The 140,373-nt window shown below is 48.0% G+C and overlaps 9 protein-coding genes across 18 annotated transcripts in view; 5 read left to right on the top strand and 4 right to left on the bottom strand.

Annotated features, from left to right (window-relative positions):
• Positions 1-22,699: 22,699 nt before the first annotated feature.
• Positions 22,700-46,790, bottom strand: LOC111847166 (lissencephaly-1 homolog A-like). 3 transcript variants are annotated; one of them, XM_072701119.1, is made up of 12 exons: positions 46,549-46,790; positions 44,699-44,732; positions 40,940-41,172; positions 33,178-33,262; positions 31,430-31,504; positions 30,856-31,062; positions 29,370-29,538; positions 27,852-27,954; positions 27,267-27,495; positions 25,292-25,393; positions 25,050-25,206; positions 22,700-24,503 (listed from the first exon to the last, which is right to left on the bottom strand). In XM_072701119.1, the coding sequence occupies exons 3-12, from the start codon at positions 40,969-40,971 to the stop codon at positions 24,430-24,432; spliced, it is 1,233 nt and encodes a 410-aa protein (XP_072557220.1). In that variant the 5' UTR covers positions 40,972-41,172; positions 44,699-44,732; positions 46,549-46,790; the 3' UTR covers positions 22,700-24,429. The 3 variants fall into 3 exon arrangements, with proteins under 3 accessions (XP_072557220.1, XP_072557219.1, XP_072557221.1); XM_072701118.1 differs by lacking the exon at positions 44,699-44,732; XM_072701120.1 differs by lacking the exons at positions 44,699-44,732; positions 46,549-46,790 and adding an exon at positions 41,750-41,773.
• Positions 46,791-48,209: 1,419 nt separating this feature from the next.
• Positions 48,210-67,707, bottom strand: cluha (clustered mitochondria (cluA/CLU1) homolog a). 2 transcript variants are annotated; one of them, XM_023818131.2, is made up of 26 exons: positions 67,344-67,707; positions 62,289-62,476; positions 61,696-61,867; positions 61,474-61,617; positions 61,100-61,227; positions 60,804-60,958; positions 58,179-58,304; positions 57,711-57,858; positions 57,544-57,636; positions 56,432-57,126; positions 55,681-55,904; positions 54,831-54,932; positions 54,505-54,605; positions 54,272-54,424; positions 54,133-54,195; positions 53,788-54,032; positions 53,249-53,333; positions 52,926-53,079; positions 52,623-52,762; positions 52,449-52,529; positions 52,238-52,363; positions 51,927-52,048; positions 51,745-51,838; positions 51,424-51,558; positions 51,269-51,342; positions 48,210-51,114 (listed from the first exon to the last, which is right to left on the bottom strand). In XM_023818131.2, exons 1-26 carry the CDS (start codon positions 67,465-67,467, stop codon positions 50,985-50,987), a joined length of 4,002 nt encoding a protein of 1,333 aa, XP_023673899.1. In that variant the 5' UTR covers positions 67,468-67,707; the 3' UTR covers positions 48,210-50,984. The 2 variants fall into 2 exon arrangements, with proteins under 2 accessions (XP_023673899.1, XP_023673900.1); XM_023818132.2 differs by lacking the exon at positions 67,344-67,707 and adding an exon at positions 66,377-66,639.
• Positions 67,708-68,167: 460 nt separating this feature from the next.
• Positions 68,168-81,768, bottom strand: ccdc92ba (coiled-coil domain containing 92Ba). Of its 3 annotated transcripts, none has more exons than XM_023818144.2 (5): positions 80,907-81,768; positions 80,567-80,703; positions 78,655-78,818; positions 76,316-76,363; positions 68,168-73,788 (listed from the first exon to the last, which is right to left on the bottom strand). In XM_023818144.2, exons 3-5 carry the CDS (start codon positions 78,782-78,784, stop codon positions 73,160-73,162), a joined length of 807 nt encoding a protein of 268 aa, XP_023673912.1. In that variant the 5' UTR covers positions 78,785-78,818; positions 80,567-80,703; positions 80,907-81,768; the 3' UTR covers positions 68,168-73,159. The 3 variants fall into 3 exon arrangements, with proteins under 3 accessions (XP_023673912.1, XP_023673913.1, XP_023673914.1); XM_023818145.2 differs by having other exon boundaries at positions 80,995-81,768; XM_023818146.2 differs by lacking the exon at positions 80,567-80,703 and having other exon boundaries at positions 80,995-81,768.
• A 122-nt stretch (positions 81,769-81,890) lies between these two features.
• tlcd2 (TLC domain containing 2) lies at positions 81,891-92,446 on the bottom strand. Its single transcript, XM_072701289.1, has 4 exons — positions 91,843-92,446; positions 91,411-91,493; positions 87,675-87,757; positions 81,891-83,787 (listed from the first exon to the last, which is right to left on the bottom strand). Exons 1-4 carry the CDS (start codon positions 92,022-92,024, stop codon positions 83,410-83,412), a joined length of 726 nt encoding a protein of 241 aa, XP_072557390.1. The 5' UTR covers positions 92,025-92,446; the 3' UTR covers positions 81,891-83,409.
• A 936-nt stretch (positions 92,447-93,382) lies between these two features.
• aifm4 (apoptosis inducing factor mitochondria associated 4) lies at positions 93,383-101,959 on the top strand. 3 transcript variants are annotated; one of them, XM_072701573.1, is made up of 20 exons: positions 93,383-93,398; positions 94,026-94,162; positions 95,951-96,038; positions 96,877-96,986; positions 97,178-97,287; positions 97,403-97,447; positions 97,571-97,652; positions 97,768-97,880; positions 98,121-98,207; positions 98,419-98,510; positions 98,740-98,870; positions 99,103-99,218; positions 99,485-99,556; positions 99,744-99,807; positions 100,223-100,299; positions 100,507-100,624; positions 100,704-100,802; positions 100,941-101,016; positions 101,126-101,230; positions 101,500-101,959. In XM_072701573.1, the coding sequence occupies exons 2-20, from the start codon at positions 94,144-94,146 to the stop codon at positions 101,531-101,533; spliced, it is 1,638 nt and encodes a 545-aa protein (XP_072557674.1). In that variant the 5' UTR covers positions 93,383-93,398; positions 94,026-94,143; the 3' UTR covers positions 101,534-101,959. The 3 variants fall into 3 exon arrangements, with proteins under 3 accessions (XP_072557674.1, XP_023673809.2, XP_023673808.2); XM_023818041.2 differs by having other exon boundaries at positions 93,384-93,431; XM_023818040.2 differs by lacking the exon at positions 93,383-93,398 and having other exon boundaries at positions 93,987-94,162.
• Positions 101,960-103,230: 1,271 nt separating this feature from the next.
• On the top strand, positions 103,231-117,376 carry vps53 (VPS53 subunit of GARP complex). Its single transcript, XM_023818063.2, has 22 exons — positions 103,231-103,387; positions 103,973-104,053; positions 104,392-104,441; positions 104,541-104,607; positions 107,735-107,821; positions 108,097-108,212; positions 108,288-108,407; positions 109,454-109,532; positions 109,675-109,818; positions 109,906-110,048; positions 110,137-110,278; positions 110,505-110,600; positions 110,900-110,994; positions 111,578-111,820; positions 111,916-112,066; positions 112,371-112,453; positions 112,573-112,651; positions 112,815-112,963; positions 113,161-113,230; positions 113,322-113,459; positions 115,667-115,771; positions 115,924-117,376. The coding sequence occupies exons 1-22, from the start codon at positions 103,295-103,297 to the stop codon at positions 116,092-116,094; spliced, it is 2,502 nt and encodes an 833-aa protein (XP_023673831.1). The 5' UTR covers positions 103,231-103,294; the 3' UTR covers positions 116,095-117,376.
• A 118-nt stretch (positions 117,377-117,494) lies between these two features.
• Positions 117,495-119,732, top strand: rflnb (refilin B). Of its 2 annotated transcripts, none has more exons than XM_023818067.2 (4): positions 117,495-117,588; positions 117,935-118,143; positions 118,241-118,332; positions 118,500-119,732. In XM_023818067.2, the coding sequence occupies exons 1-4, from the start codon at positions 117,552-117,554 to the stop codon at positions 118,837-118,839; spliced, it is 678 nt and encodes a 225-aa protein (XP_023673835.1). In that variant the 5' UTR covers positions 117,495-117,551; the 3' UTR covers positions 118,840-119,732. The 2 variants fall into 2 exon arrangements, with proteins under 2 accessions (XP_023673835.1, XP_023673834.1); XM_023818066.2 differs by having other exon boundaries at positions 117,535-117,716.
• Positions 119,733-121,089: 1,357 nt separating this feature from the next.
• On the top strand, positions 121,090-126,259 carry exo5 (exonuclease 5). Of its 2 annotated transcripts, none has more exons than XM_023818065.2 (7): positions 121,090-121,279; positions 121,631-121,719; positions 122,207-122,282; positions 122,436-122,689; positions 124,394-124,498; positions 124,614-124,786; positions 124,863-126,259. In XM_023818065.2, exons 4-7 carry the CDS (start codon positions 122,530-122,532, stop codon positions 125,328-125,330), a joined length of 906 nt encoding a protein of 301 aa, XP_023673833.2. In that variant the 5' UTR covers positions 121,090-121,279; positions 121,631-121,719; positions 122,207-122,282; positions 122,436-122,529; the 3' UTR covers positions 125,331-126,259. The 2 variants fall into 2 exon arrangements, with proteins under 2 accessions (XP_023673833.2, XP_023673832.2); XM_023818064.2 differs by having other exon boundaries at positions 121,631-121,976.
• An 11,478-nt stretch (positions 126,260-137,737) lies between these two features.
• The window catches only part of abhd15a (abhydrolase domain containing 15a), a 7,168-nt gene continuing 4,532 nt past the window's right edge, over positions 137,738-140,373 (top strand). Inside the window, exon 1 of the mRNA XM_023818016.2 lies at positions 137,738-139,681. Coding sequence (XP_023673784.1) covers positions 139,133-139,681 — 549 coding nt within the window. The 5' untranslated portion in view covers positions 137,738-139,132. The remainder of the gene's footprint in view (positions 139,682-140,373) is intronic.

Raw genomic sequence — 140,373 nt, 5'->3', positions numbered from 1 at the left:
CATTTCTTTCACAATAAATACTTTGGTGAAAACCGTTTTTAAAAATTGCACTGCGAAAAGTGCTGGACGAACATATTAGTGCAACCTTATAGAAAATGTGCCATTGTAAATTTTATGTCTGCAAAATGACGACGTAACACGAATACAAATATATGCGGAGGTCACCGTCATTATAAGGAAATATTTTTTAAATGTTTGCATGCAGTGGAGTGACACGTTATAAGGAGCGTGGGAATCCTAACGCCATGTTTTGGGGGCAGCCCTGCCCTGCAGCCAACGTGTGCCCGATTAAAACATGCTGATGTTCCGCGAGCCAATCGCCGATCGGAACAACAAGGCATGGCGTCTGCACACATGGGCAGCAGCCAGCGCGGCTCATTAGCATGGAGAGGCCGGCCCGCTGTCTCGGCGCATCGCTCTGTGCAACCCCAGGTGTTGAAACCCAGCGTTTTTTAGCCTTTACCGGGAGACGAGAATTGAAAGCACAGGTAGAGCATATCTTTAAAAAATGACTGTCTCTTTAAAACGAGTCTAAAGCCATCTGTCTCTTTTCCCGCAGTTTTTGCAAATACCTTCGGGGGTGTAAGGAGGGGAGTTGGCTCAAAGCGTAACAAATAACATTATGTCGACGACTCATTGACGTGAACTGCCTTGCAGATCAAAAGGTAGTAAATATGGATGGCACGGCTCGCAGGGCGCGGCGAGACAGCTGTAAACCCAAAGCAGCGTGGTGCCGGGCGGAGCCGCCGGGCCAGAAAGCATGCATTTAAAGGGAAAGGCGCCACCACTCTCTGCCCTTGTATTAAAGCGCCTGCCCGGTTCCAAACCGGTGCCCAAACATGCCGTCACCAGAATTAAACACGCATGACTGGGTTACGTTGCTCGACTGGAATGGAGGTGTGACGAAGCGGGGTGATGACAGTCACTTTGATGTGCATTTGTCATCCGGAAAATGTCGTGCTGAACCTGGTCACCAAACCGAGCCCAGTCATTTTGCATCCCGTCTTGTTGAACCTTCCCGTGAAATCAAGGATTTAGCTTATATTCCCATCATAAGTAATAACTATCGTAAGTCTGACGTCAATACAGTATGAATTCGTTTTACTTTTTTCAGAGGAAGGGATCAAGTTTAATTCACTGCTTATGATGCATTAAAGACATTTGTTTTTATATCTGAAAGAGGTGATGGGACTCTCTGTGTGATAGAGTCCTCCCGCCCCACGGCTGGCTCTGCCACGCATTACGTTACTTTGTAGTCGGACCCTTTAAGGGAGAATTCCGCAGGAACTTCCAGCCGGGACGCCGGGGAGGGGGCAGGGGGGCCGGGACACTCCGATTGGCTGCATTAGCCGGTGAGTCATGCGTCAGTCGCCTTGGATACACACAAAATCGGCGGCGAGGGTAGTGTATGCGCACCCTGGAGGGGGAGGGAGCAGGAGGAGAGAATTTCCCCACTGACAGCGTGCGCGGTCACCTGCCTGGCAACAAAACGCTGATAGGGCCGAAAGCAACGGAATACCCTGCATTTGGGCCGTGACTCCACGGGGCCACTCCCCGATCCCGCTCCCTTTGAAACACTGCACTGCTCATCCGCATTAACACGTCTAAAAATAAATGTAATTTTTTTTCTGAAAGGGTAGAAGGTTCCAGACACTGTATTTAATCATTATTTAATAATTTCTTGAACTTCCTTCCACGCTAATACAACATAACCGTTCCCTTTCCTTCTTTTTTTGTGTTAACAGTCCTGTATGTCCCACGCCTGTTCACAAAAAATCCACTTCAGCAGGGGTGGGCTTCCCTATTGCTCCGTCTGGGAAGCCGCACCAGGAAGGTCAGTCCGCCCAGATAACGAGGGATCGGATCCCTGCAGAAAGATATAGATGAGACAGCCTCAGCACAGCGGTGGCCTCGCACACTCAGGAATGCCGAGGTTTCACACATATGAATACGGGACTTCATTAGCTCATGTCATGTGATCATGGAGGTGATGTGACAGGTCACGTGGGGGTGGGCTGGGGAAAAACAGTTAGAGTGGTCTGACTATGGCTGGCACTGTTCCACAGGCCAAGCACATAAAACGGAAAAGTCAGAACCACAGATCAGCAAACCAGCCAGTCTTGTGTGTTCCTCTCAGAGTCTTATGACTTTCATCAGACACAATAATGGGGTCAAAGTCCCAGTGTATAACAGAGGAGGCTGGGGAGGGGCTGCCCCCCTGTAACTAGTAGAACGCGGATAAGCTCCACCCAAATGACTCCAGCCTGCCTATCCTGATATCCTGTTTTTGGATCCTGGCCTGAACACTTATCGGATTCTGCTTCCTGTTACGGAGCGACTTGGGAACTCCAGGCATTTACGGAAGGAAATCCAAGGATAAGTGACATAGGTGTTATGCTGTTTAGGGGAAAAAAAGGAATTGTGTGTGTGACCACAAAACAGAAAACAATTAACTAAGAGTGATGCAGGAGTGATTTTCACTGGTTTCAATACTCATCTAGAAAGGCAACATCACAGAAATAATCATCGCAAAAGGGTAAGAGAATCACAGACATTGTAAGCCGACGTTTAATACATTGCCAACTTGCCAGTGAGAAAAATCAACTAAACAGTTCCATCTTATGGACGGATTCGGTAATTACACACATCCGCCTTTATTAACCCCTTGATACTATTGGGATCACTATGCCTGCTGGAGAGCAGCCTGCATGGGCTGCCAGTTAAGCACAGTGCACACATGTACACACACCTACTTAAGGAGACCTTCAGGTAATATGGTGACTAAACAGAAGCTAGAGGAAAATCTACACAGACAGGAAGAAGGTGTGGGCAGCCCACAGAAGGAGCTGTGTCACTGCACATGTACTCAAACAGGTATGAAACTGGCTCCCCAGGTCGTGCACTCATGCCTTACTCTCTATGTCTCTCCCCCTGAATCAGAGCTTTCAACAGGAAGTGATGTCATTCACCAGGGATGAGCAGGCAGACAGTGCAAAACCTTTGTCTCCCGTGTCCTTCATTTGTTCCCCAGAAATTGCTTGCGCATTGTGTGCAAGGTCACTCCTGCTGCTTTTCCTGGATCTCAGCACAGCTCAGTGGGGATTCTGCCACTAAGCGAGCATGGTTATAGACGCTGTTCAGGCCCAGTACCCAGAATGCCTTGCCAGCAGAGTCCCCTCCTCATCTCAGCCTGTGCTCAGTTGCGGCAGACATCCTACATTCCAAAGTAATTAAAAAAAAAGAGCATAAGTGCAAGTTTGTTTTCATTTTCTAATGCTGTGCTTCACAATGCAATGAACATTGCATTCTTTCTGTCCGCATATTGCAGAGAGGAAAGTTAATCAGAGAGGAAACTGGCTTTACTCTCAGCAGCGTGATGATTAAGATTTCTTTGAATTTTACTCACACCTACCTGTATGTCACTGTCAGCATGGCCACAACCCTAGAGAAAAACAAACTGAACATAGTGTACTTGGCAAGAAGTTGACATGTACAACAATATAATAACAGCTAAATGATGAGTAATGATGCCCTTCCCACTTCATCACACACAAAGTAAGTCAACATGACACACTTCAAATTAAAGATGATCACAATGACCTCCAAGCTTAAACCTGGCTCTCCTGAATTACTCATCCGTGGGGCAAAATTCTCCCTGTCGTCAGACTTCAGCGCCACCTACTGGTGATCTGACACCTGTGGGGGCTCTGCGAGGGATGGAATGAACAGCACCCTCTTCTGTGGTTGTGAAGCAAACCTAAGGCAGTGGACGAGAGCATCATGGGAGCTGTGGGGTCATGTGTTCTTCAACACTGCTGCTTATAGATTTTTTTCTTTTAGCCATAATATTTCACACACCGCTCAGCATAACTTACTATAGTACTTTAAATAAAACCGCGCTTATTAAGTGGGGGATTGAGGAAAAAGATTAATTATCCTCTCCCTGTACTATTAAAGATTGCAGACTAAGCTTCTGTGCCTGTGATCAGAAGGTTGCCAGTTCAAGACTGGTCTCTGCAGAATAGTCACAATGTTTGTGGGCCCTTGAGCGAGGCCCTTAACCCCCAGCTCCATGGGTGCTGCTGTAGGTGGCTGCCCTTCACTGCCAAACTTACTGTCTCTTACATTTTTGTCATGGAGAAATTATCATTATTATTATTATTATTCAGTTTTTAGAGTCCTTTAAGTGCCCAGAGCAGAAATCCTGCGTGAGTTTCTGGTCCAGTAAAGTAGATCGTCGACCAGCAGGGGGCAGCAAAGAGTTGCATTCGCATCTGACGCTATGACGTCTTACAGCGACTGCAAGTCATCGTTAACTTGAAAATAAAATACGGGTGTGTGTTATTTATAAATAAAGTCTTATCTAAAATTGGCTTCTACAGACAACTGAAAATGTCATTTAGGGCGTATGTAAGATCCATTGGTGTGCTAAACATGTTAGTGATACATAGACAGTGCAAGAAACTCAGACATGGAGGGTTTTCATAGAGATACAGTGACCTTGGGTGGTCCCTGGTATTCTGAGCTATGAAGGGTGATTGGGGGAGGGGGGGTGGTAAACTACAGCACAGGTGGGTAAAAAGCAGGTGTCTCCTCACTTTCTCCGCTGGTAAGGTCACATGACAACCGACTCACAAACCCTACAGTAAGAAAAGGATCTCGCGAGAGAACGACCAGGTTCAATCAGGAGTAATTGCAGATAAATAGTTTATTTAGCGACTGTACTACTCTTTCATTTCGGGTTACTTTTAGCTCTCCACATGGATCATTCCCCCTGAGACATTATTTCTAGTTTTCATGGCCACTTTGTGCCAAAGGGGACCTTCATGGACTGGATGTATCTATGCATGTACAAAAATAACAACGAAATTGTCAGCAGATAAGGCTCGTCATTATGGCCGTTGTTAATAATGTTGTGCCTAAGATGAGCACAAGGGGGAGCTCATTCTGCAATTTAATTTTCCTATTTTCTGCGCAGGTGCTGACTGCGCGCTATTCTTCATGCGTGGGTGAGGTGTTCTTCATGTAACCTCTGCGACCCTCAGGACCACCAGGTCTGGACAAAATGGGACGATTTCTGTGGGCAGATCATCCCCCGTGGCCTCATCTATACTGTCAAATGAAGGCCATTAAAAACCAATTGATTTATAGAATCTGGCCTGTAACAAGGTTATGGACAAGCCATGCTTAACTGGGGGCGCCTTCTCCCTGGAGGTCATGTGACTCACGCTACAGCACCCCCGCTAATGACTATCCTCAAGGGCTTTGCTAATAAACAGCCATGTCCCGAACGGAAGACCACCCAGACTCAGGCCCTGACGATGGCAGATGTGTGATCGGTCTAATGCCCCCCACCCCCCCCATCTAAGGACACATTAGGCTGGTCTGCAGCCCCACCTCTCTCCTTTGTACTCCTTTGTCTGTTGATGCTTTTCCCTGATAAGCCTGCAGCAAAAAGAGGTGGAATGAAAAATGTGTGTGTGTGGCGGGGGGGGGGTCGATAAAATCTATCAAGGCAGTCTGCCTCGGTGTGCGTGTGACAATAGAAAGACCCACAGACTGGCGCACACACACACACACACTGACACACAGCTCCTCTCTATGGGTTGGTATGCTGGTGATTCACCCTCGTCTCTCTCACTGCTGGCTGTAGTGCAGCAGGGAGCCAGCAGAGGGGGTGGTGCTTAATGAACCTGAACGTCAGACTAGCAAACTTCAGGCCGCTGTTTGTTCAGCAAAGGCGACGCCTCCATCTGGACACGCCGTTTCAGTAGATTCCTCTCCAGCGGTGGTTCCGTCCATCCAACCCCCCTCAATGGATCTCACTATGTCAGACCTCCAGGACACTCTCCCCCCGCCCTGGTTTGAGAAGGATGAAGCAAAATGGTGCGATGCCTTAGAGACTAAAGGGTTATTACTGTATTATTCTGGCTGCATTATGTTATTCATTTGCTTAACAAAACTTCACCCTGAGTGATTTACGTTGCTCTTAATTTTATGCAGTTGGCCAATTATTTTCAAAAATATGCATTTTTTTCTACGGAAGCAATTTGGGTTGAGGACTCAAGGGTGCCACAATTGGGACCGGAAGCAGGAGCTGTCAGGTCGCTTCTCTCATTGGAAAAGGGGTCACACTCGATCGGGGGGGGAGGGGGTGGGGGGGTGGGGGTGCTGGTATAGATTAAACGCTGCTCTCTGTGTCCGTGACTGATCAAGTTTTCATGCAAGTAGGCCTCAGCCCTGGCTGTCAGTGATGGATTGAGGGTGAAAGTGGAGTGTTAGGGGTCAGCAGCTGGCCCAGAGTGAGTGGGTCAAATGGCCCTTAAAACCATTGGCCACACCTTTCATTGGGCAGGGGGCGGGTTCCATGTCAGCCAATCAGCCACCTTTGCAGGGAGAGGAAACAGTCACATTCGGAGAATTCCGCCACAAGACAGGATCCTCTTTTTCTCCATCTACTTCACATCATCCCTCCATTCTCTCAGTTCCTTTTTCTCTTGCTCTCCTCCCTCCTTCATACCCCCCCTCCCCTCGCCCCGATAGGATGGCTCCCTGGCGTGCACACAGCACCCCAGCAACCGTTGCCAGGATACCGCAAATTAGGAGATGCAGAGCTGCTCCCTGGAACCAGGTTAAGTGGTGCTAATGAGATGGGTGGGGATGCATTATTAGGGGGCCAGTCTGCTGGCCCTCGGGCGGCCCTGCTGGACAGCCTCGTGTGGCCCTGCCTGGTGCCTGCGCCCTGGAGACCCAACATGGGGGGCAGAGGGAGGCGCCAGGCCACATTCCCCCTCCAGTGTCCCAGCCATAGCTGAAGATGACACAACACAAGAGCGTCGGATAAGCGAATAAGTAACAGCAAACTAATTAATGCAATTCATCCTGCAGCCAAACTGGGCCTATCGTGCTGTGGGGAAACAAGCCCCACTCACATCTCCCGAGGCTCGGGGGGGTGCCGGACACACTGCCACTGGCGCAGAGGTGAAAGCGGAGCTGTGGGGGGCGCCGACGAGGGCGTGGGGGGAGGGGGGGCTGTTTGAGAACCACATTAGCATTTTAATTAGCCTCCTGTTAATAAGATACGCTGCAAAAAAAAAATAGAAATTGAAAAATGAGGTAACGCTGGGAGCCTGCAGGCGTGCTGGTGTTTCGGTCAATCTGTTGGACCTTCAGGCACCTTCCCTGGAGCAGGAAGCCCGGTGGCGGCGGAGGGATCGTGCGGTCAGCAAGACAGGCAGTCAGCCGCCAGCGATCGTGGCACCCCACTCTGTCCCACCCCCCCTCTGAAAAGGAGAGCCATTTGTTAGTATCATTTTACCATTTCATGAATCCAATTCAATTAATAAGAATATAGAGTCTCCCTCCCCCACAAGGTGCCTGAAGGGACAGATTGGAGATGGAGGCAGGAACACGTACTCACACACACTCAGGCACAGAGACACACACAGACACATAGAGACACACACAGACACATAGAGACACACACAGACACATAGAGACACACACAGACACACACGCACACACAGACACATAGAGACACACACAGACACACACGCACACACAGACACATAGAGACACACACAGACACATAGAGACACACACAGACACACACGCACACACAGACAGATAGAGACACACACAGACACATAGAGACACACACAGACACATAGAGACACACACAGACACGCACGCACACACAGACACATAGAGACACACACAGACACACACGCACACACAGACACACACGCACACACAGACACATAGAGACACACACAGACACGCACGCACACACAGACACACACGCACACACAGACACACGCACACACAGACACATAGAGACACACACAGACACATAGAGACACACACAGACACACACGCACACACAGACACATAGAGACACACACAGACACACACGCACACACAGACACATAGAGACACACACAGACACGCACGCACACACAGACACAGACGCACACACAGACACATAGAGACACACACAGACACACACGCACACACAGACACATAGAGACACACACAGACACACACGCACACACAGACACATAGAGACACACACAGACACATAGAGACACACACAGACACGCACGCACACACAGACACGCACGCACACACAGACACATAGAGACACACACACAGACACATAGAGACACACAGACACGCACGCACACACAGACACATAGAGACACACACAGACACATAGAGACACACACAGACACGCACGCACACACAGACACGCACGCACACACAGACACATAGAGACACACACAGACACATAGAGACACACACAGACACATAGAGACACACACAGACACGCACGCACACACAGACACGCACGCACACACAGACACATAGAGACACACACACAGACACATAGAGACACACAGACACGCACGCACACACAGACACATAGAGACACACACAGACACATAGAGACACACACAGACACGCACGCACACACAGACACATAGAGACACACACAGACACATAGAGACACACACAGACACGCACGCACACACAGACACGCACGCACACACAGACACATAGAGACACACACACAGACACATAGAGACACACACAGACACATAGAGACACACACAGACACATAGAGACACACACAGACACACACGCACGCACACACAGACACGCACGCACACACAGACATTCATCCTGACCTCCCCTCCCCTCTGGGCTGTTTCTCTCAGCCTCTCTGCAAAAAGCCGCTTTCCCTAGTTAATGTGCGGCTGAGTTTTCCTGGGCACTTTTCAAACGATTTCTCCCCGGCATTCCCACACCCCCAACCCCCCCCCACCCCAGGCTCACCAGATTCAAAGGCGAGTCTTTCCCAGCATGCATCTGACTGAGCCGCACGCACCGGGCGGACGTGGTCCAGCACAGCGGCGGCCCCAGGCGCGAGCCGCCGGCGGGGATGAAGCGAGCTGCGGTGTTCCTGCCCTGCGGCACTGACCGCATCCTCCCGGCTCCGTGGGAACCGGCTAACGGGCTGCGCCGCACTATTCCGCGCAGGACTGGCATCTTTGATCACAGGCAATGCCGGTGTGTATAGACACCGGACAAACAAGCGCTTCTTTATAGACACGGCCTTTGAAGTCGCGTGTGAAGCTAAAATCAATATGTCAACCGTCCCAAACGCAGGAGCCCATCTGCTCGATATCTGAGGAGCTGCCGATAGAGAAAAGAGACAAGCGGTTAAACAATCCCCAGGAGGAAATCCCCAGGATGGAGGCTGGATCACGTGGAGGAGGTAAATAAAGACTCCAGGCACTTAACTATAGCTGGACATGTAACACTGTGAACACTAAGCAGAAGCCTTTCTCCTGAAAAAGGTGACTTTTATACTGACTGATGTTAATCGGCATATTTCGGGGCAGGTCCAAACAGCAGGAGAAGCTTTACAGAACTAAACCCTGTGACTGTCTGTGAGCAGGTCCAGTTCCTTATGAAATATTCATGACTCCCCACCCGCAACACAAGCAGATGGACTAGTCTAATGCTCTCTGCCCTTGACAGCGACCCAAGGGGGTCACGCCAAGGAGAGAACCTGGGGAGGCACGACTGCCTGAGGGTGCAGGTAGTCGATTGGCATTGTGATATAAAATATTTATCAGCCATAATATTCACAGACGTTACCCACTTTGTCAAAGGAAGGCAGTTAAAGTGCATCCATAAGTGGAAACTGGACACCACGACAGTGGGCGGAGTTACCATAACTTCACACACGTTCACGTCGGCCGGATATGCAGAGACTAAAGGCAGAGGGTGTGAAGTGGCGCTCCGAATCCGGCCCCCCAGCACCAGCCAGCCCGGGGGCCACCCTTTCATTTTCCAGCGTTTCTTGACTCTTTTTCAAAAGGGAGCCCCAGTCAGCGTCTGCACTAATGATGCGCTTTTGTTTGGGGGGGGGGCGGATCTTGAAGCTCCAATCAACGCGTCTAGCGGGGGGCACAGACACCTGCACACTGAAAAGTCCCTAGCCTGCCCCCTCCCAGCCCGAGATGCCAGCAAAATGGAAATATGTCCCACCCTCCACACGCCCCTCTGTGGATGCTACTCGTCACTAACAGTTCCCTCTCAAACACATTCACACACACAGAAATGCGACCCTCAGACCTCGTCTGTCTGGCATGCATGAGAGCATATATACGCATGCTCGCACGCATGCATGCACAATCAGACACACATGCATGCACAGCACATGCACATACACAAATGCAGACACACATGCAAGCACGGTACACACGCGCACACACATACACACATTCACTCATGGACACACGCATACCCATGGGGATACACGCTCACTTACGCACATATGTGGTCCCTGCAGACCACGCGGAGGGCCCAGGTGTAGCATGTGTAATCAGCTCTAATCACTCCCCCTCCTTTCAGTCTCACTCGACTGCCCCCCTGACAGTCTCTCTCCGCCCCCCCCCCCCCCCGCGTGGCTGGTCTCGCCGGGTGGCCGTGTACCCCTAGAGTTAATTGTTTGCTTTGTCTGCCAATTAATTAAACAACCTCTGGATGACAGACCTGCCCGTCCCAAGCTGCATCTCACACCTTAGTGCTTTAGAAGAGGAAAAGCCAGCATGGTAAGTAGGGAAGAGTGCGTCACCTGGGATTGGTTTCTCTTCGGTGACAGAACACCAGGGGTCGTATTTTAAGAGACGTCTCCGTTTTTGCGAGCAGCCTGCTGCTTCTGGCAAAGAATGCCCCCCCCCCCCAGTCAGATCTACCTGACACTCAGACAGAGAGGAGAGTCACAGGGCTCACTAAAGAGGGATTCTCTTAAAGTGGGGGTGTCACAGATAGCATGATTCATAAACTCCACCCTCCATTGACATTGTAACCCCCACCAGGCCACCCACCTCTGATGAAAAATGGAGACCAGAGCTGGAAAACAATGTGACATGTGGCATCTGCAGGAAGCATTAAGAGAACCAAAAAAAACGAGCCTCATATCACAAACCATTCAGCGGTATAAGACGGAAAGGGTCGTTTGTCCCTTATTTGCTGCAACATGTAGTGAGCGTCAGTCACGGTGGGTGAGACCTGTAGGCAGCTTAATCTAAAAACTCTGAGGGCCTGGAGCTCATAAAGAGCCCAGAGACCAACTGCGGCCACCTTTACATGAGGTTCCGGGGCACATCTCTGGAGCTTTTCCACCCGCATACAGGAACCGACCCGTACCTGAGCCGTACCACAAAGAGAGGCTAGTTACAGCGCGGCTGCAGCTCGTTTTGGTCAGTCTCACGCCTACACGCCCTGCCGCTGATCAGCCTCTCCCCTACACGTCCTGCCGGCAGTCAGCCCTTCATGCCCTGCCGGCGGTCAGTCTCACCCCACACACCCTGTTGGCGGTCAGCCTCTCCCCTACACGCCTTGCTGATGGCCAGTCTCACCCCTACACACCATGCCGGCGATGAGACTCACCCCAACATGCCCTGCCGCTGATCAGCCTCTCCCCTACACTGCCTGCACTGCATGTCACTTCTCTTCAATGCCAAGTCCAGTCTTCGGTTTGGGGGTGGGGGGGGGTCCAGAGAAGGGAATAAGAAGGCCCTCCACCAAAGGTTGAGGAGGCTTCTCAATGTTATCAACTCATTTCTGTCCTGCTGGCCCTTTCCTGCCCCCCCCTTCCCCCCCTCCCTGGGGTGACAGGGGGGCATCTCCGGATTTACCTCATTACTGCTTATCACACGCCTCTCTTAATGACAAAGCACCGGCGTGTGGCACAGCCCATCAATTTGCACGTCATCGTTAATTGCAATCGCCGGCCTCATTTCCAGTGGCTCTAATTCCACCCCTATATGTCTAATGAATTTTAACAGGCCTGAAATCACGATTTAGCATAAAAAGAAGAGATACACCCCCCCCCCCCCTAAAAAAAAAACAAGCAAAGCAGAGCTGGGTGTAATTAGAGCATCTCAATGCGTTCACTCCTCTGCGGATGTAATTAGGATCTTATTGATAATTTTTGTGTCTGGCACCTTCTGACCGGCCAGACGGTGGAGAAGGAGGGATGTCCCTTCCTCTCCTCTGGCCTCTCAGCAAATGCGGGAGGTGGGTATATGAGAAAGATTAAAGGCAAACGCTGCGCTCTGCCTACTCAGATGATAGATGCCATCAGCTTGTAGACAATGCAGAGCAAACAAAATAATAAAGATTGGGTACTGCCTCCGATGGTTTCTATTATTTTGTTAGAGCACCACCTTGCGTCCTGCACACAAGCGTTTCAGCAAGGTACCTTCCTCAAATAGTACTTTCGAAAGCACACAGATATTCATAAAGACAAACCAATCACATTTACATAAGTAACTAACAGGCATGGGTTGTCGAGAACCCAATCAGTTACATTCATTGATTCATGGCCACGTGCCCACAAATGAGGGTGATATCAATGTGAGAAAACTCACAGAAAATAACAAGACAATTGGGAGAACCACCTTCAAAACATATAAACTCAAAAGATCATATTGTCAGGTTTCCACTTAATAAGGGCCAGTGGTCAATCAGCCAAGCTAAGGCCAGGGACACGGTACGTCTTTGAGGGGCGAGACTGCCCCCTTTCAGGCCTTGTTTGAACAGTCAGGTTCCCCTCTTCGCTGACACCCGAACATTAAGTCGTTACTATTGGGTTACAGCTAACGATGCCCCCGCCCCAGCCTGAACAGTCATAAAGGTAATTAAGTTATCTGGAGTAATAAATCACTGGCATTATAAGAAGCTTTCAGGCTGCAGAGCCTCAGGGTCCAAAATGACAGGAGCAGGAAGAGCGATTTTGCAGGTGAATTCTGGGTAAGGACAGCTGATGTTCCCTGTGCTGAGGGACGCGCCGCTGACCTGCCCTATTTTTAGACCCTGATTGGTCTCTCGGAGGCTGAGGCAACAGCGCGCTCATTCCAGGCAGAGCGTGGCGGCACACCCCGGAGCAGCACCGCGCTCCGTCTCCACGGCAACCATCCACCAATCAGGACGTGCTGCCCAAGCAGCGGTAGTTGCACGACGAGGTGGATCGGCAGGTTCTGATCTGCACTGGGCAGGGTGGGGTTTTTGGGAGACGGGAGGGCTGCGTGGCTGGGTCGCTCTGTCGGGGGGGCCTGCATGCATGCATGCATGTGGTTGCTGGGGTAGGCAGTCACCCTCAGCAGGTACCAGCCAAGCCTTTGTGGGAAATGGGGCGGCAGGCAGCTGTGACAGGCATGATGAAGGGCAGAGGTGGGGGTTGACAGATTGACAGTGTGAGTGATGTGAAGTGGGGGGGCTAAAACACTGCCAGTCAAGCTTGTTATCTCTGCCGATCAGATATCACAGTCAGGGAGCAAGCAATTACCAGGAACCGACCCCCAGCCCCCCCAGAAGAAGCTCACTCCAGGTAAGACCCAGCTGGAAGGCGAGGCCAGCTTCTGATACACGGCAGAGGGAACGGGGGCCGTCAGCAGTGGGGAGGAGAACCAAAATTAAAGCTGAAAGGACTGATCTGAAGAGGGAGGGAGACAGAAGAAAGGGAGTTGAAAGGAGAGGAAAAAGAGGGCAAAAGTACAGGTAGGATGAGGGGGGAAGACAGGGGGAGAGTACGGAGGAGCAGTCGGCCATGACAGGCGAGCAGAACGGAGACGGTGCGGAGCTGAGCAGGATGGTCACACGGCCATTAGGCCGTGCGGCGGGAGGGGGCACACCTGGCCCCCAGCCTTGAGAGATGAGGCAGGGGGCACGTCACTAGCAGGGTCGTGGGGGGGCCTGGAGCCCATCCCGGGGCAGGAGGATGAGCTCCTCCTGGCTGGGGGGCAGTCAGAACGTTACCAGTGGTAATATTTATATCTATCATACTTAGCAGACTTTCCTAGAGAAAGACGCTTTGCAGGTTTTATCTGGAGGGAGGCAGACTGCACCCCCCCCCCCAACCAAAATGAAACCCCTGCCCACATCCCGCCTAGCACTCATCCAGGATGACTTCCTCTAGTAATAAAGAAAGTCAAGTGGCGACGAGGGTGGAGATTAACGTGGAATTTATTAAAGGGGACTGGAGATGGATTCCACATTCGCAGATATGGTAGCAAGCATTAAATGTCACATGCAACCCCCCCAGCCCCCCAACACGACTTTAATTTTTAATGCCCCCCCCCTGTGCCGGCTGCAGCTAACGGAGGTCCCCGATTCTCTGGTTCATGCTTCTTAATCCCATCTTTTCCGCTTTTGACATCTGTGGCCTGAATCTTACATCTCGTTCCTCCTCTGGGACGCGACACGGTGAGAGAGAGAGAGAGAGAGAGAGTGAGGGGGGAGAGAGAGAGAGAAAGAGAGAAAGAGGGAGGGAGCCTCTTCTCACCATGGCGACAAATTCCCAGTCTCCTCTGTCAGAATGTCCATCAGCTTAATTCCCTAAATACCTAATGAGATACTGTACTTACAACCGCCAACTCCAAATTCCTCACATATTCCGGCATCTTCTATGCCATCGTTTCTCAATCCTGTCCCCAGGGACCTCCATATAGTCCATGAAGGGAGCTGGGAGGGAGCAAAAACATGGACAGTCTGGAGGTTGAGAAGCACTGGTCTGTACTTTATCCTTTCACTGTGAACCCTACTGTGAACACACAACACAGTGGTGGTGGGGGGGGGGGGGGCAGGGTTTGGATCCTAGTTGTTTATATTTCTCTCCTGCAGGCTTAGATCACATTTTCTGTAAGACTCTTGAGTGAGATTTCATCTGAATTTGTCCATAACATCGGGCTGAAACAAAGACAGCAGCACCTGAGTAACTGAGTGCAATCGTAAGGTAACTGGGCCGTAAGGCAGCTGATCCACACACGCCTACCAGTCCGCTCCAGCCTGGCGAATGCAAAGCGCTGGCTGCGATTTGATTAAAGAGGCTCAAAAACACGACGCCGTCGCAGTGGCAGCGCCAGCTGTGCGGAGCCAGGATGCTGGTGAGTGGGCGGGGCTGTCCGTCTCCACGCCGGACGGTAATTGCGGGCTTTGACCCACACCTGCTGCGGATATCAATCCGATTAAACAGCTCCCAGTAACACGTGCACCCCTCCCCATCCCCCCCCCCCCCCCCAAAGTGTGCACGTGCCAACTCTTCCGGAAAGATGAGGCAAGTCTGAGCTCATTGGCGCGAGCACCATGCAATTTGCTCCTTTCTGACAAGACAGCACCGACTTCGTCTGGCAGAATTGCACATGTGCTGGAGGGAGGCGGGTACAGGGAAACGCGTCCCTCATCAGAAGATCCTCAGGCCACCTGCCAATGGACTAGCAGCTGCCTCCCTGGATGTACCCCAGGACCCACCGATGCCCGGATAGACGGACCCTCGCCCGCACATGCAAACAGCTCAGCAAGACCACTGAGGCTGCAGACGTGTGACCCCGGTGGGTCGCTGAGCCACGTCCTTCAGGACCCCAGCTGCGTCCTGTCACCGCGAAGCCGAAGCAGAACACAGTGACAGCGGTGTGACACCATCCTCGGAGGGGACACACAAGGCATTAGCACAAAGACACAGCCGTCAGCTTCAAACACAGCTGAGCACTGAGGCGCAGTGTTTAAAAACAGGTCACTTGTCACCAATCACAGAGATGCAGGCTTTCCGATCCAAGCCCCACCAGCCGGTTCCAGGTGAGTGCCGGTCCCCGTGCCAACTTGTTGCGTTCGGCGGAGAAAAACTGAACATTGTGGGCAGCAGGTGCTCAGAATCAGAAACAGGGTGAGGAGGGATGGGGGGGGGCACACCAGATGGCCTCGGGTGCGAGTACAGGTAAAAACGAAAAAAGAGAGAGAGAGAAAACCACGTCAGTAGACAGGGAGGAGCAGTATATTCCCCAGCCCCAGATTCTGCCCTACAATGCTTGGTTACCGGGGTATATCAAGGCTATAGCGAACAGACTCTTCTAGAAGTTTGTTCAGGAAGCATGTACACAATAAAGTGAACCGCAGATCCAGACGCATGAAACATCCACCAGTTCAATGGAGGAGCGAGTGTCCAAAACTCACTCAATCCAGTTTTTATGTTTGAGGTGAGACTACTAAAGGCCTAAAGTCAGGCTTCCTCCTCATATGTTAGCGTTTTGGGAGCCAAAAGTCACTCCTGAAGAACCTTCTACATTTCCACAACTCAGCAATTCCACAAAAAAAAAAATCTCTCAAACGTAACCCATGGACTGAGTGAGTTTTGGACACTCACCCTTCCATTGACCGAGCAGCGGTGGGAACAGGAAGGACAGGAAGGAGCCATCAGCGGATCGCCCATGAGGAATATGAGGGAGCCGGCGGCCCGCACAGACCGCTCCATTCCAAGGGCACCAGCGTCGCGGTGTGCATCTTTTCTCTGGCAGTCTAGGAACAAACAGAGCTGGACGTCTATAAAAGAATTCACCTTCTGTTTCGGTTTAGACGGAGAGGACTGGGGGAGGGGGGCAGGAATCGGACCCATCTGGCGTCTATGGAGGAATCCCAGAGAAGATGGAGCCTGTGCGCTACGTAAGGTGCGCTGCGGAGAGTAGGGTGAAGTGTCTCATATCCCCGGGTGACAATTACCAAATCAAACCAGCCTGAAAAGCCCCCTCCCAGCCCCACCTGCCGCTCCACGGGCCCCAAACTACACAGCTCCCTGCCCTCCGCGTCGGCGCCGAGACAAAGGCAAGAAGCAGCGGCGCGGGACTAAGAAGATTCCCAGGCTGGCTTTTCACGGGCTAAATGAATAATTGGAGTGCATCCCTTTCACGCAGACCGGCCACGCAGACCGGCTATCTAGCTGTTTACTCACCAGACTGAGAGACGGGTCCCCGTGCCCAGAAACGAGCACACGAGCAAATGTCTGCACGTGCGTCTGCGTGGGTGTGCGTCTGCGTGGGTGTGCATCTGCGTGGTATGTGTGTACTGTATATCTGGATGCAAGTGAGACAGCGTCTCTGTGTTTGGGTGCGAGTGAGATTGTTTATTGGTTTTATATGTTTAGGTATAATTTATGCATGTATGTATGTGTGTGTATATATAAAAAGTCGAACCAACCAGTTCGAAAAAAATTTACCTAGGACTCGATATGAATCTCAGAAGTCAAACCGTGAACGCCGACCTAAGATAACTTGTATGCGTGGGGAAATGAGTCACACGGCACGTCTCTCAGCGGAAACAAAGAGTAACGCTTCAGTCTCAGCCTCGCATTCGCTGTGATAGCATCGTGCATGTTTACACTAGCTGAATACATATATTTAGACAGTAAAAATACATTTAGACAATGATAGACAGTAACAGTAATTATTATAATATAATAAAATACATTTAAAAATAAAGATCTTATTAATTATTTTAATATTAATAATAAACCATTAATACATTTAATTATAATGATATTGTCGTGCTGAGCGGGACGGAATGTAGACAATGGCGCAGACGTCAGGGTATCGGGGAATACGGGGTTTAATTACAGGTAAGGCAGGCAAAACGCAGACGGACAATACAATGACCGGACTGCGGAAACGCAGACGAAATACAGAGGACTCATGACAACAACCAGAAACAGCTGATCACACAGGGATTCCACACGGGGTTAACAAGGGGGCGTGGCACACGGAAGGAGCGGACGATCGGGGCAGGACACATTGTTTGGATACATTTATTTTCTTGCTTTTCAAATTACTGTTTTGATAAATGTGCTTAGATGTGTTTAGTACAGTATATGCTCTTCTTGTTTTATCCAGTTCATTTTGTGTTTAAATGCTAAAAAAAACATATTTAGGTGTAATTTTTTGGGGCTAGGAACCAATTAATTGGTCTTCCATTATTTCTTATGGGGAAAATTTGAGCAGTACTCTTTTTAGGATTCGATCCAGAGTTCTGAACGGATGAAGTTCGAGTTCTGAGGTACCACTGTGTGTGTGTGTGTGTGTGTATGTCTATATATGTATGTATATATATATGTTTATATTTATGTATATACACAAAATACACACACACAGACCTGCAAGTCTTTTGACATTTTTTGGTTTTGATTGCAGTCACAGATTTTTATAAAAATTACAAAATGGTCCCCACAATGTGAAAATAATAGGTTTTTATCACATTATAGGGACATTTAGTCCCAACAAATAATGTATACCTGAACCAACCGACCGATCCCCCACCCACCCACACAACTCGGCACTTTGCATAGAAGCATCAAATAAACGCATATAATCAAATCTGCGTCCATCTCTCTCTTTGCAGGTGTGTATATACTTTACATAAATATCTTCTATCACATTTCTATCACATTTGTGGCTGTGTGTATATTTTTAAATGCATCTGAGTGCGCTTGTGCCTTTTGTACATGAGCCCTGTGTTAAGATCCCAGCCCCCCCCCCCATCCTGAGGAGTGTGGGTCAGTGCTGGGCCCCCTCCATCTCCCAGCCCCCCCCCATCCTGAGGAGCGTGGGTCAGTGCTGGGCCCCGTCCATCTCCCAGCCCCCCCCCCCATCCTGAGGAGCGTGGGTCAGAGCTGGGCCCCGTCCATCTCCCAGCACCCCCCCCATCCTGAGGAGTGTGGGTCAATGCTGGGCCCCCTCCATCTCCCAGCCCCCCCCCATCCTGAGGAGCGTGGGTCAGTGCTGGGCCCCGTCCATCTCCCAGCCCCCCCCCCCATCCTGAGGAGCGTGGGTCAGTGCTGGGCCCCGTCCATCTCCCAGCACCCCCCCCATCCTGAGGAGTGTGGGTCAATGCTGGGCCCCGTCCATCTCCCAGCCCCCCCCCCATCCTGAGGAGCGTGGGTCAGTGCTGGGCCCCCTCCATCTCCCGCAGGGTTTTCGGGTCTCGGGAATCGCCATTCGCCCAGCCTGCAGCCATGCCATCGTGGGGGCCCCATACTGTGGTAGAGATAAGGGGGGGGGGGCAGGCTTGCCTTCCGGGCCTTTCTCATGTGCTCCGCGATTAATGAGGCTGCCTGCTCTCGACGAGAAACGGGACACCCGCCCCTGCTGGGGGTGTCTGTAGCGGGAGGGACGGAAGCAGCCTGGAAACAGCGAGGAACATATTATACCGCGGACGGGGAAAAAGTGAAAACGCCAAGCCGTCTGCTCTGGAGGGGCCATTACAGGATATAATGCTGGAGAGAAGCATTTTAATAACCCAAAATTACCCGGCTTATTACCTCAGAGGTCGCTTCCATGGTAACACTCCCAACTTGGAATAACCCGCATTTTCATTTTCCGGATCAGAATGATGGCAGGTCCGCACCACACGCCCGCCGCCCTCGTGGCGCCCATGTTCTGACCTCTAATCTAGAGCCGGTACAGCAGCCTATAAGAACCAGCCAGCAGATCATCAGGCAGGTTCACCTTCCAGCTGACCCAACAAAACCACTGAGGCATATAAATGAATGTGTAAGATTTGTGAGCTTCACTCTCACAGCTCCGCTGGTTTCTCCTGGACCTGAGCTACGGTGGGCTGGACGCTGACCCTTATCATCATGACTATATGACTGCACAGCCCCCGTCTGACTCCCGCCAGCTGCAGAGTGGTACCACCAAGTTGACCATGGACCATCCCAGCAGGACGCGAGTCCCCGAATCACAGCTGAAACCCCAACAGGGCCCTGGGGGCTGCATGTTTCTTCAAATAAAGAGTAATTTAATTAATAAATCTGACTAAAAGTGAACGAGATAACGGCATCCTCGGCATATCTCTGGGCTACATCTACTGACTCCTCCACGCTAAAGGCGTGCAGCGACAGCCACAGGTGACAGGTATCAGGGGAGTCCGGGACAGCCCCCACCAGGCAAGGACCAGTAACGAGACGTCCGTCCCAGCCGGATCCCACCTACGCAGACCTCTCGGGAACCTAACGACGTATGCCCTAGCTCACAGCGCAGTCATCCGTCTCCTCACCTGCGGCAGTATTAAGGTTCCCTGCCACCCTAAACATTATGAGAAGACAGATGAATGAAATTTAGAGAGAAAACAAACTGACGTTGCCTAAGTGTTCATTAGTCAGAAATAAGTTCAAACGGGAGACTGTGCTCTTCTGCATATCCGCAGAGATTCGATCTCCAAGGAAACAAAATACATACATAAGAAAAGCCATTAAGCTACGAACAATGCCGGTCAAACCTGGGGGCGCCAAAGGCAGCCGCCTAGGACGGCAACTAATGAGGGGGCTCCGACTCGCCACCCAATCTCAATTTGCCTCAGGCGGGGGGGGGGGGGGGGGGCAGCACTGATGCTCGCCTGGGGTGCACATGGGCTAGGGCCGGTATTGGCCACGAATCCTTGCGAGACTTCCCTTTTTGCAGTACTCTGCATATATACATGTGTACATACAGCGTACATGTACATCCTGTAAAGAGGACGGGCTGCATTACCACATCATGCATCTAATAAAGGCCGTGAATAATGGAGAGGTTCATAATTATAGCCAGAAGCACAAAGATTATCAGCAGTCTGTCATCTGCTGTAACCTAGAACAGGTTTTTTGTTTATCATTGCAAAAAAAATAAAAATAATTACCAGTCTCAATGGGTAATATTACCTTTTTAGGGGAAATAAATTCAGAAAAATTTTAAATCAGAATGCATACAAAGAATAATTCCATATCGGAGATGGGAGCAGAAAAGAGCGTAAATGTCATTTCAGGAGACTGACCCAAGGATCCCAGATGATAAATTTATAACAGTAACTATTAAAAAAAAAAAAAAACCTGCCTATGATTAGCAGGATAATAAACTATTTTGAAATTTATCCAGTGTCATATTGCATGTAGAATTCTGATTTTTAAATAGTAATAAAGGGGAAAGATTTGTTAATGTGATGTGAAAATGGTGAGAAACTAGGTCTGTTTAGCTTCTTGCTGAATGAACTGAATGATGCAAGAAACTGCCGAGATTGGCGTAACTCGGGGCAACAGTCTCAGGTGCACTGCACTTCAGCTCAGAAATACTTCACTCTACATTAAAAGATATATATATACCACAATGTTTCTTATGAGGTGCATAACGTGACTGTACTGCAAGCTGCGAGGTTCAACCTGCATGACTAAAACCTCCAGACGGCCCAGAAAGCAAACACAGTAAGGTTCATAATGATAATTAAAATCACACTAACTAGAAAATTCTTTCAAGAATGGCAGCTTATGCAAATAATGACAATATGCATAAATTAAAAGCAAATTTAATATATTAATGTATTAGTTTAAAACTGCATTCCATTCCCATGTCAAGAATGGGAATGTGAAAATTAAAATTACGAATAAATTTGAATATCACTTAGAGATCACACAAACGAACACCAATAAGAGCACAACGTATTTCATTTTTTTTTTTTTTTTTAATTATGTCGCAAACAATGACATCCAGATATATTGTTAACAATCTGCTGTATGTGACCAAGTGACACCATAAAAGCAAAAATCCGAAGCCCTCAATCTATTCACAAGTGCAGGTGAATGAGACGGATGGACTAGTGGCTGGATGAATGACCTGGGGACAGGGGACAGGCCAAGGTGCATCCGTCCATCCGTCTGACCGCGTTGAAACAGCCTGTCCTCCGGCAAGGCTAACGCAGGGATTGCTTGGGACCAGCCAATAACAAGAGCGATTCTCTCCAGACTTGTAACAGCGCTTCAAGTGTTCCGCAAGAAATGCGATGGGAGAAGACAAGGAGGGGAATAAAACTGCGTTCTCCCAAGCATTCTCTCCCTCTTATGTCCGTACAGGCAATTGAGTATAGTCCCATTTTTTCCCATCCCAACCCTGACGCAGTTGCATTTCTGAAATTTCCCCCACAGAAACCAGGGTTGGGGAATAAGACGGCGTACTCCGCCGAGCGACAAAGCAGACATCACTGCTTAGGACGATGACGAGAAAACTTGAGGCAATACAGTGGAACCATTTCCTATATTAGTCCATTTTTGGCTTAATTCCGTAATTTACAGAGGATTTTAACATCAAGACATAAAACCATTTGGTTTCATTTTTTTTTCGTCCTAGAAAACTGAGGGCACCCGGCCGGTTGGTGCAGATCCCAGAAAAAAAATGGATCCAAATCCGGTCGCATTCGTTCAGAGGGACTGAGAACAAGGAAACAATCTGGGCAAGAATTAAGTGCAGGTCTGACCGACACCATGTGGAGCGGCCACTGGCTACATACGGGGACCGGTGTCTGCTGGGGGGGGGTGGGAGTGGGGGGTAGCCCAATGAAGCATCCGGTCTGCCACAATCCCAACGGCAAAGGAAGCGGAGGAGTAAGTTCTCAAAGGACGCATGTCCTCCACTGCACAGCAACACAAATCGATCTCTACCACCATGCTGAGCTGTCTGCAGTTTGCATGCCGGCCGGCCAATCAGGGAGGGCGCCTGGGCGAGGGGCCATTTTCGGTCGTCCCTTAAGACTAGAAGCGCACACCAAGACGACACACGTCAATACAAGCCGTTAAATATTTTGCAGCAGAAGAACGGTGTGCAATAAATTGTAGATGGCAGACGAATGAGGGAGGCTCTGCCCATCAGACAATGAGCCCGCCCCTTATGTTTGGCCCCGCCCATTACACCTTCACCCGAAAGCTCAAGGCCCAGGATTGGATCACGCAGCGGTACAAAACGTTGACAATTACAGTTCTCATACTAGCCACCATCGGATTCTTAGTAGCAGGTACATTCAGTACAAACCACAGGAAAAAGTCAGCAAAAGCGTAAGGTAATAGGTTGGTTAAGCAGTGGAATTCTTTATTATATAATTGCATTTTAATGAAAAGGCTAATTAAAATGGCATCGGCATTTGCGCTTCATTTTCGATTGCTTAAATCCTCGGCCAGGCACGACCAAAGATTTAACAAGAGCAGGGATGTGCAAGTTGATTGGAATCTTTTCCTCTGTCAATTCAGTTGACAGGGAATTTTAGAGCAGTGAATATGCCAGTAACAACAGTTTATTTAAACCAATCTTTCTAATCTTCAATAGTCAAACTAGATCAGCTCAATACAGGAGTTACGGACCCATTTGTGTACACCGGGGGAGTGACCTCGCCTCTGCCCACCTGAGTAAGCCCTCCCCCCAGCAGGCATGGCTGCTCCGGGCCACAAGCCCCGGCTAAGACTGTCTGAAATCACCTACTCCATTTTGGTGCTAAATCCATTTTAAAAACCTGTTGGTCAAGATTTGCCCCTTATCATTAAGGATAAGTGCCGTGTATGTATATATTTTTCTTAAATATATTTTTTTTTTTTTTACAAAACCACTTTTTCTCCAATGTGATTTTACCCTTTTTCCATATTCTTCCAGCACAGATCTTTGCACATCCCCTTACATAGGCAACCGTTGTGGGTGCACACTTTGGACGCTTGTCATGATACACATTTGTGGCCGAGTCCAACAGCACATGTGACAATAGCTAGCCAATCACGACATGGCTACTCCTGCCTCTGTCTAGGGCCAAGCTGCCAGACGGCGCTGAACCAAAAGGGCACCTGATCTCTGCGAATCAAACCAGCACAGAGGAGATTAATCACAGAGGAAAAAGCAAGACATTCAACAGAATAAGGAAAAAAAAAAAAAAGTGCTGTAGGTTCCAAATTGCCCAGTGCTTGTGAGGGACTGAGTGTCAGCAAATACAGCATGTAGATGCACCTCTCTGAATTTAGTGAATTTCATTAAAGCAACTTTGAAGCTTACTGGAAGACAGCGATTTCGCCCAAACGTTGCCTGATCTAGCAGCTAGCTAATGGAGCCACTGGAGATTACAGTTGGTCTAATTCTTGGAAACCAGGAGTGTATTATCCCAGCCTGACTTGGCATGACAAGAGCCCAAATGTGTGTTCCCCGCGGTTTCATGACAGCAGTTCTGAAACACGTTCTCAGTGGCGCCCATTAATACATCGTCACAAGAGAATGGTCAGCACACTTCAGAAGTGATGTCACACACAGAGGATTCCAACAGCGAGCCTCACAGACATTCAAATCTGCACCAAGGGATTAAAGTTCTTGCTTTGAATTCCTCCTCGAAAAGGTCACCAAGCGAGGCACTAACAGATGACGACAGCGGGAGGGGAAAAAAATAAGAAAAACCTAAATTAAAAAAAGACAAAATAAATCTGACGAGAAGGACACCGTCATTAAATTATGGATTTAGTGGCCCTACTTGTCACCCAGATGACACCAACCTTCAGTTGGTCAGGCTAGCTGAAGCTCCAGCCTGTGTTAAACCTGTGGTACTTCTAAACAATGTTATGGAAATTTACAGTATACAATTTTGGATTCACCATGCAATACTTTTTTGTGTAACATTTAATAGCTCAATCTACATCCAGAATAATTTACATAAAAGGACAATAGTTATTTAAACAGAGCTCGATGGATTGTAACCATGGTAACTGAGTGCATCCAGAGGAAATTGCGGAAGGGGCGGAGCGTGGAGGTCCTGCAGGTGAGATCATCAGCGACACTCCCACACTTTTACTGTTTGATCTACGCTCCCTGTCACCACATAGGGAGCAGTCTTGTGGAAATCTGAGGGAGAGAGAAGACAAAAAATTAGACTGAACTGGCACAGATAAACCCACCTCCTGTGAAGTTGAAATCGGCTGTTTATAAACAACTTGAAAGTGCCTTACAGAACACATGTTGCTCTTAGCCTCCATTTACTGTGACTAGGGGCGGGGGGCTCACTACACATTAAAAAACACACAGCAGAAAAGAGCTTCGGATTGACAGAGCAATGGCCCTCGAGAGATCCTTTGCCTTGATCCTGAAAAAACCCCACATCCAGCGCATGCTGGAATCTGGGAAGGGCCAGAATACCCCCCAAGCAAGTGCGAGCAGCCACGGGACACAGCAAGAACTGGGCGAACCTCAGTGTTGCCAGAAAATGGCTCACAGCACCAGTGTTCCTCCAGAGAGCACTGGGCCAGAGGGGGCGCCAGTCTGCTCTGACACACACACACACACACACACACACACACACACACACACACACACACACACACACACACACACACACACACACACACACACACACACACACAGTTCAGCACCGGCCCTCTGTCCCGCGCTCACCCAGAGAGGTAACGAAGTGCTCGTGGGCAGACAGGGTCTTCATGCAGCGCTTGTTCTTGAAGTCCCAGATGCGCAAGGTCTTGTCGTCGGCACAGCTCACGATAAACTTCCCGCCGGGATGGAACATCATGCCGCGCACCCAGTTATCATGGCCGACCTGAGGGGCAGGGGGCAGCCGGGTCACACGCAGAATGGCCACTCAGGCAGATGCCCCAACCCCCTCGCCCAGGCTGACCACTTACCAGCGTCATAAGGCACATGCCAATGCTGACGTCCCACATCTTGATGGTTTTGTCCCTGGAGCCTGATAGCAGGAAGGGGCCGGGCTTCCCGCTCTTCTTAATCTAGGGGGAGGGATAGAAGTGACGTGAGAGCATGTGGGAAGGTGCCCGCCCCAACTGTGCCACCCCTAGTAAATAAGGCCTGATGGGGCATCACATCCCAGAAAGGGATTTGATCCACAGCAGCAGCCTGGCATCTTCCCTTCTGGTGTTTGTGTTTACACATTTCAGAGAGAGCGAGAAATGGGGAATCTCCCACACACACACACACACACACACACACACACACACACACACATATACACACACATGCAGAGGCTTATTCACCTGATGAAGGGGCTGTTAGATACACATTTCGATAAAGGCTCCACTCATCACACTGCTGTCATGTCTGAAACTAAGACTTCAAACAGACAGCTGCAAACCCAAAAGGGCTCCATACAAACGACCGGCTTGAAAGGGTCTCTTACAAGGATGATTAACAGCCATCTAATCTCAATCAGCTGGATGGGTAAATGGCACTCGGCTGCATTCGAGCCATTTCATCTCAGCTTGAAAGACAGCCCTTTATGGTTTGGCTTGCCATCTACGGCGAGGTCAACACACTCCTCCAATGTAATGTGCAAGATAACCTTATTTCTTCAATAAATCTGCCGCTATAAAGGGGAATCCCACAACGAATGATCAAAAGCTAGGAACCAAACTCGATAAACTGTAAGTGAACGTCTACAGGATGCAGCCAATCCTCTACAGCGAGAGTTTGTACACATACTCATCACTGACTGCCTCCACCCTAATCGAGCCATACGAGCGGCCTGTGTACTGGGTGCCATACTGTGCCCACCACCAAGGGCAGAGCGAATGCCCAAACATCATCTACTATGGATCCATGCATTTTTATGTGGAATCACACAAAGACACATGCACCCTCCACAACGCGTGGCATGACGGTGTGTGTCATATGTCATATGTTACACCAAGAAGCCACAGTCTCAGCGGAGAAACGCTGTCCTGGTTCACACCTGATATCAGCACATGGGGGAAACTACTAGTCGGAAGAGTGTTTCACAGAGCTGTGTACTTACACATGCTGGCCCTGAAGGGGGACCATCAGCCAGTATGGCTGTCATAAGCACTGGTATGCTGATGGCACACAGCAGCATACATCTGTCAAGAGTGAGTGAGATATTTCACACAGGTTACAAGCTTGTGAAGTTAAAAGGACACCAGGGACAGGATGAGACGACACCCTCCTGCTGCCGCAGGCACCTCAGTCTCACCAAAGTCACAACAAAGACTGAACAGTCAACGAACAACCAACTTCTCAGGCACTCCTGGCCTGGTAAACTGCTCATCACCAGCACACAATCTTTTGTCTATAATTTACATACATACATAGAATTTATAATCTGATAGATGACCTCCTGAAAGAATTAACAGACCAACTAGCCAAACATCAAGATGGAGGAAATTACTCTAAACATCTAAACAGAGCCCATAAAAGCAGCAAACCAGTGACTGTCACCTTGACAAAAAGGGCATTTTGGTCACTAACAGGTGACGCGGTTCCAAGCTGGGCCGCGAGCCACTCGCTGGGAAGAACACTGAGCTCCGTTTGATTAGATTAATGTTCTGCTCTGACTGACTGGAAAAGGCTGCTTCTCAGCACTGCCTGAGAACTAAATAACCGAGGACACCTAATAAGCCCTGTTTATGAATTAATGTTATGGGTATTTTTAAAAAAAAAGGGCAGAGGGCCACGCATTTGACATGCTGGCTGTAGATACATCCATCAACACCTCACCATCCAGAAAAAGCAGCAGACATTCAACTACTCAACCATACAGGCATGATTTTAGCTGAGCGCTAAATCGGCTAAGAGACGAGGGTCACGGCGCCCCGCATTCGATCCAGGCGAAAAAGCACCATCTCTGACCTCTGACCCCGTGGCATCCAAGATGGTGGGGTGAGCACTCTCGGGGGCCCAGGAGATGCACTCCACCACGTGCTCGTGCTCCCGCAGCTCCGCCTTGCACTCCTTGGTGGCGGTGACCCACACGCGCACCGTCTGATCATTGGAGCTGCTGGCGATCAGCGAGCCGTCTTGGTTGGGCCGCACCATGCGCACCCACTCTCTGTGGCCCGCGAAGGTCTTCACGCAGTACCTGGAGTGGGGGGGGGGGAGATGCTCTTCAGGGATTCCACTGGACAACAGGTCAAAGCAAATGGGCTTAAAAATAAACCCCTAAAATCTCCCTCCCTCCATGTTACTCTATTCATAAAACAGGGTACCGCCACTAATCCCCAGGACAAAGCTCTGAAGGAGAGGCTTGTTTACTCTCTCTAGAGGCCGGAGTTCACTGGGAACCGGAGCAGAAAATAAGCGGTAAGACCCCAGGGATCGAGGTGGGGAGGCTGGGGAACAACGAGCACACTGCTGGGTAAGGCTGGATGTGGCGACGCACTGCTGCTCACACGGCACCGACACACAGCCAGGCGGCCGGAGGGCTGCCCTGCTTACCCAGTCGCAACCTCCCACATCTTAATGGTTTTGTCCCTTGAAGCAGACACTATGTGGTCCCCATTAGGCATGATGGCTACTGAAGAAACATTGTGGTCGTGTCCTAAAAAACAGAAGCACAAAGGGATAAATATACAAACAGAACACTGCAGACCATGTGATCTCCCTGTGGCAAAGAAATATTACAACAGAAAACTTATTTACAAACCAGGATCTGCAATGAAGGAGAACATATGAATCGTCACTAAATTATTGCGCTGACAGGTGGCGGAATGTGACAAGGATGGAAAACGACCCATCACCGGGAGGGGAAGGGAACAGAACGCCAGATTGGAACAGAGGTTCTAAGATCACGGGCCTTTTAACTAGAGAGCCACTTGATGAATGATTAAGACCACAAAAGTGATTTAAATAAATTAGGCAATTAAATAAATAGAACCCCCCTATTTGTCATGGACCTCTTTGTTCTAAGAGGGAAAAAAAGCTAATTACACAGGCTGCCATTTTTAAGCGGCTGAAGGTCTGATGGAACGGTAAACAGGCGGTAAAAAGCAGGCTTTCAGATGAGCTGAGGCCCACAGAATGTTATCGCGTCTCAGGGAGGGATGATTAAACCGCCATCCAAATCTCATAATCCCCTGCCAAAGCAGCCAATCTGCGCAGGGAGCGAGCGGCGATTCCAGGAGGACTACGGTGCGCAGGCCAGACTCTCTGGGAAGAGGGGAACACACGGAAGGCGCAAAATAATCCCCCATGCTAATTTTTCCGGTCTTCACGACCCCCGCTGCTCAGCGAATAAACACCATTTTACTCAATGGGGCATAACAAATGTCAGAATGGATTAAAAAAAAAAAAAATTTAACAATCCAGATTTGCTGCATTAATGCTTCTACAATAGTTTGTTTCTAACTAACAGAAGTGTTTGCCACTGCAATGGCTGCTTCATTGATAGGCAGTCCCCCATGCCTCTCACCGCCTGTTAACAGCCCGACATAAACGCAGGCCGGCACAGCCTCACGGCCCAGACAGCTCAAACGTAAACCCCTTCCTGTGACACTGCTGCATCCTCGCAGCCACGAGCAACATTATTAGATATGCTGCGGCAATTCGCGAAGCAATTAGAATTTTACGGAGCCACTGGCGGCAGCTCGATAGGCTTCACACGGGAGCACACAGACATCTCCCAAATAACCACAGGCTCACAATCTTCCTCAGAGCCAACGTGAATGATAAAGCCAGCTAATAATTTCTCTTCTAATAGAACAGATTCCAGCAGCCTGGGGCGAGGGGAGGGGCCAGCCTGCAGAAGCAGTCCCCAAACGACCAAGCTCACGTGTCACATGGAGAGACCAAACGCGCTCGCCGTGAATCGGGAAGCAGACTGTCAGCTCTCCTTGGATTTGCGCCATGCCTAACGTGTTAATGAGCAGCATCTGCAGCACCTGCTACCTCGTACACCTTGAGTACTGCACCCCGCCCCCATGACAACACCCATATCGGTAGGCCCCGCCCCCTCACCATGCATGGTCCGGATGCACTCGAAGCCCTGAAAGTCCCAGAGCTTGATGGTCATGTCGGCAGAGCAGGACGCCAGTAGCTTGCCGGTCTGGTCGAAGGAGATGTCCTGCACGGAGTCCGTGTGGCCCTTCAGCGTCCGCTCAAAGTCCCCCGTCTCATAGTCCCACACCTGACGGGGAGGGAGGAGCAGGACAGCCCAGCGTTCAGTCTCCAGCCCGCATCTGTCCCTCCCCCCCCCTCCTCAATTTGCACAATCCCCCCCCCCCCCCCCCAGGGCCAGTCTGCTGTTGTCATGGACAGCCAGTCAAGCAGAGTGCAGGCACAGCTTGCGGAAGGCAGGTTCAGACTAGCAGACAAGGCAGATGGGCATGAAGCGGAAGCCTCTCTGTGCAAATGTTACCATGGTAAAATAGATCAGGGCGGCCCCGAACGTGCATCAGACACCTGTCAGACTGTTAAAGGAGCTCTGAAACACAACACCCCACAGGAGAAACCCAGAAGTGGGTCATTTCCCATAGTACATTGAGCCTGGAAATAACGTTATTATGAAGCTGATGATGTGACGGATACTGGAATAAAACGCTGCTCACAGCACAGGCCCGGAGAAGGGCGGCAAACAGCCAGCCTATTTTGACAAAAAAAAAAAAAAAAAAAAAAAAAAAAAAAGATTATTCATTTCCAGGCAGGTCGGTGAGACTCCGGAGCACCAGCACAGAGAATCCAGAGAGAGACCGCGACCGCCTGGTGAAGAACCACCCTGCAATGTGCCGAGGACGACATCTGCTGATCAGGACAAAGGCAAGGTGGACTGTTCAAGGTGACCGGGAAGGGAGGGCAGCTCAGTCTGGCCTGTCAGCAGCAGAGAGGGGTGCATTGCAAGGAATATCACTGTCAGATGCACGCAGGTTCGCGTTAACCACCAAGGTGCGTATTCACGCACACACAGGCCCCAGCCAAGCACCTGCGGTCCGGCCCAACAGGAGTGCCGGGAACGCAAACAAGACTGGCGGCGCCGGAAAGTGGGACACCGAGGAGGGGCTTTAACCCACCCCTCCCCCGTCTGCCCCGGGTTGGCTACTTTGGCTGCTGGCACTCGAGCGGAAGATGGATTCGCGGCAAAGCCGGTGGGTCCTCCAGCGGGACCAGAGCCAAAAGCAGGCTGGAAGCAAAACGCCGCCCCCCACCCCTCTTTTTTTTGCTTCTATGAATAAATCATCCAGGAAAATATTTATTCCAAACTGGGACGCCTCTTTGCCAGTGCGGAGCTGCCTATAAAAATAGGCAAAAACAAGGAGGGGCGGAGCAGGTAGATGAAGGAGTCGGGAGTATGTTTTGATCGATTGTGGCGGAGCGTGTCCCTGCGGTGCAAGAGACGGGGGCAGATGAAATATCCAGAGAGCGAAGGGGAGTCAGGCCCCAGATGGAGAATGGTCCCTGTTCCCAGTTAAAGGCCACCCCAGCGTCAAGATCAGGCACGTGAACTCACCTTTATTGTGGCATCCTCCGAGGCAGAGACCATGACGCTGAAGACGGGGTGGAAGATGACGCGGGTCACAGGACTTCTGTGACCACTCAGGGCGTACTTCTCAGGGGGCCGCGGGATCCATTCTTTGGGGTCTCTCTTCTGGCCGATAGGACCGCCTAAGGTGATTTCCTCCTTGGCTTCATTTAGCTTAGATTCCAGTTCCATCACCTGTGTGACAGATGGCAGGGATCACAAAAAAGGTGACATCCGCAGACATACATATATACCACTGGCTGATTTTAACGAAAGCGTACATTATGAGGCGTAATCAGTGCTAATTTGTCTCCTGCTATTAATTATAGGAGAACCAACGCATTGTTAATACAACTTTGACCACTGCTAATCATTTCATGCTATGCTCCTGCAGCTGTGACAGCCCTGCAGGGGGCAGAGCTGAGCAGAACACGTTCATAAAACGGAATGTGTTTTTACCATCCACCAGGGAGCTAATGACACTGACGCAACACGACTTTGGTCAGGTCTAACCACTGACGCCAAATGATGGCCACACACTGTAGGGACAGAATGTACAAACCTTCTTTTGCAATCTGATGACTGAAGTCCATTTCTTTTCCAAAAGGCCGGCATATTTCTTATCCAGTTCTTCATTCTGCCAGAGCCAGAAAGATGAATATGAACGATGAAAACTCAAAGCTGTCATTTTAAACCGCAGAATTCCCTCACTCCTGCAAAAACAAAGGGAAAATGTCCTGAATCCTTCCGATAAGTTAGTTTGGGAAATCCAGCCTCCAGCAAGATAGCAGGCCATACACAGGACAGCAGGGGAGCAGCCATAACTCAGGGTTTAATCCCTTCACATGGGTTAATATCCTGCATTCAAGGAGAGCTTACAATGATTACAATTATAGGAACAGTAGACTAAGAAAAAAATATAACCATCAGGGTGTCTGACACTCACTCTAGGACAGCAGTGGTTTGGTAGTGCGCACGCACGCACGCACGTGTAAAATTGCCATGCTAAGGTGAACCCTGGAATAGCCTCACACAGTTCATGACCACGGTTCAAAGCAGGTGTTTCAGTAAAAGTCAGTAAAAGTGAAGCACTTGCGCAGTAGGGGACACCGTAAATGCTTGATTGTTTAAACAGAAACACAGCTATTTGATTTAATACAGAACAATTAGCATCCACTAGAGTCAGTTTCCGAGGGAACGGGTCAGGCTCCAGCAGACAGAGCCGCGCTGCCCCCCATGGGTCAATTCGGGCTACAGCGGTGGGGCACCTACAGCTGTGTATAGCACCTGTGCTCAGCCTTTAATGTGCTAATTAGCGGCAGCCACACGCTGCCTCACCCATCAGGTCCACCCTCCCAAACCAGGCTGTTGTGCTCATTTATTTATTTATGTGACTGAGGAAACATGAGCGAGGCTGACATGCAGGCCACAGCCAGACATCTTCAGCTCACAAGGCCACAGGCGGGGAGGGGGGGGGGGGGGTTAGACGTCACATCACACAGCTAGCTGACCCAGTAGCGGAAAGCAAAAGCTGAGGAAACTCCAAGCAGCCACATGGAAGACAGATCACATCACAAAGCGGCGGTGCGGCTGGGGGTGGGGGGGGGGGCTGTTGAGGAGGGACGACAGAGGCCGCATCCTTCTGCCATCTGCTAGGCTATGCTGCTAACATGTGCCACGCATAGGCACTACCAGCCTCTAACCAACATGGCGTGACTGGCCATCACCCCAGTGATGCTCCGCTCCTGCCATCAGGCCTTCAGAACCACCTACGGCAGGCCGAGCATCCCGGCTGGAAATGCAGACTTCGCAAAGACGCACATTTAGCGTGTAGAGAGATACTAACGTGGCGGAAATCCATTTGAGCAAATGCATGAAGAACAATTTAAAAATAACGTGGAAGGCTCGCATAGAAGCGCACCTTCGCATGACGCCCGCCTGCTCCATCTATTATTCAGTGTGTTTCCACCAGGGAGGAAACCAATGCCTGAAACATGCCTGCAGACAAAGAGAAGCAGCAAGGAAACAGGGAGAAGTGCAGCCAGGCCTGCTACTTAAAGGGGGCCCTTTGTCTGAGGCCAGCTCCCTCCGCAGGAGCGGAGCAGCACGCCTCCATTCAGCTTCGCCTCTCAGATCTGTCACAACAAAGCTCGCGGCCACACTGTCGCCCGTGTCGTCGGAATTAGCGCTCTTCATCAACACCACCAAGGGCACATTCATCCTGTCACGTTCACGCCGTCCGCGTCAATCAACGAGGAACGTCCAATTAGAGTGCATTGTGTGAAGCTGTCTGAGGCGGCCCAGACTTACCATGTCTAACTCGGCCTCCTTCTTGAACACCGAATACGCTTCCTCATATCCATTGGAACGAAGATAATCGGCTATCGCTCGATTTCTGGAAAACAAAAGAGTTAAATTAGTCCCCTTGATACACTCTTTGGGCTGTCTAGTAACGTAAAAGCCATTAGTCAGGAATTAACCCACTATATGAATGGAGAACAAAACCAAACTCAAGGACAAAGAAGGATGTGACACATTCAGGCATAGGAACAAGTTTGCAGAATAACATGAAGCTGCACTGCATTTTGGCAATCGTCAAGCTCCCAATTCTGTCGAGCCACTATCATGACATTTTTACCAAAAAAGAAAAGCATAACCTGAAGGCAGGATAAACAGGAAACCCAAAAAATCATTAAAAAATTAAACTGAAAATCCAAAGATAGAGAGTCTGGAAGTAGGTGGTCTACTGTTTGGAGGAAGTAGGAGGGTAGTCTAGAAGTAGAAGGTCTGTGTTGAATACACGCAAGGAAGGAAAAGCACAAAGTGTGTAGAAGGAAACAGCCCCATGTCATCCTGGGAATGTGACCAGAGAAGACCTGCAGGACCAATCATTCTTTACTACAGCCTCTTAAGGAGGAAACGGCACATTACAATGCCACACACACACACACACACACACACACACACGATTGCCCTCTGCGTCTTCCTGCCAATCTGTCACTTGCAGTGATCATTAGGGTACTATTTCAGAAGCAACTGACTCATTTATTTAGGTTTTTTTTTTGTTTGTTTGTTTGTTTGTTTAGCTAACTAGACTTCAAGGTTGGGGGTGTGTGATTTCCTACCTCCCAGTTGTGCTACTAGCAAAGGCTGCCCACACAGCCACCCAAAAACACCAAGCAGGCCCTCTTGACCACTTGCCCGCAAACCAACACCATAGCGCCACACTGACAAAGAAAGTGAACTGAATCTGATTATGGCCAAGGTTAGCTGAAGGTCATCGCCCATGTGACACACTGAACACTGTGGGAAGGCCCCCCTCCAATCGGAGGGCTATTTTGAAGCACAATGCTTATCTATGAACCTGAACCAAGTAAACAGGACAGAACACAGATTTGGAGAAGGAACAAACATAAAAGGCAAACACGAGAGAGCAAAACAGAAGAAGCACTGCTTCCTACAGGGAGATAACACCACATGAGGAGCTTAAGGACACAGGCAGACTGAACTTTAAAAAAAATCCATGTATCAGAACATCCAATGTGGCTTGATTCTCTCTTCACCCTTCTGGCACAAATTGAAGGATGAGAGGAAGATTCACATTTCACAGTATCTAACGTCTATTGTAAGTCCTAATGGAGCCATTTAGTTTCAGGGCCTTTTAGTGAGGCCATCCTGGACATCAGGGGATCTCGGCACAGGGTTGGAGACCCACCCCCCAGCACTGCTGGCTGCACTCCACATGCAAACAAAGCTGTGGAGCTGGGCAGGCCGAGACACCCCCCCCCCCCCCCCCCATCTGCTCCCACACTCAGACGCCAACTGCGTTACCAGGTTGCCAGATACTGAGACAGATTACCACCATGTGAAAGGGAGGTCCGAGTGCTGGGGGAAGGCAACCGAAAGCACATCAAGCCCTGTGTTGTCGTCTGCCAAAAAGGCGAAAACCCTGAATCACTGCAGTTAAAAAACCTGGCTCAGGTATCGCAGCTGGATGGGGAGACACAGCATACAGCAGAATAAAGAGAAAAAAATTAAATAACCCACAGATACATTGTGCATGTGTGGCTATATTTCTGGTTTCCATGGAGACCAACACACAGCTAGCCCAGGGAAGAGGGTGGGGGGAAAAAAAAACCTGAACAAACGAGTGGGCAGACATTACAAGGAGCAAGGTGTAGTCAGGATGGAGGTGTACCAAGAAAGATACGGACAAAGCCTTCAGACGCTCACAACCAGCCGCCATCATAGTTATCATCAACAGCCTTTCGATCAAGAGGCAGCCATCAATCAAAATGCAAGTACCCCTAAGCATTAGATTAACCCCCAATCAAGGGGCACTCCAGATAAGTCACCCTCTCTATCATTCCATATATTCTACAAAGCAATTAGTATGTTATCAACAGTACTGAGTGAGGTACTTCACCTTGAACCCTAATACAGCTTTAGCTATTCAGAATAACCCAAAAGGAGGTATGATATTTATATATCAACTACTTATGCACTCCTGTAGTCTAGAACCACACACATCTTATTTTTGGTATGTTATTATGGAATTCAGTATGAAAATGACAGTTCAATTATTTAATATTAAATCAGTGAAATAGACAGACACCTGCAGCCGACCCTCCCTGACTCACTCGCACAGCTCACGGTCAAGCTGAAGGCTAGAGGACCTGGGCACAGGAGTGAGAGCAGATCAGACTGCGGCCACGTGGCCTTTCCAGGCCCTGCACAGACGAGGGGGCGACGCCGCCGGTGAGTGTCGGGAGACGCAGCATTACCTCATCTCTCCCCACGGAGCGTGCGCTAGTGCTCCCGCCCCTGGTTGTACCACAGCACAGCACAGAACACAGAGTTATCAGCTCGATGCTGCCCGACACAAAGCGGCCAGCCGCGACTCCACAACCCCAAGAAGGGCTGTTTCCAAAATTACACGTTTCATTGCCGTCTCAACAATCATTAACAGCGGGGTGACTTTAAAATTCCCCAGCTCTTATTCTGCGCCAACTCTCACGCTACGCTTCCCTGCTTCACAGCCATTTCAAGGCTGCATATTTAGCTCAATCCCCAAAAAGGAACAAACACTCCAAAAGCAGCATCTCTCAATATATTCAGACCATGACATCATTTAATGGGGTCTGTTCTCCTGGTTTTGAATGCAATGACCTGCAGGGAGGGGGAAAAGCTGAACCAGGAAGAATGGCTTATTTTCAAGTTCCATGAAAGACATTTCTGCTGGCGAAGTGCACCTGACGAGAGGGACGGCTGGAGGAGAATTTTATCTCCTGCCAAGACATTTAAAGGGATGCTAAGTATTTGTTAAATGCTTTAAAAGCAGCAAGGCTGGGAAAGAAACTATATTTTTAAAAATCTCCTAAATATATAATACACCATAATGGGAAGTCAAGCGCAGGAGGGTCTTAAGCAACAAAAATGATTACTCCTGTCCTTATTGATTCCCAGCATCTATCTTGTCATTTAGACAGCCTTTCCATAGCACAAGGGGCTCACAAAAGCAGAGTGAAGATTCTTCACAGTGCATGTGGGACAATTTGACATCATAGTGCATCAGCACATGTTCAGGACGAGGTCAGACTCTGAGGCAGAATCCCTCATAAAGAGATTCCTGGAAGGGCCGAAATGTGCAGATGTGCAGAGGGAGGATCCGGCCCATCTGGGAAATGCAAACGCCACTCCATTACCTTCCAAAAATATCTGCCAGAACAGCATATTAGCCTCAAGTTCCTGTTAGAAACTTCCCTAAAATGCTGCTTTCTCTCCAAACCCATACTTGGTGTGAAAGAGAACTACACCAGCAAACACTGAACTACCAAAATATTCAGGCGTGCGCAGCAGCTTGGAAAAAGGAGACATTCTGTCAGGTTCTAACCTTTTCTTTACTACGCTGTTGACACCCACATCTGTGCACCAGCATTACCACCGATTAATCTGCAGTCCCTCTTCAAAAGGCTGCTGTGCAAATAAGGAGGAAAAAAAATCTACAGTGGTTTTACATCCATTTCAGCCATTTCCAAAGCTGTCTCAGAGAGCATATTATGCAGGCATTAACCCAAGAGGACTTATCCATTTTACAAAAGATGGGCTCTTTAATGTGAAGTGTGACTTAACACCATAAGACGTTGATGGGGGGGGAGGGTGCAAGTAAAACTGATTTTCTGCTGGAAACAGATTAGTGAGGACATTTTGCAGGGTGGCAGGAGCATTACTGTAGACGGCAGGAGAAACCACCCATCTTCTTAAGAGCGTCTCAGCTCCCTCATCCACTGGATGGAGAGCCAGCCTATTCTCATGGTCCACAAGCGGGCTGGTTACCATGACAACCACAGGGGCCAAATGATGCGGACGGGGGTGCGGCTCCCAGGCACGCGGCCCGGGTCCCGTGTGTTTTCGCAGCATGTGACAGCAGTGCCAGCTGTCACTGCGTGGGGCTATAGACAGCGGCGTTAATGAGATCCAGTGCGTCTTTCAAAGGCCATGCTGACCAGGCAGCCACCCACCCACCCACACCCACACACACACACACACACACACACACACACTGCTGGGCTTTTCAGAGTCCAGTTCTTAGGGTGGTTCTTACACACCAGCTACAAAGTGACACATTACCTGTGAGTCTTTTACAGTCATTCACAGCAAGACAGGAGACCGAAACACAGATGCTTTCTTTTCTTTTTTCTTTTCTACTGTTCAGCAGCAAAATTGTTCTTATGCAAATTTTTGTACTGAGAGGGCAATGAATCTGATCGAACATTTGGCTGTGAAGGCATTTGCCAAATGTAAAAGGCCCACACACGCCCAAGCTAGGTTGCTGTCTCCCCAGGCTGACAGAACCGGCTTTGAAACCAGTTTGAATAAGAACAGAAGGCTCATCACGCCATTGGTTTGACAGGCCGTGATTAACTCTGCCATGGTGGAGGGCACCCCACTGCCAGCCCAGCCTGGTACTCCATGCCCAGTAAACCAGAAATGGGCCTCTACATTCTAACCTGACAGGAGTATGAGCATATTCACCCCTGCCCTGGGTACATGGGAACACTGCGCATTAACCAAAGTCCCCAGACCAACAGATGCAGAGAAACCAGACCCAAAACCCTGCCTATGCGCAAAGACCCAAGTGTACAAAAACACTCAAACCTGCATGCCTGACACACAGACGCCATGTAGGGAAGCAAATATAGGAATGCAGGAAACTAACAGGTTTTAAAAAAAAATCTAAGGTCATTGGTCCCCAACAAAAGCATTTCCTCTAACTTCATCCGCATCTCCGGTAGGCAGCTTCTGTAAGTTCATATCCTGCGTGTTATGCAGGATCCCCTGCAACCAGGGGATCACACTGCAGTACAGCACAGGCAGGAATGGCATGCTGTAGTCTCTCCGAGCTTTCAGATGGACCCCCCTAAACACATAAAAATCCATTTATTTTTTATATGATCTATGGATAAAAGAGTTCAAGGAAACTGATGCTGTCCACCAGTCGGCCCTAAAAATTTTAATGGCAGCACCCCAAACACATCAGAGGACATTTAAGCTGTTTTCACACATTGACTCCGGACATTGTCTAAACAGTCAGGTCTGGACATATATCCGGAGTTGCTCTTTCACAGACAGCACACAACTGGGAGACTGTCTATGTCAGAAACGTTTACACCTACTAGAAATAATCTGGTTGGTTTTGATGAGGGGCGGTGCTTGGGTAGAGTATGCAGGAGGCGGGGCACGATGAATCTCGCTGCCTACAGTTTGCCGTGTCTGTTTGTATTCTTCCGTTTTCACGCCAGTTACATGATACAAATGTCAACACACTCACTCATTTGAAGCGAATTCTCCAGAATTTTCCCTGCTCCATTCACACATGGGGGTCAAGTGGAAGTCACCCGGACTTTGTACGAGGGAGCTAGCAGGGTAAAATCCATCTAATGTCCGTACATTTGTGTTTCCATGCAGCCACTTCGGATGTTTAGAAAAGTTCAGGGTGGCAGTATGTGTCTTTAGAGGGACTTTAGAAACCAAAACCATCGTCTTTAAATAAATGATACTACTAACCTTCCCACCTCACACTTTAATGTCCCTGGCAATACAAAGCCCACTACACCCAAGCCTTGAATTATGTCACTACAGAAGACTGGGCAGGTCCATTTCAGGTTCAAGCTTCAGCACAGAACAGCAGACAAAGCAAAGAGGAGCATGACATCTACAAACACACCCCCAGAACAAGACTAAACCACTGAATGAAAGCATTTGTATTCTGCTTGTTAGGAGGAAAAGAAAGAAGCATTGAGCTGAGCAGTCAGCTGGTCAATGTCACCATTTTCCTTCATCCATTGTTTTAAAAGTAACAAATCAAGATGGCTGCTCAGACCAGGATTTACACTAGACAGCGCTTGCCAAAGGCCCAGGACAGCAGCAGTGTTTTTTACATTTATAATTGCAACAGATGTTAAATTTCATGACAGTCTCTGCTACACAAGTCACTCATGCAATCAAGTCACCTGCAAAGCACTGCTTTGTTTAAATGCCTGCCCTGACAAGCCATGTAAGTGACAATTGGGGAAAACCATCCTTTCCCATTAGTGAAGTGGAAACAGATGGAAATCTCTGAAGTACAACTTTACCAGAGATAGTAAAGTCACTTAACAAAACATACATGTTAACATTCTTTTTAACCTTGCATGTTAATAAGACATAGACTGATAGCAGAAAACTACCTTGCAGCTGCTAAGGTTCTCTGGGCTAGCTACTCATTAAATTCACCCAAATCAAAGAAAAAACAATTCCCTCATTTAACCATGTACTGTAGTTCTCCTGGGCACACGAAGCAAATGTTGATGCAAAGGCCTACTAAAACTAATTAAATGTTAAACACATTTGGCCTGTGTCACATCTGATCTTTAGCCTGAAGGGTTACAGATGTAATCAAACCACTGGCAAATCTATCCTCAAACAGCACCCCCACAATGTGTTTGACATGGGCATGATTAAAGCTCTAATCTAGATGAATCAAGGGTTAATTACTTTGTGTGAAGCACCATAGGCTCTCTTTACCAATTTCAATGATTACAGCTTGTCATTACAGGAAGGACTCCAACTCAAAATCTGCCCTGTCAGCCATCCTTTAGCTAATAATTTCTAGGCAGATAGACAGCTAGGTCGTGTCTAATAACTGACCCTTGGATGCTGTGATCTTACAGAATCTATTTATGAGGCTACCTGCAGACATTTGCTTGTGTTCTTTCAGTCTTAGTCACACAGAGACAAGGCTGAGCCATAAACAATACAGGGAAACATTTAGGGAATATCTTGTAGCCCCAACTTTGATTTGATGGTATAATTAAACAGAATTTCAGTCAATGCAGGTGAAAATGGTTATGTTGAAGAACATAATGTAATGAATACCGAAACTAATAGGCTGTCATGTGAAACATTATTTATAAAGGAAAAATCCCCTCATTCAGCTACCCTAAATTTTAATCACTCTCTGCAAACCAACCAACTGGGGTCCTAGCTCAGCAACTCAAAATCAGCAACACTGAGTTTCCTTTATAAAATTAAAAAAAAAAAAAAAAGAAAAAGCAGCCCTACACTCAGTTAATCATTCTTTTCATTTGAAGCCATTCTTCAGATTAGTTCTATAAAAATGAATAAGCAACAATTAACAGAGGTGGTTTCAAAACCACTGATTTCCTATTAACTGTCATAATAAAAACCCCAAGATAGATAAGTGACAAATGGCTTTACCATTTTATACTCCCTTTAAGACATAAAACTCATTTAAATTTATCTTAAGGTAGATCTAGCTGTGGTTCTGCAGGATGACAGATATGACAACTGGGGACTTAAATACCTCTCTAAGATTAAAAGAATACTGATAAAGCAGCAAGTATTTTAATTAAAATGACACAAAATTAGCACCAGCGAAATGATCACATTAATAAAAGGATTCATTCCACTTTGGCAAGGAGGTCATGTCAAGAAGACCGAACCTACTTCAGGACAGACATGGAAAGGGGTATGTGTGGGAGAAGGGACAACACATGACAAGGCCACTCACAGCTCGTCTCGTTGTCTTTGTGACAGCACCATGGCGGCTGTGAGGTTGGGGCAAGGCTGGGGTGCCGATGCACTTTCTGCCCTATGAGGTCGTCACAGGTCCAACGTTGAGCTCCGGCTTACAGGGGGGAGGGCGGTCCTCCGCTTGGGGGCTCTCCACGCACGTACGCAAACTCCGGGAACAAGACTTGCAGGTGGCTTGCGGACATCCAATAACACACACTTTCACTTCATCTAGTGGAGGGGGTGGGGGGAATGGAAACAGAGAGAGACAGAGAAAGAGACTGAACACATGGTCACAACAGAACCGCATGTGGGCTAAACACTACTTCCTGTCCTCAAAAAACCTTTAATCAGAACCCCCACAACTACTGTATTTCCTGCCAGTTTTCATCAGGTATTACATTAGGGCTGTGATGTGATTGGTTTACATTGGCCTCATGACTGAAAGATACAGTATATAAAACACATAAATTAAAACCTTACCATACAAAAAATATAATTTTAGGTTGCATTTTATTATGAAGCACCATTCTTAATTACTACCCAAAACGCATAAAGAGATATCAAATTTGAGGAGGAGGGGACAAGGACAATACAATTAAGTTGGATTGGGCTCCTACAGAACAGCAGAAACAACAGTCTGATGACAGCTGCAGGTGACCATTGGCTCTGATTGTTCTTCTCACTCCACAATGGCAATCAACAGCAAACAAAGCTGCAGGCATCACAGAGGAAAGCGAAGAGCACAGCGGGGGCCCAAAGACACTGCGACTTCGACGGGGATTCAAGACCTCCCAGGAGCACTTACTAGGCAAAAACGCAGCCACCTCCCACAAGGGAAAAAGCGCAGCTCTGGATACACAAAGACAAAAGATCCGGAGATGTTCCTAAGACGCAATCCTCATAATGCAGGAATACTCTGCTACAAAATAAAGAGCAGGTGAAGTAGCTCCTTAGTGAAAATGGACTTGATGCTTTTGTTTAAAATGACATTACAAGCAGATAAGGGTCTCACTTCTCACTGCATCACCTGACCTTTGAACACTGACATCAGTAAACCAGCTCGTGACAAGAACACAAGACTACACCCAACGGAAGGCAGTGCTGCTGCCAATGCGCCTACACTAACCCCTTCCGATTATAAACACGTTTTATTTCCTATTTTTGCTTAAATGGGATTGGAAAAGCAGTAACATCTGGATGGAAAAACACCCATCTGACTGTTCTTTGCATTCCAGGAACACTGAGGTCAGAATGCTAAGAGCACAGTGCATTATGAAAATTTCATTCAAATCAAACCCCCCCCCCCCTCCCAAGACTGTACCGCCCTTAGGATTTGCCGAAGTCCGCCATATGGAAAAAGCTAACAGTCCTAAGGGATTAAGGACTGTGGTTACAAATGCCCCAATATCAACACACACGCAAAAGGCATAAAAACCCGAATTCTTGAACCACTACTCTTGCACACTTTGATTCAGAGTACACACATTTCCCACTCTGGTCACACCTTTTGTTATCTTGACGGATTATCAATGGCAGCAGCTGTTGCTGGGATATAACTGCAAAAACAACATAAAGAATAACGACTGGCCAAACAGAGAATAGAACAAGAGCACTTACACGTGAGGTGGTAAGAACTGCTGTGAGTCCCAAATCAAAGTTCAATTAGGGAAAATTAGCTTATTAAAATGTAATATGCATGCGACCTTGGCTTCTGCGATTACCTCCAAGTACACAGGCTCCTACTGGCCACATTCTGCAATCTGGCATTTTACTATCAGCGCACTCCGCCTGGTAACCCACAATACACAGAACCCTGACGGCAGCACTGCTCCAGAAACGGGTGGGGAGAAACAACTTAGCAACCGTCTGCTGGCAAACCACAAAGCCCAGGAGAACGAGTCCAGCAGTGATTATCCAGTGCAGCTGAAAACATGTCAGCTCCAAATACTGGAAGAAAACCTGCCAGACGCAGACATGATTAGAAATGGACTATCTAGAAGCACTCGATAAGAGCCAAAGGTGCTGAATTTTCACTTCTATACAAAGGCAGTAAAGCATGCATACCCATATAGAATTTCATAATTAATGTATGACACCCTGTTCAAATGCTCCCAGCTTAGGTGTTTCAGTACTTTATCCTCTATAGTATAATTCTCTCCCTGAATTCAACTGAAAAGATACAGAAATGGCTAGCAGGCAGGGGGGAAGCAGAACACACTTACATTTATATGAGTAGAATAATAGACCTTTGTGAAGCAGTGTATGGAAACAAGATGTAAACTACAAAATACATTTTGGATGTGCAAATTAGCACCACAAAACACATTCAGGTACTGAAAAGAGGCTACAGTAAAACATGAAAAGAATTTTATCTTTCCTCTTCAACCATTACATCCATATTTGCATATTTCAAGTGGCACAATTAAGACAAAAGAAAACATTATCCTTTATGATTGATGGGAAAATGTAGTAAGGCAACAAGCTAATTTCCCTTGTCACACTGTCTTTATGAAAATGCAGTGAGTTCGGAGATGCTTTAGGACTGGCCTGCAATGTATCTGTGAAACAATGGGATCATTGCCAGGTATTATTAACCAGTAAATTATCTTATACTCCCAGGCCTAATTACAGTGAATGGCTCTGCTGAGTGCAGATCTCATTCGACAGCACAGCTTTCGTCTGATTTTAAAGTACTGTGTCAAACAATTCCATATACACACCTTACTGAACTCTAATGAAAGTTATTCGGCACACTCATGGATTTCTAACAGAAAAGATGGCGATGGTCAGGCTCTACACCAGTAGAAACATTCCAAGCTCGACAGGCTTTACAAAAAACACAAAAAGGAAGAAAGGAAACAGTTTCCAACACTGGGTTTCATCTAAATTCACATCCCAGTGTCATTTGAAGGGTTGAAATCTCAAGGACAGATGCCACTGTGCCAACACTGCTGGCATCCCAGGTTACTGTGCTTGAATGCCAAACAGTGTCAACCACTACAGAGACAGTAGCAAGCACCATGTTCAACCACATCAGGCAGGAAAATGCAGACACACACAGCAGCTTCAGTGTGCTGTGGGGGTAGAAACAGAACCATGCTGCTACCAAGCTTCATAAGGTCACTGCCTACAAAATATCACCAATACTAACTACTGAGATTAGAAAACAAATTTCACAGAATTTACTGATGAACCCTCTTACATGTTTCCATGTTTCCATATACTATAATACCTAATAATAATAATAATAATAATAATAATAATAATAAACAATAATTTAGAATAATTAAAAACTCCATGCCACATGAAGACAACTTGACATGTGAAGACTATCATAGCAGATAGGACCAAAACACTGCTCTGGAAATTCTGGAAATGCAAATAGGCCAATCACCTGCAAACAAACTGGCAAAAAATTCACTGGATTAAACACAACTGAAATGAATTTCTGTTCAAATGGTAAGGTTCTTTTTACAATGCATATCCCTAGAAGATTAAACCAGCTCTATTTACTTCAGGGAAAAAAAAGGATGGCAAGCTTTTTCAAGGATTAAGAAAATTGAAAAATTGACTATCTGGGCCAGTACACACTTTAACGTCCCTTTCAAGTAAACCAGCTGTGCAGAAGGTATTCATGCATAAAAGGTTAACTGGTTGGCCGTTACTTCAATGTAAATATGGCACAACGCTGACATAAAATCTGCAATCCCACAGGAATATACGTAATTATCACGGGTCATAATGTTTTAAATACCTTTCGGTAGCATCGGCTGCCTCGCATTTACGTCCTGCAAAGTCAGAGTAGAGGAGAATATTATACCGGGCGCAAAACATCTATAAAGCCAAAATGGGTACCATGGACAGCACTGTATGGGAGATTTTGGGTGGCTTCATATCTTAGGACACCTTAACGCACCACAACCGACTGGTTCCGCTGAAATTCACATTCAATAAACAACCGAAGAAAACCGACCATCAGCAGACCCCTCCCTCCCTTCCAGTGCACCCTGCTGGCCGGCTCCACCCTTATTACTGTAAAAATGGCAAAGGGTGATAGGTAAAAACCGTAAGCGAATACACTGGTTATCGATACAGATCAAAACGAAGGACGTTAACAAAAGGCTGTAGTGTGTATCAGGTATCAACTGTGGAGCGGTAAACAGGCTGTCTCTACCCTAGCCTCTTTCCAAAACAAACGCCTCTGCTTACGCCACACAAACACTATTACATTTCCACGTCCTGCAAATAAAGTCGGAATAATATTCGGGCGAAATTAAAAAATTAAACGTCATGGGCTACGCATCCGGATCAGATTAATTTAACTGGGTACTATGTATCAAGTATAGATTTGAACACATTAAAACATTCCGTGACACCACGATTTTTATTAAAACGGCTAACGTATTCTGAAAGACTCCACCCTTAAAGCATTCCATCGTCATTTATGTAAACTGCAAGCGTGAGTATTTGACGCTTTATACCTAACTGTATCGTAATTTCACCAATAGGATGCTCCACGTCGTCGTTTTAAGAGAACATTTCAAGGTCGGGAGTAACGCTAACAGCAGCTAGCTCAATCTGATTTGAAAGTCATCGTCAACCGGTCGTTTTGCTGCGCGTTTACGGTGGAGCGCCCATAAAAGCCCACCCCCAGGCTGAATTTCAAGCCAGAAATACCACACCCGATTCTTTGCTACAGGTGCGGAGCCGGCTAACGGAAAGCCGAGGCTTCCGCCACGGTGGCCACGGGCTCCGTTAGCCTGTTATCCGGCTAACCTGTCAGCTGCAACGCGCTCCTTCGGCTGCTTGGACTGTAACATTCCCAAGCCACAATATGTACGACCTTAAGGTAAAAACCACTACACACAAACCCAAAGTATAAAAACGGTGCAGTGACAGCAGAAAGACCCCCCACTGCACTTCGGTCAGCCCGAAGCCGCCATTAGACGCCCAAGCGGCCCTACAAACTCATTTTATACTGGAAAAGACTAACTTCGAATCGGGAGGAAAACTCATACGACGCCCCTTTGCGCAACGCCCAGCCTCTGCGAATGACAGCCGAACCGGCGGCTTCGGGTCACCCGCGGCTTTAGAAACACTGACCTACATTACGGTCCGCACCCCGGGAGGACGACGCCCGCCTACGCCAGCAGCGTCCGCGGGCTAAATCTCAGACTGGTGACGGAGACTTGCAGGCTAACCGCGCCGCGGGCGACCGCATCACTGCACACGGCTAAGGTCGGCGTACCTCCAATGCTACCTGACCGCGTCGCCGGCTAGCCTGCGATAAATAGCCAGTGGCTTAATGAAATGAACTCGGTGGTTAAAACGTAGCAGAGTTATTCGGCCGTGCTGGCAGCGGCCGTCAACCTGAAGAAAGTGCGGACCGGTCCCGCTTACCTCCCTCCCTGCGTTTCCAAAACAACTAGCAAACAAGCTAACAGCTAGCTAGCTAGCGGCAGGTCGCGGCTCCAACGGCCTGTCCGCCATTTTGAGACACCGAGCGGAGGCGCAAAATTTCTCAGCCACATCGCCAGCCTCGCTGCTTCGCGTCCCAGAACAGCAAAAATCCGCCACCGCCAAGCAGTCCGGAGTGAGCCTTACCGCACTACGAAATGGCCCGCCGTCTCCTCCGCTGAATCCGACAATGACATACAGCGAAGAGCAAGCTAGTTTCTCCTTTTCGTCCTATAGAGTGAGACTCCAGCTCTCGGCTAAGCGCCTCAGCGTCTCCCCCCGCACTGATCTTCTGTACCGCATTCGCCTTCACACGGCGGACATGCGCACTGGAGACGCGCGGACCGGTCTGACAGTCACCGCGCGCACACTGCACCGCTCAGCCACGAAGTGTTTTTTTCAAATCTCGTGCGCGAACGCACGGCTGCACGCATGCCCGCGCGACGTTGGACGTGGTGAAATTATGTATATTTTAATGTCGCATTTTCCCTCATTTCCCGAATTTGTACCCCGACGATGACCGGTGTCTACAGCTATTTTTCCCCGGATGAGTTGCAGCTCGACATGACGTATAGCATATCCCCACTTCACCTACGTGGGTTAGCACAATGGCAAAACAAAATCCATCATTTTCTAAGAACTCTTCATGCGACATTTATAAACAAGACAATGCAATTCAGTTTAGCAGTATATTTGTGGTGCAGAATATTATTTGAAAATGTTTAGATTTTCTTTGATGGGTTTGAATTTAAATCGATCTTTGACCAAGGCATCATTTGTCACAATATATAAAACTATATCTGCATCAAGAAAAACATGATGACACATAAATCTGAAGTGGTTTTAGGGGTTAATCTGTGGTTATAATTCGTGTGCAAAGTAAATTTGTTTAATTTGCTTATCACACTTATTTTGATTAAAAGTTTTGTTTGTTTAATTCTGGGACACTATTAAAGATGAACACCTTATACATCAATGTATGCATGAAGTGTTTTGTAAATAATTTGGTTAAATAGGAAATGTGTATTTCTGAAACGGTAAAATGCAGGATTTCATAACTGGTAAAATAGACAGCACTTTATAAGTTAGGGTGTATGTGCTTCAGCGTAGATAAATGATTTTAAAACTGTAATATCACATTATTGTAGACGAAGCTTAAATAAAATTGAAATTGGTGTTTACATCAATATATTTACCCAGTAAAATTCTCTTTAGTGTGGCTTAAAAGCATTTTTTTTCTTATGAACGATTTTAAATTTTAAAGATCCAAACCAGTGTTGCTTTGCTAATTTGTTTAATACAAAAACATTGTGAGATTTCTTCCCCCCCCCAAAAAAGGTGTTATTTGAGAAAGGAACACACTGGCTACATAATCACAGGGAAATAAAGGGACACTAAAAAAAAAAAAAAAAACACCTCATATATCTGATGTGGCAAAGATTTCACTTGTGCGTTTGTCAGCAGCCAACATGGATCACGGAGGCATTGTCGCAGTGTCAAAGTGCCCCCACGCAAATAGCTGTCCTTTCCTGTGGGGGGAAATACCGACAGGGGGCAGCTGCTCACTGTGTAGTTCAGGTTGTTGTGGAAATAGTATCAGCAACAGCTACTGTACAATCATGCTGAGGCTGCAAAAGAATTTCGACATTTATCTTCCCAGTTCTGTGAGAGGGCGGGGGGGAGTTTGGGGGAGGAGGTGGTCACCTATTTCAGAATAAAAATGGCAAGTCTGCATGTGCTGGAGTGCGACAAACATGACAGTGAGGTCGGGTGGGCGGCTGACAAACATGGATAAGAGACCTCTTGCATTCAGATCATTGTGATTTAGCTTTTGATGGTTAACAAACGAACACTGACCAGATATACCCGATAACACCAAATGACAAGCAGAGGTATTTTTTGTGAATATTTCCTTCATGAAGGGAGATCCTGTACGTCAGAAATATACTCAGTTCATTAAGTCCCCAAAAGATCGCCCCCATCCTCTCAGCAAATCAATTTACATGACAAGGTATATAGAACAAAACGTCGCCAGATATTCATTTCAAAATGACGGCATTATGCGTACACTCGAAAATTCCACACCCAAATTTCCAGCTTTCTAAGAAAATTAGCGTCCTTACATGATGTTGCGCCTCACTTCTTAAAATTATATTTTAATACTGTTTGCATCGTATATACAAGTATTAGATACACATTGACAATTACTCTTCAGTTTAAAAATGTTTACTCTAATGAAATTAAAACCATAGAAAGATGCTTTGTGATCTGGTTTTATGGGTACAAAATACACTATGATTTTGTTATTGCGCAGTTTACACCCTAGCACCAAACAAAGCATTACAATACTAAACACATCTAAACAACTTTGACAGCAAATTGGTTTTCATGCAGTCATTTGTCAAACCGTATAATTAAATATATTGCTATACACTCAAAACTGAATTATAATGAAGGGAAATCACGGGAAAGTCAGGCTTACATCTGTATATTCTACAGTATAAGCATCTTTATTCAGACCCCTCAAGCCAAGCAATTCTATCATGGACTTTTTGAGCTCAAGGGTTTAGTTAAACAATTAATCAAAAACATTTCTTTTAACAGACTAAGTTTTTTTTTTTTTTTTTTTTAACTTCAGGTGTCACTACAGTTTAACGCCTAGCTGAGCCATTCCATCTAATCCTCACCGGTCCGAATACACCTTTCAGCAGGCGACACGATGACACCGACGCGCGCCAACACGTTTAGGTAGCTATGCATTCACGTTCACCTTAGAAACGGCTACAACGCGGTCTAGCGGCCGTTAATGGTACTGCAGGAGACCTGCTCGTAAGAGGCAGAAAGATAAAGACATACGGTAAGCAAATACAGGTGCGAAAAGAAACTGCGTAAAATTAAACGGCGTTTTACTTTCAGCCTTAAAGTGAAAACGTAAATACGTCCATTTAAAAAAAAAAAAAAAAAAAAAAAAAAAAAAAAAAGCACAAACAGGCACAAAGTTTCTTCATTCGTAATCTTGGTCTCCTCCTTCAAAGAACAGACGTTATTTTACAAGGACTATTGTCGTTGGTAGCTGTATTACCTTTTCACCATTTAAGTCTGGATATTATCAAAATTAGGTTCATATAAAAAAATAAAATAAAAAAAACCCGCGACCTCATCTATTCCGGTTACTTGTGTCGCACCCGACATTTGCACGGCGTGATTGGAAACGTGCACGCGCGCGCGCACACAGATTCACCACCACAGGCACACACTTGTACAAGAACAAAATGCATGTTGGCGCTAAGTGTCAAACACTCCATTCACGCTTTTTGGTACATTTAATTGAAGGAGGGCGCATGTGATTTTCGGCAAAGTAGTGCTTTTTAAAATCGAGAGGGATTCACCAGTGACTAACTGCTGCTGTGTGAGCAGTGAACATACATACGCAACGTGGGTGACCATTTCCAAACATACAAGGTTTTTTGCTACATAAGGCAAAACATTTAGGTTACAAACCCATTTTACAAATCAGTGTTAAGTCGGCGGGCACACATTGCGAAAGCTTGCAATGGGAACCTGAAGAATCGCGAAATACGGGGAAGACTTACGTTTGCCTTACAAAATCATTTAATTAAGCAGCAAACCTTCCTCCTGACAGCTCTGAGTATCCTCACTTCAACATACAAACAAGGAAGATTGAAAGCAGCTAATATATATATATATGTATATTTAAATCTACAGTGGACATGTAAGCCTTTTCCTTCTGCATTTTTTTTGTTCTTAACACACACATACAGACGTATACATATCCCATGTACATATATAGGTATTTATATATAAAAGACATTTTTCAAATTCATGGATAAATAACTGTCATGAATGGCTTCCCTCCAATTTGTTTTTAAAAAGAAATATCCCATTTTCTAATGATGCAGGTATACAGATACTGGTTTGATGACGGATTCACAAATTTGTCTACGTGTGCCTAACCCTACCTCAAGACACCGAGCAGCCGGGGTCTGTGGCGTGTCACAGTGCGTCAGGGCCAGCCACCTGTGCCGTATGCCGCACAGCCTGAAAGGCTGTCACATGGCCCGCTGAAGGCCACCGCCGTGTGCTGAAGCCATTCCACCTCATCTAGTGCACAGTAGAAATCACCTGAGTTTTGGAAACCTTGTGTACACGTGTGTTTGTTTGCGTGCAGAGGCAGAACACGTGGGCACCCTGCTGACCGCAGGGGTGGGGGGCTCAGGGTGGGGTTGGGACACTGAATATGAGCTAAGGCTCCGTTTCTCATCATTGCTGCCACCACCCCCCCCCCCCCAGGCTTCACCCACACCATTCATTTGGCTCCTAAAGTACTTTCATCAGTTACCCCCCCCCCCCCCACCAACCAATTGTACACTTTTCATCCCCCAAAATACCCCTCAGGTCCTACAAATTAAACCAAATCAGTTCTACGCAGAATATGAAGCTTAATAAGTGCCTGTATGCCCCCCCCCCACCACATCCCACCCCACCCCTTCTTGACAGGTTGATTCTCAGGTCCACAAGTTCCATTGGATGGAAAAAGGCCTCCGACAAAATGGGGCACTGTGTTAATCGACTGCCAGTTTGTCTCGCATCTCCAGGGTCTCCAGGGGCCCGTCTGGCTGCTCGCTGCTGCCCGACTCCTGCAGCCGCTGCCGACGCTGCACTTCAGCCTTCAGATTCTCCAGGTCCTTCTGGCTGCAGGTGGAAATGAAGCTACAATGACTGGCAGGTTGTGATTAACGGTGAATATTCAGCCCTATGATTAAAGCTCCACCCCCCCCCCCCCCCCCGCCAAATTAGAAAATGGGAAACTAACGCTCGGGACTGGGACGATTTTCCGCAGCCTCACCTGAGAGGAATGAAAATGATGCCGTTGATGACATTGAGCTGCTCCAGGACACTGGCCATGGTTGGGGCTGTGAACTACAAGGGAAATATAAATTATTAGGAGCCCCAAAGAGACAGAGGAAACGCCATCTGCAGTGGGGGCCCGAAGGCACTGACTTTGAGGGGCATGATGCTGGCATTGGAGCCGTTCTTGTAGATTTCATTCATAGTCCTCTGCAGTGCCACCGCCTGCTGCGTCAGGGTCTTCAGGTACTCTGAGCTCTCCTTCGTCTTCTCATGGGCCTCACCAACCTGGATGCAGGGTGTAGGGTTAATGCTGAGCACCAGCGCATTGCAGAAACCAAAGATTTGTTGCAGCCATCTTCCCGAATTTGCCGTGATAACGCTGCTAATCATGGCATTTTTTTCCAGAATTTTTTTGTGTGAAGTAAACACTTCACACCTCTCTCTCAAGCAGAGAGCAGCACGGCCGCTCACCTGGTTCTTGTAAATGGTGTAGCCCTCTTTCTCGTGCTGCAGCGCGGAGCGGAACTCCGCCTTGCTCTCATAGACACGTGCCACCAGGTGATGGCTGCGAGGCACACAAGGGGACAGTCAAGCCAGGGGCACCTTTGGCGGGGGGGTGGGGTGCATGATAGGCAGCGATTTATCATCCATACCTGAGGGCCACCTTCAGGGAGCGGGGCCCATGGTACTTGGTGTTTATGAGAAGGGCGTTTTCCAAAAACCGGAGGGACAGATCGTATTCCATGACACCATGCAAGACCAGGCCGATGTTGCTCTGCAAACAACCACAAGGAGGCAGTGTAAGCAGGGAAACCACGTTCACAGGTGACACGGTTCAAACGAAAGCCCGTCGCCAACTTGACTAGTCGGTTACCAAGTATCACACTCAATTTACCTATTTGTCACTCCCTCTATGACTTAAGGTAAACCAAAGCACAGAAGTGCTACATCTGGAACCACTTACGTCCAACAGCGCCATCTCTGGGTGGTCTTCCCCACACGCCAGCAGCATAAGGTAGCGGGCACGGTACAGCAGTCTCAGGGCTGTGGACAGCTGCCCGTTGGCAAAGCAGTACAGGGCCAGGTGCATCTGAGGACAAGAGGCATGGCTTCAGTTACAGGTGGTACGGAGGCGTCGGCGGGGGGCACGGAGTCATCGGCGGGGGGGCACTTACGTATTCCTGTATGCTGTTAGGATGCTCAATGCCCAGCACACGTTCACTCATCAAAACAGCTTTCTGCTGGTTACTGAGAGCCTGTGGATGTACAATTAAGATCTTTAAGGTGGAACACGACGGGCAGACACCGGACACGGCTCCTGAATAGCGGGGGGCCGCCGGGTGCCATACCTCAGGGTGGTCGCCCATGATGTAGTTGAGGCGTGCCAGGAGACGCAGGCAGGCACATATCTCCACATGCATGGCTCCATAGACGTTGTTGAAGAGGTTCAACGCTTCGTTGATCAGCTCACAGCCCTCCTTCAGGAACCCTGGAGGGGTAACCAGCGGCTTAGCGACTCTAGTCCCGTGGGTCAAAGGTCATGGTCTAGCTGTCAACGGGATCTAGTATGCGCTCGCATGTACCAAGTATGGGAGACGGGTACATTTAATGCTTAATTACATCCACCAAGTAGCTTAGTGGGTCCTGCTCACCTTGCTGCACCTTAGCCTGACCACTCTGGAAGAAGTGGAAGGCGTCAGAAGCTTTGGGGTTGACATGCTTGACGACGGGGAAGATGTTCAGGATGTCCTCCTCCATAAAGGCTGGCTTGTGGCGACTATCGAAGTTGTACTCCTTCATCAGGACCTGCCGGAACAGGAGGGGTAACTCGATACTGGACAACAGAGTAACAAAACTGCACCCATACTGATTGAACCGTGACGAGTCACCGCTTAAGTGCTTTGGATCAGCAAGATAGACACATCGGAGTCTGTCGTCTGGGCTGAGTGCCCGGCGCGAGGAGACCGAAGCCAACCTGGATGCCCGTTTTGATGGAGATCTCCCTCAGTAGGGTTATCTTCTGCAGCTTGTACTCCTCCACAGCCTGGTCCACACTCTCGCTGCAGAGACACATGTCATACATCTGCTACAGCGGGAATGACACAGCCTCCGTCTGCTTGTCCAACTGTCACCCGACGCAGGATTTAATTTAGTAAACTTTCCTTCAAGAAAAGCAGGATTAACGGACCTTTGAAGACATCTTGCAGACTCAAGTAACTAATGTAAATTATTATTATTATTATTATTATTATTATTATTAGCCTGCTTAGAGATAATTCCAGGTGGTTACTACACCATAAGTAAGGACTGACGGGTACACAAGCACACATTTGTGATAAAGGGGAAAATGCATGGTAATTTTTGTTATAATTACAGTCATTATGTTATGTGCATTTGTGCTGTTATGATAAATAAAACGTTAATTACTGTCCATAAGCTAATTCAGAGGCCAATACATGAAGCAGGCTGAACCGGACCGAACCGGACTGTGCCAGGCTGGGGGGCAGGCCTCACCACTGCAGGCCAAAGTGGTAGTAGGTCTTGGCCTCTGACACGATGTTCTTCCACAGCTCGCCAGGCGTCAGGCTCGCCCACGCCGTGTTGTCTCCGCCACCCGGGACCCGGTTTCGGCGTCTGCGATTCTTTCGGCGCGACACCAGCTCGTCCGCCGGAAGGTGAGCCACAGCCTCGGGGAAGGAGCTCAGGAAGCAGTTAAGGTAGTGGCTGACGGCCGCAGAGAGAGCAGACAGCTCCACACCCTGGCGAGGAAACAGCCAAATGGCGGCCATTACTGCCTGTCTAACATCTCGCCAACACGAGGTTCACAGCGTAACAGGAGATGGGGGGTTAGTTTCTCACCTGCAGGTATGTTTTAAAGACGTGCTTTGCACACCTGGTGATCAGTTCTGTAATTCCAATCCTCTGGGGGGGGGCGACATAAACACAGGTTTAGCATCATGGCTACCATTCCGCAGATTCCACACAAGGGGTCACTCACATAGATGTGGTCCAGCTGGCCCTTGGTGGAGGCCTTGCCCACCACCTCCAGCACAGAGCCAAGGTAGCGGACATTAATGCCCCGCTGGTGCAGGGCCTCTGCGAGCGTGGCGCCGTCCATGGGCAGGGCAGTGTGGTCCAAGCAGTCCTTTACCTGAAGGAGAGGGCAGGCGAGGGGTCAGAGGTCACCAGCATCATTGACATGTGGGCGACAGGCCGGGAAAGACCTTTTACCAGGGATTCGATCTGACAGGACACCAGGAAGGCAGAGGCATCCTTCAACAGCTGCTTCTGCTTCTGTATGTCTTCCGCACTGTCGTCAGGGAAACGGACCCCTGTCACAGCACACATTACATTACATTGTTTATTTGTTTATCAATCAGATGCTTTTATCCAAAGTGATCTTTTGAGAAAGAAGCATCAGTCAGTCGCTGGAGCAATTGGGGCTTAAGGGTCGCGCTTAGGGGCCTAGCAGTGACACTGCACAAACTCGGGGGGGCTTGGAGCGCCAGCGCGAGCAGAAGCGCTCTCCTACGACAGAGTCAGGCGGGCGGCCGTACCCGGGGAGAATATGTCCGGATTGAAGCGGATGTCGAACGAGGTGCTGCTGACGGAGCCCACGGCTTTGCAGGCATTGAGCACCACTTCACGGCTCTTAGGATCTGCAGCAGAAGAGGACCGTGAGGGGAGGGGAGGGGAGAGGGGGCTTCATCATTACCAACAAAGACGTACACACCAAACAACAATTTATGGTATCGACAGCCGAGCGCTACCACACAGCTGACGGTGTCCTTGACAACGGGAAGGATCAATAACACAAGTCCACCGGAGGGGCCATTTTTCACTGATACAGATTAAGAGCTGAACTCGCACCAAGGAAGCGGGGAAAAACAACTTCTGTATAAATCACAGGCGTGCGGAATGAGCGGGGGCTCGCGTTACCCCCATGTGCCCCGGTCACAGGGCCAGGCGCAGCACACTGGCATGACAAAACCGCATTAGAGACAGATTACTCTCATTTCCTATTTTCCAACAAGCAGCAGACACGGGTCAAAGGTTAAATCTCGGGGGGAATGGGGCAGGGGGGCGGATATGCAATCCACATAGGACTAACAAGAAGTGGGGGGGGGGATGCAGTGAAGGACGGAGAATCAGACAGCTGCACCCACGCCTTCACGGAGGAGGAGGACAGGACGGGTACAGGGTCACGGTGTGCGGTGGGGGAATGAAATAAGCTCCCCAGTAAACAGGCAAGGTGGGGATTACCCCATGTTCCGGCACAGCCAATCAGAGGAGAAGCGGGTGTTCCTGAAGTCTCTCCACCCGCATCGATTACCTGCTGCACCTGTTACCCCGCAGGCAACTCAATCAGCACAGCAAGGTCCGGAACATTCTCCTGGGGCCGCTTACCCTCCAGGGGACTCTGGCACTCCCCATTCTCCACTGCCGGCCCGGCAGATCCGTTGACGGCAGCGACCTGGGACGAGTCTGGCAGGGGTGTCCCGACAGCACCGGTTTCCCCCAGAGACGTCTCTGCCTGGGGGGCCTCCGGCACTGCTGCCTGTGTCCCGCCCTCTTTACTGGCCTTCTGCTGCATGAGCTGCAGCGCGGCCATCTTCATGAAGAGGAGGTACCTGGAACGCACCAAGCGGAGGCCATTTCAAACAGCGCCACCTCTCTGCTGCTCTCAGGGCACCAGCTTTTAAACAAGCAGCACCTCTGCTCCACCACAAGGTGGCACTGCAGTATTAAAAATTACTAGCTGATCTGGCCTTCACGCTACTGCTGAATATCCACTGATATGATATCCACAACTGTTGTATTTAAGCATACGAAGGTCCCAGAAAGCACACAGTATGCAATTGCAATAATAACAAATAATAATAATAACAACAATATTAACAACACCAAACTAATAAATAATAATGATAATGGCACTACGGATCCCCAAGGGGAAATTCCCTTTTTGCCTACCCATCTTGCTCACTATGACACACAGACACATATGTAGGTGACAGTAAGCTGGGGGTAAAGGGCCTTGCTCAAAGGCCCACAGACGTGACTATTCTGCCGAGGCCGGACTCGAACCCGCGACCTTCCGATGACAGGCACAGTGGCCTACAGAAGCTTATCGGGTCACTTGGCCGAGACGGCCCCCCACCTGTGTTCCACAAAGGCCTCGATGAGTTCCTGCCGCAGGCAGGCCAGCCGGTGCCGGTGGTGCCGGGGAAATCCCAGCCGCCTGCTCTCGACGGGCAGCTCCTCGCCCTCCACGGGCAGGAAGTTGAGGTCAGGAGGGAAGGTGCGTAGCAGGTCCAGGATGTAGTGCCGCCCGTCATTGCCGATGATGCCTTTACATTCGACAGAGGAGCAGAGCTCGGCGGCCGCACCCTTCTCGTTGAGCACGGCGTGCTGCTGCACCTTCAGAGGCCGGCTGGTCTTTTCCAGAAGCTCCAGGTACTTGGGGTGGGAGACGACGGTCTTGCCGAAGTCGACAGAGCCGTAGATCACACTCTGGTCCTGCTCACGCTCCAGGATGCCGGGGATGATGGACTGGGCGGTGACCCGGTAGCCGCGGTAATCCACCACCACAGTGCCGAGCGTGTACAGGCCCTCCACATCCACGGCACTGTAGGCCCGCACGCCGTTCAGGTCGTTGGTGGGTGCGGCGTGTGCGGCGCTGTCGCCGCCCAACTCCCGGTAGTGGTCCCTCACATCAAAGCCCAGGCTGAAGAATATGTTGTTCCAGATGAACATTTGCATGCGTGTCTCCTCACTGGGATTGATGGCCATTACGTTGCCGTCGATCACTGCCATCGCCCCGCGCGTGGCTGCTGCAGCAAAGTCACTGTGTACCTGCAATTAGCGGCTAGCAGTTAGCGTTGATAAGCCCCGCCCATAACTAGTCAGTGAATAAGTAAAAAATTACTCTAACACAAAATAACTGAAAAGTAAATTAAGTTTATATTTGGTTAAGCACAGGAAAGAAAATCACTGTCTGATACGTTGTTAATCACTGCATGACATGTTAATGCTCACAATCACTATAGAGACAGAGGATTTTGCCATCAGCCGGCATCAGTAGAAAGCACCGTACCGCACACTGCTAATCCGGGAACAGATCAAATTCAAGGTTGACTGCTGAACGCGCATCATTATAAAGTCATGAAGTCAAAATACATCAGTTGAACCATCGTACAGTGAGGTGCATCTGTACTCACAGCACATTAAACCGATATGCTGGGGAGGGAGTCGGACGCCCAGTGGTCTCACCTTGAAGATGGCCCGTTCCCTGAGGAGTCGCTCAGGCAGGTTCTTACGGGGAAGCTCCCGGGTCGTCTGCAGCTCCTCGTTCCAGTCACGCGTCTGCCAGAGAGGGAACCGTCAGCTCCCGCACACAGGCAGGCCGTAAGGCCCTCACAGCCTCTGCACAGGCGTACCTGTCCAGGTATGTGTTCCTCGTAGCCCAGGCGGGAGGTATAGGCATCCTCCGCCCTCACGCAGTCCATGGCGTGGTCCACCTGTGGCGCGGTCCAGCTGTACACCTGGAAGGGGGTGGCTATTCTCTCAAAGGGGTGTTTCTGGACCCTGAGGCAGGGACCGAAAGGAATGCCAGGGTCACAAAAACCAGAAAAGTAGTCTGAAGAGCCAAATTCAAAGTGTTCAAAACTGAACTTAATAATGAACCTCTGGGCCTGTTGAAGTAATGACTGTTAACAGGCCGACAGGTACATGTCGAGAGATTTGGGTCATCGCAGAAATTCGATTCTAGCAAAGATATCCTTGCCCATGACTCCCATCGGGCTTTTTTGGCAACGAATGCTGACGGCTGAAAACAGGGCCGGCCAGGAGGAGACAGGACCGGCCCTGCTCGTCAGGCCCTCTGCCCAGCCCCATGAGACGCTCACCTTTTCTTCTGCAGGGCGGTGAAGTTTCTCTTGAAGGTGGGGCTGATCTGGCTAAGGAGCTCCACCAGTGAGTGGCTCAGAAAGCTCGGGTTGGCAGGCTTGGGGTTGAAGGTGTAGGTGGAGGACCTACAGGCGGTGGAGGGCAGGGACACGATGCTTTGTTAATAAAAATCACTGCTATGCTGATGTTCTACATGAACATATTACTTCCTTCCCACCACAAGAACTCTTGTGAGGATCTAGCAGTGGTGGGCACAGCTGACCGAAAAGGTAGCTTCGATAACTAATCTGCTTACTCCAAAGTTTAATTTGATGAGGCTTAACCAATAAACCGCAAAAAAGAATTAGCAAAAAGCTAATGACAACCGCTAACTAGCGCTAACCGCTAATAGGAATTCTGCATCTGTTCAATTTTTGGCTCTGAACAACTAAAAAGCATACCTAGAGAGTTAAAATTACACTGAATACTGAGTATTACGTATACGCTTTGTATGTGGAGCGTCATGTGATCACTGGTTCTTCTCTCTCTCTCTCTCACTGTGGGATCATGGGTAATCATCTCCCATGCTCGGTCTAAGTCGGCGTGCCTTACTCGTATAGTAAAAATTTAGTAGAAAAGCACCACCCAAATAAGGCGGTAACAGTGCGAGCGATGAATCCGTTAAACGGCAATGCAATGTCCACATTTCCGCGAAATCCTCAAAAGGAGGCAAAAGCGGCTGTCATTGGATGGGTTCCTTGTTAAAGTCGCACAAAAAGAAAAAGATTCCAGTGAGCCAACAGACAGCAGTGATTCCGTTAGTTACAGTGAAAGTCGTCCTACAAAATAACCCTCCTCTTCTCCTGTCTCGTCTCCCTCACATCCACGATTCTTTTCAAAGGTAAAGAACAGGTTAATTTGTTTTATGTATTTTTACTTTATATTTTGTATTAATCATTTTCATATGAATATTTTTAGGTTGGGGAACGGCGTTTCCATTATTTCTTATGGGAAAATTTGCTTCGATATACGAGTGCTTTGGATTACAAGCACATTTCCGGAATAAATTATGCTCGCAAACCAAGGTACCACAGTAAATGCAAATGTGATTAAAGAAGAATAGCAACAGGATAAAATTAAATTTTAGACACTGCTCACTGGTGAGTTGTGCTATTTTTAGAACAGGTCCGTGGGCAACTCATGTGGTCCCTGGGGGCATCCTGGTGCCCGCGGGCACCAAGTTGGTGACCCCTGTTGCAGAGTCTCCAGAGTAAATCTACTTTGAAATTTTTTTTCTACAGTCATGGCAAAAGGTTTTGGCAGTGACACAAATTTTGTTTCTCACAATCTTTGCTGTTTCAGCATTTTTAGATTTTTTTATGTGTTTCTATGATATACTGAAGAACATTTTAATATTTCACAGGCTTATATTGGCAAATACATCAAATGTATGCACAGTGTCAAAATTTACAGTGTTGACCCTTCTTCATAACTTCTGCAATTCGCTCTGCCATGCCAGATATCAGCCTCTGGGCCAAATCCTGACTTGCCTTGTTAGAGCTCGTAGCTGATAATTTGTGGGCTTCTGATTGTCCACCCACTTTGAGGATTGACCACAGCTTCTCAATGGGATTAAGATCTGGGGAGTTTCCTGGCCATGGATGTCTTCAGTTTATCACAGAGACACGAAAAAATAACCTAATTGGTCCACTAATGTTTTCAAAGTTAGCGGAAACGCCAATCCGCTAACAGAAATGTTAGCTTCGATAATTAGCGGTGAGGCCCACAACTGACAACCAGGCAATTCAGTCACATTCCCACAGCAGGAACTCGGTCCAATTGCAGTTCCTGGGAAGAGTTCTTGGTCCACATTTTGTAGGTACTTCTCAGTCAACCAGGAAATACTGGGGGGAGCTTATACTGATGAACGTTGCTGATTGGTTGACCACAAGCACCAGCGCTAACTTGGTTACGCAGCAGTGTGGGGAAACGCGATGCAGGTACTGGAGCAAAATTAAGCAGATGGAATTATTTTTGCATCTCAATCACATTAAATACATTATTTTGGCTTGTCTCCATATTTCTACAAAAAAAAATAAAGAATCTGCATCACAAATTTGGCAAAGGTCTTTTCTTCCAAGCTCCGGCATTCCTTTCATATTATATAGTGGTACTTAGTTATGGGAGTTTTGACTGATATCAGTAACAGATATTTCTGTCTAATATCAGTCTAATGGCTGGTATTGGTGCCCAATTAGCACAATACCTTAACATCATTTTTTTAATAAAATGTCACGAGCTGTATAAATAAAATGTCTCGTTTTGAAATATCCCATATTTTCAGACTGTTTGGTCAATCTCCCCAATAACTAACAAAACGACTTGTTCATCCTCCACTGTTTTGAGGTTGCTGTGTAGTTTCATATGAGAATGATCTACAGACTTTTAGCACCTCCCGTGCTTCATTAGCATGAAGGACACAGTTCCTGTTGTGTGGTAGGACGACGACACGCGTAAGTGGTCATGAGCTGCAAAGGTTCCTGGTCCAGTCAGCCCAGGAACTCGGAACTAGGCTTCTGATCTTCAGTGTGAAAGCGCCTCATGGATTGGAAGACGGTGGAAGACGGCGTCAGGGTGACACTCACTGGTTGAGGTAGAATCCCCGAGTGGAGGCGGTGATGCTGGCGTGCTTCTCCTCCACCGTCACCACGTACAGGTACATGAGGTCACCATGCATCTTCCTGTTGCCTGGTGGGGGGTTCCAGCCGCTCATTGTCAGGACCTTCAGGCACTGCAGGGGCTGCCCGGGGGCCAAGAGAGCCAGCCGGTTAAAAACCCACGCCCCAACTACCCAGCCAGGCTAATGCTAGCATTAGCTGCGCTTACTCTGTACGTTTATCACTGAAATCCCAACATTTAGTTATTATGGCACTCCCAGCACCTTCCAGTCCTTGTTCTGTGGCTGCAGGGGCACCAATGGCCTGTCTTTGCTGCCAGGCAGGATGTGCTCTGGGGGGGTGCAGTCAATCTGCTCCAACTCGCTGCCTTTCTTCTTGCGTTTCTCACTTTCTGTGCGTGTGGAGGAGGGTGTGTGCCATAGAGGGTAAAACAAACACCAAGTCAAACTGTCAGTGCCACTTCAAAATGAGGAGAGACCCCCCCCCACCACCACAGACACTCATCCCCCAGGTCCCCGTCAGTGAAGACACTCAGGAAGGAGAGACCCCCCCCACCCCAGACACTCACCCCCCAGGTCCCCGTCAGTGAAGACACTCAGGAAGGAGAGACCCCCCCCCCCCCACCCCAGACACTCACCCCCCAGGTCCCCGTCAGTGAAGACACTCAAGAAGGAGAGGGAGTTGCAGTCCACCCCGTTGTAGGCATCTGAGGGGTCGAGGCTCTTCAGCAGGTCCCGGATATGCCGCACGTGGATTCGGGCCTCGCGCACAGTGTATGGTTCTGGCAGGGGGTAGCGGGCGAGTCAGCACTTCAAGAACAGCCCACACCGGCTGCCGTCGCCTCGCCCTGACATCTCACCTTCCACCACTTTCAGCACAGAGCCTTCCTGGAGGCCCTCGATGGACTTCAGCTCGGCAAAGTTGTCCAGCACATTGCCATCCAGCTGCAGGGAGAAGCAGGTGCGGTGGCAGGTATCCTCACGGTCCATCAACACCTGATGGATCTCCTGCACCATCTCCTGAGGTGAAACCTGGGGGCGAGGGGAACGAAGAGCCATGGACATCCTCCTCCGCACCAACATTTTCAACAGAGCCTTCATGGCAACTTTATTAGCAGCATTGAGCCTTCATAGAGTTAATGAGCCCTCATGAGCAGTCACTGAGCCTTAATAGAAAGTGAATAAGCCTTCACAGAGAGTCACTGAGCCTTCACAGAGAGAAAATGAGCCTTTCTAAGCATTCACTGAGCCTTCATATAGTTAATGAGCCTTCGTAAGCAGTCGCTGAGCCTTCGTAAGCAGTCACTGAGCCTTCGTAAGCAGTCACTGAGCCTTCGTAAGCAGTCACTGAGCCTTCGTAAGCAGTCACTGAGCCTTCGTAAGCAGTCACTGAGCCTTCAAAGAGAGAGAATGGGCCCTCATAGGCAGTCGCAAATGAGAGAACAGGTGGTACCTGGAGGTCAAAGGGTTCCGTCCCAGGAGCCTGGATCTTGACAGTGAATCCCGTGTCTTGAATCACAATGACTTCCTGTTCATTGGGGTCCTCTCCTGGCTCCATGTCCCCACCGCCATCCTGTTTGGACTGCTCAGAAGGATTGTGGGCAACTTCTCCATTCGTCATAGCCTTGTCTGCACTATGCCCTGTGAAGGTGAAACGCAGGGGAACTGACACATGACTGACACACGACCTTCCCCCTACGCCGCTACCCCAGGCATCGCCCTCATCCCAGATGCTCAGCAATATGCCATGTCCTTCACCTCTGCCTCATCTTAGTGGAAAATGGCATCCATCATAACTCAGTCCAACCCTCACAGCAGAACATGTGGGTTAAATAAGCAAAGGTGGGGGGCTTTCATTCCATCATTCCTTCCCCCATCTGCACTTTTGGCTTTAGGAAGTGGAGGGACACACTGTAAATAGTGTGACTGTTATACAAAGGGTCAACTGTCACCACCCTCAGTCAGGCACACCCCAGTCTCTGTCCTCAGTCCTTAATGCTGCTGCTGCAGATCCCCCACTTGCCTCAATGCTGGTAGATGAGAGTGGTCACATAGACCTGCATGTTGTTCTCCACCCTCAGGCCTCAACCCCTCACTAGGGTGAGGGTCTTATCAGTGGGCGGGCAACCAGCTATCAGCAGGGACAGATGCTTATTCAGGGCCACATCCCCATGCAGAGAGCCTGGTCTGTCACTCTGAGATTCCTCTGCTGCAGTGGAAGCTCTCCACCTGATCTCCAGCAGTTTGATATCACTCGCTGGGGGAGGGCAAAGCAAGCCTGGGTCCACACACATGCATGTGGCCTTGGTTTGACAAGTTGGGGAAAAAATATGGGAGGACACCCCCCCCCCACCACCCCACCCAACCCCAGCACACAAAACCATGTGGGGAGCAGAATTGGAATTTCAGGGTTACAGTATTTAGTGTGGGTTTGCAGCCAATGGCTGTTTGTCCCCCTAGACAACTGGCAGCCTGTCCTTGTTTATGACCAAAGGCACAGGAGTGTGAGGGTCAGAGGAGAAACAAACAGCTGGCTTTGCCAGGCCTGGGAGGGGGGGAGGGGGGCGGCTGGGATTACAGGCCAGAATCTCATTCTCAAAAAAAAAATAAAAATCAAACTTTGGTACCGAAAGCCAGATACCTGCTGGTTCGAGGCCGTTCAAATGAACTGCCTCTAATGAACAAATTAAGAGGCAGCAGAGTGCCCCTTACGCCATGCGGAGCTCAAGGTCCAGAGCCGCAAATCGCCATCTTAAGCCCAAAACAGTGAGGCTGCCTGGCAGGTTGCGTGATGCTTATGTGAATCAGCTCGTAACAGGAAGGTGGGTAGATGAAGTCCCACATGGAGCCTGACTGCAGCGCTGGGTTAGGCATGTAACCAACGTCGATACAGGAAGTCCTCCAGCTGTGCAGTATTACTCCATATGATGGAGAAGTGAATAAGAAAATACCATTATTTAAAATCCAAAGTAATGGATCTGACAAACCAGTACAATGTTAATGTATTATGAGATTAATGGGTGCATTTTGCACCTAGATACTGCCAAACAATTTCTTTAGTTAAAATTCTCTCTCATGGTGTCCACAACCCCCTCCCCCCTCCCACCATCACATTAGAAGCTTATATCACCACTGTGGCCTAATTCAACTGATATCGAAGGCACCACTGCCACCCCCACCACCCCCACCGAGGGTCCCCAGTCATAAATAACCAGCGGGGGTACCCCACTCAGTGCAGCAAGCCAACAGCACTAACAGGCTTCCATTTGGTCCCCTGGACTGATAAAGATAAACAAACGAGTCTCTTTGTGAAGGACACTAAAGAAACACAGTTAAATACACAAAGAAAGGAGACCACAAACAGGGGGGGAATATCCCATGAAGCAGAGCTCTGCACAAAACAGACGCATGAGGACAAAGTTCCTACCACAGATCAAAGTGAGGCAACGCTGGAAGTGTTGCAAAACAGGAGGCCCATGGTTAAATATAGCAGAGAGACGGGGCAGACAATGCAGCGGGGGAGACTACATGCTGCCAAGCCCCCATCAGACAACAGCACCATCCTTCAAGAGTCCCTGCCTTCACCTTCAACAAGGTGCCCCCCTCAGACATCTATGCCAACAAGCACCCCTGCGCCCCTCCACCCACCCTACCCACAGGCTACGTCTATGGCCCCATGAGAAAAATCAGGTGCATTCTTTTCTACAGTGGAGCACAAAATACCACAGCACCTTTAAGACTTTCTGCAAAAACCCAACAAGACAGGCATCTCAATTCTGATCCAAACCAACAAAGATCTTTAAGATATCATCATCTGGTCATCCATGAGTGATAAACTTTGGTTTTAAAAAGACTAAGAAAGGGTCAAAATGAGCATGGACTCAGACTTATAAATAACCGTGATATTCCACCACATTTGTAATCTTCAACAAACCCCTGACAATGGAGAGCCAATGTACAACTTATCACACTGAAGGGGCACCAAGTGTGAAAATAGGAATTGAGAGACCAGAAGTGCTTAGTTAATGTCCAACAACCAGTTCAGCTGAGCTGTGTAATTCACTCAGTAAGCCAAAGCAGGACAAGGGCAATTCGGCAACACATTCAAAAGTCTTGCATCTAGTCAAGTCAAGTTAATTTATTTGTATAGCTTATTTAAAAACAACAAGAGTTGACCCAAAGTGCTTCCCATCAAAAATGCAATTCAGTAAGCGATGACAGAAGTTACAAAAAAAAAAACCCAGTTGGACTGAGGATTGGTCTACATTCTGGGGCTTCCATTTTACAGTTTGGAGCATGTTGCGAAATCCCCTCCAAGGCAAAACACGGACTGCATGCCATTGTTTACTGAGACTGCAGATTAATTCATTAACAACCCCTTAAAAGAGCAGGGAAGAAATCCCCACAGCACACAACCACCCAGATGCCAGAGGGCAGACGATAGCCTTCAAGTTAATGGTCAACGTGGCTCCCATGATTGAAATCCAATTTGCTCATCAGTTGGTGCAACGTCATAATGAGACGTGCACCACTGAATAAAGACACTTAAAAGGCAGGAAGGAACCCAGAGCTGAGCAGAAACGGTGCGTACCGCATAAACGCGCACCAAACCAGATGCACATTACAACATTGAAGTTCCCCACTCATTTACATAAAAAGAACACCCAGTACAATTTAAGCTCCTCTTCATCTATTAGGAAAAACAGCCCATTGTGACCACTGAAAGAGATTCAGGGGAGTTAGACAAAAAGAAAAAAAAAACACTGCACTTTTGCTGTCGCCTGTCAGCCACCACTCGGTAAAAAACCCACAACGGTACATATAGAATGTTGCAGGACAAGATATACGAGAGTCTGGAATTCTATAGCTTACTGAAAATCCTGTAAATGGCGAGTAATTTATTTTGTGGGAGTCTTAAAAACAGCAGCACTGCAGGCGTATCTTTAAATACAGTTTGTGTTGTTATACATTTTAAGATCCACCGGACTAGCGCGACTGTTTAACATAAATAGAACAGTACAATAATCTACAACAATGGTGATTTTAAAGACATACCTGGAAAGTGCAGTAACAGGCAGTCAATCAATTAAAAATCATTGCCAAGCTGACAGCTCAAAAGGGTACTTCAAATGACAGGTGCCAAGTAAGGGGGTGACATTCAGTAACACATTTAGCGGAAGCCCCATGTTAAATGTTTTAAAGTCTAGAAAAATATAACATAATGAGCTTAAAGCACCAGAGCAATCAACCTCTCTGTCAAGTCTGTCACGAAAATGGGGCTAACGTCAGAGGAATTTAAAAAAACGTGAAGAAAGCACGTTCTCCGGTAGAGGGAGGGAGTAGTCTTTGCTCTGTATGAAGTACAATTGTATCTTCACTCATGGGCCCCCAAATTTATAAAACTAACTCGTTTAAACCCCAAAGTTAAAAAACTAAACCATTTAAAATTACACCAGAGAGAGAACAATGCCGCTTAGATGTGACTTTGCCAGCTTAAGCACATAATGCGGAGTATGTATCTTTATTTTAAATGACACTTACCCGCCTGAGGACTCCCCCTGTATGTTTAGTGTAACCTTCTCGGCATACATGCACCATGACTTTAACCGAGGCGCGATTTCCTCTTCCGGGTCGCGGAACGGACGATCTCATCCGTTAAAAATACGAGTGGGAGTCCAGAAGAAAAAAGTTCAGCGTGACTGGGTGAACTCGGTCAGCCGTCACTCAGAACTGTTAAGCATCTAATTAATTATGTTTTAACCACACTATCTGATTATTATCAGTTAGATTATTGAAATACACCATATGTTATGTGAAGCATATAAAGTTCCGAACCCTCCTATTCTGACTTCAATTGTTCGGTTCCACTGAAGGTGACCTTCAGTTCATTCATGCTTACCCCTGCTACACATGTGCAACTTCTTGCTAGCTAGTGACCGGACTCCGGTGCTCATAGCTGGTTATTTCGGGTCTCATTTTATTGGAAGCCTTTCGGTCTTCAGAAGCACTTAACATTGCTAACGCTCACATTTTATAAGAATTTCAAGGCTAAATATCTAATGTCCAGAATTCTTTTCTAGCATCTAACAGTCACCATTACCTGCAAATGAACCTAGACTACCTAGCAACCATGCAAGATCAGATACATAAAGCATTTATGTAATTACAGTGCGCTTAATTTCTAAGCTTGCGCGTCATACCAGTTCCCTTTTCCTCCATTTATACTGGTCAATGGGAAGGTTAATCGACACGAGTTCAGATCACAGCCGACCGACTTAAAAACATATAACAGTAAGCATCATAAATGCGTGATGTGGTTTTGCAGATTATTGCTCTAACAGTAATTAAATTACATTTGCACATCAGCGGCTAACTAATGAACTGACCTCAACATTAGCTGGAGCTGTCAACCTCAGAGAGACACCACTGGGAATAAAAACCATTAATAAAAATCATACCTTGACAATGGGCTAGAATGGGCGACATAATGCATGAAACCGACACATACCACAGGGATCCTTAGGAGATTCTTTCTCGCTTTCTCTGCTGTCCGGACTCTCTCCTTCGTCTGGCAAATTCATCTTTTTAGTGTTGGGCACAGTCGCCGGGATGTCTTCCGTCTTACTGACCATGATTCTCTCAGTCGGAGGTTAGATATGGAGCTACAGTGCTTCAGACCCAGGTAAGTCGCTCTGTGCGGTAACGTGATTTTACGGAGTCGCCTTCTTGCACCGGCTTGCTAGCTACATGAAGAGGGTACGATCTTACAAAAACAACTTCCCAGGAAGGACAGACCTGGACTTAACAGACACACGTGGTTTATCCTCCTCTTGACCCCTTTGCCTTTGGCGTCTACCACCCCCAAAACCCGTCTTAGTACGGAAAACCTCTAGTGCCATTTTCAGAAAACGCGTTTTCTCCGTTACGTTTCACCTATTTCTGCAATACTATGCAAAAACGTTATACATTTGTTTGCTCATTATTTTCGCCATTATTCAGTGCATCAACTGTAATTATTAAAAATGTAGTTAAATATCGAATGGCAAAGTCGGCTGAATAATTATACTAACAAACTGCTAATTGCTAGCATATTGCCATAGATCCGTTTATTTAATTTATTTGTGCTTGTCCAATCGATCCGTCCGTGCATAAAAAGTTAAATGTTGTAAAGTGTGCTGTTAGAAAATTTCGTACACTGCACATGCATACACACATTCACTCACCCAAGACTTTAATGGATGAAAACGTTTAAAGTCTTTCCACCACGCCAAGTGAATCTACGGGGATTCTGCAAATACCCCAAGATGTAAGGAATGAACACCACTCGTTGGAGAAGCTTTAGTCAACTCAGTTTTATTAAAATAAGTATACAGTTGTAAGCTCTCTGTTAAGCAACCACAGTATGTGCGGTTAAGACAGAAATTAGAGGAATCTCAGCCAAAGATGCACCGCTGCATTTGAGTTTCCAGAGGTCGCAACTTGAAGCTGTTTTCAACATACCTCGTATGCAAGAAGAGATGCTATGTGTTATTGCTAGAAAAGGCATAAAGAAATTAAACACTGTGTCCACAGTTACAGTCCTTTAGATACGCAGTGATGTTGCGTTTGGTTCAGCCTCTTTTTAAGAGTAAAAAAATTGTTCACCATTAAATTAAAGTGTGCATTTTTATGACAGAGATGGCGGTGTTCTGTGGAATAAAAATGTTTGTTTTTAATTTGTTTCTTGATATTTATAGAAATAACAAAATTTACAAGATAATGTGAAACATTTGGTACTTCGTACACCTAACATTACATTAACTAAACAAAGAGCTATCAATTTTAATGATAATCACACAATGCGTTTTAACAATGCTTACTTAATATTGAAATTGTTGTGTGAAAGCGTGCTTTTAATCACTGAAAATAATGGTCATTATTTACGATGTCATCGCTCCTAATTAGGCGTTTTCATTAACTGTACGAGATTCACTTTTGGTTGAGTAAATTTGGTACAAAAATGAAGTTTAGGTCCTGAAATACAATCTAATGGAACGGCGAACACTTTCAGTATCGTCACAGAACAATGGACCAGAAAGGTGATGGCGATTGTTACATAGTGTGGCTCTAACTGGACAGAATACAGAAGAGGTCAAGCGCCTATAGTAATAATACAATTATGGGCCAAGCACCGTCGGTGGGAGCCACCAATCGTATTCCTTAGAATTTTTCATTGTTATTATACTTTCCATGCCAGCCCATACAATCGCTTGGTAGAATTTTCTTAAATTTGGCACATTTTGGACAGTCTAATGTATTCATTCACCAAATTTGGAGTCAACCCATCCATCCCTATAGCGCCACCATCAGGTCAAATTTCAAAGTACTTTTTTTGTTTATAACTTTTGAACCGTCTGTCCTAGGTTTTAGATCGTTTTTTCCCCTGAATCCTTAGGTCATCCTGATTAGAATGCACCCATTGGTGTTAAAATTTGCCATATTGGATTTTACACCATCTTGAATGTTCCAAAATTAGGGCATTGATTGTCTTGCCACCAAATTTGGTAAGCATCTACAGAGGGTTCTGACCAAAAGTTGATTAAATCATGATAGTAAGAAAAAAATATGGGTGCAATCATCAAACGAATTTGATTGGAGAGCCACCAAAGAGGTAGTGAGGGTTTATCTCAGCAACGATTTAATATCTCAAAAGTTTGGGAGCATGGGACTCTATTCTGACAAAACAAAACAAATATTGTGTCATTTGACCATTAGGGAGCGCTGCAACAAGCAAAAATGCGTTTTGGCTAATAACTGTTCAAAAGAATTTGTCGGCAAAGCTGTCTATCAGTATGTGTGACCATATCTAAGCAGTGTTTTGATGTTTTAAATCCAATCTTGGTATTTCTGCTCAAGGCCACCTCTTGAAGACGTGCACCAAATTTCGTGTCAGTCGGCCACTGGGGGCACTGCAATAAGCAAAAACGTGTTTTTCCTAATACGTTATGATGGATGAACCTTATAAAAGTGCCGGTTATGTTTGGTAATTGTCAGGATTGGACTCTGCCAGTCCCATCATGTCACCATTTCACCAGCAGGTGTCACTGGCCATCCCTATGCTCCTAATAATTTCCAGTTTAGTAGCTGTTACATACCCCTGTCTCCCATTTGTAGTTCATTACCTGTGTATATATATGTTCTAAATTCTCTTGATACTCGTGCCTTTTCTGCTTCTCTGCAAGCTTCAGTCTTCAGTGTTACTAATCTATCCTGTACGGAGATTCTCTCTATATATACCCAGGTTATGTCTCATGATCTCGATCTCAGGTCTGACCCCTTCTCCCATTGCTATTACTAGTTTTTTCCAGACCTTCGAGCTCCGAACACAACTGTTCAAGTTCTCACTCTCCCCCCCTCTGTAAACTTCACTGGCAGCCTGTCTCTCTCCATATAAACTCTTTCTGATTACTTTTAAGGTCACAAAGGATCTTGCTCCTCAGTATATCTCAGTGCTCCTCCTTCCTTATACACCTGCCCCTTCCCTCAGGTCTGCAGGTGCTGGTCTCCTAGTGGCGCCTCCCTTGCGCTCGTCTCCTATGGGTGGCAGGGCCTTCAGCTTTTTAGCTCCTAAAATTTGGAACTGGCTCCTACAAAGCTTCCTCCATCTCCCTTTTTTAAGCAGAATTTTAAAAACACATTTTACTCAGTCATTCCCTTCCCATACTTTTTCCTTATCTGTTGCTGTTGCAGTTTTTCCTGAATGTTTCATTCAGTATGTTAGCTTTTGGTATACAGTATGTTCTATGTTCATATGTTCTTGTATTTCCTCTTTCTAAATTCCCTTCCATGGTATTTTTGACCTGCTCGGGTCCCTGGCCCCATTATTGCTACTTGCAGATGTATTCAGTAATGTTTTCGTTCTTGCTCACACAGTAACTGTATGCAGTTTGCGCTTAACCTCAAATATGTTTAAAGTTTCAACAGCTTTGGTCAGAATATGTGGGTTCGGCTGTCATGCAGGCTAATCAGTCAGATTTGGATCTACAGGCACAGCTTACAGTCTCGCGCTTCCCGTACTAAGGCGGTGAGCCGATCGTCAACAGCTGTGCAGCTCTGCTTCCTAACAGCCGGTAAATGATAACAACTGAAATCACCACAATGTAGTTAATAAGCCTTAATATATGCATAACGACTGAACATTCCCTGGTAATTCATTACATAAAAGTGCACTTTTCCATCCTACTGAAAACTGTGTATAAAACGACAATCTCAAATGTTCCTCCATCGTCGGGAAGCAGGGGCAGAACCTCTTCGGTAGCTCATCGCTTGAAAGTCGTTGCTGCCTTTGACTTTTAAAAACATAGTCGAGCTGTGATCTGTGCAACGTACAGGGAGGCAGTGGGCAAGGGGACTTCTGGAGTGTGACGATGCCGGCTGTCATCCATTGCGTTACACCGCGGTGACAGGTTGGAGAAATCAGAGGTCTGGCATTCTGAGGTTGAACAAGACATGGGCGAGTTTTGGGAACATGCAGCGCGGAGTATAGGACAGGAGGAGGTTTTCCTCACAAGCAGCACTCCGCTGCTGCTGACAGAGCAGCATAACGGGAATTAAAGAAAGGGGGAGATACAGCAAAGCGGGTCCTCTGAACCACAAGTACCATCCAGTGTATCTGGCACGGCACACACTGGGCCGAGAGCATCTGTCAGACATTCCCTCCCTTCCGATGTCTTTTCTTTTCATTCGGAGCAACGACACATGATGGAAGCTTCCAGAAACATCAGTTATCAAGAGTTATTTCATGTTTATCAGCTGAAACTTGCAATGGCGCAGAAAGTGTTACACAATAATATTAAAAAGTCGGGAGAGATGGATGATGACATATTCAGGCACATGGCGTGACACCTTAACATCGAGGTCTGATGAGGTCCTGCTCGCCATCTTGGCTGTTACCCTGCAGCAGACGGTTTTTACTTCACCACAAGATGGACATTGTCCTACTGAAAATGAAGGTGTGGTCACCATTTCAGACAGGTCTGCACCTTTGGATTTCCCAAATTATACATCCCGTAAAAATTACTTTCATTTAATTAAATAAAATATGCACTGCATATAAGAGTCCTTGCTATTATCTATGATACAATGCTCTAAATAGTTTTTAAAAAGCTTTCCTATAATATTGATTAGACTTAATATGTCAAACTACATTAATTCACCCATTAATGATACAAGTTCTGAAATTCTACAGCAAAACCTCTTAACATCAAACACCTAAAATACCCGCAGTTTGAAAACTAGCAGCCCTATAATCTACTGGGGTGCAGCTGCTACACCAGATGTGTCCACTGGGTGGCATCTTGAATCAGTTGCCAATCATTGTGCCAGGCAGGTTACACACACATTCACATGGGAGTATGGCTCTGCAGTGCTGGCTGCTGCAGTGAAGACCTCAGCTTTTCACAAATGAACTGAGTGCGAGTTCTGTAAGCAGACGTGGCATCCCCTGTGTAACCAAAATCAGGCTGGACCCATGTTCTGCAATGGACCGGCATCCCATCTAGGGTGTACCCTGCCGCATGCCCTGTGATAGACTGGCATTCCATCTAGGGTGTACCCTGCTGCATGCCCTGTGCTTCCGGGGTTAGGTTCGGGGTTAGGCTCGGGGTTGGCCTTAATCTAAAGGTGGTGAGCATTTACTGAAGATGGATGGATGGATGGATCTGGGTCCCTTGTGTATCATATCTAGCTAACCCACTAGCTAGCTAAACAAGTTATAGAGTTTTATTTTTTTTGTGTGAAATTCCCTCCCCAATAAAATTATGTTGAATACTACTACAACTTTATGGTGAAGTTAATTTCAGATATAACAGATTACTGTTCCACATTTTCAATCTTATGACGAGCTCCCATAATTAACTGCATATATACCATACACCCAGGTAAGCAGGATTTTTGCATCCTCTTACCTGCCTCTCTGCCTGTCCTCTGAATATGGCTAACAGGATATGCACACAGCCCCTGGCCCACAGACTGCAAGTGCCGTCATCAAGAGATGTTGGATTTCCATCACTGCTCAGGAAAATTAGGAGCTGTCCAAAGAACCCAAACGTAAAGGTTAAGAGAAACGCAAACGGGTGTCTGGGGGTGGGGCCATACATTTAGCTATTAAAAAATAATGAAAATCGAAGCTAGTGCTGTGAAACTCCCGTCGGTCATGCTCATTTTCCATCCCAAGTTTTGACGTTTGTGTGACAAGCTTAGGGAAGCTAGCCAGGACAGATTCACAAATGCGACGGCGATGACAGCGGTGACGGCATTACGGGGACGGGCACAGTCACGGTACAGCTACTCGGCCTCCGTTTCCGTGGCAGTGGAGGACGCCGTGGCCGAGGGGCCCGTCACCTGATCCTCCAGGTCCTCCGGCTGCTCGGCCCCCTGCTTCTCCCTGCGCTGTCTGTGTCCCTGGCGTGACCTGTGCCGGCGGGGGTGAAGGAAGAGCGCGGGATCCGGCATGGCCGTGGGCTCCGCCGGGCCCGTCACCCTCTCACGGGGCACGCACTCCCGTGCCCGCTCCGCCCGCACTTGTGCGGGCAGCCTGTGGCGCCGTTTGGGTCTGGTGCTGGTGGAGGGAGATGGAGAAGCTGGGGCAGGCCTTTCAGCTGCCCGTGGGTGTAGCTTCAGCTGCTGCTGGTGCAGACTTTGCCGGGCGGCGTGTAACTGGAAGGACAGGTAGGCCGCCACCTCTGTCTGCTTCTGCAGCTCCGCCCCGAGGGCCGTGCTCCGGTGGCTGCGGCGCTTCAGCTCCTCCAGGAAGCTCCGCTCCTTCTCCTTCAGGCTGGCCCGCAGCGCACCCACCAGCGCCCCCTTGTGGCTCAGCTCTGTGCGCAGCTCGTCCAGAGTGCGCTGCTGCTCGCCGAGCCGGCCCTCCACCTCCCGACACCGGGCCTCCAGCTGCTCCTCCTCCTCCTGGATCTCTGAGGGACACACGTGAAAGAGAAGCCAACTGAGGGAAAGGCCTGTCTGCATATTTCACACACACAACAAAAGAAGCAGACTCCTGAACCTGGAGAGAGCGCATCTCCCCAGGAAGGTGACAGACAGGCTGCCTGCCCAGCCTCAGAGGGAGCCAGCAGACAGATAGCATACGGAGGTCAGTTAGAAAGCTCCACCTCCATGAAGGACCCAGTGCTTGATCGCCAAATCCACGGGGCACCGCTAACAGGAAGTGCCATCTGCCGCCCTGCAGCTTAGGGCCACCCTGCAGCTTAGGGCTTGGGGAGCTCTGCATGATTGTAATTTCACCAATATGTAACCTCTGGTTTCCTGACTCCATTCTGGTGTCGCCAGTTCAGGATTACGATCAGCAATCTGCCGAGATCCCCCCCCACCCCCCGAGCAAACAGCTCCCAGTGGCTGCAGTCTGAAAGCGATATAGCACTGAGTGCTCCTGCCTCCCTCTCTCAGGGGGGCCATTACTCCGGCTCCTCCTGGACCAGATCGCCCCCCCCCCCATGCCCAGTCTCAGCCGGTCTGTCGCCCACCTTCCCCCCCGATGAGGTCATGCAGCTAAAATAGAAACTGCTGTGTAATTTGACCTTCCTGCTTGCCTATCCCTCTCTCTCAGATGATGTCAAGCCTGTCTGTAGCAGCCCAGCCCCCACCCCTTCATCTCTGGCATGTAACGGCCCCCCACTTACTCACCCAGGGCCCACACCCCCACAGTGAATGGGGGGGGGGGCACGGTGGATCGATAGTCAACATAACAGTGGACGGATGGGGAGGGTTGGTTACCTGAGCCACTGAGGACTGGGTCACATGGTCAGCCCTAAACAGCCCTTCAGACACAGCTCCCACCCCCTGGCCCGGCCGGCTCTCTGTTCATGTGGGGCACAGTGCTACCTCATTTCACTGAGCCGTGGTACCAAGCTGTGATACTGCCGCTCATTCAATTGGGCCGTGATGGACCTTCCGGCAGGGGTAAGTGGTTATTATGGATGGATGGATAGTTCCTAATAACTCTAAAAACGTAACAGCTGTGTTGCACTTGGGCTTCAGAAGATGAAGCTCACTCCTCAGTTCCATCTCGAGCTTCCTGATGACCATGCCCCCGCCGTCCACACGTGGACGGAGAATCTGCCTCAAAATGCCAAGGTGCCCCTTTCACCACCATATTCAAACCAACATACCTATGAGCTCATCCACTCGCGAAGCTGAACAGTCAGGATTTAGCGGCCTGAATCACTCTGCCCCATCCTATGCCTTTATCCGCATCCTCTGCTTAACTTCTGCTCTGGAGGCTCCAAGCCCAGCGCTTGGCCAAGCCGCTACCGTTAGCCGCTAACGGAGCCCACGGACGGCCATGTGCAAACATCCACAGTGCTGCTATTCTCTATTTCAGCCATTCTCACTATCCTGGTGTCGCTCCCATTTTTACAGGATCTCCGTTATTTATACTGGGTCAGAATTAGGGCTGCACAATGACACATGGTGATTATATGGTACCTGCACAACAATCACCAGGCTTCAGATGACGGGCGAAACATTTGTCAGGATGCCAGCTTTTCGGTACTATACAGACGTTTACGTTTACGGCCACAATTTGGTAACCAGATTAGTACTGTGCCTAAAATATTAGTAATTCGTATAAATTCGTTTAAAAAACGTGTCAAACTTTAAACTGTAAGAAGTACCACCACACCACCGACGTCTTTTTTACCTTGTTTAACCACATCTCCTCTTTCAAAAGATGTGGTTGCTGAGCTGTCCTTTACTACACCGCAACTTCTCGCTTATCGCTTCCATGGTATTAACGGTTGCAATCCAGTTAATACCAGATGGATTACCATGGTACCACATGATGCATTCACGCTATGCGGTACAGCTAAGTTAAAGATTACAAAATGGTCGCATGCGGCACGCTCCGCTAACCGAATTTATTAAGCATAAGGATATGCCGAATTTATGCAGATTGCTAACTTTTGGGCGTCACAATGCACCTCTACCACACTAATCTACTTACCAAATTGTGGGTGTAAGTAAATGTCCACGTAGTACCAAAAAGTCTGTGTCCGGACAAATGTTTACACCCGTCATCTAAAGCCCTGGTGTATATCATGCAGGCGCCATATAATCGCAATGTGACATTATGCAGCCCTGGTCTGAATTAAATGCCTGGGGTCTCTTTCCCTCTCCTTAGATCCACACAATCTTGCCGGAGGGTTTCCTGTGCTCGCTGGCTCTCACACCCACTGAGGTCTGAAATAATTAGGTACATCTGAACGGTTCCTTACATTCCAACCACAACATGATCAGCTAAAAGTGGAAAAACCAACAGATAACCTAGTAGGAGAGGAGAGGAGAGAAATGGGAGAAAGGTATTCTGGGTAAATGAAGTCTAGACAGAGGTTTTGGGTGGAGGTGGTGGGTGCAGATCTGCTACAGGTGAAACTGTGGGCCCCCAGGAGAGAGAAGAGGAGAAGGTGACATATCCAGGTGCCTCACCTGCTTGGGTCCTTCCTGGAGGCTTCACGTTCAGCTCCCGGGTCAGTTCTGCAGAATGAAGCCAGATGAGAGAGTTCACTGTGTGGCCATGAAAAGCTTGGTGCCTTAACTCTTTACCCCATGATTGCCCTCATCCTCACCATTAACTGGCTGCTGAAAGCCAGAGGTGCATAGTTCAGGTCCAGAAAGTACAAATCCAGACCAAGATTCTGTTTCAACCAACCACTTGAGTAGGCTGTGTCTGTGATTCTTTAAATTCAATCGGTTGGTCGAAACAAAATCTTGGTCTGGACTTTTACTTTCTGGACCTGAACTATCCACCTTGGCTGAAATCATCCAGCCAGTCTCTCAGTGTCCGTCTTCTGTCGTCCTTTGGGTTCTCACATTGCTTTTAGCCTCAATTTTATTCCTTCTGTGGTTTCTGTATTACTTTCACCTGCATATGCCTGTCTTCTATTTTACTTAAGTATAAGTCATTTTTACTGGATATAAAACCTGGGAATTCCTAGGATAGGTGCAGACCTGTCTGAAATGGTGACCACACCTTCATTTTCAGTAGGACAATGTCCATCTTGTGGTGAAGTAAAAACCTTCTGCTGCAGGGTAACAGCCAAGATGGCGAGCAGGACCTCATCAGACCTCGATGTTAAGGTGTCACGCCATGTGCCTGAATATGTCATCATCCATCTATGCCAACTCTTTAATATTATTGTGTAACACTTTCTGCGCCATTGCAAGTTATGTTTTACTGTCAATCTTTTACTGTTTTTTTCTTATGGCTATTTTACTTTTACAGAATTAGCGCACTAGGCTATTGTTATCTTCTGGCAGTTATTTGTTTTCACTCACCTACACCAACACTGTCAGTTTCTGCCGTCACTAAAGGTCGAGGTTTAAAGCCCAAGGGGATCAATACCATCCACAGGCAAACATCTAAACATATAGAGGAACAAGCAGAACAGAAGCATCCCGGATTTATTTTGCGAGCTGTTTTAGTGGATGTTCTACAGATGTTTTGGCTACTGTAGGGTGTAGATAATTTTTTTCACTACAAGCCCAAGGGGGGGGGGGGGTAATGATTCACTCTCTCCATCCCAGCCAGCTCAGCACAGCCACACAGAGAAGGCAGCGGCAGATGGGCAAGACGGTGCTTACTGAATTTCCCAAGGGAGAGAACAGGATTCCTTAACTACCAGGAAGCTATTGACCCAGGGTGCATTTTGCAGGAATCCTGTCATCAAAATTTTAATGATTTTGTAAACGTGTAATAATAATAATAATAATCATCATCCCACTTCACCAGCTTCATTCTCAGAAGACTCAATAAAAGGAGGAACTGCCTGCTTACTGATCAAAGGCAGACTGAGTGTGGCATCCGTTCATAAAAAAAACTCGTTATCGCTACATCTTCATCAATTAGCGCATTGCATTTTCCAAACTCAGCTTATTTTTATAATTTGATCTTTCAGAATATCACACCCCTGGGTGACGCCGTTTCATTTGCGAACAAGGTCAGCGGGACCTGGGGACAAGTACGTGGCATCGTCTCTTATCGGAGTCCAGCTGTGCCGCAGTGGGGCAGGCCGCTCTCGCACTCACTAATGGCAGTAAACTCCCCGCACTTCACAGTCAGCGGTCCTTCCGCTGAGGAACAACATGCAGAGACTTCAATATCGTTTAATGACGGACATCTGATGCTGAATTAGACAAACGCTACCAGACAGTTCCGTCCGGATGCACTGAAATGCGTTCACTGCACACCGTGTCTAACATCCTCCCGCTTCCCCCGTATCGGCGTGACCCGCGAGGTGCTTTCACACTCTGTCTTCACAGATACGCACGCCGCGAGACCGCTACGTGTTGCACCTCTTTCCCAATGACAGCTTCGAGCTGCTGGAGAGAGGAGCAGTGACCTCATGGAAGGGGAGCGAAGAAAAGAGAGAGGCAGACAGGGAGAATCCTCCTTTGTGGAGGAAGAGGCACCGTCCCTTGCCTGCGATGCGCTGGGTGTCGGGTTTTATGCTGCACCACGGAAGGTCCATTAGCATGTAATGGGGTCTCCAGTCCTCTGCGCAGTCTGTGGTTTTTAATTCCACCTGGTGGCGCATCGCTCTGCAACACGCTTTGCCTCAGTCCATCCAAGCCCCTGTCCTAGGGATTCCCGTGTCTGTTTACATGTGTGTATTCCACTAACATGCATGTTCTAAGGGTCTCTGTGGCATCGCTGTCAGCATAAACACTTGACAGCCCCCTTTAGGAGAACTGATCATCACAAATGTGAGGGGGGGGGGTGGGGGGGTCATGCTGGCGTCACATGACAGATCATGTGACACACTCACCTGTGCAGCGCTTCTGCAAGGACAGGATCTCTAAGTGCAGGCCATGCAGCAGGAGGAGCTGCTCCCGCCGCAGGAACGCCACGCTGCGCTCCACGCTCTCCACCTGACGTACCAGGGAGCCTGTATCCATGGCGATCCCGCCGCCACACCCACCCAGTCCGTGTCTGTGCATCAAAGGAAAGGAAAATGTGAGGAGTCAGCGAGTGTGGAGCCTCAGCCATGCAACTGCGCCACTTTGCCCAATGTTATTTCTGCAAATATTCAGAGTATCCATAATATTCTATGCTAGACATGGGTTACACGGTCAGTCCAGGGGTCCTGCTTGTGGCATCCCTCCTTTATCAGAGCACTTATCCTGGACAGGACCACATGGGAGCCTCTCAGGAATTACAGACAGGGATGCAATCCAGATGGATTACCATGGTGCCACATGATGCATTCACGCTATTCGGTACAGCTAAGTTAGAGATTATAATTTTTATAATGAGCAAACATGTGACATCCTGGACAGGAAACCCCCGTAACATGGGGAGAACATGCAAACTCCACCCCCCTGGAGCAAGGCACAGATGCCACAGCTGGCCACTGATCCTCCGTGTCCCTGAGCAAAGAAAAAAAAACAGGAGAACCACCCGGCGGCTACGTGACCCGGCATGAAGAGCGACGACGCATCTCAGGGATTCCTGAGCCAACGGCAGATGTTGGCAAAGTGGAAACAGGGAGAGCAGTAATGGCTTCACTGTACTGTCCGGAGGAGCCGAAGACAGCAGCAGCTCTCAGTTACGACAGTTTCCTCCAATCAATTCAACACGTCCATCGCAAAGGAGGACACGGAGGCCCCACCCACTCCCCCCCACTCCACTGGGAAATCCTTTGATGAGGGGGGGGTGGGGGGGTTGTCCTTATGATCAGATTTGGAAATGAGGGCTTCCTGCGTTCAGGAATCATGTTGAAGAGTATTCTATACGTGCCATTATTTTAGACATTTTATTAAAGTCTCCCTTCTTCAGCATCGTAGAGGTACAAAACAACTAAAAATTTGCTTTTAAAAAACTGACGTACAAGCACACAAACGTCGTATAACTACCCCCCCCCCCTCCCCTCCCCCCTTAATCCAACAAGATTAAAAACCAACACAAACGTGCCCCCTCCCCGGACTTTCATACCAAGTGGTCCAGCAGGTTGGGGCAACGACGGGGTGGTTAAATTTAGTCAGATAACATGAGGTGTGAACAAGCATTTACGGCTCCGGAATGAACTACGACAGCCTGAACACACAGCCAGCGCGCCCATACTGACACCCCCGAGGGGCGCCCGGCGGCCATGTGGGGCGTTTGGCGTGGGGTGGCACGCTTCGCTTTCACGCCGTTACCTTCTTCAAGAAAAGACTATACTATATAAGTAGCCATTTTAATATTATTATTATTAATAATATATTAATAATAATAATAATAATACAGTGAATAGCACAGCAAAGCGTACTTGGTTTGGGCGCCTTGTGGTTATTGATCCTGTGCGGTTATATTTTGCAGGGCCGGGCAAACAGTTCGGTTTATACTGCAGTTACCCCGTTTATACGACCATTGAAATAAAAACTAACTTTGCACCTGCTGCTTAATTCTGAATCTGAATCTTAGCAGATCAGACAGAATCATAACTCTGGCAAAGGGCCCAAACCAGAATAAATGCGGCTTTTATTCCCTTCAGCGAAGCTTTTACGTAAGTAAATAAGCGCCACGGCAGCTGCGGTAACGGGTTGAACTGGACTTACCGTAGATGCGCAACGAACACGTCATTATAAAAACACAGACTGAACCCCAGTCCAAAGGCAACCCCGCGCATCCGAATAAGAAATTCATGCACTAAAAATACATTTCGCAGAGGTAAGATTTATTTTCCCCTTCGCACTTACCTTGAAAATCAGAGGATGGGCACTAAAATTCCAAAATATTAGGGAAAAGTCCTTCGATCCCAACGCGAGAACGTTTCAATTAATTTTACAAATCTTCCGTTCAAATTCCCAACCTTCCAAGCAATTGCATAGAAGCTCTGTATTAAGACGAAAAATACATATAACGGCCAGTTGAAGAGATTAATGCACAAAAGTGGAAAATCGCTGCAAAATCGGTATACATTAAAATCTAAGGCATATCTGTATACATATGACATGATGCACAAGATTCGCGGAGGTTACGGAGCGTATTTCCCAAGTCGGCACGCATTTCTTTCTGCGTCGTGCGTTAACACATCACCTCCAAACGCCGCCATCTGGTTAAACACAAATGCTCCCTCGCCCTTAGCGAGAGAAATCAGGCATATCCGTCAAGCAGCATCATTCACCTTTACGCTAGCAAATGAAGGATATAGTCGGCCGATGAAAACAAGGCATCGTGACCGGAACACGCCAGATGATCGCGGCGCAGCGGTGAAGCCGATTGGCAGAAGCGCTTCGCCTCCTTATTCGATCGCGCCTGCATCAGCCGCCTCGCTGGATCAATTCCTCATACGCAAGGAGGCGAAGCCTCTCAATAAATGAATGGCTGTCACTTCTAAAATTGAGCAATTTTAAATAACTTATGCGTGATTAAATTAAACGTTGTATTGCGTTATCGACCAAGCGTTTAAATCGGTATATAATATTTGGCCGCATGTATATGCAGGTGTAATTTTTCAGCCGTGTGATTTTTGTGGCATTTGCTTCGTTTGGAAAGCAGATTAGTGCTAAAATTAACACAAAGACAAGACGACTCGGAATTAGAGGTCACCCTCTTCATTTCTAAGAGAAGATGCAGCGACATCAAACGTCACTAATGGTAAATAGAATAGAATAGCATCTTTATTGCCACACCAAGAAACCCTGAGGAAATTTGTTGGTACAGCAAACAGAATACGACAGCGTGACATAAATACTGCAGTTTTGGAAATTAAACAAACCGACCGAAATTGGATAAGCAGCTAAAACATTTGTATTCGTAATCCACATTTTCCGTGTATTTATTATCGGTGGCAACTTCTGGTAGAGAAGCAATGCCCTCCGACTACGCCTAAGCAGGACGGTCTGTGTAATTTTACGGCATATTTGTTTAATCTTCTCATGTAATTTCATTGGGATATTGAGCTAGAATATCGATTGAAATTATTTAAAGAAACCGTCTCGCAAAATCGTCCAAAGTGGGGGGCCTCAAATAATTTAGTAAATACAACAGAACGAAGCATTAAATGAGCAGCGGGTAGCATTTCATTCGTCATTATTTTATGTAAAAACAAAAACTCTTACATTACAAAGAAACATACATTATACATTTAGTGATTTATTTAGTATTAAAACTAAATTGAGATAAAGACTAGAATCTTATACGCAATTTAAACAATATTCAACACAAAATCTTAAGTCACTTGAAAACGCATGAAGACGAAATAGTTAATTATATCAGACTCAGTACAAAATGTGTCAAATGTATATTCTCGTTTCAAATTAGTTCATCTATTACATAAAAATAGAAAAAAATTATTTACACAGATAAATAGAAAAGAACATTTACAAATGGCAAAGGGGCTTAAATAGACTACATAAAGAGTTGGGACCAGAGCCGTCTAAATTATTGTTTCACAAAACGATAATACTGCTGAGACATTTTTCACTATGCCAATGCACCACCCTGTGACCAAAAAGGTAATTACAACTAAGGGAAAATTACGGGTCGCTTTAATTTCTAATGTTTATGGATCCTCGTGAGTCCTGTCGCAGCACGAGACGAGTAGCTTCACTCAGCCAAACACTCACACAACTAAATGTCCTAACTAGTTGATTTTTACTGCCAACGGAAGTCCTTAAGGATCTTTTTTTGCAAGAAAAGCTGTGAATGGATTCGAACATGATATAACTATATCTTCGTAGCAGGTCTGGAAGGAGTTGGCTGTGTACGAATAAGTAAGTGGTCGGCTGAACGGTGCATTGTCTGGCTAATCATTAGTGGTTACTGGGATGTGTGGCCCTTTGTGCAACCGGTAACGTAAACAGCAGATGTGCGCGGCGCCTGCATCCGCACGTACAGCTTTCCGGGGCTGGGACTCCGCTGCCGGCCGAGGGCCAGTCATTCCTGTCAGACAGACCAACCATCCCACCCGCGGCGTTTGCTGCCCTGAGGTCCGTAGGCGATGCCACCGGGTGGAGACACACCAGTGAACATTGTGCTTAGTTTTACAGGTAGAAACAAAAACACCACGAGTAATAGGCCTAATTAAAAACAAAAAACACTTGTACAACACGCCTCTGAGGTAGCACAAATATTTAAATTAAGAGGATTCACTGCAATCTCTTTTAGTGCTGGTATTAAAAATACACTCTAGGAAAGTTCATTGTTACCTTTAAACTACTATGCTGATGACCACGGCCTTTATTAATGCACGTAATTTCAAATCTCCTTGAAACGTATAGAAAATATATTTTCATTTAGGCATACAAGGACCGAAGATACCCATTTACCCGCATGCTAAGAATTTAGCATCACTTGAACATAACTTTGATTTCCATCTTTTTGAAGATGGGAAATTATTCACCTCCAATTATCGTGCTGAATGGTTCTAATGCGCAAATTTTTGAACATGTGCTCATGTCGTCATTTTTAGAAGCCCGTGAAAAACTAATTAATGTATTAATGCTAGCAGAATTATCCTAAGAGTGGAGCCAAATCGTCCTGGGACTTGAGAGAGGAGGTGGGGGCTGAGGCTGAGATGGGGGCGGGGCTTCTTCTCCTACATCTCCTTCTCCCTCCTTGTTTCACGGCCGCTTATCAGGAAGTCACTGCGCAGCAGTCGGTAAAAGAGGACGATGTTCATCGCGGTCATAATGGCCATTCCCACACTGCCCACCGTGTAAATGAGCAGCGGGATGAGGCTGCGGTTCAGCACCAGCCATCGCGTCATCCAGGCCAGCGTGCTGATGCGGAACACCACGTAGGTGCCCAGGTTCACCATGCTGTTCAGCCGGTACACGGTGCTCTTGGCCAGGCCGGACATGCGCAGCATCTGCCGCAGGTGCAGGAAGATGGAGTTGATCTCCACCAGCAGGGCCACCACCGCAAAGCCCACGTAGCGGAAGCTGAGAGCAGAAATCCCGAAGCAGGTGATGACCTGGATGAAGAGAGCGACAGGCCGGGGGAAAAATCAACAGAATCAGCTCCTCCATTTCTGTGCATTCTTTACATTACTCACTAAAAACAGCAGTGTCAAAGGGAAGCGGGATTCAGGATAAACGACCGGGACTGCCGACAGACAGGCTCCCCATCGACTCAAACTGCTTACAGGGCGTACATTTATGTCCATCTAAGGGAAGAGCGCGGCCTGCAGACGCAAGACTAAACAAGGTGCAGGAGAATCCCATGACTGAAGGCATGCGGTTGACCAGGATTTCTAAGTCACTAAACAGGAAGCTGGAACTAGAAATGTCATCATCATCATCATCATCATCATCATCATCATCAGTGTCCTTGCTGGATGGCTCAGACAAAAAAAAAACTAAGATCTGCAGTGGATTCCAACCCACTGTATGGTTTCGTACATCTGGTGGGACAGTTGCATTTATGAAAGATATCCACTAGGTGGCAGCAGATATAAATCTATCAGAGGGGGCGGGAAAAGACTTTAATTTTAAAGTAAACGCATTTTCCCTTAAATCTCGGGCTTTCATTTCTGTAAAACATTTTAATGGCAGTCCCTTAAAAGGCAACACAAGTGAATGAGTTGAATACTAAACATGAACATGAAATCATGCACATCAGTCTAGGCCATGTCATCCCTGCAATCCAGAAAGAAAAACCCCACATCCAGCACACACTCAAACAAACCTCTGTTTGATCCACAGCCCCGTCATGACAGTTCACCTTGACCAACACGCAGGTCATTAACTATATTTTCATGACGTAATATGTTTGAAGTCAGGTTTGTTTGGCACGGAGCCAATCAGGGTCTTTCACAAAAGCCTGTGAAGTCCAAATCCTGTCATTCTGCTAATCGGTATTCTCCAAAGTCAGCCACTCTTCTACAGCTCCTGCACAATGTCCAGGTTATGAATCTGTACTCCATAGCCACATTAAAAACATTTAATGACTTGATTACCGTTTAAGACAAAGGAAACATCCTTAGTCTTTAATCAGTGTAATCAAAAAAAAAAAAAAAGGAAGGACTGTGGATGAGAATGTGATTCCCCAGTACGGAACACGGAAGCGGCTGGTGGGTCAGTGACCACACGGTTCACGCTGACCAGGCGCAGGACACAACAGCAAGGAGGGTGATGTGTCAAATCACACTGGCAGTAAGGACAAGGAGGACCACAAGAGGGCGCTGTACAGAAGTTGGCACACTGCAGTGTGCGATGGGGGCTTTGACAGATGCCTCAGGATGACAGCAAGAGTGCAGGATCATCCTGCTCACTATACACATGCAGGACCTTATGGCATGGAGCGTGAGCGTGCGCACGTATATGTGTGTGTGTGTGTGTGTGTGTGTTTGCATAGATCACATTTGGGGACCAAAATGTCCCCAAAGTGCAATAAAACCTGAAACCTCCTTACTTTTGGGGACACTTCTTCAGGTCCCCATTTGGATAACCTCAATTTTATAAAAATACAAAAATCTGTGAATGCAATCAAAAAAGTGCCAAAAGTCTTGTATTTGGGTTGGTTACTTATGGTTAAGGTTAGGGATGGGTAGGGGTTAAGGGTGTCGTGATTGGGATTAGGGTTTTTCCCATAGAAATCAATGAGCGGTCCCCAAAAAGATATGATTACACAACTGTGTGTGTGTGTGTGTGTGTGTGTGAGAGAGAGAGAGAGAGAGAGAAAGAGAGAGTGAGAGAGACTTTAAGACAAACACCGCACCTTGAGAGCTCAAGCCTGTTTTCCCTCAGGATGCTTTTGATAACTCGTCTTGGGGGTAAAGGTATGCAAAGGAGTGCATTCCACCGCCTTCTCTGCTCAAAGCATGAGTGATGGAGGGGGGGGGGGGCAGAGGCTGCATAACCAGTTAGATGAGGAAGGTGCTCAGTGCCTAACCCCGAAAGCCTGCTCATGCCTACTGCATAAGTAACTGAGCGAGACAACGAATCCAGGGCACTGATACACCTACCGGCCCCCCCACTAAAACAGAGGCACTGTCCAAAGAAGAGGCCGTTTCTAACCGGAAGGCAAAGGACACGTATGTGTATAACAGGGGAGCCGGGTCGAAGTCCATGCATACATGACAGGTACAAACACAAAAAAGGGACAAAGCAAATAGTTCAAGGGATACGGTAAATGAGAGCACAGTCAGGTGACCCCACTGGGTCAATCCAGTCTGGCTTCACAGTCACATGACAATGCACTAGGGCAGCACATGGTATTATATGACAAACAGGTTCATGTAGCCTCGCCCCTAGGCAGATTTTAAAACCTTACAGTTCATAAGAAAACAAGGTTTAAAACATTTCCCAGTGATTCAGCGGCACTAAAAATGACTAATACTCATTATGTCAACGTCAAACTGACTGATGAGCGAGACCCTTCACCTGACCTGCCCCAGTGCGGTATATAAAGCTTCAGTGTCCGATGACAGCATTCTTAAGTAAAGCACTGGACATAAAATGCTCCTGTAATGCAGCTTCAGTCCCAGACCTGCCACACTCCTGGTTGTCCTGACGTACGCTAGAGGCAGCCGGAGCCTCTAGGGCGGCCATGTGGAAGGTAAATGGCCCCCAACCCTCACCCGACCCCCCCCCTCGGCCCGGCCAGCAGGGAATAGTCTTACTCTGCTGTCACATTGCAGGAGAGTCGCGCCTAACCCTACAGCACTCAGAAAATGCTTTTTTCCCCTCTAACCCTGCAGCCTACAAGGAAACTGAAGCATACGAGTGGTGGCTGTTGCATGCGGACCTGCGGGTCCTGGCTGGGTCATCACAGCCACATTAGGTGGGAAGCTCATTCCACACAGCCGTTCATGCAGCGGGGTTTGCTGGCTGAGGGCCAGCTAAGGAAAATGGGCCCCTCAGTCACAAAGGAGAAGTGCTTGGGGGTGGGGCAAACGCATACCACCATGTCTCAGCCCCCCCCCTCCCCAGGAGGATGGGCTCATATCTGTGCAGGACTAAGAGAGTATAATCCACAGCACAGATGGACTTTTATGTAATATATGTATTTCACAAAACACATGCACACGCACTCATGCTTATTAAACTTCCCTCATGGTTCCAGGGAGCCTCTTGAGATTCACTCTCCACTCACACAGTCCTCACAGGTTATTCGTTAGAGTGGGACATCTGCAAACTCCGTTTTGATAAATCTACAAGCCGATTTACACTTCTGCGCCATTTAATCCATTTGGTGCCAAGGCTCAGAAGGTAAAATTAAGAGACAAATGTAATAAAATTGTCATCGTACTCTCTCTGTCTCTGCAGACTCTGCTGAGAAGTTCACATCTCCAATGCCACATGCCAACTGGTCCACCCAGCTCACAAAGGAGAGGACTGTTTTGCCACCAAATCTATTTCTCCAACCATCCATCCTGGCAGCCCCCTTCATCTACACTTAAAGCAGGCATGAATATTTGAATTCCATAGGCAGAAACAATATTCATCAATAAGGCAAAATCCAAGAATGTCCTCGTCTGTCACCAAAGGAGATTTATGTAGAAATATACGGATATCTGTAAGTATGGAAAAAGGCTTAAAAAAAAGAGGAAATTCCAGCTTTCACATTGTCACCTAATTTTCTACAGAAGACCCAACACTAAAACTCAAACAGTGGCCTGGATTTTCCCAAAGAACAGCCTGAAGCATCCAAGCAGGCCTTGGTGTTTCAAAGCATGATGAGGAGGGCAGAGTGGATGAAGAACACTACAGTCTCTATGGGGACGGGGACACCTCAGAAACACCTTCAGTGGGTCCTACCCCAGCAACCCCTTGGGCCAACTCTCTCTTTATCTAGTGCATTTGCCACCGTGGATCAGTCACGACCAAGTCCAGCAAGGCAGCAGCTGCAGGAACCTACCACCAGGTGATGGAAAACCAGCTCCCAGGACTGGCTGATCTTCTGGTTGAAGATCATGTCTAAAAGGTCATGGATGAAGTAACCTGAGGAGATGGGAAGACAAGACAAGACATCACTATACTTTGGTCCTGGGTACCATGGCGACACCACCAATGGTTACCAAGATGTCATTTACACAAGGCTATTTATATCGCTTTTGTAGGGTGACGGTATCCAAGGAGACACGTTCCTGCAAAGGAAAGGAACAGACTGCTCCAGTCACATGAAGGGACTTCAGGACAATAAAGTGTCACATGCAGAAACACACTACGATTACCAATGATCACCTACCCTCATGTTCTGCATGGTGCTTCCATAACCGGCCAATCAGACTGAGCCTTGTATGATTCCCGGCTGTAGCCTCGCCGAGTCCCTAACGTGCGGAACTTATTAAATTAAATTTAGGCCACACTGAGTTCAACTATGATTTGACCGGTAACCGACTACCCGAGTTCTGTACTCAGTCTGGTCACGATACTGAGGTACAGTGAAATTATGTAGTCCGTTTCTCAGTAGCTTTGAGATTCTAGGAGAAGCAGCATCGAGATGAGCGTTGGATTTAGTCAATTAATGGCTTTGTTGAATTTTTAAAAAATAAACCAGAATATCCTTATATTACAGGTTGCCCAATCCTGACAGGGGGCCTGCAGCTCCTCCTCATCTTTGCCATGTCCTCCCTCTCAAACCCTCAAATACTGACTGAAAACAGTGAACAAAAACCAAAACAATTCTCTCTGCTCCCCTGCGAAGAAGCACTATTGGTGAAACTGAGCAGCTTGATTCAAATGTTCCGGAGGAAAACAAGCACTCGAGTTTGGCTTTGTGCAGCAACGTGGTGCAGCGGAAGTGCGAGAGACCCGTGAGCCAGAGGTCCAAGGCCTGAAACCATCATCTACAAAAAGAAAGTCATGGCTTGTTCTTCCTGAGGGCTGGTGTGGGGCTCAATGTGCAAGGATGCGGAAGGTTCCTCTCAGGAAGTTTAGATCTCTGAGTTAAGTTTTAAGATCCTAGCAATGCCCTATTATTCACAGTACTAAAGAAACTGCACTTTCTTTCATGCAGTTAAAGAGCCACACTGACCGTGCTATCAGTTATTTGTATGAACATTACATGAGCAAAAGCACTGGGACACACCTCTTAATCACTGAATTCAGGTGTTTCATTCAGACCCATTGCCACAGGTGTATAAAATCAAGCACCCAGTCATGCAGTCAGGGATACAAGCATTTGTGAAAGAATGAGTCATTCTGAAGTGCTCAGTGAATTTGAGCGTGGTGCGGTCATAGAATGCCACCTCTGCAATAAGCCAGTTTGTGAAATTTCTTCCATACTAGATATTCAACAGTGAGAGCAGTAAGTTGTTTATTGCAAAGTGGAAGCCGCTAGGAACAAGAGAATCTCGGCCACAGAGCGGCAGACCACGTTCAGTAACAGATATGGTGACCAGATAATCCATGTCAGGTAGGACACTTTGAGCTACTTCGGGTTTTACAAACTACTTTCAAACTGAAAGGCTCCTTCACTTGGCTAAATAGTTCAGCTCTTCTTGTGCTTTGACTGGTTTGTTTCCTTGACTGAAAGACTCATCCAGCTGTTTCACATTAGTATTAGTGACACATGCATGATTATAGGAGACTGACCAATCAGCACACAGCAAGAACTCAGCGCTCAAGTGAAATCCAAGTCCTTTTAATTGAAATGGTAATTTACAATTCCTGTCCTAGCTCAGTGTCCTCCCTGTCATGGATTATCTGGTCACCCTAGTAACGGAGCGGCAGACCACGTTCAGTAACGGAGCGGGGTCACCGAGTGGTGAGGCGCACAAAAGCTGCAGAGTTCCAAACTTCCTCTGAACATTAACCCCATGCACAAAATCGGTACTGGGAGCTTCATGGAATGGACTTCCATGGGTGAGCAGCTGCATGCAAGCCTCACATCACCAAGTGCAATGGCAGGCGTTAGACAGAGTGGTGTTAAGCACGCCGCCTCTGGACTCTGGAGCATGAGAAAGGTGTTCAGTGGAGTGATGAATCATGTTTCTCCATCTGACAGTTTGATGAATGAGTCTGGGTTTGGTGGACGCCAGGAGAACTTTACCTGCCTGACTGCATTGACTCAACTGTAAAGTTTGGCAGAGGAGGGATAATGGTATGCGGTTGTTTTTCAGGGGTTGGGCTTGGCCACTTAGTTCCAATGAAGGAAACTCTTCATGCTTCAGTATATGAAGACAATTTGGACAATTCTGTGGGAACAGTTGGTCGAGGACCCCTTTTCTGTTCCAGCATGACTGTGCCCCATCACAAAGCAAATTCCATAAAGACATGATTGGGTGAGTTTGGTGTGGAAGAGCTTGACTGGCCCACAGAGCCCTGACCTCAACTCCATCGAACACATTCGGGATGAACTAGAATGGAGATTGTGAGCCAGGCCTTCACATCCATTAGTGCCTGACCTCACAAATGCTCTTCTGGATGAACTCCATACTGATGCCTATGGATTTAGAATGGGATGTTATAAAAGTTCCTGTAGGTGTAATGGCCAGGTGTCCCAATAGCTTTGCCCATGTAGTGTATGTAGTTGATACGGAAGTCCTTTTCATATTTTGAAGAATACTTGGGGTAATCATAAAATCCAAAAATCTTTAAAAATGGAAGTTCTTATTCAGAGAAGTTACTGGTGTTAACATCAAAGGAGGGGGGAATAGCCCGTTAAGAATGGCGACGTCGTTCTTGAGGGGTCACATGACCTGCGGGGTTCGATCCCGGCCGTGCCTGGGACGAAACCATAAAGCTCTCCTTTCATGCATGGGCTCCAGCTGACAGCTTGAGCAGCGCGTGGAGCAGGATTCAGTCAGGAATGCCAGAAACCTCTGGAATTCAGGAGGTCCTGCCGCCCAGCACGGCTCGCATAATAAGCTCGTTATATTTGACGCGATGCTACCATTTAACGGGAGTAGTGTGGTTATCTTGAGCGAGGTGGGCGGGTCGAACCACACGTACGACGGGCAGCGACGATGGAATGCTTTATTTAGGCTCTGAAGGGAGCCTAAACCGGGTCCCCATGACGCACGACCCCTCCCACAAGTTCCCCAGTGGTTCCCCGAGTCTGGGTCTGGGTGCCTTTTCTAAAAGCTTTCGTTAGCGCTTTACGTGTCTGGACCCATTCAGTTGCATGCACAGTAACGTAGGCTTAATATAGTTACCAACTATACTTTTGGGACACACACACAATTTTTATTATTTTTATCCAACTGATATTTGTGGTGTGCAGTGCACTTATTGTCAGTTCATGGCTTCCTAATTACTCGTCAGAGAGCACCCAGCCTTTTCCGTGATTTATTGTCATCGTGTAACAACGAAATTACTTTTATGACAACCCCAAAGATGCATTAATACACAATACAAAAGCTACATATAAAAGAATCGTACATAATATGTTCAGAAATATTCGCAAAGATACCATATACAATGTTAACTGTTCAAATAACCAGAACAGATTATTATTGCATTAGCACATATTTATGCTGAAAGGTTTACGGACTGCGCATAGGAAACTTGTCAAGTAACGGTGTTATCGCGACCCTGAAGGAGACACGTGGTAGGATGGATGGATGCATGGATGGATAGACATTTGCAAGGAGTCGAAAGATCTTTAAAATATTGCGCACCAATTTACTGTCCTTAAGTCGGACACTTACCGATTGATACGCACACCAAGGCGCGCGAGGAGCCTGAATGAGTATCTATCAGGTCTTCCGCCATTTCAGGGTGCAAGTAGAAACTACACAAAAAATATATACAGATGAGTGAAAAACAGGTCCCACGTCTGGCAACATGTCAATGTGGGGGGAAAAAATCGGGTTAAAACTGAAACATACCTAACCGTGTAACAATGCATTGTCTGTATTAGGCTATTGAAAACATCGGCTTTGACCTATTAATGTAATATACCGGCGAATTAAACACTAAAAGCTATTTATCCAGGTCACAGAATGTTTTAAAAAATAAACCAGCAAGGTATATGAACTTTGATCCAGTGTTTTTCCCCAACACACATTTATGTGTAAGGGAACCACAAACAAATCAAGTAAATCTATAACGTATTTGGTACAGAGTAGCATCATACTCACCAAAGAATAGCCCAAACCCCTGTTAGAAGGCTGTGGACGAAAGACGTTGTTATGTTTCTCCATTTCCACGTATTCCTGCAGGCCAATCCTGGAGCGGGGAGTCTGTCCAGACTGCTGTTTATGAGCTTGAAGAGAAGCGCGGACCCCCCTATCGTGGGAATAATGACTGAGCTCGGCTCCATGTCCCCGGGCTCTCACTCCTCGGGGTTCCTCCTGCTACGTATAAGGCTCTAAAATCCCTTCTCTCCAAACTTTGCTCTTTTTTGAAGTTTTATCTAGTTAAAAACGACATCTCCTGCTTAGTAATGTTTAATGTTGCTTCTGATCGGTAGAATTAGCTTTTTGTTTACTGCAATGAAACGTATTATGTTTTGGTCTAAGCGGAAAAGCGTTAGATGTAAAAATCAAATGAAGTGTTCTTACTTGGGACCTGCAGTAAATTAAGTTGTCTGTAACCTCCCTCCCAAAAAATAAATTTTGCGAACGCGAGTATCACAGACACGTGCGCTGCTGTTGAGATGCTGCGCTTGTGAGACATGCAGCTGAGTATTATAAAAGCAACTCGTGGATTGTGTAACTTCCAGTCTGTCCTGCAACCACCAAAATCACCGCCCTGCTACGGTGGGGGGGTAGTTTTTGGTTTTGGAGGCGGTGTGATGTTTTTCATGGCAAATACCCCGCCCATATTGACATTTCACGCGAACTGTGGGAATCGTAGTTCTACTATCTATCTATCTATCTATCTATCTATCTATCTATCTATCTATCTATCTATCTATCTAGTGCTGTTTTGTACTGTTTTGCACTGATTTTAGTAATCGAGTGAATCTGAACATGGCACATGGCAAGTAAAGATTTAACTATGGCAATTGCGAACAAGTCTGTGAAGGAATGGTTTTTTTATTGTCATTGGGAGAAACTTGGAACAAAATTGGGAGACCATATCCTTGTTGGTTGTAAAAAAAAATCACCGAATATGAGAATTGTACATAGAGGAAGGACATAAAATACAGGAAAAACAGATTAGCCTACTAGAATATAAAATTAACAGAATATAAGGAAAATAAACCGAATATAAAGAATATATATGAGAATATAAATAATCTAATATTTTAACGTTCAACTTTCAAATCAAATATAAAATTGAATATAAAAAGAATGTAAAGAATAAAAATGACGCAATTGGATTTAGAAACATTGTCTAATTATCTGCATTTGTAAAACTACTTTGATTAGTAAATGAGACATCGGTTAAATGAGGCTGACTTATGAATGACTTCCCTTAGCAGGATCGCTAACCTTGATTCGGTTAGTCTGAGAGTAACCTGTTGGGTATTATCTAGGCCATTCTAGGGGAAAAGTGCCACCAAGCGGTCAATCGGCATGATCGTGAGTATATGACGCTAAAACTACAGGGCTCTCAAGTTTCAATGGAAGTTTGGAGTGAGATTACATCCGTTAGGGGCGCAGCCGTGTGTCACGGTCAGAGCCATGTCTTTACTCGGCGGAAAACTCGCCTCCGTATGGCCGCGCCTCGCCTATACCGGGACACCGAGGTGGGCGTTACGTCTCAGCGTGAGAAACACAAGGTGTGGCGTGTGAGCATGTGAACCGATTGAAATGGGCGTGTCTCACGGTCAATGGACACTTGAGAGCCCTGCAATTAGCATGTTTGCTTGTGTTTTCAGATACATACTCGAATTCTGCATGAGAGCCCACAGATAGTCTTGGTCTTACCAACTACTCTCTCTGCAGTAGACCCACTGGTGTACTTCACTGGGAATCCAAGATGTTCCCAAACTGCCGATTATCACTGCACCCAGCAGCTCACAGCCACAATTATATTAATATTTAAATGTATTAAACATCCTCATGTGAATTTGTATTCCGCTCGTGTCAATAAATGTAGCCCAACTGATTCGTTATATTGTGCGTAATAGGCTATATCACGTCATATATATATATATAAATATATATATAAACTTTATTAAGTGATCATTCATTGCGAATGATCGCCTTTATGAAGTTCTAGTCATGTAATCGAGTGATCTACATATATTAAATATATGTGTATATAATAATAGTGTTTTTTAAATGTTAAACAATGAAGAACATTACGTAGGCAAGTAGTAGCGGTAACTGGGGAGACCAGTTCCCATGTGATCGGCTTCCTGTATTTTCAGCTACCGGCAGTCTGGGGACAGATGCAGAGCAGAACGGGCTTCTTCTTTAACAGCGTTTAGTATCGTTTTTTTTTGAAAGTCTGAGACAGAATCCCTTCGTGCACTTGTTACAGCTGAGATGACTGCAAAACAAACACGTAAGTGGATAACACGTCGTGCTCAGAAGTCCGTTACCGAGTTGATTTGGTGAGCGGCAATACACAATTAAACAGTTATACTCATGCGACACCTTTAAAAAATACTGTAATGTCTGGTAGAGCGAGATACCGCAGCAGGCGAAAGGTGAGGCTTTTCATTGAGCCCTTAAACGCACTAACGCAGCTTTGAACGATACCTGCCAGGAAACATAAGGAGGTCTGACGCTGGACTGTAAGGCACACATATGGTGGGCAATTTATACAATGAATAAAGACACACGAGGATTGGACAGGGTTCACATAAGACACAAGGGAAGGCACACATGACAATCAGGAACACAGGAAGTATTATCAATAACACAAACAAAGGCTTTTTACAGACATTTGCTAGCATGCACAGCACATTTACTGGGCTCCATTATGCATTATCGGTTATCTTGCCGGTGCTACATTGTCCATCCCTCAGAGGTTGACCATCCACAGTCCTCCGCCATATCCTCCAACAAGTCTTCAAGTACTTGCAGCAACCGCCAGTGTTCCCTCTCCGGGGACAGCAGATCTGCTGAGCAGCCAGGAACCACTGGCAGAGCCAGCCTGCCAGTGGGCACTGGGCAGCCAGCAGGCTCTGGCAGTGCGGGGTGCCCTGGGCCTCGACCCTTCTTCTTCCACTGCTTGGTGGGGAACAGTTGCTGACCACTAGGCTGTTTCCTCTGCTGCTCCGCAACTCTGGTAGCGTCGTGCAGCCTCTCCCGCCCTGCCAGCTGCTCCTGCAGCTTCTCCAGGCTGCGGCGGGCGCCCCTGCTCCAGGCACTCCTGCAGGACTCCTGCTGGACCCGCTCCTATTGCCTTGCCAGCTTGCTGCACTCCTGGGCCAGCTGGGCCTCCAAAACGCGACATCTCATCTGGCCGGTGAGCAGGCAGAGCCTCCAGGAGCTGCTGCCTTCCCCGGTCGCCGACACCGTCTCGGACAGAGAGCCGATAAGATGACTGGAGCAACTTGAGGACGTGCTACACAGGTCTGGGGCTTTTTGGACCGAAGGGGTGTCGCCTCCCCCACTCCATCGTCCCTGCTTGTCTGTTGGTGGATCTGTAGTGGCCTTCATGGCAGTAGGGCGTCCGGTGCCCTTTCTAACCGCTGTACCAACTTCTTGTCCTGAGCCATCCTCCCTGGAGAATACCCGCTGCTTCTCCATTGCTGCCGATTCTCTGCTGGTTGCTGGCCCGCCAAACTGGAGTGGGCTGCCAGAAGCAGAGCGCAGGGGGGCCTGTCCAGTGCCGCAAGTGGGGCCGGTGCTGGCATCCCACCTCTGATACCCGAGCGAGATGTCGCGGTGGCCGCAGGAAACAAGGGGGCTTGTTTATTAAGCCCTTAAAATCACCACCACAGGCAGCAACTGTGAGGCACACACACGGGGGGGCATTGTATACAATGGCTAAAGACATGCAAGAATCAGACGGTTCGCCGCTCACATTTAGGGGTAGCCTCTGTTAGACTGTACTGTGTTTTATCAATCCACGACTAAACTTTGCTCAGCTGGCTGTGAGATTTTCAATTCAAGACAAATCTGCACACATATTTACATGTATATAAGAGTTTTATTACCTTGAAAATAGTCTGTAGGGTTTGCAAACTACCCCAACGCTTTTGATGTAGCTAATTTTAGGTTTATAGTGGAATAGCATAGATTTACTGTAGGATTTCTTGCATGAGCACGAGAGTCTGAAAGTCAGACGCGTGAAAGATGGCAACCCTGATACAACTGTAATAAACTGGATTTTCCTGTGTAGACATGGGCATTGTTGGGCCAGAGGGAGTCCCAGAGGAGGAAGTGGTAACAGCGGAGGTGTGCAGTGAGTCTGACATACAGGAGGGACAGTAAGATTCACATCGTCAGCCGCTTGCTTTCTTCTTTACATTTAATTGATATTTATCCCCACCAGTTTAGAGCTTCTGTCAGTGGAACACCTGGATATTATACTGGTGTAATTCCTGCTACATAATCAGTTATGGCCCTTTGCAGACAGGTGTCCTCTATGTTACTTTACTGGCTGCTGGAACAATACAAGAAATGTTCAAGTCATTAAATTCTGCACCATTTGCTGGACCTGTCCAGTCTTGAAAATATGGTGGGAAGATTCAGGGTGTGTGTGTGTGTGTGCATCACGCTGTTTGAGAGCTACTGAGTTTATCTATAGCATTAACATAAAATGATCACATTTGCCATCATTTGTCACTAGCCCACAGAATGGGTGGCTCACTAGGAACCTTTAACTACACATTTTTACACCTGGAAAACCAGATGAGCAATTTGCCTCAAATCTGAGTACAGACGCTCCTCTACTTTCAAACGAGTTACGTTCCGAACGGCCGTTCATAACTTGAAATGTTCGTAAGTCGTTGTTCAACATTATTTTAAGGGTATATGCAAGTACAAAGAACTAGGATGCTGGGAGTACGCACGCTACGCTGCTGCGCGGCGGGAGTAGCGGGCAGAAGTCGTACTAGGCGGAATTGGCACGCAGAAAAAAAATTGATGTTGCGGATAGGAAACGGGAGCCCAACAAACACAATTTGGACTTAAAGTCCTATTCGTTCGTATGTCTGAAAGTCCGTAAGTTGAATGTTCGTAAGTAGAGGAGCGTCTGTATAATGATAATCCGTGTTATTCCTCCTCTGGCTGAAGCAAAGTCACCCCGTTCATGTATTTCAACAGGGTGATGGAGGTGCAGGTCTGCGGTCAGGAAGTCCTGTTGGTGCGTAGCGGAGGGGCACTCAGCGCTCTGGGGAGCCGCTGCACGCACTACGGAGCTCCTCTCAGCACAGGTGAGCGCAGGGGGAAGCATGACACCCACAGTCCCACTGTCAGCCATCCGCGTGCGTATCAGGTAGATGTCAGAGGCTGCACCATGAAAGCAAGGCCATTGTTTCATATCTGAACCTGCATTTGAAGCAGGTATCTCTCCCTGAGCTTTTGCTATGGAGTAGGACTGGTCTTGAGCTGTTTTTGGCGACAGGGGTGCTGTCTGGCGGCCGGCTGCGATGCCCCTGGCATGGAGCATGCTTTAATGTCCAGACCGGAGATATAGAGGAATATCCTGGCCTGGACTGCTTACCTCTTCACAAGGTAGCTCTTTGACGTCTGTCTGTCGTCCTTGCAAGAACAGAGGGACAGAAACTTTATTTGTAACCGAGGATCACGTTAATACATCTTTACTAGTAACGCTGTTTTGTTTTTGTAGGTAACTGTTGAGAACAATAAAGTGTTTGTGTCAGCAAAGGTCAAGGTCAGTTCCTGTGCTTAGGCATGTTTTTCTCCTTGAAGCTTTAACTTTTGAACATAAATTTGTACATGTATATATCTGTCTGTGTCCGTCTGCATCAAACACCTCACTACTGTTCCCCCATAGGCTCTGAAGCAGACTAAAAGGATGAAGGAGATGCACTCCCAAGACCCAGGAGTCACCCACACAGTGCTACTGATAGGAGGAGGTGAGGAGGGGCAACACGGCTCAGGAAAGCGGCAGGCTTTGCAGAGTAGTACAGGCCTCTGTCCTAGACATGACAAAGACTGAATACTGATATTTAGTTTTTTTTGTTATTACAGGACCTGCTGCTTTGGTTTGTGCTGAGACGCTTCGACAGGAGAAATATGGGGGTCGAATTGTCATGGTTACCAGGGACGACCTGCCACCATATGACAGGACCAAGTTGAGCAAGGTGCGGTGTGGGAAACAGAATTGCGTTTTGTGTGTCAGTCATTCTCAGTTGTTGCAATCAGAAAGATGCCAAACGCATGTAATTATAGGTACCCAATCACAAACCACATATTAGGCCATAAAAGAGCACAGCAGGCCTTTTTTTATGGGGAGTTTTTCGCCGGCATTATTTCAGGTGCCTTGAAGGTGAATTGGAGTCAGATTTTCCTCTTCTACGTCCCTAAAACCTGTCCCGCTCCAGGTCATGAATGTGGAGGATGCCACTATCATCCTTCGACAAATGGAGTTTCTCCACCAGTATGGCATCGAGGTCTGGCTGAAAAAGGAGGTAGGCAGGTGCTAGAGCGAAATAGTCTGCAGTATTTATGAGAATAGTTGATAAGACGAGAGGAAATCATATCTCCTTCGTGATTCATGCTTGAAAAATATTTGGCAACCGCCTGACTGGTGTTTGATTTATTACCCGATGTTAACGAGGATTACTTTGTCTATGGCTAGTCAGAGGACGTGATGTGGGCTGAAATGTCTGTTCTTTTTAGGTCACGTCTGTTAATGCAGCAACAAAGACGGTGACTTTGGATGACGGATCTGTTCATCGCTATGACCAGTTGCTAATTGCCACAGGCTGCAGGTCAGTGGCTGTTTAGAGACTTATTGTCACTTTAATGTACTGTGCCCTGTTTTTTTTAAGGAAGTCCCAAAATGTTGGCTTTCTACCTAATTTAAGAATCGTTTAGATGCTGCACTCCAGATTTCACTGGAGAAAAATTATAGTCCTGCATGCAGGTTGCTGAAATGTGCGTTTGGTCAGGAAACTGACTGGCTGAACCCCCCCGCCCCCCCAAATGCCACATGCCCAGACCCAGACTCCTGAACTGCCCGGGTGCTGACTTGCAGAATGTCAGAACACTGCGGAATCCAAACGATGCCAGAGAGATCCACCATGCCAGCATCAACCGCCATGCTGTCATCATTGGTGCCTCCTTCATAGGTGCCCCCCCCCACCCCCTGGTGCCTGGGCTCACAATATGTAAAAAATGCCACACTTTAATAGGAAAATACGAGCATCACTTGAATGTTTCTGCCCTTAATATTTTATTGGTTTTTATGGTATCTGAGTCTCTTTGTCTTAAACCCCTTGCTTTCCTGTGAAGATTCAACCATCCTTCCAGATCTCCCAACGCCTTTTGTGTTGGCGCAGTATCTGTAAATCTTCTTTCTAGGCATGGAAGTGGCGTCCTACCTGGTGGACATGGCTGCCAGCGTGACGCTGATTGGCAGCAGCAGGCTCCCGTATGAAAGGACACTTGGGCCTGAGGTTGGGAAAGTCACCATGCAGGTCAGCAACGACCTTCACCGTTTACATAAGAACATAAGAGATTTACAAACGAGAGGAGGCCATTCGGCCCATCAAGCTCGTTTGGGGAGAACTTAACTAATAGCTCCGAAGCAATACCTTCTTTCTTAAAAGGCCGCAGTCCTGATAAATGTGCAGTCTTGCGTTTGAACTCTTGCCCTGGGAGTCTTTCTTCTCATGTTGTTGTAGATGTTTTGATTTTAGGAAATACTCCTGCCAAATACCGTGCTTCTGTTCATGTGTTGCAGATGCTGGCAGAGAAGAACGTGAGGTTCTACATGAGTGACCATGTGACCGAGCTCAGAGGACAGAATGGAACGGTGAATCAACCCCAATAAGTTTCAGTCACAACTAGTTTCGTTTAGATTTTTTAGTGTCACACTGTTTCAATAACATATTCAGCTGTATGAATAGGTAAAGATGGTAAGTTGCTCTAGATAAAAATGTAGCTGAGAAAAAATGTAAAATAAAATCACAGCTTTGGGTCTCAAACTGCCATTTCTGTAGGTCAGTGAGGTCGTGCTGAAGAGTGGTGTGGTCCTGCCGGCCGACATCGTGGTCCTGGGCATAGGTGTGTGCTTTTTACCTAGCAGAATGTATATAACGTGCTTCATCCCTACAGTGGCTGTCGACTTACGATCTATGCGATTTGGGACCGATGGACTTTACAACCGTTCTGAGACTGCAAATATGTGGCCACGACTGCACCGCGTCTCGCAGTGTGAGAGCATGACAACTCCTGCCCCAACTGCTGGCAGCAATAAAACTAAGAAAATGGCGATGAAAAGGCTAAAAAACACCAAACAAATTTAAAGATGATATAATTTTATTATGCAGTATCCTATACATATGATCATTTTTGCCAACTTACAACCAGTCAGTCAGAACCGATTGCGGTCGTAAGTCGACGACGGCCTGTGGTATTTGCTCAGCTCTGTAACTGAAGTGTACATGTTAAATATTTTTCTGTTTTTATTGTTTTCAAGGTGTCACCCCCAACTCTGAATTTCTGGAGGGAAGCTCAGTGGAGATGGACTCCAAGGGAGCAGTGATTGTAGACAGGGTAAAAGTGGCTCTCGGGCCGCAGGAGCGCAGTCGGTCTGGGGGTTATCGCTGCGGACTGGGGGGGGCGTGTTCCTGACCAAATGCAGCACAGACTCGGCCAATCCCATCAGGAGAGAGAGCGTGAAACTCCTCATGGTTCTTTTTGTGCATCACAAATGCCACCTGCAGAAACGATGTATGATGGTATCAATCTTTCTACTTGCAGTTCATGAAGACCAACGTCCCAGATATCTTCGGTGCTGGGGACGTCACTGCCTTTCCCTTGGCTGGCCAGGACCCCCAGCGAGTCAGCCTTGGGCACTGGCAGTTGGCACAGGCTCAGGGTGAGTGTTGTCCAGTCTGGTCCTGCTATGCTCATCTCACCATGGTGGACATAGAGGCTGAGGTCCTCTGCTTCTTCAGGAAGGGTGGCTGCCTTCAACATGCTGGACCGGCCCCTGGAGATGAGCTCTGCTCCTTTCTTCTGGACCGTTTTGTCAAAGAAGAGCATCCGATACGTCGGTAAATTTTTCAGTGGCTGCCATGTTCAGCTAGTGAAATCATTACCCTGCAACTGCTATGGTACCTATGAGATCATGCATCTTTTGACAAATGTCCAGAACAGTATAATGGGTTTCATAATAATGGTTATTTTCATAGGCCATGGCGAAGGACATACTGAAGTTATCCTGAAGGGGAATGTGGAGGAACTGAAGTTTCTTGCATTTTATATAAAGTAAACTTCATTGTGAAACGTTTTAAAGTGACAATTTAAAGCCATTACAATAGCCATGTTTAACATCACTAACCCCCAACCCCCCTCTTTCTTCAATGTTCTTTAATAGGGCCGATGATGTGGTGGCTGCAGCCAGCTTGAACTTTGACCCGGCCATCTCCCAATTGGCTGAAAGGATGCAGGCGGGGAAGAGGACCACCAGGGCACAAGCCGTGTGAGTGTGCCGTCTGCTAAGCTTAACACCTGTGCGATTTTCAGGCAACAGGAGCCAGCATCTCCAGGTGCTCCTCAGTGCTCCTCAAATAACTACCATGTACTAAATATGAAGACCTACAGCCAAAAAACCTTTAGGAAAATTGCTTTTCTACTCTGTGTAAAACCATTGAATGATCTCATAAGTTAGAACCGGTTTTGTGGCGTAACATGCTGATTAACCAGGAATGTCTGCATCACATACTAATGCATTTTGATTTTTCTTTAAAGATCTGAAGACTTGAGCTGGCTGAAGCCGCTGTGACTCCCCCCATGCTGTGACTCCCCCCACGCTATGACTCCCCACTGAGTCCTTGCTGATGGTTGTTGGGTGTCTTGCTCATTTCAGATCACGTAACTACATTACTTAAAAAGACCTAAAACTGTCACTTGTGTTTTTTTCTCTCTCAAGGTGAAGGCCTTTCCTGTGTTTTCATTCATTGTCTCCAATATATTTGCAAATTAGTGATTACCATTGTAGATAATTCATGCACATTTAAGCATCACTTTCCAAGCTGTGTATTAAAAAAACTGTGATACATGTGGGTATATTATACATGGACTTTAAAGTATACTTCCTCTTTACTTCTGTCATTTACTGCCTTTAGCAAAAGTCACAAAGTGCCCAGTATCATACAAGTGAAAGGGTGTAATAGTCTATCAAAGGAAAATAAATATAAAATAAATTCAATACATTGCAGTTTTTTAAGACACACTTTCAACCTGAAACGAATGTGTACTGACCCTCCTAACAGCTCATTGGCTTTTCAGTTGTTTTTCTCAATTCGTCCCATTTCATGAAACGTGCTTAACTAGTTAATGCCACTAAAACTATCCACCCATGCAGCCTGTTTGGGGTTGCAGGGGGTCTGGAGCCTATGGGTGCCAGGCAGAGAACAGCCCAGGATGAGGTGCCAACCTACCACTGGGCACACACACACACACACACACACACACACACACACACACACAGCCCTATGGGCAATTTGGTAACACCACTTAATCTCAGCATGGTTTTGGATTGTGTGTGGGGGGAGAAAGAGAAACCAGAGTACCTACAAGAACCCCCACAATAACTTGGGGAGAACATGAAACTACACAGAGCTTGCTGGCAGAGACTCAAACCCAGGTCCCAGAGGCGCGAGGCAACAGCACTAACCACTGCACCACCGTGACACCTGCCAATAAAATGAAAAGTTCCTTAATCATTGTTTAAATCATGAGGGTCAAAATGATTCGACATTGTCAGAATGTCAGTGTAAATATGCTCCCGATCACCACAATTCTGAATGGCAGCCATTTCCCACTTTCTCACTGGTCACCAGCGGATCATTTGTATGCACTTAATTTCTTAAGATCAAGGCACAGTGCAAGACCAAACAAAAAAGTCACACAAAACTGGCAAAAAATGACAATACAATCATTAACTCTGGGAACCAAAAATACAACTATAGCCATATCATTATGGAATATATTCTTGAATTATTCTTAAAGTCTAGTATGTGGTGGCCTACGTGATTATCATTTAGATACATAGTTTTGGATATAAAATTATTTCACTGAGAAACTGCATAATCAATTTTGATCAACAAGACTTGACTGATAATTATGCCAAATGAACAGTACATTACCATCTGCATAAATATGCTAAAATATTTGGGAACCAATGAGAACTTTCATTTTGTTGTATACAAGTAACTTCATGGTGTGGTGAATGCACTATTTGTAAATTGCGAATGTTAATTGTCATTTGAGAAATGTGCACATAAACCACAATGCGAAATACATTTAATGTAAATTAAAAAAAAAAAATCACTTTCATAGAAAGGTTAACATGTTAGTTGATAAACATCTTGAACAAAATATCATAGACATATGTACCGTAACTAATACAAACCAGTACCGGTGACGTCACGTCACACGTGAATGGTCCTCCCATATCCCAGAACCCCTTGTTTTCGGAAGTTTATCACGAGATTCTCCTCGTCCTATCCGATGTCGATTGTAGCTGTAGTTGCCGTGTAGAATGTCAATGATGGAGGATGAAGAGCTGGAATTTGCAGATGATTTGGATGCGATTCTGCATCTTACGCCCGAGGTGCAGCAGGCCATCGAACAGGTATTTGTCTATGTCGTGGTCGTGAGCATTTATCCGGGCGATTTCCGATGGGCGTGTGATTGTGTTTTTCTAGTTTGCTAGCGTAAGGCAGGTGTTCAGGCATGGCTTCTGCCTGACAGGTAAATATTAATTTCAGACGCCTCATTTCGCGCTGTGAACGTAAGCGACTATACATACGGGTACATTATTGAAGCTGTAGAATTAATGTAGTCTTGTTTGTCTTGTAAAAAGCGTTTTGTATATGCGATGTAATGACGTTCGTGGAATTCACCAGCACTGACTGTGAATTTCTTATGATCCTCGTACTGCACTTTGGATGCATTCTGCTCCACGCAAGGTGTCCCACGGCGGGTGTTCCGCTGTGGCATGAGTGCAGTAGTTCTTGGGTGCTGCACTTGCTGCATAGTCATTGTGATCGTTTTCTTGTTCCGTTGATAAACGTCGATCCGAGTTTTACACTTTATTGACGTCCCAGTCTGAAGTGTTTTTTGGTTGTGGTCGGGGGCTGACTGCAGGCTTCACAATACTCAGAATCAGGATGTGAATGCCTGTGTATGTAGCTATAAGTAACGGTTTATTTCGTAGGTTTTCCCTAGTCAGGATCCATTGGACAGAGCAGATTTCAATGCTGTGGAATACATCAACACCCTTTTCCCCACGGAGCAGGTAGGCTATCTGCACCGAGGAAGTGTTAAGCAAAATGGACTATGTTTAAAGAAATAAAAATTGCCAGGAAGTTACTAATTTTGTGTATTCGAATCTTTTCTGTCAATTTCTTTTTTGTTTACTTTAAACTTACTTTCAACTTTTAGATATAATATTTCTGAGATTCTACGCCTCTTTGCTGGGTGTATGTATATTTTAACGTTTAATTCACTATGTCCACTAGAGGGAGGCATTTTACTTCATACGACACACGTGGCGACTTAGCTTGCATTTTGATTGTGAACTAAATACAAACTTAAATATAAACTAATCAAATATTTGTCGATTTTTTGGGTCAGTCTCTAGCCAACATTGACGACGTGGTGAACAAGATTCGTTTGAAAATTAGGTGAGTGTTTTGAATCAAGTGCCTGTGTTGACAGTAGTCGATGATGATGATGATGATGATGATGATGATGAGATAGTGAGGTAATGAGCTGTGTCTCAGGCGCCTGGATGACAACATCCGGACTGTGGTGAGGGGTCAAACAAACGTGGGACAGGATGGCAGGCAGGTGAGTGGTCCATCCCCTTTCCTCTGCTTTCATTCCATTACTAACCCTTTCTGGGCTTCTGGTAAGTCGCCGCCCTACTGGTTTGTGACATGCATTGCATGTTTGTGTTTTTTGGTCTTGCTGTTACCTGCTTGCAGGTCTTGTTGTGGCTCGACAGGGGTATACACTTGCCCTAGTTCCTGGGTTTTCCTGGCAAGCTTCGGCATCAGGCCCTCTGGAGACCACACGACCAGCGCGGTTCTCCATTCTCTACGTTCCCCCTATCGTTGTGGAAAAAGGGCCGCATGAGTCAGACTTGCCCAGACGATTAAATCCTGTCCTCCAGGAAAAAAACAGGGATTATTCCCCCCTGTCATGCCGTAATTCCATTTCGAGTTGTGGTTTTAGACGGGCCTGCTGTGCCGCCGCTTTCTGGAATATTCTGCAGCCATTGATTGAACACAGATCTGCTCTCCACCGTGGCAGCACGGTTCAGTGAAACTGGAGATTCTACTAGTACCAGGCAGCGGGCTCAGGTTCCTGTCTTGCCCGCCAGATCGTGAGGGGCAGAACGCGAGGGGCTTCCACAGCAGAACGCGAGGGGCTTCCACAGCAGAACACGAGGGGCTTCCACAGCAGAACGCGAGGGGCTTCCACAGCAGAACGCGAGGGGCTACCATAGCAGAACGCGAGGGGCTCCCGAGGGGCTCCCGCAGAGGAATATCAGGGGCAGAATGCGAGATGCGAGGAGTGGAACGTGAGGGGCTTCCATGGCAGAACGCGAGGGGCTTCCACAGCAGAACGCAAGGGGCTTCCACAACAGAACGTGAGGGGCTTCCATGGCAGTACGCAAGGGGCTCCTGCAGCAGAATGTGATCTGGGTCCTGTGGTTGTATTCAGAGGAGCACAGGCACAGTGGCTGAGGTGGCAGCATGTGTCACAGGACACGACCCTCTTTTTAGTCTGGGCTGTGTCTCTTTGGGGGGGGGGGGGGGGGTTCCGCTTCGAAGCCCAATGTTTTCATTTAGGTTTTTTTTTTTTTTTGACCCTGGGCTCTTTCTGCCATATCGCGGGGTATTTCCCTGGAGTAATTGAGGGTGGCTGCTTTGCTATGGTTAGCTGGGCCTTTCCTGGGACTCCCTCCACTGACCTTCACGTTCTGAGTCCTCCGTAACTTCGGATTTCCTCTGGAGCGGTGGGAGAGGATGCTGGAGCGTGTTGCTGGAGGGGCTACCGGTCAGCGGAATGTGCCGGCGGGGCAGTGGGATCCATGCCCTGCTGCACGGTCGGCGGGGTTTGTTCCTGTTGCCCCATTGGCCCAGCAGTCGGCCTTTGCAGTGCCTTGGGGGGGGCAGCAGACGGCGTGTCAGTGGGACAGCTGCTGGCCCAACTTGGGGTGGATTCTGGGAGTGTTTTCAGCACCTCTGCTCACCCTGCGCTAAGTAGCAGTGTGCTGAACTGCTGTAAATAGGGTCAAGGAAGATGAGTGTCATCCCAAATAGGGCGGCCAGGGCAGACTACAGGAAGTGTGCTTTAGCAAGAGGTGTTTATTTTGGTGTCGGCCTCATTGTAGGGATGTTCAGTGAAGCAGGCTCAGCAGCTGATTGGACGGAAAAGTCTGATGTTAAATGAGGGGTAACATTTGCTGCGATCCTTCCCGGCTGCTCGGGACCAAATGGAGACCAGGCCGTCCGACGAAGCTGCTTTTTAGGAAAACATCCCAGAGGACAAAAACATCAGCGTTTCATCTAAATGCAGGAAATGTTTTAGCTGCTTGTTGGGTTTCTGTCTTTTTCCCTCGCTCTCTTTGAAATCGATCTGCTTCTCCACACCACAATGAGGGGGGGATGCATTCTCTGCTACAGGCAGTTCTAGGCAAGGCAATTGAGCGCCCCCTTGTGGAGATGTCTATTCAGGTCTCTGTATTAATTTCGGCGTGGCTTTTTTGCACTGTTAGCTTTTAGAGTTTTAGTGCAGGTTGTTTTAATGAGGCTCCTGTCACATGCTGATACCCGAACGTGGTCTTAATGGCTTTGATCTCATACTAACCCCTAGCTGCTCAGGACACACCCTCCCTTCCTCTCTTGCTGCACCGGATAGGATGTGACCCCTCCCCCCCCCCCCCCCATTCTCTAAATAGACACCCCCCTCCGCAGCTGTGTGTCTGGGCTGAAGGAAGGGGCCCCGCCCTGTCCCGGGGGAGACCAGTGGGATTTCGCGGGGGGGATAGTGTGGTTCAGGAAGAGAGAGCTGGATGGGAGCCGGTCATACAGAACCCCCCCCCAGTCAGACACACCCAGGACCTGCTGGCCTGGGGGGGTCAGGGCTGCCCAGCATGCAGGCTTGTGGCCCCCCGAACTTGATGGTGGACCTCTGGCATGGCTGCACCAGGTTTCAGCAGCGTATCCTGAGAGGGATTTAAAAACATGACCCCATCAACCCCCGCCCCCACCCCTCTTTTCCTTTCAAAGCGGTAAATTCCGCGGGCAGCTGGGCCCAGCTGTTAGCATTCCATCTGTCTGGGGGGGGGGCGTGTGTCGGGTGCTGGCTGCCGTGGTGACTGCCGCCCCGCCCAGATTTCGGAGCGGGCTTTCCTACCCTGCCGTCACCCCGCTGCCCCGTGCTGACCCCCCCCAGGTGCTTCGGCAGAGCGCCCCTCCCGCAGCTGTTCCCGGACCGTCCGGCTTGGAATGTGGGAGCGGGCAGCATGCTCTGTCTTTTTTTCTGTCCTGTCTTCGCTCCGTCGATTTTCCGTCTCCCCGGCAAAACCGCTGAAGCCTGCATTCTAAAAATACGGCCTCTCTGGGAGGGAGAGGGATTCCTCGCCGGCCTGCCACGCGTCCTCCTTCTCCTATCCCATCCCGGCTCGGGAGCCCGTGCCAGGCAGGCGGCAGTAACTCAGCTCCGTCTCTGTAAATAAAGGCTCCCTGCGTTTAAGCAGAGAGGAGCAGGTTTTCGTTCTCTGTGTAATTTTCTGTGGATTCGGAAAGACGGAGTGCAGATGGTGTGTTACTCCCATCTGCCGCATCCCTGGTAGTGACACTCGCGTGGCTGAGTGCTGGGGAGAGTCAGGGGGCCCCGGCTCGGGGGCCCCGGCTCGGCCCCAGCGGGAACGTCAGGCCCCTCAACACTGTGTCTCCCTCTGTAGGCTCTGGAGGAGGCCCAGGTAGCAATCCAGCAGCTCTTCAGCAAAATCAAAGACATCAAGGACAAGGCGGAGAAGTCGGAACAAATGGTTAGTTTACCCCCCTCCCCATGGACGCCCAGTCCTGATACCAACCCCCCCCACCCATCCCCCAGACACAGATGGAGGAAAGGCTGATTTTTTCCCTTTAACTTAAAACAACCTGTAATTTTGTCCATTAGTACAGGCATGCTTGGGTTAAGGGTACAAGGATGATCCTGAGACTGCAGCCAATAGCATTTCGGTCACATGGTTTAGCCGCATTATGGCATCAGTTTTGGCAGCTGTTTGAGGAGTAATCAGCACTCCCCCCCCCCCCCCCCCAGGTGAAGGAGATAACACGAGACATCAAGCAGCTGGACCACGCCAAGCGCCACCTCACCACCTCCATCACCACCCTGAACCACCTGCACATGCTGGCGGGGGGAGTGGACTCGCTGGAGTGAGTGCTGTACTCATGGGGGGGCTGGCTGCTTTTCGTTGACAACATCCCTATGAACTGGGCCGGTCTCCACAGGGCCATGACACGCAGGCGGCAGTACGGAGAGGTAGCTAACCTGCTGCAGGGCGTGGTCAACGTGCTGGAGCACTTCCAGAAGTACATGGGCATCCCGCAGATCCGCCAGCTCTCCGAGAGGTGAGCCCGACCACACCGGCCCCCGGGGACTCAGACCGCACAGGCCGGTATCAGTCCGCGGGGAGCCGGACCGTGTAGGCCGACCAGACCGCAGAGGCCAACGTCTGCCCTGGTCCCGCTTCTCAGGTTTGGCCGATGTTTGCTCTTGTTCTTTTTTTTCTTAAGCCGTTTATTGTTCCCCTCACAAACTAAAAGAGGGTGTGCAATGGATTCACATCCTGTTTATGGGAGGGTGTGCTGCTCATGAGGGCGTGGGCTGTGGGCTCCGGGGCGGGGGGGGGTATTCTCCACGGGTCCCGGGGGGCCGGAGCACCTCAAAGGGGTGGAGAACAGGCACACAGACCTTCTGCCACTGAGCTGAGTGCATATTTGTGTAGGAAGGACAAAAGGTTTTTGGTTCCAAAGTAAAGAAGTGTGTGTGTGTGTGTGTGTGTGTGTGTGTGTGTGCGCGCACTGAGCGTGCTCCTTTGATTGTTCCATAACCTGCTGCTGCAGATGTGACACATATGGTCGCACACACCCCCCACCCACACACTGCGGGTGCCACTTCCCTCGGGACGAGAACGGACTCCTGAAGGCGGGTTAGCGGTGAGGTAGGGTCTCTCGGCCCTCGAGAAGCATGTGGCGGAGGCCGTGAGCTGCTGGGCCAAGCGGCTGGATTCACGCCCCGACCTAACAGCCCACCCTGGGTAAATATTTAGTGTTGAGCTGGAGGTGCCGTGGGCTGGGACAGCCAGGCAAGGATGGGCTGTGTCTGTCTGCCCTGGGAAGGGGTGTGGAGGGGTGTAAAAAGCTAGCTTTGGCATTTTATGGAAGGCCCTCTTTTCTTCGGGACTCTTGTTTACTCTGGATGGGTCGTCTTGTTCTGGGGATGGAATGAAGTCGCGCCCGTGTCTGGTGTCTGGCTGAACCCGCGTCCCGAGGCAGGTACTCGGAGCTCTTTGCCGGCCAATCAGAGTTTTCCATGGTGCTGGGTGTCTGTCTGGCTGAGCACCTGTCACTCGGAGATGTTGCCTTGTCACCTCTGCGTGTGCCCCCCCCTGCAGGGTGAAGGCGGTGCAGAGTGAGCTGGGCACTCAGATATTGGCCGACTTTGAGGAGTCTTTTCCCTCTCAGGGGTCAAAGGTGAGGAAATGATGACTCATAAGAAGCTGCATGACCTTACGAGAACATTCCTACTTTCTTTCCCGGTAATGGCCCCCAACCCTTCTCTCCATGCCCGAAACCCAAATCCCGACGGGGAGCCACAGCTCTCATGATGTTTCAGAAACCTGGGGGTCCCAGCAACGTTTTGAGGGATGCCTGCCTGGTGGCCAACGTCCTGGAGCCCCGGATCAAGCAGGAGATCATCAAGAAGTTCATCCGCCAGCACCTCTCGGAGTACTTGGTGCTGTTCCAGGAGAACCAGGATGTGAGTATAGTCGTCACTGGAGTGGGGGGTAGATAGGAGAGATTTCACCATCGTGGTGGATCAGCTTGGCCCCCCTGTTTGCTGTAGGTGGCCTGGCTGGACAAAATAGACCGGAGGTATGCCTGGATCAAACGCCAACTGGTGGATTATGAGGAGAAGTACAGCCGCATGTTCCCGGCGGAGTGGTGCATGACGGAGCGGATCGCTGTGGAGTTCTGCCATGTCACCAGGTATGCCCCGCCCACAGCCCCGCCCACATCACATAGCCTGAGTGCGCCACGCCAACCAAGCGTTCCCCTGTGCCTCTCCTTTGGCCAGGGCGGAGCTGGCCAAGTTGATGCGAGCCCGCGCCAGGGAGATCGAGGTGAAGCTGCTTCTCTTCGCCATCCAGCGAACCACCAATTTCGAGGGGTTGCTCATCAAGCGTTTCTCAGGCTGCACTCTGAACGATGGCGTGCCGGTAAGTTCCCGGTGCCTCAGGGAAAGACAGAAGCGTTTCAGGTAAAGGACATGGCCTGAATGAGTGATGACATCACACAGGATGGCCTTTAAGTACCTCGATGTGGCTCATTAAGGCAGTTAGATAAGTAACCAGCCAATACTGAGAGTAGTTACAAAGCTAACAGGTGTGTAGCTAGTCTCAGGTCTTCCTACTTCATTGATGTTTGTCTTACTGTACTTTACAGAAAAAGGTGGAATCTCCCCTCGACGCAACAAACCCCTTCCTGGAGGACGAGCCAGGGGAGGACGCCGTGTCAGAGAAAGAGGAGGAGCTGGACAAGGTGAGGCCCTGCCCATATTCAGCACATCACCATAGTCTCCAGGCATGTGGTGTGGATGGTATCACTTTTATTGGGGTTACTCGTCTCCAGGTTTTCCAGAAAGATGCAGAACCGTGCATTGTGTGTACACTAGCGCTGTTGAGCGAAGCGCTCAGTTGTCGGCCTGCATCTGGGGCCTCCACCTGCGCTTTTAGCGGCCGCGTTGATGGCGGCGGGGCGGCCGGCATGAGCGTGGGAAGCAGGTTTTCCCGGAGCCCTTCCCGGCCGACGAGTGACCGCCGTTTTCCTCTCTCCTCCAGCCCAGAAAGCCAAAGGCCCCAGAGAACCCGTTTCACGGCATCGTGTCCAAGTGCTTTGAGCCCCATCTGTATGTGTACATCGAGTCGCAGGACAAGTGAGTCTCAGCCGGGGTTCGGGCCCAGACCGGGTCGGCCGCCCGGCGCTCGGTGTAATGGCTTCAGGGGGCCATTCCAGGGGATTCGGGGCACGGTGATCCATCCCGACCCCCAGCCCCATTTTCCATGGCCCTCCCGCCAACATTTCCACCCCCACTAGCTTTCAGACGACCCAGAAATGTTTCCTATTAGCGGTCTGACCACAGCAGCAGCAGACTTGCTGAGCAGTACCAAAGCAGACTGGCTGGGGGGGTGGGGGTGGGCGTTGAGGGGTCTTCATTCCCCTCTGCCCACCCCCGACTTGTTTGTTCCGCTTTATTTTACGTCTCTGAGTCACGAGCGGAAACAGAAGCTGTTTAGCTTGTGGAAAAATACATTTAATGCCCCTAGCTAATCGTCAGCCCCTGCTTACCCCCCCGCCCCGCCCCTGCCGCCTGCTCCTCCAGATAATCACCTTCTACATTCCCATGTAAGCACCGCTGAAGTAATTCCTCAGCGCCTGATGTTTCCCTCACGATTCCTTGCTGTGAGAAGGAGAACGGCGTAGGTGATGCCCGCTCTGTCTCTGCCCGGCCACCGCAGGAACCTGGGCGAGCTGATCGACCGCTTCGTGGCGGACTTCCGCGCCCAGGGCCCGCCCAAGCCGGGCTCGGAGGAAGGGGGCGCCGTGCTACCCAGCTGTGCCGACCTCTTTGTGTACTACAAGAAGTGCATGGTGCAGTGCTCACAGCTGAGCACCGGCGAGCCCATGATTGCCCTCACCACCATCTTCCAGAAGTACCTGCGGGAATACGCCTGGAAGATCCTGTCTGGGAACCTGCCCAAGTGAGAGTGCCCCCCTGTGGCCAAGCTCGCAACAACATTCCATAAGTGTGTGATGCGGCTGGAGATGTCATCTCGCCCATCCTCCCTTCACCTAGGAACAGCAGCAGTTCAGGCGGCGGGCTCACCATCAGCAGCCTTCTGAAGGAGAAGGAGGGTTCAGAGGTGGCCAAGTTCACGGTGGACGAGCTGTGCTTGGTCTGCAGCATCCTGAGTACTGCAGAGTACTGCCTGGCCACCACCCAGCAGGTCAGGAGCCTTACTGTGGGCAAGCCAGTCAGGATATGTCAGTTACTGTATTACACACTGGTGAGGGAGGAACACTTCTGGACAAACTGGGACCCAGTGATCATGTGACCTTGGTGCTGGAGGTAGGGCTAGCGAGGGGACATCTGGGGGAGAGGGAGATTGGTGTCACCAGGTCTCTCTATACCAGCGGGATTTTAATCTCCTCCTAAAAGTTTATCTAAAGCAGTGAGGAGCCGATGGGTTCTAAACGTGACCAGTCCACGCACTGCGGTTCTAAATGGATCCTAACGTTATGTGTCCCCAGCTGGAGGAGAAGCTGAAGGAGAAGGTGGAGAAGTCTCTAGCTGAGAGAATCAACCTGACGAGTGAGATGGACACCTTCAGCACGTAAGGAACCACCCCCCCCCCCCAATACATACACACATGGCCCACCTGTGACATGACACCCCTATAGTCACTCTGTTAGCGCTTGCTAACCATGTCCCTCTGTTGTCCACATCTGGTAGCGTGATCTCCAACAGCATCCAGCTGCTGGTCCAGGACCTGGATGCAGCTTGTGACCCGGCCCTCACTGCCATGAGTAAGGTATGGACCTTGCCCAGACCCGGCATTGCCAGTCCCAGGTCCGTTTGGAGATCAGCTGCTCTGTTGCCATAGAGATAAATGGTTCAGTGAAGGACGTCTTGCTGCTGGTTTGTCTGTTGCTGCCAATGGTGACCGTGCTTTACCCTCTCCCTCCCCATCCCAGATGCCCTGGCAGAGTGTGGAGCACGTTGGAGACCAGAGTCCCTATGTCACCTCCATCATCATGCACATCAAGCAGAACGTCCCCATCATCCGCGACAACCTAGCCTCCACCCGCAAGTACTTCACCCAGTTCTGCATCAAGTTCATCAAGTGAGTGCCCTCCCACCTCTGCCTGCCTCTGCCCTCCTGCTTCTGTCTGCCTTTGCCCACCTCTACTTCTGCCCTACCACCTCTGTCTGCCTCTGCCCACTTGCCTTTGCCCACCTCTGCCTGCCTCTGCCCTCCTGCCTCTGCCCATCTGCCATGGTGGACATCAGTAAACGTGTGCCTGTCCTCTGCCCCCACAGCTCATTCATCCCGAAGTTCATCAACCACCTGTTCAGGTGTAAACCTGTTAGTATGGTTGGAGCTGAGCAGGTGAGCTAGACGGGCTCCTTGTAATGTTAGTGGGGCTCCTGCGTGGGGGGGCACGTCCCAGCTCTGAATGTGTGTGCGCTTCTCCAAACAGCTGCTGCTGGACACGCACTCGCTGAAGACCGTCCTGCTGGACCTGCCGTCCATCGGGTGCCAGGTGCTCCGCAAGGCCCCCGCCAGCTACACCAAGATAGTGGTGAAGGGTATGACGCGGGCTGAGATGATCCTCAAGGTGAGCAAGCGTCAGACGCCATAAACAAGAGAGTCAGGGAAGCGTGAAGCGCCAGCGAGGAGAATAACAGCTTCTAGGCAGTGCTGAATGAAGACATTATCGCTCTGAATTTCAGAGAGTTATTTGACGATTATCTTTACGTTATAACATCGCATCCTTCTCGGGCTCTATACGCTTGTTATATGGCAGCCTTTCCCTACTGGCAGCAGAACCCAGGCCCTGGTTCTGGAGGTCTGCTTCTTAGCGCCACGCTAACCGCTAACAGCCTAACACTAAAATTACCCCTGGGTGGCCCAGCAGCGCGTTGTGTCCCAATGTTTCCATAAAGACTGGCATGCTCATACCCCATTCAGGAGGAGTTCAGCCAGCCCGTCACCCCAGATTAATTTGCGTGTGCATGTGTATGTGGTGGGGTAGGGGGACACTGCAGGGTTAGGGTTAGGTTTCCGAAGTCTGAGTCACCACGCACTTGCACACAAACCCTGAGCACATGCACACACAGCCAGGGTTGGCTTACACCAGCATGTAAACACAATCTCTGATTCTACCTGAGCCTTCTTTCTTCCCCCACCCCCCTCCTCCCCTACCCATATCTCCAGCCCCACACCCCTCTCCCCATGCACCAGTTACCTCCCCCCCAGAGCCCTTTCCTGTTGTTCCTGCTAACTACTTGGCATTCTGCCTTGACATCCCTAATGGTCAGGCTGGGATTGCCCCTAATCACACAACGTCATGGCTGGCGAGTCCGGCCAGAGTTCCCAACAGACAGCAGCAATTTCCACCCCGGCATCGGAATGCGGGTCAACCCACCTTCCAGGGCTGGCCGAGCCATTCCGAGGAGATGGGAGTTAATGTTGCCTGGTGATAACGAGGGCGCTTGGATCGTTATCTCCGTTCTGGAGGAAAAACTGCTTCCTAATGGCTTATTTTCAGCATTTCACTTCATCCAAATCACACAACATAATAGTGTCTGAGCTGGAGAGCAGCCATTTTCAGGGAGAGCAGAGGCTGCGTCGGTCTGCCCGCTAGCACGGCTCCTCGGCATTCGGACCCAGAGTGGGGAATGTTACAGTTAAACAGTTAGACAGCGAGGGACAGTCACCAGGTCTCTCAGAGTGCCAGTCCCCGCTGGGCCCCGGTCTTGCAGTCTGGCTGCGGGGCACAGCAGAGCCTGAGCCACAGGACAGAGTGTGTCAAGGGAGCTGAAAGGGACTCGCTGGAGGAAAGGAGCTTTGGCCACGAGGGTGACATGCACAGACTCTGTCTTTGAAGGCTTGATGGCGTTCGGTGACCAGAGAAGCAGGTCATTATCAATGAGCCTATCATGACGCCCCATGGGGTAGATGCCACTCAGCACCTCTAATATCTTCACGAAATGTGTTGAGCAGAGTAGCCTTTGGCTCTTGTGAGCAGGGTCACCCTGAGCCTAAAATGCCCCTGATAAGCCATCGTCTCACTGGCGTGACCTTTAACAATCGCCCAAGTGACCTGAGCGATCTCCGTGGGGAGACTTGGCTATTTCCCATGAATCCCTGCACTCTGCTCCCCCCCCCAGGCTGGGCCCTTTTCCCACTTTTTTTTTTTTTGCCTGTTTTTTTTTTTTATGAGTTAACCACAAGAAGGCCCCTGCAGACTCTCCTCTGGCCAGTATCCAAGACGGTTGCCGGTTGCTAGGTAAACCACCCATTTTGAGTGGGATTTGGCCAGTGGGGGCTGGGTAGTTCTGTAGAGCGCCATGACCCCACCCCTTCAGGCGGTGTTGTGGGGAGAACAGGCCGACGGGACGGTGGGGGACGCGCCATCGCATTCAGCCAGCGTCTGCCTGCCATGTGTTCCTCAGATTGCTAACAGAAACATCTCAGTTTCCACAGCCCCGCAGATCTTCTACAGACATGGCAAGACTGGCTCCTGCAGGCATGAGGCACTTCAAAAAATAAATAAAATTTAAAAACTGATGCCAATTGACCCTCATTATACTGAAAAAGAATTACCACTGACGCTCATTCACACTCGCTGGAGTGTGGAGTGACTGGTCTGTAAAAACGCCCCTAAATATAACCTGCAAGAGCTGCTCTTTGTCTGCAGTGTAGCTGCTGGCACGCTGCCGGCTTTTAAATCGAGAGCAATTCCATGCTGCCCCTGGGAGTCGGAGTAACGGATGGAGATGCCGAAAGCTAATGTGAGCCCCCCACCTCCCCCCCTTCCAGGTGGTCATGGCCCCCCATGAGCCGCCAGTGGTGTTTGTGGACAACTACATCAAGCTCCTCGCCGACGGTAACCCAGAGACCTTCCAGAAGATTCTGGACATGAAGGCAAGCTTGGGGGACTTCCGGCTGTCGGTCTCGGGGGTGGGGGATGATGGCTGCCCCTTTGCTTTCTAAAGAACCAGCCTGCAGGTTGCTTCCCCTTAGCCTCATATATAAAGGCCTAACGCATTTTCCCTGTCCCCCGTCCTCTCCCCCAGGCCCTGAAGCGCAGTGAACAGAGCAGCATGCTGGACCTCTTCAGACAGAGGCTACCAACTCCGCCATCAGGGGGCGACAGCGGGCCGACTCTGTCTTTCAATGCCCCGACTCCCGAACAAGAGTCCTCCCGCATTCGGAAACTGGAGAAGCTAATTAAGAAGAGACTTTAAAGTTGGGACGGCTGAGCATATGTGTCCTGTTTTGTTGTTTTGTTTTTTTAAAAGGGTTTGATTGACACTGAGAAATGTCTTTTAAATGACACCATTTTTATTTATTGTAGTCTTTGTTGTATATTGCTTTAGTGTTTTTGTAGTGCATACATATCTCACAGATTTCCTTTATCCAGATTGAATTAGAGAAGCTGGGCTGTTTATCTGATTTTTTTTTCCCCCATTTCCTGTGACCTTTGATCTTCCTTAACTTGATATTTTCACTCTTAAAATCACTGGTTACTGGGGACTCATTTATGCTTCGAAGGGGGCAGATAGTGCAAGATCTCCATGAGCTTCCAAATGAGTCCCCAGTGAGCCACCAGGCATTTCTGCTGGAAGCCGTGTGCACGTCCCGTACCTTTATCGCTGTTTGTACACCTGGGGGCGTCCTTTTCCTGATACTGCGGCTCTTTATTCCTCATTTCCTCTAGTTTTCTTGATTGCTCAAAAAGTTGGAAAAGCGGGACTGACCTGGCGCCTATCAGGAGTCCCTTAACGGGCGCATTTGTTTAACCCCTACGTACCCTGCCGGCAACGTAACCTGTTTCACTGTGGCACAGTTAATCAAAAAGACTTCCTGGACTATGAGGAAAGTAACAAAAAGCCACAGATGTCCGTGTTGATTCCTCTGAACCCAGCAGAAAGCTGGGAATCCATTCAAGGCCCAAAGCACAAATGTGCACTGTTTGCTGGGAGTTCCAGGTGATTTTTGGAAACCTATTTTGCATCCCTGCCATGCAGAAAGAGACTGGGTTTTGCTCTGGTGCACCAGTGCCTGCCTCTGGACTTCTCAGGCCACACGGCAGAAAGGCGGCTTTCATTCTTGTGTCATACTCAATACCGTAAGACAGAGTTCCCCAGTTCGGTCCGGGAGAGCCAGAATCCAACACGGTTTGCCGATTTCCTTGCTGAAACACATCATAATCAGTTAATTGCCAGGTTTAATATGTGTGTTTGAACAGGGAGATCTGCAAATTGTGTTGGATTCTGGCCTCCCAGGACCGGAATTTGTGACCCCTGCCCAGAGGAAGATGCTTAAAATCCCTTTAGGGTTATCAATTTGCCCTATGAAGGTGGGGGTTCCGATGAATGATTAATAATGACCTGCTAGTTCATGGCTGTTGCTGTATACATTCCTGCCTTTCCTTTGTAAAATGAAAATTCCTTTGACAACAGAAGTGTAGCTCACATGTGCTTGCTGTACATTACGGGACACTAATAAAAATTCCAAAGGATGACATTTTTGGTGTATAATGTAAAGCCTATTTAGTGTAATCGGTGTGCATATCTTTTTCGTGTATAGAGGATTCCCATGGCGAGAGTGCGCGTTTTCTTTCTCGGAGTCTGGCACGCCAATCAGTGGTAGGAGGGACATTTTAAAAGGCGTTTCCCTGCCCACATTTGCTTGTAAAACAATGACCGCCTTTGAAAGGGGAGAGTCCGCACAAGCGGGTAAGCTGCACCGACTGAGCGCTGTAGAGGATCCACTGCAAACCTGAGACACCAATGCGAAATTTGGATGCATTACAGAGAGAATGTGGAGTGTGATCAAAGTTTACTTGACTATATGTTTTTAAAAAGTACGTATTAAACTAAGTTAAAGGGTGCTTTCTTCATTGGGCGCATAAATTGCGAATATAGAATCGAAAGCTGGCAGTTTTGCTGCATATGGAAGGATCTGGCTTATTTTTTCTGTTGCTTGTATACTGACTACTTGAATCTTTCGATTATAAGCGTTCTTCGTTTTAAGTGAACTGTAGTGCTTGGATGAACCTTAACGGGTTTATTTAAATTCAAGGCAGTTTTTCAAAAACAATGGTGGGAAGGCTAACCTTGCAGAATGTGTCCGCTGACGATCCCCTGGGAATGAGCTACAAGGCGGAGAGGACGCTTGACAGCCCGGACTCCGGGCTGCCCCCGAGCCCCAGCGCCTGGCTGCAGGCTCTTAGTACGGCGAGGCGCTTTGAGAGCCCAGTTTCCGAAGATGAAAGCAGAGCGGAGCAATTGGTGCGTAAGATCCACGTTTTTGAAACATCGGGTAAACTTTAAAATCTGGTGGCTTGCTTGCATTCTACCGCCTGTTATTTCTTCGTCAAACTTCCAGGCTCCAGGCATTCAGGAACCGGCCACACAACTGCTTCCTTTGTCTTATGGAGAGGGGATTGAGCTTGTTCCTTTGCCACCGAAAGAAATCCGGTAATTTGCCTCAGATTTGCATTTGCGGCCAACATATATGCATTCCCTGCCCTGAAGCGCCTCCGGCTTTAAGGTGTTTGAGTAACTCATACATATACACCAAGAATCCCTAAGTAGTTCTAGCTAGTAACTTAGATGAGGGTGTAATGCTCAGTCTCTGTCTGCAGATACACCTCCTCGGTGCGTTACGACTCCGATCGACATTTCATCCACGACGTGCGCCTGCAGCCCACGGGTCTGGGCTTGGAGTGGTGCAGCCAGACGGTCCTGGCGCTGCCCCACAGCACCTGGCGGCGCTACAAGACTCTCCTGGAGCTCCAGCCCCGCCAGCGAGCGCATCGCTACCGAAGCACTACCATCGTGTACCCCAAACACGCCCAAACGATTTTCACCACTGAGCTACACTACGACGAGCGGCGGTTGGCCAAGCGCTTCTTGTCCAGCGTGGAGCTGGAGTCGACGGACAGCAGGCTCGTCCGAATGGACGGAAGAAGCACACCGCTGTGACTGGGGACTCTGGCTGAGTGATGAGGTGGCCTGACTGCAGTCGTGGAGACCTCACGCGGTGGGAGAACTGCACTTGTTTTGAAAACTTCCTGGTTTGGTAACTTTGCACCACAGAACTTCTGACTTGGACCTTTCAGAATCACGATGTTAATTGGAGGTGGGATGCATTGGTGTGGCAACATCTGTTCAACTTACCAGCGTTGTATATGTCCTTTTCATTGCACGTCACTATATGATCTCTCCCCAGATTTCGGGAGGTCTACAAGGTTGAAGCCAGACCCTCCTAGAGGGGCATCCTGGTGGGATCGACCATCGATGTTGGAGTGTAGTTATCTGAAACGCAGCTGGAAGTGCTTTTAAATTGCTTTCAAAGTCTTGTTCGTTTTTATGAATTGTTTCGGGTAGTTTTATTTTCTAATCGACAAGCCGGATATTGTCACAGAGTATAACACGTTTGTAAAATCGCCAAATGAGGTTGGGCGTCTTTGAATAACTGGGTGAAGTGTCACGTGCTTAAGTGTAAATAATTATGCACACAGTTTTGAAACTAAATGAGATTTTACTATATATCTGCACAAGGTCATTTTCTGCTGTTCTAATGTCGTGTTTCTTTTGCATTGTAAATGCTGAACTGCATTTATGCACTTCACATAGAAAGATATGAAAAGTGAAGCGTTTGCTGCAAACTCCATGTTTAACGATAGATTTTCCCCTCCCTTTTAGGAACCACTGTGGGTTAGGGAGCATAAATTGTTCTATAAATCAAAATTATCTGATACATAATTATAACTTAACGTAATTCTGTTTAGCGTCTTTAGTGTGTAATGCAACTTTTCTTTGTCGTTTTTATAATTGTTTTAAACAATGTCTAAATAAAAACATTACCAAATATTTGCGATGTTTCAGAAACTAAGGAAATTTGCAATACTTATACACTTTTATCTTAAGGAGATGTTGTGGTTTAAGAAGAAAATTAGAATCTTAATCGTAAATGTTTTACAGACTTCCCAGGAAGTACGCTTTACTGTATGTGATAGTGCCCCCTCTGGAGAGTTAACACCTAATCAAACCATTCTTATCGAAATTTTATAAAACTAAGCGTATTCAAATTACAGTTGAAAACCTTTCCACACTGTCAATTTTCTTAATTTTAATCAATACATATCACTCCTGTGACATGTAAACAGGTGACCTCCCACAATCCAGTGCAAGAAACAGATACTGGACAGACCACGCGATGGTGATAATGTACTAGGGTGACCATGAGAGTCCATGTCGCAGAGGGCACTTTGAGGTACTTCGGGTTTTACAAACTAAATCAAAGACTCCTGTGCGTGGCTGAATAGTTCAGATCTTCTTGTGCTTTTACTGGATTATTTCCCTGATTGAAAGACCCATCCAGCTGTTTCATATTAACATGAGCGGCACATGGGATTGGAGACTGACCAATCAGCACACAACAAGACCTCGGTGCTTAAGTGAATTCTAGGTCCTTTTATTTGAAATGGTAGTTTACAAAGTAAGTCTTAACTCAAAGTGCCCTTCCCGGCATGTATTATCTGGTCACCCTAAATGTACGTAATCATTAATTGCTCTTTTTCAAATGGGTTCGAGGTCGCTCCTTGCATTTCCAGCGGGTGTTTCGTGCATGCATGCGCGCTGCGCAGCCAGGTAACGTTTCCTGCGATTAGCTTTGTAAATCTCTATCCTCTCCTGCTCAGCCACCGGGTCTTCCAGGACACCTTCCCAACGGAGGCTGTTCTGGATCTGACTGCTTAGGTCTGACTCAGCGTCTTGAGGGCGAACTGGAATAGCATCAGGCTCCACAAGCACCACTGCTCTTTTCTTGGTTTTTTTGCGTCCCTTCGTTGCTTGACGTCTGGCCTGACCTTTAACCTTGGCTTGAGCTTTCCTCTGCTTCTCCAACGGCAGCGTTGTCTGTTCTGTCCGGTGTTTATCTAGTGCATTGCGGAGGGAAACCGAGGTTCGTTTTGTTACCGCTATGATATCATTGTGTATCTTGGTTCCAGGCTATCCGCTTTACAAGATAGGAACTACTTACATCGATATTTTCCACCTAACGATCGATTCAATCCCATCATAACGCCACTTTGTCTTAAACTTTATCCAGTAACTACTAATTCACAAGCAACTGAATTTTAAGTACAACAATATGGAAAAAACAGCATATGTATCGCTATATGTATTAAAAAAAAAAAAAAGAAAGAGCGGTATAATACAAACCTATATCATCTGAGTTCGACGGCGTGCTGTAATTAAACCCCTTTTCCGCTTCGTTAGCAAGTCTCTTTCCTTTCATTTTGCATTTTTTAGTCTTTTTTCCATTTTCTTTACTCCCCGTCAGCAGATACCCCTGCTCCAGCCCCTTGCCTGCCGCAGATCCATTGCGATCTACGAAAGAATTCATTTCTGAATGCAGGTTTGTCGCTGAAATGCAACTGCGTTGCCTGGATTTTCCCGGCTTATCTTGTTGGGCAGACGTCTACATTGACGTAAGCTCCTTCACAAAGTGAGGTTTCAGAGCTTGGCCATGTTTCTGCACTTCGCTGTTTAGTTGAAATAAGACGTCTTTAGGTCGTTTTTAGTTTTTGAAGTCAGCTTTGTATACCAGTAATGATGACTGAAGTATCTTTAACGGAACATATTCCCACGTTACCATATCTGGGCAGAACATGCGATTTATTGTGCTGTATAATGTAGTTAACCGAAGAGAGAACTATTCAATGTGTAATTACCAGTATATTGAGCCGTAACTCCTCTGCCTCTACAGAAGTACGTTCGCGTGCCAACGGGATGCCTCTCCATGGAAACCGCCCGCGCTTCACTCCTGATTGGTTAATTCGTCTTCCGGTTCCTCAGGTGGGCGTGTCTTAAAGTACATGTTCGGGCATAACATCCTGTTAAGGGGACGCATCTTAGTAGCATGTATTATACTGACATACAACCTTGCCGCGTACATAGGCAACAAAACTGATTTCGTGCATAAACACTACTACATTAAAGAAAACTCTAAGTTAAGATGAATTCGCACGCATCGCAGGGGACGGATGATCTTGTTTGGGGTAATATAAGTGACGCGGAACTGCTGGACGTTCAGTCAGAGCACCTACTCACAGGTAAGCTGCGCTAGGGAGAATGCAGATTTCTTAATTCGAAGCTAAACTTCAACTTTGGGGTGTACAGAATTTAAGAGCGTAGTCACACCGATCAAAAACGGGCAATAAGCAATGTAATACCAAGCTGGACTAACTAGCATACTCGCAATCTCTTGTAATACATCACGCTATTCACGTTACATTCGTGCGTGAGAATAGCTGTATAAATAGATTTTTAAAAAATATTTCAGAGCCTAAATCGATCATTCCCGGCCCAGACTCGCATGATTGTGGAGTCTCTGAGAAGCGCGATGTTGCCAGTGAGAGGTAGGTTTCTCACAGTAAGTGTTTTATATAAATGTTCTTCAGTCTCTATCCTAAAAAGTTAATGCTGTTTCCCTTCATTCTTTTTTTTCTAGTGTGAAACTGCTACATATTAAAGCCAGTAACACTCGGTTTGTATCATTCTGATCACTGCAGAGCCAAGGGGACAGGTCTTGCAGTGTCGGCTACGGTGAAAGAAAACCGACCATGTCCGACTCCGAAGAGGAAGCGGGATCCAGCTTCTACTCCCATGGAGCGCTTCTTCCGCCGGTCCTTGAACGTGACGATGCTGTGCAAGCAGACGTGGTGTGAGATGCAAGCAGTCTACTCGCTGGAGCTGCCTCTTGTCGCGAAAAGAGAACTGGAGCGTGCGGAGGTGAAGGCTGGGGCGAGTGTTCACCTAGCCAGAGGTAATCGCCTGTCACATGGCTTATTGTTTACTTGCTTTTATTTATTTATTTTTTTAGCGTTCCAGTTTAAATGTACTGCAAGTCTGATGACATTGTTTACAGCATTCAGTAAAACAGGTGCTTCCTGGGCGGTTGGGTGTTGGTTAGGATGTCGGGTGTCGTTCCCTCACGTGACGGTGACATCACACACCAATCCCTGTAAAAAGAATAGCACCAAAAAGCAGCTGTGGTGTGTGTGAGAAGGGAAGCACTACCCCACGTGTCTCTCTTATCAGTTGATGACCTCTGTGCCAACACTTCGCAGTTGTCACAGTGGGGGAAGATACTGCAAACCTGAAACTCTTATCGAAAGCAAATAAAACGGAACTCATAAATACAAATAAATCCATGTGTTATCTGCCACTGATCTGGGGTCGGGTCACAGGTGCAGCAGTCTAAGCAGGGATGCCCAGACATCCCTCTCCCCAGCCACCTCCTCCAGCTCCTCCGAGAGACGTGATCTCTCTAGCATGTCCTGGGTCTGTCCCAGGGGCTCCTCCTTGGACATACCCGAAACACCTCCCCAGGAGGGATCCTAGATAGATGCCCAAACCACCTCAGCTGGCTCCTTTTAACTCAGGAGCAGTGGCTCTACTTTGAGCCCCTCCTGAATGTCCGATCTCCTCATCTGAGCCCAGGCTCCCTGCGGAGGAAGCTAATTTTGGCCGCTTGTGTCCACGATCTCATTCCTTCGGTCACTATCCAAAGCTCACAACCATAGGTGAGGGTAGGAATGTTCATCAACCGGTAAATTGAATGCTTTGCCATCCAGCTCAGCTCAGCTCCCTCTTTAGCACAACAGAACAGTACAATATTTGCATTACTACTGGCGCTGCATCCGTCTATCAATCTCCCGCTCCCTTCTTCCTTCACTTAAATACAAATAGAACAGTTAAGTAAATTGATTCAGGTCTAATGCTTTATGAGCATTTAATAGGATCATTACTCCACCTGCTGAAATGTGCAGTATTTTCATATTATTGAATCACAAGGAGAATATGTAATACATCAATGATTTTAAGCACCTACTTCAATTCTATTTATTCATACATTTTACATTTTTATTCTTTACACTCCTTTTTATATTTTATATTCCGTTTTCTGTTTATATTTTGTTCTCATTTTTCTTCTGTATTGTGTATCCTTCCTCTTTATCCTTGTTGGTACAAAAAAAAGTGTCTTCCAATTTTGTTGTACCTTGTGCCATGACACTTAAAAGCAGTTATTCATTAATTAATTCATGTCTCACTTGGTAGTATATACAGTATCTACAGCAGAAGTACTTTCCTGCTCTGTTAGACAAAGCAGGAAACTCTGGCTTTCTGGTGACTGCAGGAACCTGATCAGCCTCAGAATGACGCAGCCTCAGAATTGCCAGTTTTGTCATGCTTTTGGACAAACGGGAGAAGCTGATGTTTTGACAGCCATGTAATAACTATAAAGGAGTAAATGCTACTATAAAATGCTTTAATCTTATACGGCTGTTTACTGGAAACAGAAGACCTTACAAAGCAGCGTGAAACAAGGCAAATGTGACTCATCACTGCCTCAGTTTAGCCATAGAAGACAGGCACAAACCGTATAGTATATGATGCAACATCCTCTCTCTTGCTCTCTCTCCACAATCATTGCTGCCCCACCCCCCCCACCCCCCTACCCCCCTAGAGTTGGAGGTCCATGAAGTGGTCCCTGTTCGGGCCGTGACCAGGGAGGATCGACAGGCCATCAACCTCCTTAATCTGCTGGGCATGATTCCAGTCCTGCAGGCAGGTAGGATTCAGAGATGAGGAGATGGAACGTCCACATGACCTAGGTGGCACTGAGAATCCAATCCAGGCCTCGACCTGACTTGTACCATCCCCACCCCCCTCACTGGGCTCCACAGGGGGTGTTGTGCGTGAGCTGCCTGTGTTCGGTGTGCTGGAGGGGGTCTACATGGTGGGTGTCATTGATGAGCTGCACTACAGTGACAGGGGAGAGCTGGTGCTGAGTGAGCTGAAGACCCGAAGGCACAGCTCACTTCCCAGGGAGGCCCAGGCCAAGGGCCACCGGCTACAGGTAGGCTGACGCCCTCTCGTTTCCAGGCCGGGAGTGTCGTATGTGTGTCGCAGTCACGGCTGGCTCTGTGATGCAGGTGGGCCTCTACAAGCTCCTGTTCGACGGCCTGGTCCGCGGGTTTCTGACCAGGGACGATTTTGTGGAGCACCTCCGGCTGCGTCTGGAGCAGCCGCTGGGGGCTGCAGTACTGCAGCACGCAGGGAAGTTGGGCTTCCAGGTGACCACCTTGGGAGACCTCCTCGACGTACTCCTGCTCAACCTCCGCTACTGCGAGCTGCCGGGGATCGACGTTCTACGCCTGGAGTACCGGCACCAGGACTCCGGCCTGGCCTTGGGGAGTCAGGACGTCCCATTCGACGAGGACCTGCTGAGGGCGGAGCTCCGCAATCTCCTGTCCTATTGGACCGGCAGGCGGGAGCCGAGGGGAGTGGACATCGAGGAGGCGTGGAAGTGTGGGATGTGCGCATATGAGAAACACTGCCAGTGGAGAGGAGAGCAGCTACAAGGTTCTGTGATGCTGCATACAGACAAGAAGCCCAAGTGAGGTGTCCAGGGACCCAACCTCGCATATTTTTACTGTTCTCTGATAGGATTTCATGTGATGCAGATCTGCAGCTCAGTGCTGAGCCTGGCACTCAGTGTGCGCTGGGTTTACTTAATTTGGATTCATTAATCCTGTCTTCTAACCACTAATCCTGGTCAGTGTTATAGGGAAGCATTTTTAAATGTGTATTTTATGAACAGAGTTTAACTTTATAAATGTCTCATGCATGAGCTGTGTGACATGAGGAGAGAAAAGATTGTGTCCACACTGAGAACAGGAGATTTGAATCTGACTGGTACAGCCTGTAATATTCAATGTTGTGTATAATTTTTTTTTTAATCAACTTTTGTGTAATTGAACCATGTATTGATAGTGAAACATTCTGAAATCAATATTGTTCATCTGAACCACGGCTATTCTAATCATGGTCCTCGAGGTCCAAGGCGAGCACTGCTGGTTTTCCAGCCTTCCTCTACCTGTGAGCCCGGTGTGAAGCCTCTGGCCAATCAGAATCAGTAATTATTAAACTAACTACCTGGGAGAACTGAAAAAACCGGATTTGCAATCGAGGTCCAGATTTGAAGAACCCTGATCTAAACTAATTCAAAAGTCCACTTTGGTCCACATTTTGGCAGACATTAACAATGTAATGTGATTATGTAGCCAGCAGAGGGTGCTGCAGCTTTAAGCAGTTGACTGTAATAGTTAGCAGTTGGATTTCCGAAAGGGTGTATTGTGCTGTAACGTTTAACCATTTTCCTGCCAGATAATTGCTGTAATGCCAAGTAGAATCTTTTTGTAGTTTTTTTTTTTTTTTCTTTGTGTGCTAATCTACAGTGTGCTGTGCCTTTTGTTTTTAAAGATATTCCAGTACATCAATGTCGTTGGTTTCCTTCTGCATCCTACTTTCCATTAGAAACAGCCCTTAATTCTGTTTTTTTTTTTTTTATTTTATTTTTTTTTAAATATTCCTGAGAATTTCAGCTGTTCGAGTTCGGCACTGTTAGCTGCGACAGCGTACACAGTGTTTATGGCAGAGTATCCTGGATCCGTCAGGATGCCCCTAGTTGTGACACCGAGCATTTTGTACCTTAAGAGCGTGGCCGTCAAAACAAGACTGACCTTGTCTCCTACTGCACTGTTATCCTGGAAGCATCTAACGGGGTTCTGCTCTGCCGCAGCAGGGACCCTAAGGTCTGACCGAGGCCCATTTTAATGACCATCAGTTTTGATTTGTCCCCCAGGCACAGCAACAACTGAATTTCAGCGGATGCTTCAGTTCTGTTTTTGTCTCTAATATTCCGGTTGACATTGGCCTCCCCTCCGCTTTTCCAGAAGATCCTTCCTGCCCTAGGTGCCCGTTAGTCTCTGCCGTGATGAATAGAGCCAAGGAGCCTCAAAGGTCCGTTCAGGAAGAGCACGGTAACGGGAGCCGGGTTGCTGAAGCCAAATCCATCTCTGTCGTCTTTATGGTATATTTTATGGTAACTCTGTATCCTTCTCAAATATACTTTTTATGCTAAATCTAGAGCCCTTTTTTTTTTTTTAAAAAAAACTTCTTTGGTTCCCCTTGAAACTGGATCATGCTGCATCCAGAAGCAGAGACCGGGTGCGGTTGGTCATCTGAGGGTTCTGGGTTCCCTTATCACCTGATCCCCAACCCCCCCACCCTCACTGGACACTAATGAAGTTCTGCATACTTTAAACACCCTAATTTCCTGGCCTGCCAAGCTCCACACGGCCCACTCCCCCAGGGGGGCCCCCTCTTCCGGAGCCACTCGCTCACCTGCACGGCTTGCTCGTTTGGCCAAGAGCTGTGTGGTCCATTTGCTGGCTGAACGCTGGAGGCCTTTTAGAAAAGACCGACGTCGCGTTTAGGGCACTGGAGTCCAAAACCTGTGACAATGTTGTGTAACCCTGTGATCAAAAGTGATCTCATTATGTAACTGATGAAAGTATTTTGTTTTTGAAAGGTCGTCTCACAGATGGTGTCTCTTGTACTCCAGTGATGCTGATGGTGAGATAGACACTTGAAAGAACCTGTATAATAGGGAACCTGTTGTCTTTCTATGTATACAATGACATTAAAGATACTGTTCTTTGAGCATCACTGAGTCTTTCTGCATGAGGCCAAAAGCACTAACAAGTTTTTGGCTGCTTTATTGTAATTTTATACAAAACAACCTGATGTTTCACCCATTTGTGCTGCCAGAAGTTTTCCTTTATTCTGCTTAATCGCCTTATTCAAAGGTTCAGCAGCCAAGCCCCTCTCTGGAACCTGAGCCAGCAACCTTCAGGTAATGAGTCCATCTCTTTAAGCTCTTTGTCCCCCCCATAAAGGGACGGCCAGCTCCCTATCTCCGCTTTCGTCAGCCTGCTTGCGGTGGTGCCCGGCCAATCGGGACGCGGCCTGGGGAAGCCTCTCGGTCAGGCGTGAGGGGAGCCTGGCCTGCAGAAGCAGCTGCGCAGGCCTGGCTGGGGTCAGCCAAAGCGCAAGAGGAAATAGGTCACACTTTCTATGCTTTCTTTTTCCACAGAGGCCCGGGAAACTCAACGTGAGCAAGTAATGAATTGGTGCCTGGCTGCTGGCAGCCTGTATGCGCATGGAGAGGCTGCAGCCCGGGGTCTGCGGCCTGCTGGGCCCCTTTGGGTGGGGGCTCCGATTAGAGCGCTGAGCTCAGAGCTCCTCTTTCACAATGGTGTCCTGTGGGAGAAAGGAGGACGAGAGGCGGAAGAACTGAGTGTTCAAAGGCCCCTTTGAGGGCTTCCTCTGTCGGTGTGCATGTTCTTAGACGCAGATCCATCCCTGCTGTGTCTTCTGCGCTCTCAGAAGTCGCTTTCAGTCAGGGTTTTTGTTTCCCGAGAGCTGGGTGCTGCATCATTACCCAGCTGCAGTACAGAGATGTTTACACCCGTGCTGTGCACCTCGGGGAATCCTTGCTGGGGGGGGGGGGGGGAAGAGAGTAGAGCACGTGCCTCATTGGTGGGGGAGGTGACCCCCACCCAATCCCTGCACTCTGGTTCTGCCACATCCCAGAAGATTGCGGGGGGTGCATCGATTTTCTATTTTTGGAGCGGGGCGCCGGGCAGTCTGTGCTCTCCGACGCGTCCATGAAGCACGCGCGGTGGGCAGCGGCCAGCCTGCTTCCTGTCATTTCCCAGCATGCACTGCAGCCCATTACCCATCCTCAGGCCAGAATCTTGGCACTTTGGCATTCTGTGCCTTTTTTTCCTGTGCTGTTTGCTCTGCTGAGACCGGGCCGTGCGTTAGGGGGCGAAGGCCACGGCGTCTCCTGCTGGCCTAGACTACGGCATCGTCGTCACGCTCCTGACTAAGCATAGTGTGCTGCATCACAGAGCTGACAAAGATGGATGAGTACAGAGCCGTCCTCCCGGTTGCCCGCAATCGTCCCTGTGAAGATGGAACATGCAGAGAAGCTGGGGTTTGGTGGCAGACAGTGAGCCTTCATGGGTCGGAGTTCTGCTACTCTGCTACCACACTGGAACTTCATAAAACAAGACTCTTTGTTAATTTTTGCAAAATTACTTGCGTTTACTGCGCATATTCCAATGTGCCTGGCTTTCCAAAATGTCATGTATCACATGTAGTGAACTGCCACGTAGGTTCTGATGAATTCTTATTCTATAATGCATATTCAGATGATCACTACAATGCAGGCGTCGAGGAAAATGGAGGCTGCCTCTCTCTGCAAGTTCATAGTACAATAACGTATGTGCAACGGTGACATGCATGTTATTGGATTTCTCTAGAATATTCCCTTTTAAACTCCGCTGATATGTTAACTTAAAACAAGCTTTTGTGTGTTACACAGCAATACCAGACACATTATCAGTGTGATTCAGCTGTTTTTTAAAGCCAAGTCATTTATAGCAGAGATAGGTAAGGTCTGCAATTAGTCTGGAAATTTACCTTCAAAGAACGAAATCAGTAATCCTGAGCAAACAATTTTTCTGATATAAATTAAGGCTTTTAAAACAACTTTTACTTTTTATTTTAAAAGCTGTAGCATTGCTGATGTTAAAGCACTGTGAGTGAGACGGCGTTGTCGACGCGGTAGTTAGCATTAGCACTGTGAGACAGCGTCGTTAGCACAACAGTTAGCATTAGCACTGTGAGTGAGACGGCATCGTTAGCACAACAGTTAGTATTAGCTCTGTGAGTGAGACGGCGTTGTTAGCACGACAGCATTAGCGCTGTGAGTGAGACGGCGTCGTTAGCAAAACAGTTAGCATTAGCACTGTGCCCTGTAAATGATACCACTTTGTTGATCTGATGGTTCAAATTAGTGAGTACAGAGTCCTCTGAGGTTTGAATCCCTCGTAGTCAGATGAGTAGATGGAAAATTTTAACAGGGAGTCACCTCCCGTGGAGGACCTGTAATCCCAGGGTTCTGAGCTGACACCCAACACAGGAGCTGCCTGATAACTCACTTCATAATTTCATAGTTCATTTACGGCACACTTAAGTACTCAGTCGTGAGATGTCATGTAGCCTTTCTGTTTGTTTTTCCTGTCAAGATCCATGTGGTTGCACATCCATAGCAAAGATTCTGAAAGGGGGAAGGAGCCTCTTTGGAACAGGGCAGTGCAGAGTCTCCCAGGAAATGCTGTTGACTGTGGCAAACTTCCAGGGTCGGGGAGTCGTTGTGGTGGGGGACACGAATACCCCCAGAGATTTGAAAACCTGTGCTATGGAAGAATGACGTAAAATGACAACTTTTTATTTTTTTGAAGAAGCTACAAGCTCATAGCTACAAGGCTGCTGAGCTTCTGGCCTCCAGAGGCCAACGTCTGTCAGATCATATGATAGCACTGTCGTCCCCTTAGCCAAAGCCTCTAGCCCCTGGCCAAAAGCCCAGGCCTCAGGGTCAAATGAAACACAACAGTAGCCCAGAGTCCCCCTTGTTTTCTGTCCACTTTGTTTTGATGGATGAAACAGCAGAAGGTCAAATGCTGTGTTTTTAATCTTCAGCATTGCGGCCTGGAAGAGCAGAACCACATGCGTCCAGTAGCTGAAAGCGTGTTTGTTCACACGCTCCCCATACATCTCTGCATGCTCAGCCATTGTGGGAGTTTAGCCACCGGTCAGATTGGACTGGGGGGGGGGCACTCACTGGCTCTCATCCACGTGTGAAATTCATCTGCCTGTGTGCAGAGAGGCAGAGAGTACATGTTCCTGATGCTGGGGGGAGGGGGCAGGGTCACATCTCCTCCTCTGCATCTAATCCCCTAAAAAGGGCAACCTCTATCTCCCTCACACTTCCGTAATCCGAGCGCTTGGGGCCCTTGTTGGCCTGGTTATGCTGGTCTCTGGTCTTTGAGAGCATAGTGAGAGATGGGTAGTAGTCGATGTCCTGATACTTTTCATAGTGATGGACTCTGGGATCAGGAAGAAGAAAAGTGGAATGTAGCCGGTGAGGTCAGTGCTGCCCCTCAGTGTTGCCCGCTGTGGCCCGAGCCTGGAGGATTTCTACCGAGCTGTGAGAATGGAAAGACACTGCAGCATCTCCCAAGCTGGTCCATCGTCTGGGAGGCTCTGCTGGTGTCTGCGTCAGTGGCCTGTCACCTAAAGGTGGGCTAATGAGGCTTCGGTGCCTGGATACACCTCCAGCACGGCACTCCTGCGGTGTGTGTGTGTGTGAGAGAGAGAGAGAGAGAGCGAGAGATCTGGCTGGGTTGGATTTCAGCAGAACACATGGTAAACATTGGCATTGACGACAGTCCTGGTACTGGATGTGCGTAAACAACACGGGAAGTTCTCTGGAAACACTCACGTCCGGGGCATCAGTTTCATCCGATTCTCTGCTGTCAACAACCCCACCCACCCCACCCAGACGTTTTCTGACTCCTTGCTTGATCCATCTATCCCAGTGGAGTGAGTGCCTACACCAGCTTACCGACAAGTCCCCCCTCCCATGTGGACATGTTGGCTGGTGAGCAGGAGCTCTTGCCTGTTTCTCGGCCACGAAGCCCTCAGTGAAGACAAATCCACGATAACAGCAGGTGCCATTTCTCATCCGTGGGGCAGCCACTGTAATCCTGATGGACAGCATGTTCCCGTGATCAAACACCACGGCCCACGATTCGACCATTCCCTATGACCAGAAACCGTTCCTGGGAAGTCAGTTATTGGTCCTGTCACTCCTTGGAGAGTGTCTGTCATGTTGACGGCACAGGTGTGGCGTAAATGCACTCCGTAGTAGATAGATTCTCTCTGAGACTTTGCAAAAGTGGGTCCTTGTGAGCTGCCTGACAAACGGCGAGATTTCGTGCTGGAAATCTGAAGCCTTTGTTTGATAAGGTTCCCTCCCTGACCATAAATGCATCAACAGTTGCACAAAGCTCAGAGCTCAAGCACAATGGCTGATGATTTGCAGCCCACCATTGTTTCCTAAGAATATTCCTTTTTTGTATTGTGCATATTATCTCATAAAAGACTCAATAGAGAGCAAAAATGTGTGACCCAAACTCTAGAGTCCATGGTAAACAACAGAGTGACAGAGATGGAAAATTGGGGCCATTTTAATTCATCACTGATTATGTTTCCCAGTGACTCAAAGATGGGACAGGTGGGTCCTGTCCTGTTGGACTGAATTCGCACAGAAAGAAAAAAGAATTTGCCAAAGCTCAATGAGATTAATATGGATCCTGGTTTCCATGGACACCGCCCCTCCCCCTTCCCGATGAGGCCTCGTCAGAGTCCGCCGAGATCAGGCCCACTTACTGCTAATCAGCTGTGCTCTGCCGGGGCCTTTCCGCTTCTTTGGGAATCTCTGCCGCCGTATCTGTATGGCCACGCTTGGTCATTTAATCTGCACTTAATGCCTGGCAGAGGCACCAGGGACTCTTAATTAATGAAAACTAAGAACAGCACAGAACGTGCTGGGACATCTCGGTGCTTCATGGTCATCACGAAGTTCCACTCTGTTTACTTCAATGAGGGAAAAAAATGCAGTGTGCCCCAGCCCCCCCCCCACAATGAGCTACTCACAGTAGTGGAGTGGATTGATGTCTTGCTTCAGCACCACCATGGTGGAACCGTGAAATCCTTCCCCCCCCCCCCCCCTCCCTGAGTGGATGGGAAGCTGGATGATGGACCTGTGCTGTGAACTGGGACCCCACAACCTACCATGTGTCAATGTCGGGGGGGGGGGGGGGGGGCTTCCCTGCTATGTGTGTTTTTTTATTTTGCATTTGAAAAGCATGTTTGGGGTTTTTGTCTTTGTCGTAAATGATCCACTAAAGTCAGAATGAACCCATCTTCAGTTACTGCTGCCTCCTATCGAGTGTCCCCCCCCCCATGTCCGCATGGCTCTAGTTAACCACGCACCTGTACGTCCATGTCTTTGATGGAAGCGAGTCGATGGGGTCCCCCCAAGATGACGTCCTGGTCAGGTTGAGACTGATGGGACAGCGAGGAGCCACAACTGGTCTCCATTTTGGTGTAATTGTTGGTTTCCACTGAGTTTGCTGATGTCGTCACTGTTTGTTGAGCGGTTCTGTTATTAGATTGTTGTTTTGTATACAATTCGTTTTGTTGAGGAAGTACTTCGTCTTCATCTTCTGTCGACACACACCAGCCCACATGGTCAGCCGTTAATTTAGTATTTTTTGTCAGCATCATTTTGTCTGTCACACAGCCACTGGTTTACCACATATCTTCATGTTCCATTTAATTTATCGTATTTTAATGTCATACATCGTCACCCTTATTTATGGTGACGCTAAACTGGGCCATGACACCTCCAGCTGCAGAATTTGAAGAAACTTTCCAGTGAATGCTCACTGGACCCCGTCAGACGTAGACTGATGACAGACGACTCTGGCTGTCGGTTGCTTTCCGTGTCTTTTTAACACAAAACTGTTGACTCAAGCTGAATGAGCTGCTGGGTTTCCCCTCCTTTCAGTACTAACTCCCCCCCCCCCCTCCCCAGCATCCCTCTGGGGCCGGGAGCAGATGCAGAATCCAGGGCTCTGGTCTGGTCTGAATACATCAGCCCTGTCTCCCTCAAGTATGTTACAGGGACCCTTAAATGGATTGTGATATGAATGATAGTCACTGTAATTTTATTTTTATTAATGATCCTTAACGTGGACATAAGATTGATTGACTCTCCCTGATGCTGAGGTTAACACCACATTACGGAAACGCAGAGCACTGGGGGTCACCTCATGGGGAGTAGCTTCGCGGTCGACACCCCCCCACACCGCGTGGCGCTCAGTCTCATCTGCCGTCTGCACTGGATGCAGTGCTCACAGGAAGTCTTGGCATTTTTGCTTAATTCTGTACATTTTTTGGTTTCACTACCAAAGGCCATCGACAACCATTGTTTAGCATATCTAAACATATCTTTCCTACAGATATTTTCTTTTTATTAAGTGTCATCATTTTTTCACTTCTGCTCTTGCCATTTTGCTATTAATTGTGATTGCAGTCTCTGGCTCTGGCACAACACAGATGTTTGGTGTTTTATGTGATGTTTGGTGTTACTAATTAAAAAGCACCCAGTGAGACTGCTTGTCAATTAACTTTTAACTCAGAACTGCTCTTTTATAACTAAACTGAAATTCGGGTTTCAGTTCATTACTACTTGAAGTTTTACTTAAAACTACAAGTGATTTCGAACATGATATATATTTTTGTAAAATGTATGAAGTAATGATTTTTATTATAAAACCAATATTATTTACTGAATTAAGCAAGCATGCCAAGACTTTCTATGAGCGCTATATGTAGCTGCCATATTATGGGATGTCGTGTGTCCATGTCGAGGCAGGCACAGCTCATGCTGCTTGTGACCTTTATTGACCTGTCCCTCACAGCCTTCAAGAAACGATTCATCTGTTGCAGGAGGCAAAGCTCAGCATTTGTCCCCCAAACTAATCACTGAGCCTCCCCCCCAGTGTTCAGCTGTGACGCTGTTTCCTTAGCACTAACCCTAACCCTTAACATTACTGAACGCTATTTGTTTTGTATATTGCACTTAGACTTAATCTCTTACTGGATTTACTCAGGTGTAGATTCTGCAAAGGCCTATATTTGTGCCATGCTGCCATGCTTATAAGCAGGTGACATCACTTCATGCGTCAGTAATTCGGGGACTTTTGTGACAATACAATAAGGACAGGGCTTGTTGCCAGTTCGGCTGGCTGACTGTTTTTAACACAGATTAAAATAGCCAGTCATCACAGAGACAAAAATAGCAGGAACCCGCTTGGCCGCCCCGATCGCTCCGTGATCAGAGCATGTCAGTATCGAGGCTCGACGGGAAGTGTGAAAAGGGACAGGAACTAAGCACTACAGGATGTGGTCTTTCCACTTCAGGGCCCGCCAGGGCAAGCGAGGCCCGGCGATGTGGCCGCGTCACGCCCCCCGACCCGGAGAGAGCACTGGGCTCATCAGAGCAGAGTCAGGCGTCTCTCTGTTTAGCTTCCTGCTGTTTCCTGCGATTCTTTATGCACAATGCCCATCAGAGGAGGCTCCCGGCTGTCTCTGTTGTCCTTCGGCCCTGTTCGTAAGTGACCTTCGCTCCTGCCAGTGTGCGTGCCTATCTGCAGGTACCTCCCAAACCATGAAAGCACGTTCCGTAACTTCTGCGCACATTCCCCCTTGCTGTGAACAGCTCTGGAGAAATCTGCTCTCCCTGCGGACAGGGACCAAGGTCCAGATAAAATTTCTCATTTCGGCCTGGACTTGTCTGGCATCACAGAGCCCATGACCACACCACAGTTGGATCTGGGTCCTGGGGTGACAGACCTGATGCCATGTGACGTTCGTTTTTTATCGTACACAAAGCACACGCATTTTAGGTGGATGGAAACCCACTATGATTGGCTACAAGCCAACATGCCTTGTTTTGGTTTTCCACAGTTAGACCCGTCGCTGTGCGTTTCTGCTTCCGCTGTCGTTGCACAGCAAGGGCTCACTGTGAGCGCCCGTGGTGCGTTGCTGCACTGCAGTGTTGCCAAAGCGACAGCAGGAGATACGGTGGCTGCATCTGCCTGTCGGGGTGGTTTGAGGGTTCAGAATGACTCAATCCAGACCCAAAACCTCGGCCAAATTTACAAAATGGCTCGTCCCTGCAGATGGAGCTTATGATATCACTCCTGCCCGGGCCTCTGACCGACATGTCATTCTGTCTGCCCCCTGTCTGTAGCACCCTGTCTGCTAAAAGCCACAGATGGCTCGTCCTTCCGCATGGCAGCGCGCAGCAGGTGGGGCAAAGGCAGCAAGTTCCTGTTCCAGGGGACCCTGCCGGCCGTGAGCAGAGCATGCGGTGCCCCGACAGGCAACGGCAACAGGCTTTTCTCACCTGGTAATACAGTCAAACCCAGAGCCAGGTAACATCAGCAGAGCACAATGAAGGATGTTATCTCACAACTTACATCCTGTGCTGAAGCAGAACCAAGTGGTTTTATCTGGTCATACTGAAACTGGAGGTGTACAACTCTCAAAACACCTACTTAAAAGAGGCTACAATACACACCCTGTCAGAGAGAGTTGTTAATACACACTCTGGGAGATGGTACTATGCACTCTGACACAGAGAGTTTATAAAGCACACTCTGGGAGATGGTACTATGTACTCTGACACAGAGAGTTTATAATGCACACTCTGGGAGATGGTACTATGCACTCTGACACAGAGAGTTTATAATGCACACTCTGGGAGATGGTACTATGCACTCTGACACAGAGAGTTTATAATGCACACTCTGGGAGATGGTACTATGCACTCTGACACAGAGAGTTTATAAAGCACACTCTGGGAGATGGTACTATGCACTCTGACACAGAGAGTTTATAAAGCACACTCTGGGAGATGTGACAGTCCTCCCAAGGCAGATGGGAAAGGAGCCGGGGGGGCTCCATTCGCACATGGGGGTCCCATATTCGGACACAGCTTCTGGGTCACTTGACTTCAGCCCCCCCTCCACCACCACTACCACTAGCTGGAGATTCCGGCTCCATGTTGCTCTAAGTACCCCCCGGCATCACAAACAGCTTACAGCACACTGTATCTGCCATTCTCAGCTATTTTCATAGCTGGAACATTCATGCTCTTGCATGAGGTCATCAGTGCCCCCCCCCCAGCTAACGTTCATTTCCAAACCTCTCCCTCTACCTCTCCCCCCTGCCCTTCCCTGTCGGCCTGTCTTAACATTAGGTGCCTGTCCCTGGTTTTCAGAAACAGCATACCAAACCCAAGCTCTCTGTCCCCCCCCCCCCCCCCCCCCCCCATCCACAGTGCTGATTGAGAAGCACATATGAATGACGGGGTCTCTTAATGAGCTCACCCCAGCCCACTGAAAAACCACCTCATGGCTGGGGTGGCTTTTCAGCTCAAATTTTTATTCATGATTGTCTTTGGCATTAAGCATGTTTTTTTTTTTTTTATCCAAAAATACCTTACAAACTAGGATGTAGCCCAGCAGAGGGCAATACTCAGGGCTCAGACTCAAGGCCGTAGACTTGGGTTTGGGTGGGGGCACATGTCCATACAAACGGGTCTGGATGCTGTTCAGCCAAATAACTATTTCAATACTAGTCTAAATACTAGAACTCGTGGCCATAAGTGGAAATTAGCGGGAGAACATTTTAAAACAAATTTGAGGAAGCACTTCTTTACACAGCGTGTAGTTAGAGTTTGGAATAGTCTTCCTGCTAGTGTAGTGGAAGCTAAACCCCTGGGTTCCTTTAAATCATAGCTAGATAAGATTTTAACAACTCTGAGCTATTAGTTAAGTTCTCCCCAAACGAGCTTGATGGGCCGAATGGCCTCCTCTCGTTTGTAAATTTCTTATGTTCTTATGTTCTTAAATACCATGGAGTACGGAGAGTGTTCAAGGGGGGTGAGGGATTCAGGGATTATTTTGTCCCTAGCAATGCTGAAAGCAAAGTTACACCCTTCACCTTCAGATAATGTTAGTCAGCAGGATGGTTAGTAGATTGTAAGCTTCGCATTACTGCTTCCCTTTTTAAAATGTAAGTATGCGCCTAACTAGAGATTTAGTTAAATCAGTTCTGGCTAAACATCTCCCTCCAGTGAACCAACCATACCCCCACCCCCGCCCCAGCTCCGAACTCGTGACCTCTTAGCCACCCCCAGGTAAGCAATTGGTGTGCATTTCTGAACCTGCTGGAGTTCTTTGGCGTTCCTTAGACAGGGACCACAGGTGGGTGGCATCATGCCAGGCGTCATATGCAGAGAGGGGATCTCTAAAATCGTTTGTTTTGGCTTTTTAACCCACCCCCATACCCATTTATATAGTCCGTTACCCACTGGCACTTATTAAAGGGCAGCTTATTTTTTTTACAAGGACCCATAAACGCGCTGACCTCTGTCTCCTATTTTCACTTATATTACCTTTTGGCGCATTTTGCCCCCTTTATCATGGGCGGCTGCGATTATTTTATTACACTTTTCTCCTCCCAGCTTTTATAGCCAGGAATAATGTACGGACCGTCCTGGTTTTAGAAGAGACCCATTATGTGTGATTGAGTGGGGACCGGTCCTCTGGATATGCTGCGCAATTACACATCTCGGCTGCCCCCCGTCTATATTCCGCTGTATGAAATACTGACGACGTGCAGAACTCCTTGTATTGTACGTCGTTCTATCAAAGACAGGGAGGTCTGCATTGGAGTTCATCCAGAAGACAACGTGTAACATCTGCTTTATTTCTTCTCACAAGCTTAATAACTGTGTTCCGTTTTCTGCACAAGAAGGAACTGCTTTCTTCATTCTTTTAAGAATATTGTATTACAAAACTCCAGTTTTATGTTATATACGATGCGTCTCTACATTTGAAAAATTTACATATTTATATTTCTGATGATGCACAAGAGGGTGCATCATCGTGGACATATTATACACGAAGGTGTATAATTTGGTAGTTGCCAATTTACGTAGGGGGATACCTATCAGGAATCGTATTGATCATGAGTATAAACTGCTATTTAAAAAAAAAAAAGTTAAACACCACTAATTCTATGAACCAACTAAATTTTGTCGTGTCGAATGAAACATTTACGGTATACGTGTGCATATGCATGAACTGGGCGCGATGAAAATGATCCGCAGCTGTTTCGGGAGCCTTCAGCACCGAGGCTGTCTTGTCTTAAATACTGCAGTTGAGTCCTGTCAGCATTCACGTAGGACTCTTGTGAGAGATAACGGAGTACATTATCTACTTATTTAATGATTTAGCGCTGCAGTTTACCTCGAACGCTCGCCGTATGGGTTCCTGAAGGTTAACCAGCGACACCAGAAGCCCCCGACTGATGCATGCATGGTATTAAGTGTACAGCTTGCAGTGTCTGTATCTGCCTTAGTGCCTAAAAACACGGCGCCTTGACAGCGTTCCGCATGCATGAGAGCGGAGAGCGCGTGCTGTCAGCCCCTGACGCGCGGCTTACGCCCAGCCCCAGCAGACGGGGACCGCTCTCTTTTAAAAGCGCTCCGGGCAAAGCTGACGACTTCCCGCTCCGTGCATCATCTGCAAGCGATGGTGAAGACTTTTTAAAGCGGTGCTTAGGGGCACATAGAGAAAACCCTGTGTCGGTGGAGCTTTTTTGGTGAAGGATTTATGCATCCGCCTTTCATTTATGAAAACTCAGTCATATTCTTGGCTTTCTGTGTAGCAGGAAAATGTTACAATCCGCTCTGAACTTCGTGGTGCACATTTAAACATTTTGCGAGGTTTCTTTTTTTTATTCTACGGAACTTTTTTTAAGCGTACGTGTTGCGGAGTCTTAACGCATCACCGCCGACCGTGCAATGCTGGGATGGTTTGGTGCTCTTTGCATCCTGGTGATGTTGGCCTCCCTCTGGTCGGCGTCACGGTACCTCGGCTCGGGCAGCCGGTTGTTTGCGTTGATCTGCCGTCTGCAAAGGAGCGTTTCACGGCGCCAGCTGCAGGAGAATGGTCCGGGCAGGTGCGCCCCCGATCGCACTACCTCCACCGCCACCTCCATATCGGCGCGGAGCGAAAAGGAGACCGTCTCCCTAATCTGCAAACCTTCGGCGCTTGCCAACCATCTCCTCAAGCACTGTGCGACCTTCTGCGCCTTCCCTGCTGTCCCGGCGTGGAGCTGGCGCGCCAGTCCACTCTTGCAGACGGTCTTCGCTGCCTGCTGGCCGGGTGACTGCGCGATCCGTTTCGTCCGGGACCACCTCCAGATGAGCGACGACGGGTTGGTTTCCCTGGACTGGGCTGTCGCTGGCACCGCGCACCACAAGCGGAGGAGGACATCCAGCAATTCCAATAGCCCAGTTTTACTGATTATACCAAACTCCTTTGGCAAAATTACCAGGAGTGTTTTAAAGGTAATCAGGCTTGGAAACTATCTCCTAAATTTCCAGATTGTAGATTGTCCTTATTATGAGTCCTGCTAATGTGAGCTTCTACTTATTACTTACTTGTTGTTAAACTTCATATATGTAACTGGCGTCATTTGCTTACAGAAATCCCACAGTTTGCATATTGAATCTGTTTGTGGAGTTGTTTCTCTAATTGCTGATTTTTACCGTCCATCAATGCTTTAAATGTCTAAAAAGTTTTACTCTGAAAGATTCGCGTAGGACGCCATAGCCCAATTAATTTGTGACTTTGATGTTACCTCGGAACTGGGATTTTTGTAGGGATATTTTATGCATGAGCTTCCGGCTTGTACAACTGATAATGAAGGCCCATTATCAGCTTCGTTATTGTGGTGCATCAGATTTTGGTTTGTGTTGGCAAGAGACAGGTGCTGTGGAGGGGAAGCGAAGCCTTGAGCGGCTTACATTAACACCTCCTTAGAGATGTCATTGGGGGGTTATGCACCGTTGCTTTGATCTGGAGCCGATCAGTCTTAAGCAAAAGGATACACACAGACCCGATCATTTTTTCAATTTTTAGTCGAGCACACCATCTTTATATGGTATATGACGACGCGTCATCATTTTAAGGTTGGCAACTGCATCCCTTAAGCGTGATATTTTTAACGTTTGGGGGAACTTAAGTTTTTACCCCATTT

Source organism: Paramormyrops kingsleyae, chromosome 17, assembly GCF_048594095.1.
Source record: "Paramormyrops kingsleyae isolate MSU_618 chromosome 17, PKINGS_0.4, whole genome shotgun sequence".
NCBI classification, from domain to species: domain Eukaryota; kingdom Metazoa; phylum Chordata; class Actinopteri; order Osteoglossiformes; family Mormyridae; genus Paramormyrops; species Paramormyrops kingsleyae.
The sequence above is the reverse complement of the archived record's forward strand: the minus strand, read 5'-3'. Positions and strand labels throughout refer to the sequence as shown.

Bases quoted from the DNA above. Each gene is read 5' to 3' on its own strand.
- LOC111847166 (XM_072701119.1), bottom strand. From the start codon at position 40,971: ATGGTGCTGTCACAAAGACAACGAGACGAGCT. The intron at 29,539-30,855 runs GTGAGTTCACGT...CCTCCCCGTCAG, and splicing joins CGGAGGATGCCACAATAAAG to GTGTGGGACTATGAGACGGG. The intron at 25,394-27,266 runs GTCAGAGATGGT...CCCTCCCCCTAG, and splicing joins TGGATGCCACGGGGTCAGAG to ATTAAGAAGAGCGGGAAGCC.
- cluha (XM_023818131.2), bottom strand. From the start codon at position 67,467: ATGGTCAGTAAGACGGAAGACATCCCGGCGACTGTGCCCAACACTAAA. The intron at 55,905-56,431 runs GTGGGGGGCCGT...GGTGCGTTCCAG, and splicing joins GAGGCCTTTGTGGAACACAG to GTACCTCCTCTTCATGAAGA. The intron at 54,033-54,132 runs GTGAGAAACTAA...TTTCCTCGCCAG, and splicing joins TCTTTAAAACATACCTGCAG to GGTGTGGAGCTGTCTGCTCT.
- ccdc92ba (XM_023818144.2), bottom strand. From the start codon at position 78,784: ATGGATACAGGCTCCCTGGTACGTCAGGTGGAGAGCGTGGAGCGCAGC. The intron at 76,364-78,654 runs GTGAGTGTGTCA...TTCATTCTGCAG, and splicing joins CTTGCAGAAGCGCTGCACAG to AACTGACCCGGGAGCTGAAC. The intron at 73,789-76,315 runs GTGAGGCACCTG...TGTGTCCCTCAG, and splicing joins TCCAGGAAGGACCCAAGCAG to AGATCCAGGAGGAGGAGGAG.
- tlcd2 (XM_072701289.1), bottom strand. From the start codon at position 92,024: ATGGAGCCGAGCTCAGTCATTATTCCCACGATAGGGGGGTCCGCGCTT. The intron at 91,494-91,842 runs GTGAGTATGATG...TTTTTTGTGTAG, and splicing joins GGGGTTTGGGCTATTCTTTG to TTTCTACTTGCACCCTGAAA. The intron at 87,758-91,410 runs GTAAGTGTCCGA...CCATCTCCTCAG, and splicing joins CTTGGTGTGCGTATCAATCG to GTTACTTCATCCATGACCTT.
- aifm4 (XM_072701573.1), top strand. The intron at 96,039-96,876 runs GTAAGATTCACA...GTATTTCAACAG, and splicing joins TCTGACATACAGGAGGGACA to GGTGATGGAGGTGCAGGTCT. The intron at 101,017-101,125 runs GTAAACTTCATT...GTTCTTTAATAG, and splicing joins TTTCTTGCATTTTATATAAA to GGCCGATGATGTGGTGGCTG.
- vps53 (XM_023818063.2), top strand. From the start codon at position 103,295: ATGTCAATGATGGAGGATGAAGAGCTGGAATTTGCAGATGATTTGGAT. The intron at 108,408-109,453 runs GTGAGCCCGACC...CCCCCCCTGCAG, and splicing joins ATCCGCCAGCTCTCCGAGAG to GGTGAAGGCGGTGCAGAGTG. The intron at 111,821-111,915 runs GTGAGAGTGCCC...CCCTTCACCTAG, and splicing joins CTGTCTGGGAACCTGCCCAA to GAACAGCAGCAGTTCAGGCG.
- rflnb (XM_023818066.2), top strand. From the start codon at position 117,656: ATGCATTACAGAGAGAATGTGGAGTGTGATCAAAGTTTACTTGACTAT. The intron at 117,717-117,934 runs GTACGTATTAAA...TTTAAATTCAAG, and splicing joins TGACTATATGTTTTTAAAAA to GCAGTTTTTCAAAAACAATG. The intron at 118,333-118,499 runs GTAATTTGCCTC...CTCTGTCTGCAG, and splicing joins TTGCCACCGAAAGAAATCCG to ATACACCTCCTCGGTGCGTT.
- exo5 (XM_023818064.2), top strand. From the start codon at position 121,880: ATGAATTCGCACGCATCGCAGGGGACGGATGATCTTGTTTGGGGTAAT. The intron at 124,499-124,613 runs GTAGGATTCAGA...TGGGCTCCACAG, and splicing joins GATTCCAGTCCTGCAGGCAG to GGGGTGTTGTGCGTGAGCTG. The intron at 124,787-124,862 runs GTAGGCTGACGC...TCTGTGATGCAG, and splicing joins CCAAGGGCCACCGGCTACAG to GTGGGCCTCTACAAGCTCCT.